Source organism: Camelus ferus, chromosome 18 (assembly GCF_009834535.1).
Source record: "Camelus ferus isolate YT-003-E chromosome 18, BCGSAC_Cfer_1.0, whole genome shotgun sequence".
Classification (NCBI taxonomy): Eukaryota; Metazoa; Chordata; class Mammalia; order Artiodactyla; family Camelidae; genus Camelus; species Camelus ferus.
In genome coordinates, this window is record NC_045713.1 from 3728929 (window position 1) to 3850824 (window position 121896).

General features: G+C 49.0%; 2 protein-coding genes, 2 long non-coding RNA genes and 1 other non-coding gene across 9 annotated transcripts; 2 read left to right on the plus strand and 3 right to left on the minus strand.

The window, feature by feature from the left end:
- Window positions 1-7414: 7414 nt before the first annotated feature.
- Window positions 7415-19036, minus strand: LOC106729138. The gene is made up of 4 exons (XR_004312513.1): window positions 18779-19036; window positions 17888-17962; window positions 17225-17314; window positions 7415-8593 (listed from the first exon to the last, which is right to left on the minus strand). It is a non-coding gene; the product is annotated as an uncharacterized LOC106729138 (long non-coding RNA).
- A 218-nt stretch (window positions 19037-19254) lies between these two features.
- On the plus strand, window positions 19255-70538 carry CASTOR2 (cytosolic arginine sensor for mTORC1 subunit 2). The gene is made up of 9 exons (XM_032459501.1): window positions 19255-19508; window positions 50195-50265; window positions 58346-58539; window positions 59209-59341; window positions 59853-59976; window positions 60729-60839; window positions 61254-61336; window positions 64820-64914; window positions 64996-70538. Exons 1-9 carry the CDS (start codon window positions 19396-19398, stop codon window positions 65059-65061), a joined length of 990 nt encoding a protein of 329 aa, XP_032315392.1. The 5' UTR covers window positions 19255-19395; the 3' UTR covers window positions 65062-70538.
- Window positions 63124-112295, minus strand: RCC1L (RCC1 like). 5 transcript variants are annotated; one of them, XR_004312515.1, is made up of 12 exons: window positions 110185-110569; window positions 102458-102587; window positions 99666-99794; window positions 98764-98830; window positions 98139-98190; window positions 96288-96372; window positions 93390-93571; window positions 90406-90493; window positions 89377-89550; window positions 86843-86928; window positions 75224-75365; window positions 74362-74709 (listed from the first exon to the last, which is right to left on the minus strand). XR_004312515.1 is itself a non-coding variant. In XM_032459498.1 (11 exons), the coding sequence occupies exons 1-11, from the start codon at window positions 110509-110511 to the stop codon at window positions 63383-63385; spliced, it is 1350 nt and encodes a 449-aa protein (XP_032315389.1). In that variant the 5' UTR covers window positions 110512-110570; the 3' UTR covers window positions 63124-63382. The 5 variants fall into 5 exon arrangements, 4 of the variants coding, with proteins under 4 accessions (XP_032315389.1, XP_032315390.1, XP_032315391.1 ...); XM_032459498.1 differs by lacking the exons at window positions 74362-74709; window positions 75224-75365 and adding an exon at window positions 63124-63412 and having other exon boundaries at window positions 110185-110570; XM_032459499.1 differs by lacking the exon at window positions 110185-110569 and adding an exon at window positions 112234-112295 and having other exon boundaries at window positions 74362-75365.
- A 3437-nt stretch (window positions 112296-115732) lies between these two features.
- LOC116657684 lies at window positions 115733-115835 on the plus strand. Its single transcript, XR_004312880.1, has one exon. It is a non-coding gene; the product is annotated as a U6 spliceosomal RNA (small nuclear RNA).
- A 1191-nt stretch (window positions 115836-117026) lies between these two features.
- LOC106729136 lies at window positions 117027-121618 on the minus strand. Its single transcript, XR_004312516.1, has 4 exons — window positions 121399-121618; window positions 121001-121182; window positions 119800-119874; window positions 117027-117285 (listed from the first exon to the last, which is right to left on the minus strand). It is a non-coding gene; the product is annotated as an uncharacterized LOC106729136 (long non-coding RNA).
- Window positions 121619-121896: the final 278 nt, after the last annotated feature.

Here is a 121896-nt window from a genome sequence, read left to right on the forward strand (position 1 = left end):
ACAAAACAATATAACAAAATCTGCCTAATGATAGAATGGAATTTCTCTACGTGGATCAGGAATTTTTGAAATAGTGGAAATTTTTTAAAATAAAGAAAAGGGAATCATTTCATCCAATAAAGGAAATAAAGATTAAAAACAAAAAAAAAAAGACAGCAAGTGTCCTCTTGCTTTAGCACTTGAGGGTGCTCTGGGGTTTTCTACATCCCCTGTCACTGAATTGCCTTGGTTATTTATTTAACTTTTTCTGTCACCATGACAGCCAGGACCTTGCCTGTCTTGTCCACTGTTGAAATCCCAGCACCTAAATGAGCAACGAGTTGGCTCTCAATAAATATTTGTTCCATGAATGAACCAGGCCAGTTTTCCTCTCTAAGACTGTGCCATCCCATTCAGTAGCCCCCTAGTCACATGCAGCTATTCACATTTAAATTCATTTAAATTAAGTTAAAAAAAATTTTAACTGGCCTCAATTCAAGTGCTCAAGAGGGCCTGGCCACATGCATTCAAGTAGCCAGCATATTGGGCAGCTCAGACATGGAACATTTCCACGACTGTAGAAAGTTCTGCTGGGCACCACTACTCTCAGGGGCCCAAATGTGGAATTCATGGTAGCAGCAACTCTCAGAGTCCAGGGGAGGCACAGAGATGCAGGAGGTTGTTATCAACAACCAGGAATGATCCCGGCCTCCTTCTGTGGAGTGCTTGCTCTAGGCTGGGGACAGGGTTAAAGGCATTAGAAGCATTGTCACTGTCCTTTCCGACAACTCTTCAGAGCAGGTGATATCACCCTTGTTAATGATAAGGAAACTGAGTCCCCCAGTAAGTGATCAAGGGAAAAGGACAGTCCCGGGTTCAGGGGCTGGCAGGAGTTGGAGAGGGGCATCAGGCGCCCAGCCAAGGCGGCCAGACCTCAGGGAGGAGACAGCTCCAGTGGGGCTCTAGGGCATGAGATGGGAAAGCAGGAGCTGCACCTGTCACTGGGGATACTTGACAAGGGAAGAGGGCTTCACGTCATGGATCCACAGGTGCCCAGGGCTCGCCCACCCACTGGGTGCTAGGCTTGAGGCTATGAAACCAATGCCAGCCCCAGCTGCTGGATGAGCTGTGGCTGTTGACCCAGGCTCTGCTCTGGCCAGGTCTCTGCCCAGCGCCCCCAATCCCAGTGGGGAAGCCTCAGTGACCCTGGATAAAGATAACGGAACAGCCAGAGTGACAGGGCACCCTTGAGACCCCAGGAGAGCAATGCCTGGGCCCTTCTTGGCCTGCTGCCATGCTTCATGGTTGATTTGTAAAGTGCCTGGGACAGGCAGCCTCCTGGAAGTGGAACAGGGCACGTGCCTGTATCTCATGGGCCTCAGCGTCTCTGCAGCGGGGGCCCCCAACTGATGGTGGAGCCACCCTGCTCTGGACAGGAAGCCCCAGCCTCAAGGGTATATTCTGGATTGTCACTGAAAGCAGCCACAGGGCTGGAGAGAAAAAGAATGAAACAGTCAGCCAAGGGCGCATCGTCAGTCTTCCGCAGCATCAGCAATCCAGTGCAGGAGCTCCCAGACAGACGGAGCTCCGACTCCTGGCACCTCCCCCGTCCAGAAGGGTGGGTGGTGGGGTCGGGTGCCACGCTGCTCTCAGAGCAGCCCCCTCAGACTGGTCCTCACCTCTTCTCCCAGGCTCTGGGAAGCCAGGCAGAAAGGCAGAGGCCCTTTATGTGCCAGACAAGACCGCTGTCAAGGGACTGCAAATCTGCTTGAGGTGTTACATGTCTGTTTTTAGAACAAGAATGTCACATCAGCAGGAACCAGTGGCCAGAGATGGGGGGGGGGACAAAGCAAAAGAGATTAGCTTCTGTCTCAGAGTTTTGGGTCTGCTGCCCACATATCTAGGGCACATTTGTACAGCACAGAGAGCTATTCACCCTCCTGGGCTTTATCAGGCTGCTTTATGCCCAGTAAGGCCAGGCCCTTGACATGTCTTAAGTCACAGTGTGCTCACAGCAAGGCAACAGTCAAGTAGCAATGCCTCTGCTTTGCAGATGGTGGAACAGGAACTCCAGCTTCTGCATTTGGCTAGGCGGGTTCCCTAGGCTCTCCAAGCCAGGGCCCAGGGGCAGCATCTGCAGCTCTTTGCTAAGGCTTTCTTGAGCCCCTGAGTCTGTGCTGCCTAAGTGGGGCAGGGGCAAGCAACAGGGAATGGAATGCCCCAGGGGCTGCCCTTCACCAAGGACGGACGGGACTCGGTGCATACACACCTGGGCAACCTCACCCCGCAGGTGGAACAGCTCGAGTCACCAGTGCAGCTCAGCTGCCTCTGTGGCAACTGGCTTGTTAGAGTCCCCGCATTGGCTGCCTTCTCTCCCTGTCTCGCATCTCCACACCCCTGCCTGGGTTTCTAGGATGACTTGTGCTTGTATCCCTGTCTCAGGGCCAGCTTCGGAGGGAACTCAAACTAAGCAGATGAGGAGGAGAAAGCTGAGAACCAGTAGGGCCCCTTGCGGCCACCTCATTGTATAGCCTGGACAGAGGTGGTCCGGGGTGGGGGAGCCAGGCTGGAGGTGATGTCCAGGCTGGCTGTTAGGATGTGTGGCCCAGCAGCAGATCTCCAGGGAGAGAAGCTGCTCGAAATGGCGCTGGAGAAGGATTCTATTTTGAGTAGCCTGCCCAGATTAGAGCAGGACCTGATGACATGGAATTAGGATCTGGCCCTGGGAAAGGGGTCTGGCCAGGCCCGGGTAGCTGGACCAGGGCTCAGGATCAAGGTATAACCACAGGGTTCATCTCAGCTGAGGCAGCAGCCCAGAAGGATCATTCAACACACCCAGTGGGTCAGAGGAGAGGAGAGTGCTAGGTGGGGACAGGATTCTTGGGACCCACAGGACATCTGACCCACTCAAGACCCCAATTTCCAACCCTCTCTTGCTCTTAGTGACATGGGCCCTCTCATCTTGGGACCTTTATAAATCCTGCTCCCTCTGCCTGGAAGAGTCTTCCTTACCTCACTTTTCTCTGTTCCTAAATGACATTCTTCCACCCTCAGATCTCAACACAAACACCACTTGCTGAGTGCAGCCTTCCATGTACTCCCAATCAGATGACCATTCTGTTACCAGAAGTGTCCTCACCACCACCATGAGAGCACAGAGAGCCAACGGGATAAAATATACCAAGGAGCAGTTAAGAGAACCAGAGGAGAGATGGAGGGATCTCAACATATGACTGATGGAAGTTCCAGAAAAAGTGAGAGGAGGAAATGATGGAGAAGCAATATGTAATGGGGCAATCAATGATTATTTTCAAGTGCTAAAGAGCACCATGAACCCTCAAATCAAAAATATACCCCAAGAATAGACAGCATAAATTAAGTCTATATATGGCTCTATTATAATTAAACTACACAAAATCAAGGATAAAGAGGAAATCTTTTAAATTATTGAAAATTAAACATCACCACCAAAAAAAAACCAGAAAGAAATATAATCTCAATCTTCCAAACCAGCAACATTTAATACTTCAACATATGCGTGTATATGCATGCGTATATACACATATATAACCCACAGAAGACAAAAAGGAAAAGAAAGATAAAATAAGTAAAACACATGCAATGAGGTGGTATAAGTCCAAATACATTATTAATCATAATACATGTCATTTGGATAACACAAATAAGAAATGTAATCATATATATGAGATGGATAGGTAGATAAATATTGTACCATCCAAAAAATTGAGGACCTAATAAATTGAGAATACTCATAATTTTCACACACATTAAAATTTGTAAAAACTAATCATTTATTAAGTCATAGAGCACTTTGACAAATTTTTTTAAAAAGATGTTTATCATCCAGAACATGCACTCTGACCACAATTTAATTTAAATGTTTTGTTTTGGAAATTTGGAAATACCGCCTGGGTAAAAGAGGAAAATGCACTCAAAACTACAAATGTCTTATCACTAAGTGACAATTAGAGTAGCACTTGTATAATGGAACTAGAATCATTTTTAGAGGCAAACGCGTAGTCTTATATTCATGAATTTAAAAATCAAGAAAGAGTAAAACATATGAGTCAAACGTGATAAAATAAAAGAGCTAGAAAAGGGGTACCAGAGCAAATGTAAAGAAAGTACAAAGAGGGAAATAACAAAAAATAGGTCAGAAATAATGAGCTGGAAAACAAAGAAGAAACAGAAAGGAATTTTAAAAAACGTATAGCAGAGACTGCCCTTGTTCCCCACTTTCCATTCTCACGTTGCTGCAACGCGATAGAATCTCTAGGAGGTGCATGGCCACCCAGTCACCTCTCCAGCCAGATGTAAAACATGGAAGTAGGCACAAGTACTGGGTCATATCTCTAAAACACAGTGTTCTGGCCCTTCCCCTTTCTCTTCCCAGCTGCTTGGGATGCAGACGTGATGGCAGGTCATGCTGAGGATGGTGGAGCAACAAGAGAGAAAGAGCCTGGGCCCCCAGTGACCTCCATAAAAGTTGTGACTTTATGTGAGACAGTGTGTTAGTCTGCTCAGGCAGCCATCCTAAAATACCACAGACTGGCTTGAACAACAGAACTTTGTTTTCTCAGAGTTCTGGAGGCCAGAAGTCCGAGATCAAGGTGTCAGCAGGGTTGCTTTGTTCTGAGGCCTCCCTCCTTGGCTTGTAGATGGCCTCCACTTCTTGCTATGTCTTCACATGGTCTTTTCTCTGGGAGCGCACACATCTGGTGTTCCCCTATGTGTCCAAATTTCCTCTTCTTATAAGGACACCAGTCAGATTGGATTAGGACCCGCCCATCAAAATGGTTCCTCACTTTAGCTTAATTACCTCTTTAAAAGCGCTACCTCCGAATACAATCACATTTGAAGAGCTTCAGTGTGTGAATTGGGTTGGGGGTGGGGGGGACACAATTCAGCCCACAATAGGTAATAAAAAGTGCATGACTTGTTTAAGTCATTAATAATTTTAGGTTTCTGTTGTAGCAGTCAAATTTACATCCTATCCAAATACAGAACCAAAAGCTGGGTCTTTGGAGGAAAACAATGATACAATAAAGATACCAGTTAGCCTATGCAAAGAAAAAGGAGGAGGAGGAGAAAAACGGCACAAATAAGAAAAGTAAGGAATGAAAAGGAAGATAGTCATTCAAACAGTAACCACACTAGTAAATACATTTAATCAATTCTGAATTGACCTCCTCCACCCCAAGCCCAAGTAAGTTTAGAGGCAAATTTTCTGAAAATTCTGAGGACCAGAAAATACATACTCTTTACAGAAACATTTCAGAGGACCAAAAAAAAAAAAAAAAAAAAAGAATAAAAGCTACCTATTTTATTTTATGAAGCCAGTATAACCTTGATGGCAAAACCAGAAAAGGATAATTTTTTAACAGGAAATACAGATCCATTATACACTTATGAACATGTTTTAAAATCTTAAATAAAATATCAGCAAATTTAATTTAGCAGCAAATTTGATCTACCATAATTTCAGTGAAAAAAATATATATATATAAAATAATAATTGCTGGCCAGGTGGGGTTGATACGAATTCATGTTCATCAGCTAAGCAGAAGTCAAAGTCTTATAATACAATTGTTGATGGAAATGTAGAGGAACGAAATTCTCATATAATGTTGGTAGAGTCAGTTGGTATAAGCCCTTGGACAGCAAAGTGTAGATGCTCATAGTCTTTGCCCCACCTGCTCAATTTACTATTCTCAGTAAATAGCCAAGAGAGAAATCTCAGCACCTGTGCTCCAGAATACATTTACAGGAATGTCTACTGCACCGCTGCTTAAAATAGAAGGGGGAAAAAAAAAAAAAACAGACACAAAGAAATGTCCACCAGAAGGAAAATGGGTAAGCAAATTAAAGTATTCTATGTATGCTAGAATATGATGTAGCAGTAAAAATGAATGAACAAGAGCTACATGTAGCATTATTCCACAAATAGTGTCAACTTGTATAAATCATTAATGGTGAGCAAAAAAAAAAAAAAAAAGCAAGCTGCAGAAGGATACATGCAGTATAACACATAAAATGCTTTTTGGTTCAATACTTTCAGTCTAGTTTATTGAGATACAATTTGCATACAGTAAACTTTACTCTCCTTAGTGTACAGTTCTGTGAGTTATGGTAAATGCATACAGTTGCATGGTCACCATCACAATCATGATATAGAACAGTTCTATCACCTCCCCAAATTCCTTAGTGCCCCTTTGTAAGCACTAAATCCCTCCACCACCCCACTCCCAACCCTTGTAATCATATAGTATGTAGCCTTCTAAATCTGGTTTCATCCACTTAGCATAAGGTGTGTGAGGTTCGTCCATGTTACTAAGTGTATCAACAGTTTTTTATTGCTGAATAGTATTCCATTGTATGGGTGTACCCATTTATTCATTCATTCCCCAGTTACAGTGCACTTGGGTTGTTTCCAGTAAGAGCAATTATGAATAAACCTGCTGTAAACATTTGTGGGCTGGTTTTTGTGGGAACATAAGTTTTTCATTTCTCATGGGTAAACACGTAGGAGTAGGATTGCTGGTAAATGCATGTTTACTTTTATAAGAAACTGCCAAACTATTTTCTAAATTTTCTACACAATTCTGTATGAATGGTAGTTCTGCATCTTCACCAGAGCTTGATAGTGTCAAGCTTGTTTTTTACATCATGGTAATAGGTATCTCATTTTGGTTTTAATTTGCACTTCTCTAATAGCTAATGATGCTGAACATCATTTTATGTGCTTATTTGCCATCCATATATCTTCTTACCTGCAGGGTTTGTTCAAATTTTTTGACTGTTTTTAATTGGGTTATTTGTTTTCTTATTATTGAGTTTTCAGGATTCTTTGTAGTCAGGATTCAAGTTCTTTATCACATGTGTTTGGTAAATATTTTCTCCCAGTCTGTAGCTTGTCTTTCCGTTTTCATAAGGATGTCTTTTGAAAATCAGATGTTTTTAATTTTGATGCAACCTAACTTAGCTTATTTTTCTTTTACAGCTCATGGATATAGAAGCTACAACTAAGAAAATTTTGCCTAACCTGAACTCACAAAGATTTTCTCCTATGTTTCCTTCTGGCAGTATTTTAATTTTAGGCTTTGCTTTTAGGTCTGTGATCCATTTTGAGTTAATTTTTGTATAAGTTGTGAGGTATAAGTAATCAAGTTTTTTTTTTAATGGATGTTCAGTTGTTCCAGCACCATTTGTTAAAATGATTATCCTTTCTCCATTGAATTGCCTTTGCACCTTTTTCAAAAATCAACTGGTGTATCTGTGTGTAGGTCTGTTTCCAGTTTATAATGTTGTGAAGTGTGAAATACAGGATAAATTTTTTTCAAAATATTTCAGCCATTCTAGTGGATGTGTGGTTGCTACCAGTGAGGTTCCCCAGGAAACAGACTCAGAGATGGAGTTTAGCAAACAGGATGTTTATTAAGAAGTGTTCTTGAGATTAACACCTGTGGTCAGGAAGGAAACAGGTGCGAGCAGAGGGAGAAGGTGAGCCTCCCCTGACCCCAGAGGGAGCAGTAAAGCTGGAATGGCCCAAGTTGGCCAAAACGGCTGGTGGGGCCACAGATCCATGGAAGGGGATCTGAGCAATGCACCTTTGCATTCAATCACAGTAGGGGTATACTTGGGGTTTTAACTTGCACGTCCCTGCTACTAATGAGGTTGCATGCCTTTTCATATGCTTATTAGCCATTTGACCGTATATCTTTTTTGGAGGGGAGTCTGTGAGAGGATGATGAAGTAGCTTAGGGCCTTAGTAAGAAATAAGGCGCCCCTCTGGAGCCTCAGGCTCTGCACAGAGCACAAGGAAGCAGCCCCCAGGGTAGTGGAAAGCCAGACAGACATGGGTCCAAATCGGTCTTCCACTCCCTAGCCATATTCCCTGGGAGAGCAATTCAACCTCTCGGAGCCTCAGTTCATCCTCATAAAATAACTGAGATTGTGACTAGGGGTAGAAGAAGGAAAGGAAGGTGCTGTCCTGGCTAAACTCTGGTCCTCCAGGATGTCCAGTCAATTCCAGAGGACCAGGGAAGTTGCCCCCATGGGTCAGTTGGCAAAAGGGACCCAAGAGCTTCCCAGGAAGAGACTCAACCTGAGGGAAGAAAAATGTAATTTCCAAGTGGATGGAGCCAGATCAGTCCTTTAGGTTGACCCTGGGTTCAGCCCTATGGCGCCAGGTCTGAGTCCCAGGGGACGACAATACAAGAGAAAACTGGAGGAATCCGTTGTCTATTGCAGTGAAACAAACCATGCCGAACTTGGTGGCTTCAAACAACAAACATTTATTCTGTTCAGGAATCCACAGCGTGGGCAAGGCTCAGAGGGGACAGCTAATCTCCGCTCTAGGCGGCACCAGCTAGGGTGGCTGACTGAGGCTGGAACATCCACTTTTCAAGATGGTGCACTCACATGGCTGGAGGGTGGGTGCAAGCTGCAGGCAGAGACCCTCAGCTCCTTTCCAAGTGGGCCTCTCCATGTGCTGTTTGTGCTTCCTCCTAGAATGATGGCCAGGTCCCCAGGGCAACCATCCCAAGCAAACCGGTGGAAGCCACATCACTCTTTATGACCCACTGTATTACTTCTGCCATAGTCACAAATCCATCCAGATTCCAGGAGAAGGAGTCAGAGTCACATTGTATGAAGACCATGTGGGATGGGAGACACTGTTGTTACCATTTTTTTTGAAAATACAATGTGTGGCAAGCCCTGTCCCTAAGACATCTACACAATACTGAGAGCTGACACGGCACATTTCAGAGCTGTGTGACCACAGATAGCAAACCTAGAGGGACAAATGGGGAGAGGAAACTCCCTTTTAGGGTGATGGGGGTGGCTCAGAGGCCTGGGCTGTGGCCAAGCCAGCCTTCAACCTGGAGAGGTCCTAGGCCTTCTGAAGAGTAGAGGCCACAGCAAAAAGCTTGAGAGCAGCCATCCCAGCCTGAAAGCCAATCACAGGAGGAGGAAAATGGCGATACAATGTGACAGACGAATGTTCCTGAGCACTAGTGAGATACCTGCTAGGGCTCCTGGAAATAAACAGCAGCAACTTTGAAAGGTGAAGAGGTCCCATGAGAGCAAGAAGGAAAGAACACTGGTCCAGTTTTCTGTGGCTGCTGTAACAAATGACCACAATTTGGCAGCTGAAAACAACAAAGATTTATTCTCTCACAGGTCTGGAAGGCAGAAATCCAAAATCTGTATTACTGGGTAGAAATCAAGGTGCCATCAAGGCTGTGCTCCCTTTAGAAGCTCTAGGGGAGAATCCCGGTGGCTGGAATCTGATGGTGGCCAGCATTCCTTGGCTTGTGGCCACATGACTCTGATCTCCGCCTCTGCAGTCACGCCACATTTTCCTCTTCTTTGTGTGTCAACTATCCCTCTGCCTCTCTCTTGTAAAGATATTGTGATAACATTGGACCTACCTGGATAATCCAGGCTACTCTATCTCAAGAGCCTTAATTTAATCACATCTGCAGAGACCCCTTTTCCACATAAGGTAATATGTGCAGGTTCCAAGGACTAGCACTAGGATATCTTTAAGGGCCATTACCAGCCACCACAAGTACAGACACCGGGGTAAGTCTGGATGATCAGGAAGGAGGCTAAGGTCAGAGCAGGAGGGGCAGGGCAGAGAGCTATGTGTACAGAGTGAAGGGAGGAGGGGATGTCAACAGGAACCAACTTGGGGTCAGGAACCAAGGAGACAAGAGTAAGTCAGGAAGCCAGCCTGAGATGAAGCCAACAGTACAAGTCCTGACTGGTCCCCCCAGGCCAGAGCAGGAAACAGAGGACAAATGCCAGAATCCTACCATAAGGAGAGTGTGGGGTTGCACTGGAGAAGGCCACTGGGGCAGTGGGGGAAGGAAGGGTAAGCTACTCATCTGTCCTGACCTCTGGGCAAATTAGAAAACACATCCCTTTCTCAGGATGCTTCATTCTGTCCTCAGGAAATTATCATAATATACTGATTTTTTTGGTCTTTTTTCTTTCTTTCTTTCTTTCTTTTTTTTTTTTTTTTTGGTTGGAGGAAGGTAATTAGGTTTATTTATTTTAATTTTTTCTAATGGAGGTACTGGGGATTGAACCCAGGACCTTGTGCATGCTAAGAATACATTCTACCTCTGAGCTGTACCCTCCCCCTGCCCCCATAATATACTGATACTTTAAGAGCAAGCAATATCACTGCTTTGAGGAGAAAGTATTGTAATGAACACAAATCTAATGGGGCCCCTTAGAGGTACCCAAGCTCGCACCACTGTATGTGTTAGAATATGCATGTCCAGTAGAGGGTGAGAACCAGGGCGAGTGATGTCAAGGAGCTCCCAGGTTTGAATGCGAGGCTGGATGTCCCAGGGATGGGCTCTGATGCTGCCGATGTCTGGGTTTTTACAGCCATCTATCCATCATCCATTTGTCTATTTCAGTGATCTAGCTCCAGTGAAATGATCAGGATGGGGTGGGCAGATGAGCAGGGGTGAGGGTCTTGAAGGCTGTTTTATTTGGTGCTGATGGTGTGATTCCAGGGCAGAGTCATAAATGTGAACATCCCCCAGGACCGGTAGCAAGTACGATTTCCTCTGAGGTCTCAGAGCTCAACTTCACTGTCCAATGACACTGCCATTTATTGACCATCTACCCAGTGCCAGGCACTGCCCTCTTAGCCATATCATCCTTCATCCTTACCTCAACCCTGCTGTGACAGTGTTATCACCCAGCTCCATTCTACAGATAATGAAACTGAGGCTTCGAGAGAGTGATTTGCATGGGGATACACAGGAAGGAAGCTACAAGGTTGGGATTTACCCTGGGTTGCCTGGGACTCCACGCCACCCCCCACCAGGAGATGGGCAGTTCCAAGCTGAGAAGGCCATGGCAACAGGCCTGTGCACTCGGCCTCCTGCGCCTGGGTCCAGACTTCCATCTCCTCAGGCCTGAGGTGTGGACAATGCCTGACCCACTCACTCTGTTTGGGAGCCGAACAGTAAATTAAAGGGCTTCATTATCTCATTTGAGAGTGGAATAAAACACTTTGGAAAGGCTGGTGTGAATTAAGTGCAATCAAGTTCTGAAAGGTTCTCCGTTGCTGGAAGGAACGTCCTCTGATAAATTGCTCTTTTCACCGAGATGTGGCTAATATCTCATGAGCAACCCCAGCAGTGTCCACTGCAGATGTTTCTGCATCTTCACAGAGGATTTTAAAGAGACCAGATTCCTTCCCAAGGGAGCAAATCACCTTTGCAATATCCAAAAGGAGGTCCTGGGTCTAACTCCCTCTGCTATGACCTGCCAAGAAGGAACACTGGGGCTGCTTTGGCTCTACGGTCACCCAGGAACCCCAGGATATCCCCACTTGCCAGTCACCACACGTGCATCCTGAGTCACTCCACAAGACTTGAATGGACACCATCCCAGGGAAGGCCACACACCACCCAGCGCTGCCCTCCTTGAGCTTACAATCCAAATTAGGCTGTGTGTTAGTTCCACAGGACTCAGCTATGGTTGTCCTGTCCCAATGACTTAATGACCAACATCTCACCACCTTCCTGGGAAGCAGCCATCCAGACACTTGCATTTTAGTGATCATGAAACTGACGCATAATTTAACCCAAATCACACCTCCAGAGTCAGTTCCCAGAATATTAAAAAGCTGCAGAGGGGCCAGCCTTGGACACAGGTAAGAACAACAGCAACAATTCACACCCACTGGGCTCTTCCCCTTGGCCAGGCCTGGACTCAGCACCTACACACACCACCTTGAGTTCTTAAAACACCCCCAGTTTACAGATGAGGAAACTGAGGCACTGGGGTGTGATTAGCAGGGTGTGGAAGCCTCTCAGCCTCTATCATCCACCATGTCAACATGCAGTCCGGTCCTCAGTCACAGATAATGACAAAAAAGAAAAAAGAAAAAGAAAAAAAAATGCTGAAAGGGCACAGGTTGAGAAATATATAGGAAGGGGTGGGGGAGGCAGGAAAAAAGTATGGAAGGAAATGATCCAAAACAGAGAGAGAGAGAAGACAGAAAGACTCAGTGGCCTCCTGTCCTGCCCCAGCCCTGCCCAAGGATGGCACAAGAGAAAGAACGGAGCTCCTGCTGTCACCATGGTACCTAACAATCACTCACTGAGTCAACCAGTGTTCCTTAAGTAGCACCAAGTGCCCGGCCCTGCTGCAGGCCTTGGGAGACCCAAGAAAAGCTGTGCCCATAGGCTTCCCTCCTCCTGACCAGCTCCCAGCCTCAGTCTCCCCATCTATAAAATAGGCATATGAATCCCTGGCTCTCCAGAGAATCTGATGCAATGCACAGACAGCAAGGAGAAGCCCTAGACACACCCCCTTCTTTCCTTTCCTCCTTCACTGAGGGAGCCTCAAGTCAGGAAGAAGTAAAGTAGAAGCCACAGAGGGAGCCTGACCTTTGGGCCAGACTGCCAAAGAGCTGCCCATCTAAGCATTCACTCATTCACTCAACAAACATTTACTGAGCAGCTACTGAGCATCTACCGAGTGCCAGGAACAACACTGGATGCTCTCCCAAAGGCACTCTTTCATTTAATCCCCATGCACACATGCACACAAGCACATCCTATGAGAGAGGCACCATTATGCTCATTTTACAGATAAGGAAATCAAAGCAGAGAAAGATGAAACTTGCACAGCCCAGAAGGGGATAGAGGCCAAATTCAGACTAGGCCTGGTCCTCTAGGATGAAGTGTTGGTTGGTTGGTTGGTTGGTTTCCCATACCCCACACTCTCTACCTTGGTGAGGCCAAGTGATGCTTCGTGTCTCTGTCTAAGTGTGGATTTGCAGCAGAGAGGCTGGTACTTGGTGTCTGGGGCCCCTGGGAAGGCTGGGCAGGCCTGAGAGCACCAAGGAAGGAAGAGCCTGTGCCTGAGATCAGGATAATGACTGATGGGGATTAAGCTATGATAGTTTATGTTAATTCAGTCCAATGCACTTTGGGGACCATCTTTTCCTGTGTTGGGGTGTAGGCAAGCATGTGGGAGAAGCATGTCTAGAAGAGAATCAGAGAAATCTCTTCTTCCTGCAGTCCTGTGGAAAAGTGTAGGAAAGGGAGGTGGCTAAGGCCTGGGCTTCCTCAGAATAAGCCAACAAGGCATCCATTTCAACAGGCTCCTCCCCTGCTCAAGAATCTTCAATGACTCCCCATGGCCTTCAGTGTTTATCAAGCCCAGAGAAGGAAGTTCAAGGTCAGCTCATCTAGTGACTACGGAAGGATCCAGAAAGAACCTGAGCCCCAAATAAAGATGCCCCTTAGTTCTCCTGACCCTCCCCTCTCTCTCTTCTTTTTCCCACTCCTACCCCATCTGAGCAGCCCATGCTGGTAAAGCCCATGATAGGCCATAGCTGTGAAAGTGAAAAGTTCTGCCTGTCCTTGGGCATTGCTTTCTTGGGTCCAGAGACTCCAGACTTAAGAATAAGGGGCTTCTGGCATCTACATTCCCACATCCCACCCTGCCACAGCAGGGTGACTGAGGCCTGGAGAGCTGATAAAGAACAGAGGTCCAAGCTCCTCAAAGCAGAACAGGGCCAGGGCCTGGGCCTGGGTAGTATCTTTACCAAGTGCTCTGGTGATTCTGACACCAACCACAGTTTAAGAACCATTGCTCTAGGGCAATGCTGCCCAATAAAAATACAATGCAAGCCATACATGACGTTAAAGTTTAAAAAGTAAAAAAGAAATAGATGGACTTAATTTTAATAATATATTCTATTTAACCCATTATCGAAAATATTATTATTTCAACGTGTGATCAGTATAAGAAATTATTAATGAGATATTTTACATTTTTTTTCCATACCAAGTCATTGAAAGCCAGGGTGTACTTGACATTTATGGCTTATCTCCAGTCAGATGCATAATTCTCATCCACAAGACTCAATCCATCTATACTTGGATTTCATAGATTTCCATAACCAAATTGTTTCAAAGTACTGTCACCAACTCATCCTGGTTTACTTACACACTGGTTTTAAAACTCGAAGTCCCACATCCTGAAAAGCTCAGTCCCAGGAAAATCAGGACAGTTGGGCAGCCTCTTCCAAGCATATTTGAATGTTTTCCAGTGACTGAATCGAATATCAGTTTTTAATTTTAAATTAATTAAAATGAAGTACAATTAAAGCTTCAGTTTCTCGTGGCACTAGCTCCATTTCAAGTGGTCAACAATCATGTTTGGCCAATGGCTACCATATTGGAGAGGCTGGGTGTAGGAGCCAGGGGCCTCTTTCCCTTCACATAAGACCAACTATGGAGGATCCGGGTTTTCTTAAGAGGGATGTGGTTTGCTTGTGGCCCCTAAAGGAGTTATAGTGGGATAGGGACACAGCATAGAACAGCTACCCTGGCAACACAACGAGGAAGGAATGGACATTATGAGGCCACTGCAACCATCTAGGACAGGGAAGTTGTGTCCAGAGGTGGGAACATGGTGGTCAAGGTGGAGAGAGAGGACTGGGGTGTGCAGAATATAAAATCATTCAGACTTGGTGATTGATTAGATATTGGGAGGGGGTAGGGGCAGGAAGCAAGAGGTATCAATCAAGGATAATTCCCTGGTCAACTCCATCTGTCCCCACCCCCTCATCAACACCACCAACCAGGTTGATTCTAGGATGTTCCAGTAATCTATTGATGCTTAAATGTAGTGGCTTAGAACAACAATAACTTTTATTATTATCTCTCATGGATCTAGATGCTGACTGGGCTCAGCAGAGAGATTCTTGCTCAAGGTCTCGCGTGTGTTTGTGTCAAGAAGCTTTCTTACTATATCTGGTGGTGATACTATCAGCTGGAACTTCAGCTGGAGCTATTGGCTGTCATACTGCCATGGGCCAAATTGTGTCCCCTCCTCCAAAACTCATATTCAAATTGTGTCCTAACCCCTAGTACCTCAAAATACGACTGTATTTGGAGATAGAGTCTTTAAAGAGGTATTAAGTTAAAACAAGGTCATTAGGGTAGGTCCTAATCAATTTGACTGGTGTCCTTATAAGAAGAAGAGATTAGGACACAGATACATATACAGAGGAAGGACCATGTGAAGCCACAGGGAGAAGGCGGCCATCTACAAGCCAAGGAGAGAGGCTTCAGAAGAAACCAACCCTGCCAACACCTTGATCTTGAACTTCTAGCCCCTGGAATTGTGAGACAACAAATTTCTGTTGTTTAAGTGCCCCAGTCTGTGTTACTCTGTTACACAGCCCTACCAATACAAATGCTCACTTGTGATCTGTCCATGTGGTCCACACTTCCTCACAGAATGGCAGATGGGTTTAGAGAGTGAGCGTCCCAAGAGGACCAGGTGGAAACAGGATCACCAGGTATGACCTAGTTTCAGAAGTCACTGGTGTCATTTCCTCTGGAGTTGCAGGCCTACTCAGATTCAAGAGGAGAAAACACTGGCCCACCTCCTAATGAGACGGTGATCAATGTCGAGTTGCGAGAAGAGCATGCCGGATGGAAGATCTCGTTGTGGCCATCTTGGAAAATACAACACGCCCTAACAGGCTGGGAACTTTAGGGACTGGCGATGATGTCATTAGCCAAGATAGGGATTACAGGAGGAAGAGAAGGTCTGGGGTGGGTTAGAAAATGAGGTAAGGTTTGAACAGGTCAGTTTGGCCCAAGCCTGTGAACATTCAGGTAGAAGTAACCAATTGCTAGGAAATTAGATATGTGAATCTGGGCCCTGTGGACATGTTCTGAGTGGAAACTGTCAATTTGGGGGGCCATCAACATATTAGAAGCCAGAGACTGAGTCCACCCACAATGTGAGAGAAGATGACGGTTGAGGGAAAGCATTAGCCATCTATTTCTACATAATAAAACCATTCCAAATATTAGTGGCTAAAACAACTGCAGCTGAACCTTGAATAAGGCGGGGATTAGGAATTGTGGCCCTCTGTGCAGTTGAACATCTACTTATAATTTATAATTGGCCCTCTGTATACGTGGGTCCTCCATATCCACGGCTCTGCATCCACGGATTCAACCAACCATGGATCACATAGCACTGCATTATTCACTGTCAGAAAAAATCGGCATATAAGTGGACTCAGCAGTTTAAACCTGTTGTTCAAAGGTCAGCTGTATTTATTATTTTTCTGTAGGTTGGTTGGGTAGTCGTCCTGATTTCACCTGTCTTATTCATGTGGCCAGATTCATCCAGACAGTGAGCTAGAAGGTCCAATATCATGTCACTCACATGTCTGATTGATGCCAGCTGTTGACAAGAGGCTGGGCTCAGCTAGAACAGCTGGAACACTTGGGTCTCTCTTTCCATGTGGCCTTTCATTTGGGCTTCTTTATAGTGTGATGGCCTCAGGGCAGCATCCTAAGTGGGCAAGTCTCAATACAAAGGACTACAATAGCTAAGACATGGAAGCAACCTAAATGCCCATTGACAGATGAGTGGATAAAGAAGATGTGGTGTATATACACATTAGAAGCCAGAGACTGAGTCCACCCATAATGTGAAAAAAGGTGATGTATATATACAATGGAGTATTATTAAGCTATAAAAAAAAGAATGAAATAGTGCCATTTGCAGCAATATGGATGGATCTAGGGATTATCATATTAAGCGAAGTAAGTCAAAGAGAGAAATCAAATGTATGATATCACTTATATGTGGAATCTATGCACAGGACTTACCAAGCACATTTGCTACCAAGCTAAGACCTCACTGGGCAAAGAAAGTCACACAGACAAACCCAAAGTCAGTGTTGGATGCCTTACCACGAGGCATGATTCGCTGGCAGCTATTTCTGTAAAAATACACCTCTACTCATTTTAGGGTTGCGCAGAAAAGAAACCAAAGATAGAAAACCGGAAGAACCAGGAAAGGCCCAGAAGAACGCAATGCTAAGGAATCAAGAAATGAGTGAATTCCACAAGAACATGCCAAGCCAGGACTTGCGTGACCTTGGGAATGAATGTCTCACTCTAGCCCCAACCTGAAACTATCCTCTGGATTTGGCAACACAGAGGGCAATTTCTTCAACATCCCCACATTCACTTCAGGAGTCAATGTCACAAAAATCTTAAGCACCAAATACAGCTCAGTGAAAACAATTCTGTAAATCTAACAAACATGGTCTAAATTTGCAAACTTTACAACAGTCTGGCTTGATTAACGAGAAAGCCCTGTGTTTGCAAATGTTTTGACCAAGGCGCACAGAAAGAAATACCTTTGCATCGAGATCCAGTGCATGCATGCTCACAGATGCACACACATGCCTGCGTGCACACACGTACACAAGTGGCCAAAAAAAAGTTTCCTGAAACATAGAAAAGATAATAGTAACCTACTAGGTCCAAAGCTCTGTGTCCCTTTCTATTCAATTGTATTTATTTTTTAATGCTAGTCATGCCTTGCTAAATTGATTTCACCTCCCACCCACTCATGAGTCATGGCCTGCAGATTAAAAAATACTAACTTAGGCCATCCAGAGCAGAAGTCAGAAAACTGACCAAATCCTGCCTTTAGCTGTGTTTATTTGGTTTCACCTGTTGGTTGTTGTTGTGTTTTTTTTTTTTTTTTTTAATTTATTTAATGGAGGTAGGTACTGGGGATTGAACCCAGGACCTCGTGCATTAGCTAAGCATCTGCTCTACCATCACTGAGCCATACCCTCCCCCTGGTTGTTTTTGCAAAAAATGAATTTTATGCCTTCAGGCTGGCCTCCTTTCTCCTACATACTTCCAAATGTCTGATACCCAATGCTTCACACATCTTCACACTTGCCTGGCCCCTGGATGCATTTTTGTTTGGGCCTTATAGAGCTCTAGATGCTAAAGGAATAGATGTATGCATTTATGCATTCCATAAATATTGAATGCATGACTCTCACCTGCCAGCCACATTTCAGGCACTGGGAAGACAGCGGAGAGCAGACAAAAATCACTGCTTTCATGAAGCTGAGATTCTAGAAGAGGGAGACAGACAAGCAAATAAGAAATTATATTCTTTATTAGATGGTGATAAATTCTTTAGTGAAAGTAAAGTGAGAAGGGGCTCAGCACGCTTCAAGAGCTCCCAGAACTGCAGGATTCAGCTCCTTTGTGGAAACGAGGAAGCCTGTTCCTACCTAACAGAGGGCTGAGAGAGGAATGTGGGAGAGTATGGCCAGAATCTTCCTCAAAAAGAGAGTTCCCAGACGGCCCCAGCAGGTAAACCTGATCCATCACGTCCCCAAATTACTCTGCTAAAGAGCAAAGCACCAGTAACTTTAACCTAGAAAATTTCAAAACCTGTCAGCCATTAAGGGGAAATCATCGCAAGACACAGTCACGGGCACACTGCACTGGCCTAGGGTGGGAAGCCCTTCGGTGTATGTTAGACTTCTCACTAATTCGGTCTTCCCAGTCCCCATCACCCTCTCTCCCACATGATAAACGGCCACCTCATTAGCTCTGCACACATGACCCTCTCGACTGGACTCCTGGTGACTGCGCCTGCCTTATCTCTTGCCTCTCCTCCCTCACATTTTCCGCTCCAGCAAAGCCAAACACAGCCCCGTGCGGGCTTTCACGCTTCTGTGCCTTTGGACACGCTGTTCCTTCTGCCTGGAAGGCCACCCGCCTCCTTCCCCGCGCGCCCCCTCCCCCTCCTCTGCAAGCTCCCATTCATCCTTCAGAACCCAGCCTGGATGTCCCCTCCTCCAGGAAACCCTCTGAGATCCCCCGGCTCCATCTCTGTCCCCAGCACCTCTCTCTGTGTTGCTTCTCTGCACTGTAATTACCGGTCTCTCCAAATCTCCCCCTCCCAGACTGGGGCCTCCTCCGGCGCGGGAGTTGTTTGGGCCACTCGCTTTGCACCCAAAAGCGCCTAGTCCCGAGCTCTGAGTAACAGAGCTTGCACCCAGGTTCAGGCTGACTCGCAAGGCCCCCGTTTCTGTCCTCCGCCTCTCAGGTGGCCCAGGGTCGGGTGGAGGGGGGCGCGCTCGCGCACTTTCTCCTCACCCGGCCGGCCCCTGACATCAGCAGCCGGCTGCGCCTGGGCGGCGCGACTACAAGTCCCGGCACGCCCCGCGGCGGCCGCGCATGCCCAGCGGGCCGGCGTTTGAGTGGCAAGTTGTTTGTTACAGCGAACACCAGCTGCTCTCCGCGCCGGGCGCCGCGCGCCGCTGCTCCGCCAGCGCTGCCGCCCTCGCCCGCCGCCGCCCGCCCGCCCGCCACCCGCCGCCCGCGGCCCCTCGCGGCTTGGCGGGCCTCCTCTTTGTCCGCCCCGGCCTGCCCGGCTCCGAGGCCCCGGTCCCCGGGCCGGCTGCCCGCGGCGCTCGGTGCCGGCTGGGCTCGCAGGGGGCGGGGGCCGCGGCTCGCCCCCCGCGGATGAGCCGCCGTGGAGCGCGGGCGGACGATGGAACTCCACATCTTGGAGCACCGGCTGCAAGTTGCCAGCGTCGCCAAGGAGAGTATCCCGCTCTTCACCTACGGCCTGATCAAACTTGCCTTCCTGTCCTCCAAGACCAGGTGAGCGCGCGGGGACGCGGCGCCGGCCGGGGAGAGACAAAGAGGCGCACCCGGGCGGCTGTCCTCGCCGCCGCGGCTCGGAAAACAACTTCGAGCCCCGGGGAGCGCCCCCGCCCCACCGCTCGCCTTGTGTTTGACAAAGCCACCCAATCTGCCCTCCAACAGGGTCCTTTCACCCCGACCCCCCCACCAAGATGCACCCCTGCCGCTGTCTCCCCATCTCAGCCCCCTCCCATTCCCTCCCCGAGATCCAGAGGACCGGGGAGGCAGCTGTAATGAATCCGTGAATGAATGAATGAACGAACGAATGAATGAATGAAAAACAGGTGTGGGGACGCGGCAGTGTAAAAAACAAACTAACGCCCCCCATCCCCCAATCCCTCGGTTGGGCCGGCCCCCGTCGCCAGGGCGGGGGAAGGGATTCTGCTGAGCGCGGCTACCCAGAGCAGAAAATCATAAAATCATTAGTGGGTGTTTATCTGAAGGTGCCTGCGAGGATTGCAGACGGCGCGGGAGGCTGGGGGAGGGCAGAAGAGGGGGCTGCGGGTGAGGGTCGCTGTGGTTCTTTCTCTTCGGGGTCCGGGAAGGTGGAGGGGGGGGTGTTTTGCCGAACCGTGAAAGGGGGAGGAGCAGGCGTGTTTATGGCTCTGCCTTGAGGCTGGGCTTGGATGCTGCAGGGGGAAAAATAGTTGAAGGCCTTGGGAGGTTGGAGAAAAAAAAACCAAGTTGGATTTTTCCCAATGCCAGGTCAGGGTCTGATTTTGTTAGTCCCGAGTGGGTACTTGGATTAGGGTGTTTTATTTGTTTGTTTTTAAGGAGCGGGAGACCAGTGGAGTGTGAGTGTGAGCTAGCCGCTGTAACTTAAATTCCTTGTTTGTCCACCATTGTGACTGTTTAAAGGGATGAAGTTGTTGCTGGTTGGGTCTTCCGCGGGTTGAGGCAGAGGTGTTCCTCCTTTGCAAAATGAATGAATAAAGTACAGGTCAAGGTTAACGTTAAAATGATGGGCCCCTAGGGTGCCCCCTTGGGCGCTGAGCTCAGGGAGCTCCGGGGATGTGAGGAAATAATTCATTCAGAGCCTCTTATCTGCCTGTTAAAGTTCTTGCCTGGAAATCTCACTTTGATGTGTGTATCTGAGAGGGCAGCTCAGTCCCGCCATTGTTTGCGAGATATAGTGAGAGCTAGTGGCATCTTGTTTACTTTCTTCTCCGGCTGCTTGGTGGGGTATGGAGGGTTGAGATCCTCACCTTCTCAGGGCCAGGGCTCCTTTGATTGCAAAGGTAATTATTAAACAGGTTATTTGAAAACAAAAGCCAGCAGCTCAGATCCTGAACCTTCCCCTCCTCCTTGCCCCCCCCCAACCCCCTCTGGCTGCTGACACCCACCCATCCTGCATCTTCCTGCACTCTGCTCCCCACCCCCAAGCCTGTCTTGAGATTCCCAGGCTGGTGGTAAGAGAAAACGGCCTTGTTTTTCCAACCCTTGGCCGGCAGCCCCCGGCAGCCCCCTGGCTGGTTTCTCAGCTACCATTCAAACCGCCGACCAGGATGATGACTCAGGCTGTCGCTCTGCGGGGCCTGGGTGCTAGAAGGAGGGTGCACTTGGGGGCTTCTTAGAAAGGCAGCAAAGGGGCACTCCCTCTGCCCCTTTCTCTTTGTGAAGGGACTGGCCCTCTTTCAGCCCCCACCCCAGGGTCCAGTTTAGGGGACTCATAGGTAGGAATTTCTGGGGGGTCAGCCCCTGCTGACCGGTCTGACGATGGAAACCCCACTCCTCCGTGGGCCCCGCTTCTCCCTCTCCTGCAAGAGGCAGCTGGTCTGAGGCCCAGGTGACCGACCAGTCCAGTCTCAAGATGACTCAGAGGTCAAAGGTCACCTCTATGTCTCCAGGGTCTGGCTCTCAAAGGTGCTGAGCATATTTGTCAAATGGCCAAAGGCCTGCCTCCCCAGCACTTTGGGCCAGGACACTGACTTCGGTTGTGACCAACCCCTTCATTGCCTGTGTGACTGTGGCAAGATCCCTCTCCTCCTCTGGCTCTCACTTTGTCCATCTGTAATGGAGACAGCACCACTTGGCCCGCTCAGTTTCACAGGGCTGCTGTGTGTGTAGCAGGGAATGACTGTGGAAACTGGCTTTATTGGAAGTGGAACGGTGATGGGGTGTGGATATATTATTTAAGCGATTTTCAGTGATCGGTCATCCATGTAGAACTTTTGGTCCTTTTTGATTGTTCCATCAGTACGTGCCCCCAAGTGGTGGCCCATAACCCTGTCGTTTTGGTCACTGTGCTGCCTGTTTACAAGTTTCCGACCCCTCCCTGGAAGAGCCAATCCTTGCCATGGCATTTGAGACGTTTTGGGATCTGGGTCCAGAGTCCTCATCTTCAGTCACTCTGGCAAATACTCTGTGACCCACAATTTGCTTTCCTTTACACCTCCCTGCTTTAATACTTTCATCTCTTCCTGGAACCTCCTTCCCACCCACCCACCACCAGTAAATTCCTTTTCAACCCTCAAGATCTAGTGCTATCACCCAAAACTTTCCTGAACCTCCATTCCCTCCACCCCCAGCAGACTCAGTCACTTCCTCCCTCTTATGCCTACCTGGGTGGAGGCTTGGGGAAGGATGTGGCATTGGTAGATACCTACTCCGTATAGGGGTGCAGCTGGGTTCAAGGGATGCTGAGATACCCTACCTCTCCTTCTTCAAAGCCCAGAGCCTGATGGGAGAGAAGGATGAGGTGATCACAATACAGCAGGAAAGAGAATGTCTAAAGGGTAGAAAAAGGATCTGGGGGACTGCCTGGGGGAGCCTAGAAGGCTTCCTGCAGGAGGTGGCACTACATCTTCGGGCTTTAAAAAAATAGGAATTAGCTAGATCCTGGCCCGGGATCCTGTGCATGGTACAACCCTGTGAATTAGATTTTACACCTGCTTTGCAGTGAAGGAATCTGAGTCTCAAAGATTGAGTGACTCATTCAAGGTCACACTGTAAGTGGTAGAACTAGGATCTGAATCAGCATCTTTTTGGCTCAGACTCAGAGATTTGCTATTAGAGGTTCCAGAGACACCCATATTCAACAGTTATGTCCAGCCCTGTATTTGCAGCATACTGTTCTAAAGCTTCAGGGGCAAAGGATGGAACCTGTAGGCTTTCCACATCCCTTCCGCCCTGCCTCTGTGGGCCTTATCTTCTGCCAGGAATGCTTGTCCCTCATCACCTCCCATCTAGACTTTCTACTTCCTCCCCTTAACTTTCATCGCTTCTCAACTTTCATCCATAACAGTGTATCCTTTGCTTGTCTTATTCTCCTATCACCTCGATTATAACCCTTACTCTCAGGAAGCTTTTTGTGCGTCTTTTTATCCACTGCTTCCCCGCCGCCACCCCCCACCCCCCAAGTATCCGAGATAACAGAGCTGCCATTGATTTCACCATCTATTCCAAAGAGGTGAAGACACTGGATTTGGAAAAGTAAAGTGGCTTGCTCAAGGTCACACAGCTGGGAAAAAACAGAACTGGGATTTAAACCAGGTCCTTTCTCCACTGTGCTTAGCACACTGCTTTGTAGGCACTTAGTAACTGCCTATTTGATGGATGTCTGACTCGTGTAGAGTGACCCAGATTTCAGCCAGAGTCTCTTATGAGTGCCTTGGGGGCTGGAAGAGGCTTGGCAGGCAGAATCACACCTGGAGAAGCAAGGCCCAGTCCCCCTGCCCCAACTCTCAGGGCAGCATCTGGATATGACTGGAATAGGGCACAGAAGCCAGGCTGAGTACACTTATTCTAGGCACAACGCTGGAGTGCAAGACCTTGGGTGAGCAGAATCAAGGCTGTCATAGAGCTTCCCTTCAGCCCATGATAACCTGCAGTTCTGTACCTGACTGAGGGCGTGCTACAGCCCACTACACTGCTCCAGTCTCACAGGTTATTTCTTCCATGTATGCACACAGATACACACAGACACACACACATACGCCCTGTAGTGTCTCCAATCTCAGGCCTTTGTTCTGTCTGCCTGGAATGTCTCTCCTTGCTCTACCCACTTTGTCCACCTCATTCTTTTAGGTTCCATTTTAGCCTCACCTCCTCCAGGAAGTCTTCCCTGAGTGCACAGCTGAGCTCAGACCCTTTCTCTGTTATGATGGGCTTAATCTCAAGAAGATGTAACATGACCAGCCATGGAATATCAGCAAGATCCTTTGGGCTGCAAATAAGTTGGCCCAAACAGTAAGAAGTGTGAACTTTGCGAGATAAGAGATTATAAGTCAGGCTGCTCGAGGGTTGGTGATTTAAGGGCTTGATGATGTCATCAAGGACCCAGTCTTTCTCTTTGAGGCTGTAGAATGGCTGGGGTAGCTCCAGGCATTATGGGCAGTTGCAGGAAGGCATGGTGGAGGACCCAGAGGATGGAAAAGGCAGTTGCCTCCAGGGTGTCTCTGAGAAAGCCTTTCCAGGAATACACCCACACCTCATATGCAGACTTCCTCATCTCACTGGTCAGAACTGGGTCACATGAGCATGCCTCCACCAATCACTGACACAGGAAATGAGACCATCACGGACCAATCAGGATCCACCAATGCAGCTGAGGCCGGCTGCCTTGGGGCTCCTGTCCACTGGGAAGTGGGGCCCCCTGGGACTTTCCAATTTGCTTTCTGTGAAAGTGGGAATAATTAATACATGTATACATGTTTGAAAAAAAAAGAATGACAAGGATAATAGCTGACACTTATAAGGCATTTACTACATTCCAGGCACTATTCCAGGCACCATACATCTGTTCATTTAATCCTCACTACCACCCTCTAAAGTTGGAGCTAGATGGTGCCCCCATCTTGCCCCCATCTTACAGATGAGGACACCGAGGAACTTGAGCGCCTAAGGACACACAGAAGTGGCAGAGCTGGGATTTGAACCCGGGAAGTCTGGCATAGACCTGTCCACCTGGCCAGGTCTAAAATCATACTGGTTTGGACACCCCCTCCCAGGGGCCACTTAGCAGAGGTGTCTCTGAGAGGCCATAGCAATGAAACAGGGATGAGGGCAAGATCATTGTCCTTAAATGCAAGTTCAGATGGCAGGAAGCTGCAGCACCCTCTTTTTTTGCCCATGAAATGCTTGTATCTAGAAAGTCCATCTCATTTGATTGGCAAAAAGGAAAAAAAAAAAAAAGACACTTAAGTAATAGGCAGTAAGCACGTGCTCCCAGAAACCCACCCTGTCCACCTGGACTGGATTCACCATCTGCAAGTCTTGGGTATGGTTTGGCCTGCAATCGTTCATCCACGGTGCTGCCTCTGGGAAATCTTGCCAACATGCTATCATGAGCACTAGAGACTTGAGGCATTTACAGGAGAAAAGCTCAAAATTGCAAAAAGTCCTTCCAGAGTCCACTGTTTTCCTGAGTGCCAGAGGCCAGGCCACTGCTTGATCGCATTAGGGACAGGCAGGCTGGCAGGGGAGTTAGCGCCTGCAACTCTGGACTGGAGTGGAATCCCAGCACCCCTACGTCCTGGCGGCAGCATGTTAGACAAGGTGCTTGACCCCTCTGTGCGCTCAGTTTCTAAACAGTGATCGTGCCCACTGCCTAGGTTGTGTTGAGGACTTAGACAAACCATGACAGGCACTTTGAATGGAGCCTGGTCCACTGCAAACTCTAGTAACAGCTGAGAGAGAAAACGCCCTGTTGAAGCTGGCTGCTGAGTCTGTGGAGGCAGTTTGAAAAGCCTAGGGTGAGGAGACTTTTTAAGGCTCCTTGCACACGCACGATCATACTGATTCTAGGAAGTGGAGATTCTGTCACTGCCCTCCAGGAACCTAGCCAAGGAAACTAATCATTTAGGGCCTCCAAAAGGGGCTGTGAAATTGCCATAGCACCCCAGAGCTGTAAGCAAGTAAGGCTTCCTAGAGGAGGCGACAGTGTGAGCTGAGTCTGGGTGGAATGGGAAAACATCAGGAGGTGGAGGTGCTGGGGATAAAGGAAGACAGACCAGGCAGGGAGCAGGAGTGGGTGGGCACAGATGGATCAGAGGAGGGGTGCAGGTGGGGATATCAGAGTGGGCATTTCCCATGCCCTCCTAGGGCAGCCGTGGCCTGTTGCTGTCGCAGAGGAAGGTGCTTGCTCAGCCCCGGCTCCCAAGCACCAGGTATGGGAAGCACAGGATTGTCCCTGGCCTGTCCCATACCCAGCTGCTCAGTGTGGTCCACCCTCTTCACCTGGGCCCATGGCCTTTGCCATGGCCAGTCCTTCACATCTCTCCCCTGAATTATCCAAATAGCATCCCCACCAGTCCTGTCTGCCTCCAGGGCAGTGCAAATGGTTAGCGTGGCCAGAGCCCTCTGGACAGGAAGAACCGCAGGAGCAAAGGCCAACAGGCTGGAAAGAGACAGGTGTATGCAGAGCACATGCTGCAACTTGTGGCCAGTGTGACCACAGCTTGGGGTGCAAATTGGCATGTTTTATTCATGTAGAAACCCTGCAGCATGCCCTTGCTATGTGCAGGGGGAGACACAAAAGGAGCTTCTGTCTGGGGAGAAGAGGGTGTGTTCTCTGTGAAAGGTGAGAGGCCCGAAGGCCCAGGAGCAGGGAACAGCTGGTACTGCGAGGGCCAGGGGGAGGCCCTGTGGCCCCACCGGAGCTTGCTTCCCTCTGAACCCCTGACCGTGTCTCTGCCTTGCTCAAAAACCTTCTCAGACTGCCCCCTGGGCCTGGTTTACTCCCCTTACCTGGCATTATGAATATTCCTTAGTCTGACTTCTTCTGTCCTCTCTGGCATTGCCCCATCTCTATGCCACACATGCCCTATTTTTATAGTAAGCGTGATAGTTTTTAAATTTCCCAGATTCTTGGACATTCTTCCCTTCAAAAGCTAGAGCTCCTTTGCCTTTAAGTGTGGGGTCTGGATTAGTGCCTTTCTTCTAAGGACCGGAAGATGGCAGAAGGAATGCTGCGAGGCCTCTGAGGCTGGGGCATGAAAGGTTGGCTTCTGCCTGGCACTGCTTTGCTCCGTCTCTCTCTTGCTCTGTGGGAAGCCAGCTGCCATGTTGGAAGGACACTCAAGCACCCCTGCGGAGAGGCCCACAGTGGAGTGGGACTGAGGCCTCCCACCAGCAACCAGCTTATAAGTGAGTCACCTTGACAACAGGTCCTTCTGCCCCAGGCATGCCTTCCAGTGACCACAACCCCAGCCAGCATCTGAACTGCGACCTTATAAGAGACCCTCAGCCAGAAGTGCCCAGAGGAGACATGCCTAAATTCCCAGCCCATAGGAACTGTAAGAGAGATCAAAGTTGGCTGTTGTTTCAAGCAACTAAGTTTTTTAGGTAATTTGTTATGCAGCAGATAACTGATACAGTGACTATGTAATTTATCATCTGAGTGGGGACACTTCTGAGAATAACAGGGAGCACTAAAAATAATTACCCTGGACAGCAGGGCAAACCAGAACGTGTGATCGTCCAGCCAGACGGCCCTCACAAGTCCAGAGACCTAACACAGACTCTTCTTGGAGTCACCTCGAAGCCACCCTGGGGCTAGGTGAGTGCCTTTCTGGGATCACCTGTGCCTCAGGGTGTAGATTGGGAGGGCTGTTCCCCCTCTGTTCTCACCCCAGGTGCATGTCCAGGCCTCAGGACCAGTGTTCTTTTGCAGTGACCCATCTTCTGTTGCAAAGGACTGAGCCTGCACACACTGGCTAGTTTTTTCCTTCTAACTGACCTCTGGGCCTAGGATCTAGCCCTGAATAAACCAGCCTCATCTCGCCAGTGCTGGAGCAGTCAGCTATACCTGGGTACCAGTAGACAGATCCGCCGAGATCCACCCCCCCAGCTGCCAGTTCACCCAAACCTTTAGCCACTCAGTTTGTTGTGAGTGTGTTAAATTACAGCTTCTAAGGGAAAGCTCACCTCTGGGTGCCTTACCCTCTTCCTTGCCTCAAATATAATATATTGGACACACTTCAGCCTCTGAGATCTAAGCTTAAAAGCTTGGGGGGTCTTATCTGCCCACCAATATTCATAGCAGCAGCATTCACAGTAGCCAAAAGGTGGAAGCAACCCACGTGTCCTTTGACAGATGAACGGATAAGCAAAATGCAGTATATGCACACAATGGAATATCATTCAGCCTTAAAAAGGAAGGAAATTCTGACGACATGGATGAGCCTTGAGGACATTATGCCAAGTGAAATAAGCTAATCACAAAAAGACAAATACTGTGTGATTCCACTTACATGAGGCCCCTAGAGCAGTCAGATTCATAGAGACCGAGAGTCGAGCAGTGGGTGCCAGGAGCTGGTGGGGGCAGGGGTGGGTGTTGTTATTCAGTGGGTATAGGGTTTCAGTTGTGCAAGATGCAGGGTTCTTGAGATCAGTTACACAACGTGAATGTACTTACTACCGAACTGGACACTTTAAAATGATTAAGATGTTAAATTGGATCTGATGTTTTATGAAAATTTGGGGAGAGAGGAAAAAACGTGGGAGCCTGGCGAGTGCACGGAACCAAAGAGAAGCATGGCAAGTGGATGGCAGGGAGCCAGGGCAGCGTGGGTGGCAGAGTCAGACGGAGGGAAAAGCTAGCAGCCAGTGAGACCATTGCTCTGAACACGTCCTGTGATAACTCATTTCATCCTCAGTGACCCTTATCACGTAGGTACAATTACTGGCCCCATTTTATAGATGGGGAAACTGAGGCATGGATGGTTCAGGACCTTCTCCAAGATCACAAAACCAACAAGTGAAGAGTAGGTTGTTTTTTTTTTTTAATAATAGCTTTATTGAGATATAATGCACATACCATACAGTTTACCCTCTTCAGGTTTACCCTCAGTAGCTTCTTGTATGTACAGAGTTGTGCAACCATCACCACTGTCTAATTCCAAAACATATTCACCATCACCCCCGAAAGAAACCATACCCATGAAGCAGTCACTCCCGCAGCCCCTGGCAGCAATGGTCTACTTTCTGTCTCTAGGGATTTGCTTATTCTGGACATTTCATATACATAGGATCATACAATATATGGTTCTTTGTGACTGGCTTCTTTCTCTGAGCATCCTGTTTTCAGTGTTCATCTGTGTTGTAGCGTGTTTCAGTACGTCACTCCTTTTTCTGACAGAATAATATTCCTTTGTATGGATAGACCACATTTTGTTGACTCATCCATTGATGGGCATTTGGATTGTTTCCACATTTTAGCTGTTGTCAAGCTCACTGCTGTGAACATCTGTATACAAGTGTCATTTCCCTTGGGTGGATCCCTAGGAGTGAAAATGCTGGGTCATATGGTAACTCTGTGTTTAACACTTGGAGGAACTGCCAGGCTGTTTTCCACAGCGGCTGCACCGTTTACCGTACCTGAGGAGTAGGGATTTGAACCCAGGGCCTCTGGCTGCAGAGTCCGTGTTCTTAAACCATCACACTAGCTTAGTGTGGGTAGGAGCCTGGAGTCCCTTACCAGGTGGGTGGCCACAGCTGGGCTGCTGAATCTCTGGGAGATTCAGTTTTTTTGTGGGCAGACAGGATTATGGGGAAAGGCCAGCCCAGATAAAGCCCTTGGCCACAGGAGGTGTCATTTATAGTTGTCCTGGTACCGAGCTTGCTAGACTTTGGTGTCACCTAGCAGGTCTCTCTGTGAGTGGAGGCAAGGAAGTGTCACGTGTAGATTCTGGTGGTTCTTGGGGTTATCAGAGATGCTCCCAGGTACCTCCTGTTTCTCACCTGTCTGGAGTGGGTGGTTACTGGAGTGATGGGCCCCGAGAGGGTAAGGCGGCCCTGGGGAGGCCGCACCTGGAGGCCCTGAGGAGGTGTCAGGGGAGGGCGGGCTCCCTCGCTGACCCAGCCTGGGCTGTGGCCACTTGATCTGAGCTGAGGCAGCCAAGAGGTGAACAGCCCTGGCAGAGGGCGGGGGTCGGGGGTCAGGTCAGACCTCTCTCCTCCTGCATAGGCCCTGGACCCTGCACAGTAGCAAGGTGCTTACTTTCAGAGTAGGGTTGGCTTCCCCTCCAAGACTGGCCCTCCGTGGAGTCCAGGCTGGGCCTCCTGGACATTCACCTGGACTTTCCTCTCTACCCTCAGGGCCTCCACACCAGGCCTGCCTTTTTTTCGAGCCCCTCCCAGCCCCATAATTTAGTTCCTTTCTTGAGCAGGAAAGGCAGTGGGTAGAAATTTGTTCTGAAGAGTCCAATCTTTTTCCTTCAGGGCTCAAAAGTCACTGAGGCAGTGACTGATGTGATAGATTTAGAACAGACAAAACTCAGCCTCAGAGATCTTTCTTGAGAGCCTACTGCGTGCCAGGCTGCACGAGGGTTTTTCATCCTTTTGCCTCAGCAGGTCCCGTAGGGAGGAGGGCTCTCCCACCTCAGCCGGCAGCGGAGACAGCTGCTCATAACTCACCCCAAGTCACACAGCAGACCTACCTAGCAGGCTGGGGTTCAGGCCTGTGCTCAGGCCCACTTCTTAGGGGATGTACACACTTGTAAGGGTCGAGAAAATGTGTTTTTCATCCCACCAGTTTTGTAACCCTGGGCAAGTTTTTGAGCTCCTCAAAGGAGGCTCAATTTTTGCATCTTTAAAGTGGACACCATAATATCGAGCTCTTTGAGTTGTGCTGAGGATTAAATAGGAAATTTTACATCAGGGATTTAGGCATCCGACACACACTGAGCTGGTTATTCATATGAATTCAATGAATATTCATTGAGGACCAAAGTGCCCTGGGCTGGCCTGCGCGCCTTGGCCAGGGGCAGTGGTGGCCTTTGTCCCCATGGCGCTGACGGCTTGTTCTGCTTCAGAATCGTTGGATGGGCTGAGCTGATACAGGTTGGAATGACTAATTCTGATTTTTATTTGACAAGGGGTGGGGTTTCTTTTTGTTTTTTTGTTTTTCTGGACTGAGTAAGCTCTGGGGACTAGCTTGGACTGGCCCCAGGGCCCAGGGAGGCAGAGGCTAGCGGGAGAGGCTAGTGTCTGCAGGCACACGGACCAGAGAGCCTTTGGGGTAGGCAGGTGGCCCACTGTAGGAGCAGCTTGTCAGAACCAAGAACACTGGTGTCCTCTAGTCGGCCTTTTAAAGGTGTGAGCTTTCTGCTCCCAGCAAGGTCTTGGGAGTCATTCTCTGCACCCTGCGCCCGACAGCTCTGCCTGGCTGATGCTTAGACACCCCAGGCTTGGCGTGTCCCAGATGGTCCTCGTCATCTCCCGCCCAGACCTGCTCCCACCCTCCTCTGCATCCCCATCCATCTCTTCCCTCCCACCCAGCCCATCACCAGTTTCTTTCTCTGAGCCCCTACTCTGTACCCCCAACTGCCCTAGTCCCCTCCATTCAAGCCCCCTCACTTGACCCGGTGACCCTCGACCCCTCTAGGCCCTTTTTCTAGGCAGAAGGGCAGCTTTGATTTGCGCAGAAATCTAATCCCAACCTACACAGCGTGAACTACTCTGGGTTGGAGTCCAGGCCCTGAGCGGAGGCCCGAGGCCCCACCCTCCAGCCTCCCCTACCCCAGCTCCTCCCTGCCTTTTCTTTCCTGCTTTGTTCTTGCTACACCTCCCCTGTGACACTCCTTACCCTCTTCTCTGCCTGACAATCTCTGCTTGGCCCCGGATAGTCCCACCATCTGAGTTCGGGGCCCGGCTCCTCTGTGTTCAAGCTGTGCAGCCTCTGCCTATCGCTTCCCGTCTCTGAGCCCCGCGGCTCTGGTCTCTGAGATGCATCAGCAAAACAGGGCAAGGCAGTCGTGTTTTATGCAGCCTGGAAGGTTTGGCCCAAGTGAGACCAGGGGCTAAAGCCTGAGAGGAGCGGGGGGCTGTGTTTGCAGCCTCAGGTGGGCTTGAGAATGGCGGGGGCGGGGGGTCCCTTTCTAAGTCCATGCTCGTGCCTCCCTAGGAGTGCCTGCAGGGCATGGCCCTTCTCTGGCCATTCAGGGTACGGAGATGGTGTCCATACCATGCTTCTGTGGGAGAGTTTGAACGTGGCCTCAGAGGCCTTAGGACTGGGACAGAGGTGTCACCCAGCTGTGAATGTGATACATTCGAGAGGAAGCCCTAGCGGTAGGAAGAAACTCCCCCCACCCCATGCTTCGCGGAGGTTAGAACCTGGAGCCTGTGGTAGGATCTGGACCACTGGCATGGAGGGGTGGGTGGGGAGGCCTCAGAGGGGTCCTTGGACTCCACTCATCTTCACTGCCTTAGGGGTGAGACTGGAGTAGGGCTCAGGGACAGGCGCTAGGGCTCCTGTGGGATCCAGTTCCCTTCCCATGGCTTGGCCCCATACAGGTGCAGCTCTGGCATGGGGACCTCACTACTGGACAGAACTCATTTGTACCCACCCAGGCTGGAGCCCCCTAAGCTGAGTAGTCCTTCCTTTTGGGGTGAGTGGTCCACATTGTCTCCCAGAGCGAGATCTGAGGGCCCCAGCAGGTAGTCCAGGTGTACAGAGTACCACCCTTGAAGGCAGTGAAACTGCTTTTTTTTTTTTAATCTGCTATTTTCTAAATACTTCTCAGAGTAGTTCTATTCAGAGTGATTCCCCCCACCCTCCTCAGCTCCTCAGTCCAAATCGACCTGGTTTTAACTGCCTCAAGTTGTCAGTTTCCACTGAAAAAACGCAGAAGGCGATCACAGTGCAAGGGCTGCTCCAAGGATTAAATGAGATCCTATATACAGATCAAATGCTCAGGTCAGTGCCTGGTCCAGAGTCCAAGCGCAGGGAGAACTGTGGGGCTGGAGGCGGGGGCGAAGGGGAGACCCCTCGGTGCCCACCTGTACTGCCAGCCTCCCTGCACACCAGCCGTGCTGCTAAAATGTCCCGTGAAAAATCGAGCCATTGGAAGATTGCCCTGTGTTAATGCCCCGGGGAGCACTTGTTCTCCAAAGCCAGGACCTCTGAGTGCTCCCACAGAGTGTAGGTTCTTATATCACCCCCACCCAGCTGCACACACACACCTCTGTCCTGTGAGAGCAGGTAGGTATCCTTCTGCCAAGGACAGGGACAGACCAAGGAGGGGCCTCGAGGGAGCAGTGCAGGCCGGTGTGTAGTCCGGGAAGCCTGTGCCTCCAGCCTCCGGGGGCTTATCCGTCACCCCTGGGGGAATCCAGCCCATCGGACCGTGACTGGGGAAAGCAGAGCTGCACAGCGGAGGCGGCGTGTTCTTTCTGTCTGGGGTGTCCATACACCTGCCCTGGACTCTCCGGGACAGGGAGGTGCAGGGCTGGAGACTGGGGACAGAGGGATCCCTTCCAGCCCCTCATGCCTCAGCCTGAGGTCTGGCAGCGCCATTTGGGTGTAAGCACTGCCCTCCCTGGTGGAAAATGTTAGCACACTGAGTGCCTAGTTCTCCACTGCTCTGAGCTGGACCCAGCCTGACATCTTTAGTTCAGTTCTTTTAATTCATGGATTTGGAACCCAGTCTTTAAAGGAGAGGACTTGCCAACACACGTGGTGGTTACACTGATCCCCCGGGTGCAGACAGGTCCTGGGGAGCCAGGCTGCTGGTCAACGTGGAACCCCGAGCCCCCACCTCCCTGCTCCGTTAGCCTTTGACGTGACACTTCCTCTCCTTTCCTTCAGCTTGGAAACCGTTCTGTACTGTTTCTCACTAGCTTATGTTCATTTCAGCCCTTTTCCATCATTTCTGGTCATTTGTCCAGTTGCTGCATGGGTCTCTTCTCAGTAACCAGTAATGTCCTTAAGGGTGTTGTAGACTGAGTATTTGTTACCCCCCACCACCACACAAAACTTACATACTGAAGGCCTAACCCCCAGGGGGACTGTATTTGAAGATGGGTCTTTTGGAGGTGATTAGGTTAAATGAGGTCATAAGGGTGGGGCCCCAATCCAGTAGTAGCATTAGTGTCCTTATGAGAAGAGATACTTGCTTGCTTTCTCTCCACATGGGCACAGAATGAAGGCTGTTGTCAAGCCAAGAAGGAGCCCTCGCCGGAAACCCTGCCAGCACTTTGACCTACTTCCTGCCTCCAGAACGGAGGCAGTAAACTTCTGTTGTTTAAGGCCCCCAGTGTCTGGTCCTTTGTTCTGGCACCCGAGCCCTCTCGGGCCCCTGAGAGTGAGAGCCAGTGGCAGAAGCCCTGAGGAGACTGTCCCGAGCCTCTGTGCCCATCTTGCTAACGGCGGTGGTGGGGAGGGAGTGGCAAGTAGGTCTGGTACTCGTGGGCACAGTCACAGTTTTCCTGCCCTTTCTTTCCGGCCAGGGTTGAGCCCATTAAAAGAGCTAAGTGTCAAGGCTCAACATTTTCTCCACTGAGCTAAGTGACTGACGAAAGGGCCTTTCCTGGGGGAAAGTAGTGGTAAACTCAAGACCCCGCCTCGTGCCAGCAGCTAGTCCTTCTCTCTGAGGATCTCAGTGAGGTTCTGGACATCAAGGAGCTGGAGATGGAGTCAAGCCTGGAATGGTCCCAGTGCCTTGGGGATTAACTGCAGCCAAATGACCTGGAGCTGCAGGCCAAGGAGGGGCCATGGGCTTTTTTTCAGGTGGAAGCTGCTTGCATTTGAGTGAGTGATGGGTAGAAGAGTTCCAGAACTGTGCTGTTCAAATTGATAGCCTCTAGCCACATGTGGCTAAGTTCATTTTAATTAAAACCAAATAAGATTTTTTTAAAAAATTCAATTCTTCAGCTGTAGTAACCTCATTTCACAGGCTCAGTAGCCACACTTGGCTGGTGGCTACCCAGCTGGGCAACTCAGGTGTAGACCATTTCCATCATTTCAGGAAGCTCTTCTGGATAGCACTGTTCTAGAAGCCTGGTTTGGATTCCATAAGAGAGAATGCCAGATTGATTTTGGTAATGGTTGTCCTGACTTGGGGTTGGGCAGACTTGGGTCACACCTGCCTATATGTGACACCCTGTCAAGGCGGGTGCTGGGGGTGCAGTCTGTGGGCTTCTAGACAAAGCAGCCTGTGTGCTGTATGTAGTGTTATGTGGCTGGGCCTGGGCTGGCCAGGCTGGCGGGAATTGACTCCATCCTGGGATTTCAGGGCTCCATTCTGACATCCCAGCCACTCCCACACTTTACTCTATTTCAGCTTTCTGCTCTAGCGTCACCACCTCCAGGATGCCCTCCCTGAGCTTCAGACCCCCCCAGCACTCCCCCCACTTGCCCTTCTCTGCTTATTCCCTGCATCGCCCCCTTATGTAAACACTGCACTGTGTCTGCATCCCCAGCAAGCATAGCACTGGGCCCGTGGGACCACAGTGGACAGGGCAGCGTCTTGACAGAGCTGGAGCAATGATGAAGCAGGGCATGTGTTCTGACTCCAGGAGTGACAAGGCACCAACCCAAAGCACAGATAGGCACAGGGGCATGCCTAGGGTCATCCAGCTTGCTAGGAGCAGGAATCAAGGCTAAACAGCCAGGCCGGGCCTGAGGTGCTGCTACCCAGGCCCTGGGTTTGAGCCCCAGAGAATTCCAGGAGTCAGGACATAGCCCAGTTGCAGCAGTGAGCAACTGAGCCACGCAGGTCAGCGTCCAGATGGGCACAGGCCACTTCTGTTTGATCTGGTTTCTATTTTGCTTAACCTACTCTTGACCCCACCTCAGAGGCAGCCCAGGGAGCTCTGAGGAGTCCCAAGGGCCCTGAGCTCAGGGTCCCGCTCCGGCACTCCTGGCACTGATCCCACGAGTGGCATACACACAGACACCCGACACCCCTTCATCCAGGAAATCACCCCGAGAACCCAAGACATTTGAACACTTGAGGGGTCTGGGAGGGGAAAACGGGATATCTGTAGGCCAGGCATGTTTTCTTTGGCCCACCCAGTGTGTTTTTTTTTTAATTACACCGTAACATTTAAATATTGAGAGAGATTACAGAAATCTGGATTTCCAGCTTTTCTGGAAAAATTGGAAGATCTTGCAACCCAGGGCCCACGTGGAACAGTTTCTCAGAGCTGAGTGGCAGCTGCCCCTCTTCCTCCCCTCTTCCAAGCAGCCTTAATCCCTTCCCCCCACACCATGTCCCCCACCCCGACCCTCACTGAAACCAGGTACCAGGCCCGTTTGTCATCATGTTGTTACTGGCCTGAATAAGATGTCTCTACTATTATTTCCCAAAACTGCTAGGAAGAAAGGCTGAAAGGAACACCCCTTCTTGGTGCAAGTGAAGAATGTTCCTGGGTATTTAATATGCAAAACGTATCTGACTCCTGGTTCTCTTCACCCAAGTATCTTGCAGGCCTCTGAGCTGTAACCCCTGTTTGAGACATTTCCAAGCCCTTTGTTGATTGAGGTCCTCTTCCCATCCTCTCTCTCACCCCATTTGGTTTCTTGTCCCTGGGGCCCCTGTAGAAACACACACGTGTCTGTGTGTGACCCCCTATCTTGGGGGTGACTTGGCCAGATTGTGCTGACTTGGTAAAGACTGTAGCAGGTGAGCGTAACTCCTTTTGGGGCTCCCGACCATCCGTCCAGCTCTCCACCTGGCACAGAGGCTGGGGTCTGACCTGGCCAGACTCACAGGCTTCGGTTTCTGGGCCCTGCATCCCAGCATACCCTGGAAACCCGCCCACTGGTGGCCCATAGTGAATGAAGCATGAGCCCAGCTCTCCAACCTAAGAGAAGATGGGACTAAGCAGGTGGAGGGGCGGGGGGGTACAGAGAACAGCGAGATTGCCATGGAGGTACGGGAACAGCTCTCCTCCGTGCGGCCAAAGTCAGCTGCTTAAGACGTAGACCCTCAAACATTTCAAAGCCTTTTTTTTTAATGGACCTCAGGTGTACAGAATGCAATTACTCATCTTCCTTGGTCTGTGATGCACTTGTTGATCCTAGCTTTCACGTGACGTTTGTTGCTTGAATAACAGTACGCCCCACCGCGACCGTGACATTGATGGTAACGGCTGTCCACCCACGCTTGTCTTTCCCTTGACTTTGACAGTTTTGTCCTGGGTCTCCATCTGACAAGGGTATCTGGCTGTGTGCTCTCTTCTGGGGCTTGCTTTTTTCCACTCAGCGTTGTATCACGGGGTAGAAGATAGTCGATGTTTCGAATCGCTGGCGACAGTTTGACCACAGCGCTGTAGAGGATTTCTCTTCCTTGAGTTAGGGGTCTTTCCTTCCGGGGTCCCCTGCGTGTGCTGCCACCCCTTCCTGGATCTCTTACCCCCCGACCCCAAGCCCTTTCCGGGCACCCCATCCAAAGGAAACCCACACTGGTGCTACCTTTTAAACGCTTCCTTGTTTCACAGCCTTTCTGCAGTCACACTGTGATCATGGTTCACATGCTTGTTTTTCCCAGCCCCACACCAGCGGGGCGCCCTTCCAGTCTCGCTAGCACCTGAATGCCCTGCCCCAAGGCCCACCCCACAGAGAAGGCGGGGCCCAGGCGTGCTTGGGTGGGCTGAGGTGTGCAAAGGAGTTCTTTGGGGGCAAATTTGAGCTGCTTTTGTGGAATTATGGAAACTGGGGGCAGAGGAAGCCAGCCAGGAAATCTTTTTTTAATAAGGATGTTTGTAGCAGCTTTATTCATAATAGCCAAAAACAGGAAACCACCAAATGTCATCAACAAGAGAAAGGATAAATTAAAATATATTATAATACATTATAAGTATATATAAACATATATAGATATACATTCAGCAATAAAAGCAGCTACAAATGATATAAAATAAAACGGATGAATCTCACAAACAATACATTGAACAAAAGAAGCCAGACATAAAATAGTACCCACTGGATGATTTCATGGCTGTGAAGCACAGAAGCAAGCAAGCAGTCTAGGATGGTAGTATGCATTTGTTAAACCTTGTCTGACTGCATGCCTAAAATCTATACGCTTCATTACAGTAAATTATGCCACAGTTCAAAAAAAAATGTTTTGGGTGAAAAGAAACAAGTCATCAGTAAGAAATTATGATCTAAGCCCAGATTTGATCTCACTTTTAAAAGCATTTCTTGCCTAAAATGATGAGAGCTGTTCAGGAGCCCAGAGGCCCTGGCCCAAGAGAGGGATATCACCAAGGGGACGTTCTAGAATCCTTTATCCTCATCCATGTTTGGGTCACCTCCTCACTGCCGGTGCTCCCTCAGATCTTTGTTCTGAGTGTCCTTGAGGTCCACGCTGGTTTGTAAGCCATGTGGCCACCTCCAGGGAAACCACTCACCACCTCTGCTCGACTGTGACACAGGAAGACCCAAGGTAGACAAGAAGAACGGCAAGAACTTGACCCCCTTTGGCCTCCGCCCAGCCTGCCCCTGGGACTTTTTCTCCTCTAATGGAGGTTCTAGGGATTGAACCCAGGACCTTGTGCATGCTAAGCACGCACTCTGCCACTGAACTATACCTACCCCCCTAACCCGGGACTTTTCTTCTCTGGTAGTGAAGTAGCAGCCGCATTGGGGCATCCATGTGCAGCTCAGTGAATTCCCAAGGACTGACCACACCTGGGGAGCCAGCACCCAGGAAAAACCCACAGAGAACATTCCCAGGATCCCAGAGGTCCTCCATCACCCAGTTCTGCCTGCTGTCCTAAGCTCTGTCAACTCTGTATGATTCTGCCCGTTTTTGAAGCATTTTTGGTGCCCAAAGTGAGACAGTCACAGGAGAACCAAGAAGTTGTCCCATCATCATCGTCCTGCTGGTATTTCAGTGGACGGGCGTTGTTAGAAGCAGCTTAAACCCACAGGCCTGGGCGCTGACATCCTGGAGACAGTGGTGCCTCCAACTTAGGGAGCAGCTTGCTCCGCAGGGTCTAACAGGCATCCTCAGTTTTGTCTCAGAGGACCCATTAGTGCCAGCTGCCTGGAGCAGTGTGCAAACATAAAGACAGCAGAGCCGGGTGTGCGGCAGCCCCAGGAGCGGCACACCAGAGCTCCTTAAATGGACAGTGCCCTGCAGGTAGGCACTTGCCCGGGGTGGGTACCCAGAACGTGGTGACAGGTGTGCGTGCTCAAGCCCCCTGTTAGGCAGCTGGCTGGCAGCCTCTCCTGGCCAGGAAGGCCCAGGCGTCCAGTGAGGGAGGCTAGCCCCCTGCCTCTCTGGTTTTCCACCTTTGGCTGTACACCCTCAAAAGGCCCAGTGGGTACTTTTTAGAGCTCACCGGGTGAGTTCAATGTGTGGCCAAGGTAGAGGACCAGTGCTTTAAGCAAACAGCTGGGACTTACGCAATGTTTTTGCCTGTAAGCCCTGTTCCCACCGAGGGAAGAGGTGACTGTCCTGTCATTTTCCCAGCTGGAGTGAATATCTGTGGGTTCCTGAAGGGCAGAATTAAGACTCTCCGTGTGTTGGGTAAAAGGAAGCAGCATTGATAGAGCTTTCTAGAAATGAGCTAACCCAGGTTCAAATGAATTGCCTCCCAAAGGAGTGAGCTCCCCCTCCCTAGGGGTCTGCAAATAGAGTCTGGGTCCAGGGTTCCATTACCAAAGGAGGCAGCACACAGCGGCCATCCCAGCCTGATTCTGTGCCTCCCTGTGGTCCGCCTTCATCTCTGGGTGATTCCAGGAAGGCCGCCCCGCCTTACCTTGTTGTGAATTTAATGGGGAACCTGCGGTGAACGGTTCCACCAATTAAACTCACCGTTGCAAATCTCTTCCCTCTGCTAATTTATCTGGTTCATAAATCTGAAATCTCAGAGTGAGTCTGCTAGACGAGTTTACCTGAAAATGGCCCCCACCCCTCCCCCTTCCCCACCCTCCCCCTCCCCCTCCCGGTTTGAAGTCCACAGGGCTCTGACTAGCCAGCCGGGGCTCACTGCCTAGGATGCCCAGGAGAGGACCGTGTGAGGGCCTCGCTCTGCTGGGTTCGGAATCCAACAAGAGTAAACAGATCGCGTTTCCAGTGTCAGCCGGGTTGCCCATAACAGGCGGCCACAGCTATTGAAAATGAGAATGTTCTCTGAGATGACTCAGCCACTCAGCCCCAGGGTAGAGGCAGCCCCAAGCCTTGGCTCAGCCCCGGTGGCTGGCTGTCAGCCAGGCCCAAGGGGAATAGCAGTGGGTTTTTAGAGTCGGGCAACTGATGCAGAGTTCCATTTCGTCCCATGGGGATGAGGGCACACGCTGTGTTCTCGGTCGTTGGGCGGGTTGCTGTCCTCAGTTTGCTTGTCTGTGAAATGGGCATCAACACTTCCCTCTTAGAGGGTGGATGTGAGAAGTGAGTCTGAGACTGGTCCAGCCAGTGTAGGGTCTGAAGCTTGGGGAGAAAGCCTGGGCCACAGCCCTGGGACCCTGAGAGTGAGAGAATCAGGGGGAGGGTGTAAGGTGAGGAGCCAGCATTGGGGAGGCTTCAAAGAGAAGTCACTGCAGGAAACAAGAGGAGTGTCAGCATCAGAATTCAGAGGAGACCCTGGGCTGAGGCCTTGGCCAGCCACGTGGGGTCCAGCAAATAGGTCAAGGACAGGAGGGCAGCGGTCACTGGTGAGCTGAGCAGGACCCACTAGAGGGTGGAGGCTGGCCAGCGGCAGTGACTACAGAGTTGGCGGTGGTGGCCTGAGGTGGAGATGGACTTTTTTAGGATGGAGGAAACTTGAGCTTGCTTGTCACTAAGACGAAGTAGCCAAGGATGAGATTCCAGAGAGGAAGGCGCTTGTGGGATCAGGGACTTAAGAGAAAAAAAGGCTGCCTTGGTGGTACCATTTTTTCCAAGGCCAGAGAGAAGGGATGAGATGGATGGAAAGGCAGAGATGTTTTGAGAGGAGGCCCTCACTGGTCTGCCGAAATCTTAGGAATTCTGGGGTAGAGGTTGGGGTGTGGAGCGTGCACACACAGTGAGGTGGAGAGGGAGGGCTGAGCTGGTCCTGCAGGGAGACGACAGGCGAGAGCCAGGCCCTGGGGGATTTCTGGGCTGGAAATTGCTGCTGAGGAGGATGGTGCTGGACTGAGATCATCTAAGGATGGGGTTGGCCAAGGGGAGCACCCAGGATGCCCTGCCCCTGGAGCAAATGGTACAGAATTGGAGTAGCTGCTGATGAGAGAGATGCTGGAGTGGCCCAGGAGTGGGGGCATCGCAGCCTGTTGCCAGGCAACAGGATGGCAGCTCCATCCAGGCAGCACCTCAGCGTGGCTCCAAAGTCCTGTAATAGCAAACCCTTTAGGGAACACTGGTTCCCCATTAATAGCGTCAGTGACTTGGTAGGGCGGGACTCGGGGACGAAGACCACAGACTGCTTTAGGATCGAGCCTTTTGATTATTGTTTGCAGCCTGCTGACCAGAAGCTGTTTGCATCCTTGGAGGGTGTGTATCTGTGTGTGTCCTCAGCTGCAGTATGAGGAACAGGGGAGACTGAATAAGCTTCCAGTTATGTTCTGAGAAAACCAGGGGAACATCAGCACCATTATCCAAACTGCAAGGAAAGAAAGAAAGTAATGCTGTTTGAGCAACCACTGGTGCCTGGTGCTTTCATCTGTAAAGGGGATGCCGATCTCACACACTGGCCCCATGATCGGTGAGGTTATCCCCTCTTTATGAGAGGACGCAGACTCCAGGTCTGCGTAAGCATCTAAGGTCATGTACCTGGGACTCAGCATAGCTCGTTACCCACAGCGCCATCAGAGGGTCAGATAGAGGCTGGACTGTGGGGACCAAGTTGAGGAGCGAATGTAGATCTGTCACACCCAAGTGAGCCCCCAAATCACTGATCGGCCAACGCCAAGTTGAATGGCCCAGGTGGGGGTGAGTTGTAGCCCTGGGACCAGTCCTGCCCTTTCATCCTGGGACTCTTGCCTGGTTCTGGCACCTGAACCCTTCTCAGGCCTCCTCCTCTGGGTGGCTCATTTGCTGCGTTTCCGGCACCTTTTTGCAGCTTAGCCTGGCTCCTGTTCCGTCACTGGGTGCCTTCTGCCAGACCCCAGTCCCAGTTGCATACTGCTTAAACGCTCGCCTGATCCAGGTTCCCTGAAAGCAGCAGCTGCCTTCAGGACACACCTACAGCCCCTCATCCTTCTTCCTCAGCTCAGGTTCATCACCCTCACCCATCGTGTGTCCTCTCACAGCCCACCTTTATTCATTGAACTAACTAGTTAATAGTGTGATCAGCACGTGCAAAGCCAGAGCAAAAGTAGGATGGAGACAATACCCTTCAACTAACCAGAGGTCTCCTCTGCCCATCCTCTACCCCAGGTAACGTGTTCTTTCTTTCTATGTAGTTATATTGAAACTCTGTGTAGTCTTAAAGGTGTTGAGTTTTTTGTTTCATTGTAGCTGCTTTTAACTCTGGTAAAAGAGTACCATGTTGTACATAAGAGTTGGGGACCTTTTTCCCATCTACTATTACATTGCTGAAACTCATTTGTATTTTTGCAAGTCCTTGTAGTGTTCATTTTGACTGCTGGGTAATATTCTGTCCTCCTCCTCCTCCTCTCCCAGTGATGGGCATGTGGGTTACAGCCAGGTGTTTGTTACAGCCTGTTATCAATTCTCTCATCCGTGTCTCCGGTTACCCATGTTTAAGAGGGTGGATGGCTCCCGGGGAAGAGCTGAGTCATAGGGAATATTCTGTGGGCCACACCTGCCCCCGGGCTGCCCCCCACCTTAGAGACCACACATTACAGTGGCCCCAAGGCCATATCTGCCTTCACTGAACCGGGTGTCAGTTTTCCCGTCTACAAAATGGGAATCATTAATTACACTACGTATTCATTCCATTTCCACTGATGACACGTGGACCCCGTTTCATGTGCTGTACGAGGCGTAGGGGACCTGGATGAGATAGACTCGGCCTGTCTCCCTGGAACAGATACCTTGCCAGCAGAGACAGGCCAGGAAGTGAATCATCTCAGCACCGCAGTGGGTATTGTCATCGCTGGGGAGGTGATAGGCAGGTGGGGGTGAGAGTGCACTGGGACGGGGTCTTCAGCCTGCCTGGGGGATCTGGGCTGGGCTCATTGACTGCTGCGTGAGACTTGACTGTACAGCTGTTAAGGGTTGGGATGGAGGCCACAGGAATGGGGAGACGCAAAGTCAGGCAGAGATGGTTTAACACCAGAGAAGCCAAGAGTCCACTTCAGGGCCTGAGCACGGCCTGGACGGTAATGCCACCACGGACGTCCAGTCCCACCTCGGTCCCCAGGCCGGCTCACTGCGTCAAGCGACTGCACGTGCTCAGGCAGGGTCTTGAGCTCTTCCTTAAACCCTAAACTACCCTGCAGGAGAGGTATCTTCAAACTTCTTTCACAGTCTAAGGAACCTGGGGCGATTGGAGGACCAGTAAGTTGTTCCAGCCTCATCGTGGGTGGGTAGTAAAAGCCAAGATGCCCACTCGGGCTTTTTTCCATCTCAGTCCCTCCCAAAGAAGAAAGGGAACCACTAGCCAGTGCCTCGTAATGCGCCCTGCCCTTGGGTTCGTGTTCACAAACAAGAAACTGGCCATCCTCAGACGGGCAGACGGCATTCCTACCAGGACCCTTCCTACCTGCTCGGCTGCCCCAGGCCTCTGGCATGGCCAGAAGGAAGAGCCGTTCTCAAGCTCCCTGTGGTTTGTGCTTTGGCCCTCAGGGCAAGGGTAGGGAGCCCCACCTTCCTCACCAACCCAGGTCTCCATGGAGGAAAGGACCAGCGCAGTCAGTCGGGGGCAGATTCGGAGGTGAGTGAATTCTGCCAGTTCAGGGACCCACCTCTGCTTGCTGACCTCTCTCCTGGGGCCTCTGACCAGAATGCTGACCGTGGAAGACAGTGGTTCCCTGCCTTGGCCTCGTGTTTCTCACCAACCTCCTAGCACCAATTTGTTGATTACTTCCTGGCCACAAACAGACCCACACCCACCACCGCCGCCAGACTGGTCCAAGCCACTGTCAGCTCTCACCAGCCTCCTTGAAGTAGACGAATAGCTTCCTAACTGATCTCTTGGCCCCACCCTGTCCTTACAGTGGCCACAGGCATCATCCCTCCCCCATTACCTCAGATGTCACCACCTGTCATTCCCCCTCCCCCACCACAAGGCCACTCTGACCTGAAGGCTTTGGAACAGCAGCATACCCGCTCTTCCAGCTTCTACAGGTCTCGTGAAGACCTTCCCTGCTCAATTGTTTTTTTTTATTGTGGACAAAGGTACATAATAAATTTACAGAGTACAAAATATACCATTTTAACCATTTTCAGTGTATATCTCAGCGACATTAAGCACTTAAATTCGCATTGTTCTGTAACCATCACCACCATCCACCTCCAGAACTTTTCATCATCACAAACTGAAATTCTGCACCGATTGAACAATTGCTCCCCATTCCCCCTCCCCCACAGCCCCTAGCAACCACTCCTTGCTCTGTTTTAAATTGCAAATCCACTTATTTTATTGGCTCTGCAGCCCGCACCACTGTCTGACTCACTATTTTATTTATCCTGCCCCCATGTAAATTCTAATTGTCCAGCTATTCAAGGTGTGTCTCCAGCACCTGAAGCAGTGCCTTTAAACATTAAAGGCATTTAACAATTTGTTTGTTGAATGACTGAGTGATCTAGCCCACTGCATTAGGCTGTTGCCTCGGTCTTGGGAGCTTTATCCAGACCTTACCAGTTCCTTCTCCTCTACCCAGTCCTCCCTGTGTGTGTCACCCTAGAATTTTCTAACCCCATTACCTATGCTGTCTGATTCTCCTGGCCACCTGAGACATGAGCAGATTTTTTTTTCCCATCTTAATAGAAGACATTTTTTGGGATTGCCCTTCAAATCACAGAACTGACACAGGGCTTATTTCTAACTAAAACTTGAAACAGCAGCTTCTAGTTGTTAAAGACAGTAGAAGTGAAGTACAGGTAACACGAGGGACCTCCTGAAGACCCAGGAAAGTGGATGAAAATCTGCAGCTGGTTAAGAGAAAAAAGCCTGACACACACCCTCCTCCTGGTTGTCCTGTGGGAAGAAGAGCCCGGGAAGGCATGAGGCCAGTACCATGAGCGCCCCGAAGTGCATCTGTCACTCACTATATAGTGTGCAAGGCTCCTGTGCTCCACTGCAGAAAAGCATCAGTGGGGCTGACAGAGTCCGGGATGGGTGGTCCCCAAAAACGGGTCGGGCCCTGGCCCCTCCATCTCATCGCTGTGATATGCCATAGAGAAAGATGTGGCTAACCTCCCTCCTTCCAGAGTGGACAGGCTCCACTTGGCCAGAAACACTTGTGGCTCTCCAGGCTGGTGCTGAAATTCAGAATGGGCATTCAGAAGCCCTGCCTGAAGGAAGGGATGAGAGCAGCTTGTGGACAAGTACTCTGGAACGTGCTAGAAGGCCGTTCTCAGTCCTGTTTGCAGGTTCCGTCCAGTGTGCCTGAAGGCTCCTGCTCATTTCATAGCCCTGCTGACCAGGCTCTAAATGCAGAGGGCTGGACTTGTTCTGTGGGCAGCATCAGGTGACCTCAGCAGGGTCTGGCTGACACAGGGCATGTTATGTGGAAAAGAGGCCCAATCCCAGATGAGGTCTGGCCCACAAAGCTAGCTTCTCTCTCCCAGAGACCCAGGTCTTCTGCGTGAGACTCCACATAAAGGCAACTTCTGCTGCATCCTGACTCTGTAAGGGGGTCTTTGTGTGTGTGGGAAACAAGGGAGGGAGCGCAGAACAGCCTTGCAGGACCATCACTCAGCCAGCAGGAGAGTCACTCAGTGACTGGAGAAGGCGAGACGGATGCTGATCGGAGCTCCCACCCAACAGTGATGTGTTAGGCCATTTCCCTGGCTCCCCTAATCTGCATGGTCCCTGTGCTCAGACACGCCAGATATCTGTGATGATTCCTGAGGCCTCGGTGTGGCATGTCAGAGAGCCAGTTTGGCTCCAACAGACTCACTGGGAATTTCAGTCTAAGTCGATCTCTTCCATCATAAACCATCCTCCCTTCTCTGGCTGCTCTCTGGTGGGAGCTGGGTTACTGGGAAGATGAATGGAGACTTCCTAGCCAAAGCTTGTTGTGTAGGGTCAGTGTGCAAGAACCAGTGGTTTCAAAGAATCGGAGACTCGACGCTCCACAGAACCTTGGCGGGGGCTTGATCCATCCTCCTTATCGAGGCAGCAGCATCCTTGCAGCTCACCTGCCTGGGGCTCAGCCCCTTGGAGAAATGACATCTCACCACCTCCCAAACCAGCCCGTTGGTCTCTGTAGCCCATTTGACTTTAAAGCTTTTCTTACTAGGACCACAAGCCGGCCCCCTCACCGTGGCCCTCCCACACCCCTTTAGCTGCCTCTGCCCTCCAAGACGGAAAATTAGCCAACATATTTGAATGCTTACCATAGTCATAGTGGGTATTCATGCAGTCATTCATCAACAACAACCCTATGAAATAGAAACTATTATTATCTTCATTGTACACATGAGAAAACTGAGGCACAGAAAGGTTAAGTAACTTGCCTAAAGTCACAGTCATAAGCAGTAGCATTGTTTCCATCCTATGGTCCACAACAACCACAGAGATCTAAAGACGGCAGCCGGAATCTTCCTTGGGTTGAAGTGGGTACAGTTTAAAGTCCCCTCATTTCCTCTGGGCCTGTTCCGTGTGGGCCGTGAGGCTCCAAACAGACAGGGACTTCTTGATGTGGCCTCTAGTACTATCTGGCACCCATGCTCTGTTCACAGAGCCCAAGGATGCGTTGGCTCCCCTGGACAGGGGACTTGCATGATCCCTGGGGTTTATCCTGAACCACAGTAAACCAGGGCTCTCCCCAGAGCTGATGTTCCCCAGCTTCCCTCCTTCACTGCTCAAGACTCTAGAGGTTTGTATCCCATCTACCTGACTGCTCCCACAGGACCAGCCAAGTGATCATCACACACGGTTGCACAGGTTGTGCACCGCTCAATTCTAAGGGCACTCTTCACAAATAGACTGTGAGATGAATGAGCCCTCCCCCCGGAGTCCTAATATACCACCTACCCAGCTGCCTGGGCAGCAGATCTGTCTTGGGTTCTGATCGGAGCTGGTTGGGCGGTTTTGCCTGTCCTTGAAAAGCATTTTCTAGGCAGACTTGATGGTTCTGGGATCATCTCTCTATGCCTTGTTGCCACGCCCCTCGAGGTTCACCCTGCTGTGGAGCTGGCAGGGTTCCATGTAGCCTGTGCTCCGACCAAGCTGGAGCTGGACAAAAACTAGTCCACCTTTAACCTGCCCCTCACTATAGAGGGTATTGAAGCAGCCCAGGGCTCACCGCCCCCAGGTGCCAAGTTGGGACTGGAACCCAGGTCTTTTGGCTCCAGGACCCCAGTCTTCTTCCCTCTCTCCCAGGCTGCTCTCTCTTCCCCTGTTGTTTCATTCTGTTCCTAAGCACCATGAGGGCATCTAGAGGGCAAACACTTCTCCTCCTCCTCGGGTTTCCTACCAGCACTCCGCAGCAAGCTGAGTAATTGCTGGGTTTAGGTCCTCTCTCCAGCTACTTGTAGACAAAGTACAGAGAGGCCACAAATACCAGGGACCCAGCATCTGGGGTATGGATCTATTCATGACTCATTAGAGAGCGTGGGGTTGGGACAGGAGACTTGAGTGTCTCCCAGAGGAGGGTAAGTCAAGGCAGTGCCACACACAGGCAAGGAGGGTTTGTGCTGATCAGGGCTTCTCTGGCTTTGGGGGTAGAAATGTGGCCATAGTTCCCTCTTTTGCTCATCAGACAGCAAGTGTTGGTTCTTTGCTTAGCCACTGTCAGGTATAAGGTGTGTATAAAGAGAACCCATAGTTCTTGCCTGTGAGCATTACTTGTAATAGATTGTGGGAAGCACTCAGGACTGTCATGTGCAGTTGTATAGGTTGCGCACTGCCCAACTCAAAGGGCATACTTCACATACACTTGAGATGAACGAACTCTCCCCTAGAGTGTGATGCACCACCAACCCAGCTGCCTACAGTGGCCTTAATGACCTCTCATAGACCTACTTTCAAGGGAGGACCACCCCTATGGTGGGAAGTGAGAGACGGAAAGTAGCTGGTGCCAATCAGAAAAAGTTTCACCTCAAAGAAAAAGCTAAAACTGGGTCATAAAGGATGAGTAACTCATGTCCAGCTAAAGACGAGGAGGGAGGGTATGTCGGGCAGTGGAAAGAACGTTTGTCAGCCTTTGGAGGCATGAGACTGAGGAGGCAGGTCAAGAATGGGGGATCTAGATGAGGTAGGCAGGCAGCTAGTATGGTCTTCTAGCAAGCATTCACCTGGAGAGGAGTGGTGGAAAGGGGAAAACAGATCTCAGAGTGACTCGGGAGGGAAGATAGGGTGAGCTCAGAGACATGCAGGACTTGGGGGGTGACATTAGGAGAGCAGGAAGTCTGCTCCTGAGTTTAATGATCAGAGCAACAGCGGCAGGTCCCTCTGGCTGCCTCGCCCTCCTGGAGGCCTGCCCGTGCCAAAGTGCGCATTCCGAGATGGATGTCCAACAGCTGGCCCTCGGCCCCTGGAGACAGGCCACATCAACAACATATTTATTCCCCATTTATATAGAGGCTGATGTTGCCTTCTGCTGGTGTTTATGCCCTCCAGGGTCATTGACATGGTCTATTTCTGGAGTGTCCCTCACCGCCGAGAGGGCACGGGGAGCCAGTGCCACATCTGTTTGCCTTCACGGGGCTCTCTACCCAGGGAGTACCTGCTCGTGGCAATCTGGTGACTTTGGGGTGGGGGGTGCTTCCAAGGCTCTTTCTGAGCACACAGGGGTCCCCACCCCAAAAAGAAGCTGGGCCAGACCAGTGATTGCCACTCACTAAGGTGATAATTTGCCGTTGTCCCCCAGCAATTACAGATTTCATTTTTCTAGGCAATAGTTGCAAATTGGATATGGGACAGGCAGGGACAGAGATGTAATTTGAAAACCAAAGAGCTGGAGGGAAATTGAAGATTTGTGCTGCTGGTTGAGCAGAATGTCGGAGGCAGAGAACGGAGAATGCCACCTTGTCTACGACTCTGGCGCAAGCATTTTCCTTGAAGTTGGGTTCACTGAGGTATCATTTACATATACAGTAAGATTCACCCCTTTTAGGGTACAGTTCTTTTGAGTTTTGACACGTGTATGATCTTGTCATCACTACCACAATCCCAATACCAAACAGTCTGTCACCCCTAAAGGTCCCCAGTGGTCCTCACAAGTCAACCCCAACCCAAATCCGGGCAACCACAAATTTGTTCTCCATCTTTACCGTTTTGCCTCTTCCAGGAAGTCATATAAATGGAATCATATAACGTGTCACCTTTTAAGTCTGATTTTCACTTAGCAAAATGCAGCTGAGAGTCATCCATGTTATCGCACAGATCGGTAATTCACTCCTCGTTGCTGACCAGTGTTCCATGGTGTGGATATGCCACAGTTTATCCAGTTCTCCAGCTGAAGGGAGGGCATTTGGGTTGTTTCCAGTTTGGGGTGATTGCACATACAGGCTGTAAACCCTTGCATACAGGTCTTGTGTGGCCATGTGTTTTCATTTCTCTTGAGTAAATACCCAGGATTAGGGTTGCTTGTGGTCACGTACGTTTCACTCTTTAGGAAACTGGTGTTTTCTAAACAACTGTACCATTTGCATTCCTGCCAGTTCTGGTTGCTCTCCTTCCTTGTGAAAAATTTAAAGAATAAAGTGAAAAGGGTGCTTCAGGGGTTCTGCTGATAAGGCTTCAGCGTTGCCGGGCGGCTGCCGGGATCGGGGGACCAGGAGGAGAGAGATCCCTGAAGTTTGCCACCCCCATTCGCTGCGACACAGCTTCTACATCAAGATTGCTTTTCCATTTTAATCTTTGTAGAAGCGACGTTTGGGCCCTTGCCAGGGTTACTCGTTGGCCCTCTTTCTGTCATGACTTCCCGTGATGGATGGGTTTTACACATTGGGCATGGAGCCCGTGCTGGGCCTGACACTTGAGATCTGTGACCCCAGATGAATAAATGACCATGGGCCGTTTCCCGCACACTACTGCCTTCGCATGCCGTCTCTCCCTGGAGCTGCCTGCACAGTGGTCTGGGGGCTGTTCTAGCTGGACAGGGCGCGGGGAGACAAGCATGGAGGGGTGGTAACCCCCCTCACCTGGTGATGGAAAGCTTCGAAGCTCAGCCCAAGGGCTGTCTGGACCCAGAGCCCAGCATGTCTGCCAGTCACCAAGAGTGTGCTTCAGGGCTGAGACCAGCAGGGACGAGATACAGATGGAGTGATTGCCAGACCCCACCCTGGCCTTGGGAAATTGATGGTCTCATTTTGGGGGTGGAAATGAGCAACTTACACCCTAGGCTAAACAGTATTACCAAAGGCGACATGTGGCAGTTTGGAGATCCGTGCTCCAAGATGGCAGTCAGCCACACTCCTCTCTCTTGCAAGGAAGGAAAGTACTCTAAAGGCCGGGCTGTCAGTTAAGTGACAGTGGGAGCTCTCAGGTTGATGAGGAGAGGGGCCAGGACCGGGGGGGGGGGCAGCAGAGGGCGAGGGGAGCTGCAGGGACAGCAACAGTCCTAGTGGTCGGAATGGACAGCAATGGGAGTTGCTGTGGAAAAGATATTTCATCTGCATGATCCCTGCCAGAGCTGCCCTGGGGACAGTACAGGACCCTGGAGGCTGGCTGGCTCAGGGGCCCCCAAAGATTGGGAGTTGCAGAGGGAACAGTCAGCATCTCTAGGCCTCTCTGGGACCTCCTGAGTCAGAACTGGGGCACTGGAAGGAGAGACAAGCAGCCCCCCAGCAGCCTGGGGCAGCACTCTGGGTAAACTGAGTCATCTCCCGCGGGGTCACAGGTGGGTGGCTGCCAGCCACAGGGTCTGCCGGGACTTATGACAACCTGTGTCTGTCTGTCTGTCCACCCAGGTGCAAGTTCTTCAGTCTGACTGAGACGCCGGAGGATTACACCATCATCGTCGACGAGGAGGGCTTCCTGGGTGAGTGCTTCTGTCCTGGGGCCTGGGCTGGACGGGGGCCTGCGGTCAGTGCTAGCTGGCGCTGCCTTAGTTCCGCCCCCACCTGCTGGTGGGTTAGGAAGTCGGCAGAGCTTCCTTCTCTCCCTGTGTTCTGGCTGGTCCCCTCCCTTTCTACTCATGAAACTTTCCCTCAGGAAAGGCCTCAGAGCTAAAAGGGGGCAGGAGCTGAAGCAGCCAGAAATGCCAGGGGCATGCTCTCTGGGGCACTGACTGTGGGGGGGGGGGGTGTATTAAATCGTCCTTAGTCCTTGTTCTCACGGAAACAAGCCCCAGTCACCATCCTTTCATGATTTTCCTTTATCTTCCTTCCATTTTTAAAATTGAGATATAACTCACATACCACGAAATTCATCATTTTACAATGTGCAGAGGTTCAGCGGTCTTTGATATTCACAAGACGGTGCGGCCATCACCACTGTCCGATTCCGTAACATTTCCATCACACCAAAAAGAAACTCCATCCCGCCTCCCCCACACCCTTTTAGTTTTATTATTTAAGTTCATTATGTTTGTCCTGCTCTGAAGTGACGGCGAGCATCACTCGTGCTGAACGCTGAGTGATAGGCATTACTTGCAGAGGGGTCGTCACCTGCCCTGCGGTTATCAGTGAGGAGTTGGGAGCGGAGGCAGGAGTCGCATGTCCTGACCCACCAGCTGAGCTCCCCCCAGAGCTGAGTTACAGTCTTCCAAACACGCAGAGAATGCAACAAATCTAACATGTTTTAAAACCCTAGTCCCACCCCAAAGACAACTACTAGTCACTTTTTCTTGATTTTCATTCTAATTCTTTCTCAGGTGGTCTCCTTGAATTTATAGAAACGTTTTCACTTCACGTTACAACTTAAAAACTTCCTGAGACATCAGAGCCTTCCCGCAGCAGTCCTGCCTCCCCGCTCAGGCCCCTACGGTTGGCATTAAAGTTGTTTTAGCTGTTCTCCAGTGAGAAATTTAGGAACTTATCCTTAACGCAGGTTAATTCCCAAAACGGGGCCTGAGAAATGGCATTGTGGGGTCAGAAGTTGACTGTTTTGTGATTCTCGATTCGCGTTGCTGGAGTAATGGTATTGACCCTATTACTGGTGAGAGAGTGAAGCCCCGGGAAGCAACTTGCCCCACTACACTCTGTCATCCTCACGTGCGCTTGGTCTCGGGCACCAAACCAGTATGGGGGGCTGGGCCTGGCCCCCCACATCCCAAGAGGTACAGTGTCCCTCTCTGCCTCCTAGGGGGCAGCTGTGTGGCCAGAGCATGGATGGGGCAGACCCCATGGGAGGCCTTGCCCCACCATCAAAGTACCCGTTTAGTCACTCACTCAACTCACTCATTCATTCATCTAACATTTTCTGAGGACAGGCGCCTTAGATGGGAATTTTGCCTTAACCACAAAACACAGTCACATGAAGAGTGTCTGCCTGGGCAACCCAAACACATGTTTCTTTTCTCATGGGCACTCAGAACTGCTGGGAATTGGGGCACCTCGGATGTGGAAGGAACACCCCAGGGTATCTCTTCTCTGGGAAGAGAGATTCTGTGCAATCCGTCTTCCCAGATGGGAGCAGGCTCTATCTCTGACTCTCCCTCTGGAGGCAGCAAATGAGAAAATACCTTGAGCAGGGAGGGAGGGAGGGAGGCTGCAGGACCTGGTGAGCCGGTTCTGCAGGCCCTGGAAGGCTGTGTTTGCGGGAATTGTCAATAACCAGAGAGCTGGCTGTCCTTCAGCTGAGCTGAGTGGCTGGTTGTTCTGAGCCAGCGCCCAGGGGTGGCGGGAGGCAGTATTTACTGAGCACTGGCCATGTGCGGGCGTCTTGCTGGGCCCTGGAGATGCAGCCGGAATGAGAGGCACCACCTCCAACCCCCTGGGCCTCAGGGCCTGCCAGCTAATTACACCATTCATTGTCGAGCTGCCCTTGTGGCAGGTGCTGCACAAGGAGGGCATGGATGCTGGGAGGGCATATGAGAAAGGATGCCCGCCGTCCAGGAGACCCTACAGCAGAGGCCCTTGAAATAGGAGGCAAGACCAGAGGGTTGAGACTTGACCCCTGAGTCGACATAGGTGGACATTTCCCCAGCCCTGACGGTGCTTCTGTCCGCAGACACTGTGCGGAACGCTGGAAACGACTCTTCTTATCCTCGTTTTATAGATGAGGACATTGAAGCACAGACATGTGATGGAGCCACCCCAGGCCTCACTCCTGGCGCCCTTTATGGGTGTTTCCAGGGAGCAGGCCCTCAGCAGGGTAAAGCAGGGCAGACCAGGAGGTGCAGGTTCCCAGCTGGAGACGAAGAGGCCGTCGGCTTGCACTTCGGTCCTGGGAAGGTGGGGCATGGGGAGGCAAGTTTAAACTATCAGCCAAAGAGTGGCCCAGCCACTGGCTGTCCTGAACTCTGTGACTTCTGAGTGAGAGTCTCACTTCCTGGTCAGTACACCAGGCTGCTTGGATATCCATCTCTGCCCGAGAGGAAACTGTGTACCTCTGTTTTAAGTGGTAAGTATCTCTCTCACTCGTGCTGTGGAGCTGCGGGGGGAAGGTACGCAAAGTCAGACTCCCACTCAGCCTCACTGCTCTCACTGTAACTGGAGCTCAGCAGAGGCGCACCACCTCCTGGGATCATTCCAGTGGCCTGGAGGCTGAAGAGAGAAGACCCATTTTACAAGTGAGGAAACTGACATTTATGTGCCCGGACTCACTATGAGTGACGGGCTGATTTGAACTTGGAAATGCCTTCAGGGTGGTTTCGGCCAAAATGAGAAGAAAATACTGCTGAGAAGGGTGGTGGTTCCCAACAGACCAGGGTCAGGAGCAGTTGAGAAGTGGGGAAGTCTCTCAGAGGGCAGGATTTGGGGTGGAGCGGGGTGGGAGCCGCAGTGAGAGGCAGTGATGCTGAGTTCCACCCTCTCGCCTCAGCTCTGGAAGGGGTGTGTGCGGGTTTCTCAGGAGGCTCCTCTTCAGAAAGGGAGTCTCGTCTTGTGGCTGCCCCGGAGGGACCAGGGAGGGACGCTGGCTGCGCCCACCATGTGAAGGAAGGTGTCCTGTCTCCCAGCTCTGCAAATGTTGCTTCTCACTAAAGGGCCTCCCTTGGCCACTGTTAACATGAGCCAGGGTGCCTCGGTTATTGTTCGCTGGCAGTACTCCCGCGTGAAGTTTTACAGTTAGAAACCAGCAGCTGTCCACAGCTCACTTGTATGTAAGATACTGGACCTTTCCTGGGAGGGAGGGGTGATGGTCAGTGACATTAACCAGACAGCTCATTCACCGTGGGGTTTTAGAGGTTCTTGGCTCAAATGGATACTGTGTGTCTGGGTGGCAAACAGAAGCGATGTGCATGTGTGTGTTTTGAGCTTTTATGTATTTAATGAGCACTTACTATGTGCAGTGCTACATGTTATCAGGGACCCAGAATGAGAGGAGCAGCAGCCCCTGCCCTGACCGCTGGGGAGTGAGCAGAACCCCAGGTTTGCAGTTAGAGGAGCCCCGCCCATCACAGTCCCCTGTGTGTGTCGGTGTGATCCGTAGGCCTGACTGATCAAAAGACAGAGGGAGGGAAGTGTGAAGGAGTAGCTGCTGGCCTCCCCCAGGGCTAAGATGGGGAGGCCTGGATTCGGATCCAGGCTCTGCTACTTCCTGAGCAAGCTGCTCAGCAACTGGGGCCTCCGTGGCTTCATCCCTGAACAGGACCGCCTCCTTCCCCCTCATTTCCGTAAGGCATTCGCAGGGCCGTATGACTTGCACCAGGTAGTCGCCACATCCACCTTGCTTGTCCGCTGGGGCTAACAGTGCAGTGCCCATCAGCGCTCCTGGCATCGCCCTCCTGGCTCTAAGCTCATAACTGACCATTTCAGTAAGCCTTGGGGCAAAGTACTGCCCCCAGCAGGGGTCCCTCTACACAAGGTCCAGGTGAGAGAAGGAGCCTGGATCTCTGATCGAGCCGGTTCTTACTTCCCCTGAAGCTGGCCCTCCCCATAAACACTGATGGGGACGATGCCCACCTTCTTTATCTGGTCATCTGTCGATGGACATTTAGGCTGTTTCCATGTCTTGGCTATTGGAAATAGTGCTGCTGTGAACATTGGGGTGCATGGGTCTTTTCGAGTTAGAGTTTCCTCCAGATATATGCCCAGGAGTGGGATTGATGGATCATACAGCAACTCTATTTTCTAGCTTTTTAAGGAACCTCCATACTGTTGTCCATAGTGGCTGCATCAGTTTACATTCTCACCCACAGTGTAGGAGGGTTCCTTTTCCTCCACACCCTCTCCAGCATTTATAATTACTAGACTTTTTGACGATGGCCGTTCTGACTGGTGTGAAGTGATAACCTCATTGTAGTTTTGATTTGCATTTCTCTGAAAATTAGCGATGCTGAGTGTCTTGGAAAACATATGTTTTAAACAGATGCATAGTATTCTGTCATAGTTGAACTGTGGTTCGGCTACCGGCTCTGACATTGACTTTTATGTAGCTCCCAGGTCTTCATTTGAAATGCTTTTGGGTTGGACGCTTATACTCATGACTCTTTGTCCCTTGAGTAACTACTCCTTTACAGTGAAACTGCACATTTTAAAACTCTTAATACGTTCTCCCCAACTGCCATCCAGAAACCAGCAAAACTACCACCAGCAGAGTTGTAACAGAAAGGCTCAGGGTTTTGTCAACCTCGGACAGCAGAGGTGCTGGTCTTGCCCAGGGTCACACAGCAAGGTGAAACCCACCCACCTGACCCCAGGACTCTTGACCCTGCAGCAGGCAGGGTAGGAGAAGCCTGACAAACTGTGTGGAGGGCGTGAACACGTAGCACAGGGAACCACGCGTCCTGCAGCCGGAAATGGGGGACTCTTGGTGAGGGGGGGGGCAGCCAGAGACAGAGCTGCTGACTTTGTGTCTGGAAGGTGGCAGGCGTCCCCAGCGATCCACCAAGGAGCGTCCTCAGCTCTGAGAGGCTATTTTTAGGGTCTTGGACGATGGGCAGTGACAGAAATAATACTCCATTTCAGTCTTGGAATAGGTCCACTTCTCCTCTAGGGAAGGGCGAGCTTACTCCCTGTTGGCCAACCTCCCGGCGGCCCATCCCCACAGCCCCAGAGCAGCACCTTGGGCACCCAGAGGCTTGGCCCGGGTGAGGAGGGGGCCCAGGCAGGCCTCCCCTCTCCCCCAGAGTGCCAGGGCAGCATCTGGGGTTCCCAGGGCCAGAGGCAGCGAGCTCTGTGGCCTCCTGCTTTGCTGCTCTGACAGAGCTTGCCCTCTGGAAGCTTCAGAGAAGTGACCACTGACCCAGAGCTGACCGGCTTCTCCGTCCAGGCCTGCTGCCTGAAGCACCTCACTGGGTTCCATCCAGGGCTGAGAGCCGGGAGCAGCAGGCCCAGAGGCCGGGAGCTGGGTAGACAGACCCCTCCCCGCTCACTGGCCGCCCGGACCTTGGCCAGCATTTGGGTTGACCTGAAATCTCTGGGCAGTGGCAGCCTGTGGGCTGCTCGCCATCCCCTGCCCACCCACTTACGCCCCCATTTCCAGTCGGCCTCAAGCCTCAAGCCTGGGGCCTGTCCGAAACTGCCAAGAGACCCCTCGGAGCAGAGCCTTGGCGACTCCAGCACCCCCTGAAAATGCACTTACCCCAGTGCTTCATGGACTCAGAGGGAACAGCCTTCCCCACTGTATTGGCAGCAGCTTCCCGGCAGCCTCCACTGGAAAGGATGGAGCCAGGACTAGAGTTTGTCCCCGTCTGAGCCCAAAGCCTGGGTTCTGTGCTGCCACCCCCACGTGCTCACTGAGGACCCCACTGGATGATGGACAGGGGACAGAGGGCAGTCCTGAGGCTGAGGCAGCGGAGTGTCCACCTGCGGGTGGGACCATGGTGTCAGACTGGGGCATTGGAACCCCGGGTTCCCGGACACCCACACTTTACAGTTGTGAAGCTAAGCCCTACAAGAGGAGTTTGCTCAACACCCCACAGAGGGCCGGTGGCAAGGTGGGTCTGGAAGGTGTGCCACCCCCAGAATGAAACATCCCTACCCCTCACCCCCATCATGTACTGCAGCATGACCTTGGGCCAGTCAGCTTCCATCTCTGAGCCTCAGTTTCCTGTTCTATGAAATGGGGAAGCAGCTGGCTTCTCAGAGCCAGTGTACATATGTCTCTGAGCAAATGGACCGCATTCTGCTCAGTCCCCACTGGTGGACTGAGAAGTCAAAGAAGTTGGCAGTGTCTCGGGATGGCACTGGCTTTCCTGATCCTGGAAAGTCGGGTATAGGACTAGGGGATGATGTCAGAGGCCACCTCCTGCCCAGGGTCTGGCAGTGGGACCAAGCCGTGACCGCAGAGACTGAGCTGAGGGGCTGGGGGGAGCAGACAGGGTAGATGGGTGGGAACAGGGGCCTGGACAGAGTAGAGAGGCAGGGATAGCTGCCCGTGTTCCTCCTCATCCGTTTGTTTGCAGTCTCCGTGTGCCAGGCACTGAGAATAGCAGAAAACAATGCCAATCAGGACCGCCGCCCTGGGGGAGCTGACCTGCTAGTGGGGCCAGTCATAGACTTGAGGTAGCCACTCACCCAAGGTGGCTATGGGCATTTAAATGAACTAAGATAAATAAAACTTAAAGCTGTATTTCTTCTGTAGCACTAGCCACATTTCAAGTGCTCTGTAGTCGCATGGGGTGAGTGGCTACCGCTTTGGACAACGCCGGTGTAGACCGTCTCCCTCATCCCAGAAAGCCCTCTCGAACAGCGCTGGGTCCCAGCGTCACAGGGTCTTTGGCTTTTACTCCAGAGGACATGGGAAGCCACTGGGCAGTTCTGAATTGTGAAGAACTTGGACTAGGCAGGCAGAGGACAGGTTCACAAAAGCTGACATGGCCCTGTTGTGTTAGCATGTGGTGACATAAAGGACCCTCCCAGATTTTTCCCAAGAAGGCTTGAGGGGTTCTGCCCTAATGGAAAGGGGCATTTACATTTTTATCATTAAATATGTTTACTAATATTTTGTTTATTACTATATCAAAATGGTGTTTCAGATGATAGGACCATCGGGGCACCCAGCCCTCAGTGGCTCCTGGGGCTGTCTCTGCTTAAGACGGCAGGGTTGGGGGCTCACAAAGCTCCCCCCAGGAAGTCCCCTCCATGGCCAGGTCCAGGGCCCTTAGAATTTCAGGATTGAGCTGGGACCCCCAGTTCTGTGGAACGTGTTTCCTCTGGCAGTCCTGGGGCTGAGAAGTCTGTCTTTTGACACCCCAGATAACAGGTGGACAGACTGGGTGTGGAAGCCCGAGGTCAGGTCCTTTTAAAACTGTTCCTTCTGCTCCCCTCCCCAACTCCCTTCCCTTCCCTGGCAAACCTTCTGCCCCTCCAGCCAGCCTGGCAGAGGACTAGCCCTTCCCAGCCAGCAGGCCCAGCGGGCTCCCTGGGCTGCACTCGCCATGGTGACCGGAGCTGGGCGGGTAGGGGCCCTCTTGCCTGAGGCCAGCCCAGCTTCCCTTGGGCATCATCATGTCATCACAGCCCCCTTAACTCACCAGTGTCGGGGTCGCTCAGCCTCCGCCCTTGTTGGGGACCTTGCCCTTCTTCCCAGGTGGTGCCCAGCATGGAGCATGAGGGTCTGTTTATAAGTCAGACCTGGGTTTGAATCCTGGCTCTGTTATTCTCTAAGTGATCTTGGGTAAGTCACCAGCCCCTCAGAGTTCTGGTTTGTCACATGGACCGTGGGAATAGCAGCCCTGGTGTGGGGTGGGTTTGGGCAGGCGACTGTGATGTGTGAAAAGTCCGGAAATAACACAGTCATTACTGCCAAGTGCTCACCGTTTTACAGCTGGGGAGACTGAGGCCCAACACAGACAAACTACTCGTCCCTGGGGTTCCCGCCCTGCTGAGCTGCCTGGCACATCCAGAGGCCTCTGAGGGCCTTCCCTGCTCTGTCCTCCCAGGATGGGACATTTGAGGCCGATCCCATCCTCCTTTGATGGATGGGGGCACTGAGTTTCCGAGGGTGTGCTGGCCGAGGTCACACAACTGGGGCTTATCAGTCACAGGCCTGCCTGCCTTGTCCCCGTCCAGAGCTGCCCTCCTCAGAGCACTTGAGTGTGGCTGATGCCACCTGGCTGGCCCTCAACGTGGTGTCAGGCGGCGGCAGCTTCTCCAGCTCCCAGCCCATCGGCGTGACCAAGATCGCCAAGTCAGTCATCGCCCCGCTGGCTGACCAGAACATCTCCGTGTTCATGCTCTCCACCTACCAGACGGACTTCATTCTGGTAAGCCGCGGCCCGTGCTGAGGGCCTTGGGCACTGTGGGCACTCCACAGACGCGGTCTGCAGAGTCTGTCACCCACCTCGGGTCACAGGCAGAGAGAGGTCAAGGGTACCTCGGGTCGTTAGTCCTCTGTCAGCATGGCCTAGGCCCAGCCTCACCGTCTGCCTTTTGTGTGGACCAAGCTTAGTTTGAGCTGGAGGCCAGGCAGTGAGGGCTGGGGACATGTGGGTGGGGCCCCCTCCCAGCTGGACATCTGGCTCACCAATCCCATACCCCTCCTGGGGTGTCTGGTCACGGAGCCAGCAGCAACTCCTGGCCACCGTGTCATTCTTGCTTGTCTCCTGTGGGGCCTGGCCACCCTCCAGAGCATGGGCCTGGGAGGGCTGGAGACAGATCTGGGCACCACACTCAAGAGTATAGAGTGGGACGTGGACCTGTACCTCCTAGCCCTCGGCACAGTCTCCTCCCCTCTGTGTCCTCCCTGCTGCTCCTGGGAAAGCACATGCCCTGGTCCTGGGCTCCTGTCCCCCACCAGGACAGTGAGAGACAAGAATGAAGGAAGCTGGTTCTGGGTACAGAATCTCAAATCTCAGAGTGAAGGGGCCAGTGCCTCCAGGCCCACTCCATCCAGGGACCATGGGACACTTACATCCTTGACTCCCCATCCCCAGGTGCGAGAGCGGGACCTGCCCTTCGTCACCCACACCTTGTCATCAGAGTTCACCATCCTGCGGGTTGTCAATGGCGAGACGGTGGCAGCTGAGAATCTTGGCATCACCAATGGCTTTGTGAAGCCCAAGATGGGTGAGTTGAGGGAGGAGGGATCTGTGCAGAGAGACATCAAGAAGTTATCAGGTCCTGTGCCAGGGCAGCCCCGTTCTTAGAGCATCAGTTGAGGGCCAGGCATAACACAGTACAACAGTCCTGGTCAGACCTTATGCCCAAAGTCTAGCGAGGGTGCAGCCAGCGATGGCCAGAGGCCACCCCTAACCTGACCTGGGGTATCAGGGCAGGCCTCTAAAGCCAGTGACTCTCAAGCTGAAGCTTGGAGCACAAATAGGAGCTAACCCAAGTGGTGAAGGTTGGAAAGGGCGTTCTAGGCAGCTGGCATGGCATGTGCAAAGGTCCTGGGCCCTAGAGGTAAGCCTGGAGAATCAGGAGAGCTTTAGGTGGTGATGGGGGCCAGATTTCACAGGGCCTGCAGCCTGTCCTCCCCAGAGCAGCTGCTGCTGCCCCCACCTCTGTTCCTGGGCCCTCCCACTGCCCCGCTGCTCCTCCCGTCCCCGCTCAGCGCCTGATGTCTGTGCCCTCGCAGTCCAGAGGCCCGTCATCCACCCCCTGTCCAGCCCAAGCAACAGGTTCTGCGTCACCAGCCTGGACCCCGACACACTGCCTGCTGTTGCCACCCTCCTCATGGACGTCATGTTCTACTCCAACGGGTAGGAGTGAGGGGCTGCAGGCTGGGCTGAGGGGCGACGTGGGTCTGCTTAGAACTCGCGTCTGAGAGGGGAGGCACAAATCTGCTCTGGGAGCCAGTCTCGGGGGTGAGGCACAGACCAGCCCTGGAAACTAGTCTAAGAGGGGAAGTCATGGCTCTACCCCAAAGCCCCATTCTAAGAGGGGAGCCATTCTTCCCTGGGAGCCCCAAAGCTTGGTGAAGCCCCCAGCCCACATGTAGATGTGACAAACACCCCCTGTCCCCTGAGCTCCAAGGGCGAGCCTAGTCACTTGAAGAGCCAGGAACTCAAGTTTTTTCATTTGGTGGATGCCAGGTTTTGCAATTTTCCATAAAGCAGATTTTAAGTTTAAGCCAACACCAGGTGGGGTGGGGCCGGGGTCCAGCAAGCTGACAGTGACCACAGGCTGTGTGTGCCCTGAGATGTGGGCCAACACAGGGACAGAGACACCGGGCAAGTGTCACCTGCGCCGAGGGCCAGCTGGGTCCCAGCACTGTGAAGTGCGGTGCTCACCTCCATGAATGCCGTGGAATCATTCACATTTCACAGAGAAGGAGACCGATGGGGGGCATTGGCTCAGGGTCCCCCAGTGAGGCAGGATCAGAGCCAGGACTTGGCCAGGCTGGTGCTCTCCCCAGCACCCTGAGGCTGATGGGCAGAGCAGGCGGGCTGGGCAGGGGTCACGGTGTAGCAGGGGCCCCACGCCACCCCTCACCAGCTCTCTCGGCCCCCAGGGTGAAGGACCCCATGGCAGCCGGTGACGACTGCGGCCACATCCGCTTCTTCTCCTTCTCCCTCATCGAGGGCTACATCTCCCTGGTGATGGACGTGCAGACCCAGCAGAGGTGAGCTGGCCAGGGTGGAGGGGGCTTGTGATGGGCATGTCACCCACCCTGCCCTAAAAGACCATGGGTCACCCAGTGTCATCCATCACTGTTTGTCCCTCAGCCCCCCGTCTAGAGCTGGGGAGAGGTAACCTGACCAGTCCGAGCAAAGAGGGCAGTTGTTCCAAAATCCGGCCCCTGCCTTGCATTCCTGTCCCCATCCTGCCCGCCCCCAGATGAGGGAGCTACACAACGAGTGCGTCGAGGGCTCGGGAGGCCCCTTGGGACCCCTGAGCTCAGGCCAGCCACCCCCTCGCTCTGGCCCTGCACTGAGTGCCCCAGGGGCAGGGGACGGTGCAGGAAGGGCTGGCGGAGGGAGCATGGTTAACATCTGGGGATGAACATCCATCCCAACATTGCTCACTCCCGTTTAAGGTTTCCTAGTAACCTGTTGTTCACGAGCGCATCCGGAGAGCTCTGGAAGATGGTGCGGATTGGAGGACAGCCCCTGGGATTCGGTGAGCCCCACGGACTTCAGCACTGGGACGGGGGTTGGGGGGTGGGGGTGGGCCAGCACTGCTGATGCACCTGTACCCCTGGTATAGATGGGGAGACTGAGGTCCCCACTGCCCACGGTCCCTTAACCTTTGAACGACAGGAAGCACTGGCCTCCAGAGGATGGGAGGAGCGGCTTCAACCACAGCACTCATTTCCCCCAACTCGAAAATTAAAACCTGCTTGTAATTAGAACACTGGGGACATGGTAAAAATTGAAGAGGAAAAAAAAAAATCACTCCTCAGTCCCACTGTTGACAGCTAATGACTGCTGTCATTTTTAATGAGTTTCTTTCACATAATTACTGTCCATCTCTCAGTAAAACTCAGACGTCCCAGCCCCTCACCCACTAAATACCTCACCTTTTCTGTCCCAGGGAAGAAGCACTTCTCCCTGTGTACCCATAGTGACCTGATCCCGTCGGAGAAAATTCACACGAATTCCCTAAGACTCAGTCTAGCCTCAATGTCCACAATTGTCCAAACTGTCTTTGGGAGATAGTTTGTCCCATGAGCATTTTCCAAGGAGCCATGGTCTCAGACCCCTCAGTTAGAAGGGCCATGCGGTACTGATTCTCCCAGAATCGGGTGTAGGCTGCTGGCCCTGTTGTGGTGACTGCAGCGAGCTTTTTCTTGGTAATAGAAATGATTTCTTTGGGCTAGACTTGGCAGACCAAAAAGCTTGTGCCCAGAAGAGGGTCTTGGTAAATCACAGGATGGTTGTTTCCAGGGAGCACCCCTCAGCCAGCCCTGGTGGGGTCGGTAAACCCTGACTTCCCATAGACAGAGCATAGAGTGTTTCAGTTAAGGACAGACTGCTCCAGGGCCATCAGGTCAGCCCTGGGGGCTCTGCTCCTGGGACAGGACACAGAGGTAGCAGGGCATTTTGACCCTGGGGGCAACGGGTCCATGAGGGAGCCAGGTTCTGCCGCCTGCCTGTGCCTTTCTGTCAGCAAGGTCACAGAGGAACAGTAACTCCACGACTGGACAGCACCCCCTAACTGCTCACATCAAGGCCAAAGCCAGAGCATCCTGGGGGCAGGGTAGTGGGCTGCTCTCTGGAGTGCTAGGACACGTATACTGAGGGCTCCTGGTCCGACCCGGGGCTTCAGCCTGTCTCTCAGGCTGCCTTCTCCAAGACCCCAGCATTTCTCCTACCTACATTCTCCACAGACCCCAGCATTTCTCCTACCCATGTTCGCTGCCCAGTTCAGGGCCATGGGGATGTGGAGACTGAGTCACCCAGAGGAAAGGTCGCCAGTGAAGAAGGCTGAAGGAAACCAGGGTGACCTCGGGGGTGCCGTTAACCTGGGAGCCTCTGTTTCCTGACCTGTAAAATAAGGATGACAGTGGATGCTGCTTCAGGGTGGTTCTGAACGCTCCGCAACGTGTCAGTTACACCAACTGGTTGCAAGCAGCAGTTGCTGTCACTGTCATGTGTAAGGCTTGGAGAATGTCAAGGAAAGGAAGGCTTCCCGGAGGAGGTGGCTCCAGAGCTGACCAGCAGATATTTACCCCACTGATGGGGAGGAGAGGGCAGTGCCAACAGAGGGAGGTGTGACACAGAGGCACCTCTCCACAGTAGAAACAGTGGGAGAGGAGCCTCATTGGGTCATCACAGGCAGAGGGGCAGGGTCCTGATGCCAGACCAATGGGTCTGTCACCATTTCTTCCTGAAGGTAGAGGGACCAGCAGAGCAGGAGGGTCAGCCAGGCATCACTGGGGAGGAGACTCAGGCAAGAAGCAGGAATACGTGCACATCGGCTTGTCTTTTTATTTCCAGCTTTGGTTCGGAGTTTACCAGAATACACTCAGTATAATAATATTACAGAAAAAAGAAAGTCAGGATGAAGGGAGAATCAAGGTGGAGAGAGCAGATGAAACTCAGCTGTCTTACCCTCTGCGTGTTGCTGTGGGCTGTTCTGGGCGGCCCTAGGGAAGACTGCAAGGAACAGCACCGTGAACCTGGCGGGCAGCAGCTGCATCTGCCTTCCAGGATGTGGAGGGGTTTAGCACCAGGCTAATAGCTGTAAATAGCCCTGCAAGAAAAATAACTTATTGCGAATCTGAAAGATTCTAGCTTGGTGGATTCCATATGTTTTTGACCACAGTTTGGGATAAATATGTTTTCCATCACAGCCCAGGATGCACATACACAGACAACTCTACAGTTTCACAAAACTCAGCTCACTCCAATACTATCCTTTTCTATTGTCATTTTGTAAAATGCTGGTCACCAGTCTTCTAAATTGATATCCCACATGGGTCACCGTGACCACGCACGGTTGGAAAGGCACCATTCTAGACCCTAATCTCCTACCCACCCCCCTTTTGTAGGAATAAAAATGAATGTGTCTGTAGCTAAAGGATCTTAGGATACAACCGGTCTCCACTAAATAGCACCCCAGGCAGTCACAAGGCCTGAACAGCCACCGAAGGGGCCTCCATCCAGGAGCCCCGGGAGACCGAGCAGAAAGCGGAAACTTGAGAGACCTGTGAAGTCACCTCCTGGGTCCCAGGACGGGCTGACGAGCAGGACCAGGACCAGGGAGTGAAGGGGTGCAGAGGATGCTTTAGGCGCTGATGGCAGTGGAGGAAGGCTGGACCTCAGGTTGATGCCCAGGCTCAGGCCTCAGAATCCCATGGGGAGCTGGTGGCCAGATTGGACTCTCCCACTCAGTGGGGACAGTGTTGGGGAAATGCATCATTGCCAGACGCATTTGAGGTATTGTGTTGATGGAGAACAGTGGTCCTCAGATCCTGGAGGTCTTCCTGTAGGAGGAAGCTTTGCATGGTGCCTTCAAATCAGGGAGAAAGGTGGAGGTTGGTGGAGGACCATCGCCAGGCAACCCCAAGGCCACCTTATTGGCTGAGGTTTGGGGGAGACCAGAAAGCGCCACTGCTTTGAAGATTTAGAAGGAGAAATCACATTCCTTGTGATCAGCTGCCTGACTGCCTTTAGGACAGGCAGGGACCTTTACCCAGGAGGGACTCAGATGAGGAAACTGAGGCTCAGATGGCTTGATTTGGCCACATCATCTGGCTAGAAAAGAGTCAGAGCAACAGAAAAGGGGGCCTGGACCCATGTCCCCTTTTTACGCACACTGCCTCCTGCTCTGTCTTAGAGAACTCGCAAGGTGGCAGGGAAGGTGAATCCCATGTGCAACGCACGGAAACAGGCAGATGATCCCAGTTAGAGCTGGGTTCTGTGGCGCCCTGAGGATAGAGAGCTCTTCACTGGCCAAGGAGGTCAGAGAAGGCTGCTGGATGGAGGGGCCTGTGCACTAAGCCTTCAGGGCGTGGGGTGGGGAGTCTCTGGGAAGACTGGGTGCAGGGCAGGCACTGCCAGCAGAAGGATGGAGAAGCTGGAGAGCAAGGAGGGCCAAGGATGTGCTGGGTGACGGGGTAGGGAGGAGGCTGAGCGAGGTCCCCACCTCTGTCCCCAGATGAGTGCGGCATTGTGGCCCAGATCTCCGAGCCCCTGGCTGCTGCAGACATCCCCGCCTACTACATCAGTACTTTCAAGTTTGACCACGCACTGGTGAGTATCTAGCACCCGCCCTGGCGCAGGAGAAGCTGGTTCCAGGGGCTCACAGGTGTTCACTCCCTCCCGCCCCTGCAGGTACCAGAAGAGAACATCAACGGTGTCATCAGCGCCCTGAAAGTCAGCCAAGCAGAGAAGCATTAGGAGGGCCTGCTCCGCTCCCCTCCGGCCGCCCCCCAGGCCTGGGCCCGGCCCCACCCCGAAGACTCTTCATGCAGTATTTCTCAACAGACTGGAAAATCAGCCCCGGGGACCCCAAAGCAGGGGCCTCTGGGAGACACCTCCAACGGCTGACCCTTCCCTTAGGCCTGAGGCCCATGCCAAGGTCTCCCCTTGCCCTCCTGCCTTCCTGGAGCCCCCAGACCCTCCAGAGAACACTGCACCTTCTCCTCCCACCCCTGCCCCAGAAAATGATGTCTGAGGCCCAGGGAGCTTGTGAGCTGACCCACCTCCCCATCCAACCTTGCCCACAGCTTGGGGCAGACGCCGAAGGAAGCTGGCGCCTTCTACAAGACACTAGGGTACCGATTCTTGTGTCATCCTGGGGGGCTGGCTGAGCGGGGCTGAGTTCACGGAGCCCGGTAGGCCCTCGTGAGACCACGCTGTGGTCGCTGGTCTCTGGTTCCCTTGTTCCTGCAGAGTGGAGGCCAGTGGGCGGCCCTCTGGTCCTGTGCTGGCGAGGCTCCGAGGGAGCTCGGGTGGGGACTTGAGTTGAGGGAGGGAACGCCAGCCACCTTGCCTGCCAACCGCAGGGCCTGTGCCCTGACTCCCAGCAAGACTGCCAAGGGGGCCCTGTCCAGACCCCATCACAAGCACTCAGGCCTGGGGGAGGGGGTTCCCGGGAGACACCCCCCCAGCCTGGGGCACAAGCTCCTACCCCCTCTGCCTTTCCTTCTTGGGCAGGCAGAGCCTCGGTTCCCCCAAGTGGGGACATCCCCAGCATTCGGGGCCTGGGGTTTCTTAGGTCACCCCCACCTCCCCAGCAGCTGACTAGACCAGCACAGGGCTCCCCCATCATCCTGCCCACTCCCCCCGCTCCCACCCCACTTTTGGGGGAAACACAGAAGGCCTCTGCCCCCAACTCACCTGCCCACCTGTCTCTCAGTCCAGGGACCGTGGCGTTCATGAGTACACGACCTAGGAGGCAGCTTATCTGAGCCTTAATAGCGAAAGCCGTACCTTATTTTAGTTTCTTATTTAATGTGTTTGCACCCAGGCTGCGGGCGGCAGCAGCCTCAGGGGACAGGGCCCTCTGAGGCCGCTGGGGGCCCAGAGCTTGACATTGCTTGGCTGGCACCCTGTGGGGCCGGGCTCGGGCACAGGGAGCTGGAGCTGCCTCGGGGGCCTCTGCGGCAGGGAGCTGGGAGCAGAGGTCTGCTATGAGACAGGTCCCCAGGGCCCCCTACACAGGGCTGCCCAGCCAGTCCCACGGACAGGTGCCCAGGCAGAGTCGTTCTGAGCATCTGAGGGGCCCTGAGGGCCACAAGGAGGTGGAAAGCCAGGTGGCAGGCCAGCCCCCATGGACAATGGGGTGACTCCCGTGCCTCCTCCCCAGCTGGAAGGGCTTTCCAAGCGAGCAGGACCTGAGGGGCCCTCCTCGGCGCTCGGGCAGCAGCTGACGTGTGTGCTCGGAGAAGGGACCTTCTCTTGGCCTGGTGACATGCGAGCCGCGTGGGACCCTCTGAGCCCTGCAAGCCCACCAGGTGGGGGAGCTGTGCATCTAGGTCCTTGCAGGCATTCAGGGCTCCAGCACTGATTCGGAACCCACTTTTCTTTTTTTTAAGTTGACTCATTTTGCACAAAACTCCAAAACAACCAAAACGTGTCAATACTTTGCTGGTTCCAAAATGGGGGTGGCCCTTCAGGCCCCGAGTCCCCTTTGTGTCCTTGGAAGGCCTTGATTTTTCCGTGGCGCGTCTCTCCAGACCCCCTCCCGTCGGCTCCCCTCACCGTGTCCCCTCCCCGCCTCTCCTCCCGCCGAGCCAGTGTCGGCCCCGTGCCCCCCAGAAACGTGTGCCCCAGACCCCCTAGGACGTATATTGTACACACATATAAATACCTGTGTTTTATGTTGATATAGATATATACTGTAAATAGCATATATACTTGAGCAATATATGTTAATATATAGCGTGAGAGCGCGTGCACGGGTGTGTGCGCAGTACGTGGACACAGACTCCACTGTGTGTCCGTGCGCGTGTGTGTGGGCGTGCCCCGCTGTGTCTGCCATGCACACAGGCACATTTTGAGCCACCATATATTTTTAATTCAAGTATACAGGCAATACGATTATTAGAGAAGCCGACTGGCGGCCTCGGCCCTGACTTGAGAAAAACTAAACCAGCAGCCCAGGAACTGAGCCCCGGGGTGCGTGTTGAGGGTCCCTACCCTCTCCTCCCCGAGTCTCCCTTGAAAGTAGGATTTGGCTCCTTCCCACCCCACCCCCCCATTTCTACCACCAAGGCCCCCAGACACCCTTGTTTTATTGGGGGACAGCAGCACGGAGGGAGGAGCAGTTGGAATTTCTTGCTTTGGAACAGAACGGCCCCCTTGCCAGTCCTCTCGACCTGAAGACCTGGGTCAGCTGGACGGTCACCCTCTGGGTTTCCGTCCAGGTCTGCTCCCCGCACCCTTGATCACTGATGGCTCACCTGGTTTCTTTCACCTGCAAGGTAGAAAGCTCAGGTTCGTTTCCCAGGTGTCATCCTGGGGACAGGCCCTGCCTCTCTGAGAAGTGGGTGGATGCCCTTGACGTTTCCAGGAGGGGCTGGTGCAAGGACTCGGCTCTCCCCGCTGCACAGGTGTGTATCCAGCCAACGGGGCAGGAGCCGACATCCGGGAAACCCACTCCCTCTCTTCCCCATCCTCTGCCCCCCAGCCGTGTGCGGAGGCCAGCACGTCCTTGGGGTCAGCGTGGTCAGGGGTTTGATCTCCAGCCATCTGGGGAAAGTGAACGGTTTTCCCGGTGGCTGACTGCCCCCAGCCATTTCCAGCGGTTGCCGGGTCTCCAGACCCACAGAGGCAGTCTGAGGAGCACACCCTGCTGGGCTGGGCACTCTTGGCTGTGTTTGGGGGGTGAGCAGGCAGCCCTGGAGCTGCCACCTGGGTTCCAGGTGTGTCTTTTGCTTCTGTGCTATTCCCTAGTAAGAAAGCTCAAACCATCTGAACGCTGCCCTTGCCCCTCGATCGCCCCATCACTACACACTACAGAGTGGGGAGAGGGAGGAAGGCGGGGAGCCGTGGACACCCTCTTCGCCCCCGCCCCCAGTTACAGAAATCTGCCCCTTTGGTTCGACCCTCACTGCGGGCTCCCCTGGTTCCTAAGAAACCCCCTTTCTCCTTCAGCCCCAGGCCTGAGCCAGCACAGAGTAGGGCGGTGCCCACACCACTGCCCTCAGCCCAGGGCACACATCTGAGCACGAGAGGTGCGCAGACCTCCCAGGATTCAGGGTCCAGAACCCCCCAGGCACCAGCATTCTCCCCTCCCACCAGCTCAAGGCCACAGGCCCCCGGTGGGAAAGGAGGGAGTGGGGGTGGCCCAGAGCTGGCTGATGGGGCCTCCCATTAAGGCAACATTTCCTTGGTGACCAATGTGGTATCTAGAGGATGCCTGGTCATTTGGGGCTTGTCCCCTCTGAGGTGACAGAGGATGCCATGGAGGTCAGGAGAGGAGGCTTTGGGAAGGTGGGAAAGGTCAGGCCACTACCCCAAGCCAAGGGTACCATTTGCCTGATAATCACAAATGAACCTGCCCACCCACTAGCCCCTCTGGCCACAGTTCCCATCCACCCTGGGCCACCATTCTGAGCCTCTGGGTCTGGGCTCTTCCCAGACCCAGCTAAGAGAGGGGACCTTGGGAACCTCCCAGGTGATGGCACAGCAGCCCTGTGGCTGAGGGATTTTTTGATGCCACTTCCTGAGTGAAAACGGTGAGGGGTAGGTAGGAAGCACCCCCAATGTATCTGTGCCCACATAAGCCAGGGCTGGGGAGCAGCCCAGGCACCAATGTCACGACCGCCGAGAAGTGGCGGTGGTGGTTGGCTTGGTGAGTGGAGCTTGGTGGAGGATGATGGGGTCTCCTAGCGGAAAGCCAGGGGCTTTGGCTTTTCGGGTTTCCTGTATTGTGCCAAGGAGGTGCTAGGTCTGGAGTGGGGAGTAGCCCTCTATTTAAAGACCCACGTAGGACGGGAACGACCACAATGGCTGACGGTGGTCAGCCGGGCAGAGGGCGGAGAGCGGGCTTGGGAAGAGTGGCTGGGACTTGCCCTGAGGGGAGCTGAGCCCTGGTATAGCTAGATACCTTTTCCTCCATCTCAGAGCCCATCCCAGCTCTTTTCTTTGTTTCATTTTCAAATTAGAGGGAGCAAAAGGACAAGCTTAACTCTCTCCCTAAACCCGGGGAGAAAGCCACGGGGTGGGCTGCGAGCTTCAGCTTTGAAACCCATGCCCTCCTAGGAAGTCTGTTTTCTCGGGCGGAGCAGGACAGGAGTTCTTGACTGAGGCAGCCTGCTGTCCTTGGGGCTGAAGGCGCCATCTGTGACCTGGACTGGAGGTAGAAGGCTCAGCCTGGCCCGTGGCTTCCGTGGGCAGCCTGGTGGGGAGGAGGATTGTGGCTCTCGGTTCAAGGTGGAGGATGCTGTGACAGTGGGCAGTGCTGGGAGTCAGGACAGTGTTCTGTTTATACACACACACATGTGTGGGCGTGTGCTGTAACACCCACTAATATGTATGTGAGCAGCAGAGCCCAGATCAGAGTTAAGGGACTGGCTCACTGAGTATTTTGAGACCTTGGTACATTCTTACCCGTGGGCCACATGTACAGTTGAAAGGGTAGGGGTGGCAGACCTCTATCACGGGACCGCCCATCCCCTTGACTTTGTTAAAACTGCTCTGGGGAGGGGGCAGAGGTGCCCCTGCAAGGTCTAGACCTGCCGGGCCAACTCCAGGAAGAGCCAATCCTGAAGACAGTATTTATAGGGAGAGATTCTGGGGATCAGTGCCCCCTCGCCTACTGGGGTTTGTCCACGAAGAGCGTCCAACAAAGTTGGGAGACTACAGGTGGGACACGGCAGGGGAGTGAAAAACAGGCCAAATTCAGGTCCCAAGACAGAGGCCATGCGCAGTGCATTTTCCTGTCCACTGCTTCAGTTTACCTGTTCAGTTAATGGTCCAGGAAGATCTGGGCAAAGTTGGTTCTGAAACGGGGTGGGGTGGAGGGTTGGCTAACAGCAAACAAAACCCCAGGCCCTCCTCTTGCTCTTTGCCAGAATCATTTCCGTTATTCTGAGATGGGGTTGAGTGGATGCTGGATACACAGTGGGGCTGAGAGGGGTCTCTGCCCTGCCCAGGGTCTCGTCTTGGGTCTCGCCCTCACCCGGCATGCCCTGGGTCACCAGCAGTAGAAGTGACACCTTACACCTGTCCCAAGGTCTGGGTGAGGGGAGAACTGGGCAGCCCTGCACCCTGGGGTCCTCATGCTTTCTTTCTTTCTTGAAGAAATACAAAACCCTCGAGATTCATGTACTGTATGACAGAGAGAAAAAAGTACCTAATGTTCCCCCCCAAAAAACAGTATATTTTGTACTTTGTAAAGTGTTCATTAAAATGGAGGAAAAAAACGATGTTGGCTGACGTCTGCCTGATTCTGTGTTGACCCGGGCTGCATCTCATCTCTCTCCATCCTCCGTACTGAGGCTGGGGGAACACGGGCCAGGAGCTGGGAAGGCCGAGCAAGAATCTGAGAAAGGAAATAGCTCTAATACAGCCCCTCTCGTTCTAAGTTACTCGATGCTGTGTAACAAGTTGCCTCAAAACTTAAGGCTTAAAATAATTATGTGTCCTGCTTTCTGTGGGTGTGGAAACTTTTGAAAGACCCAGCAATCCCACTCTGATGTACTGACCCAAGAAAACTGAAAACACGTCCAGCCAAATACTTGTGTGGGGATGGTCAAAACAAATAAAACGCTGGGCCAATGTCAGACTTGTACATGGATGTTTTGGCGTTATTCACAATAGTCAAAAAGTGGAACTAACCCAAATGTCCATCAACTGATGAATAAGCAAAATGTATGTCAAAAACAGAACTGTCCCCAGATGATTCTGTTCCACAGCCAAGGTTGAGAAGGCCAGGGTTAAGGCGTCGAGTCTGCCCAAAGGAATCCCAAAGCCCCCATGGAGGACACTGCCTCTTCTGGCTGCACCGTGGGGCAGCTGCCTCATCCTGCATTCATCTGGGGCAGGCAGCCCCCAGATGCACCTGCTGGGGTGGATGCATCCTTCTCACCATGCATCCCCGGCCCCAGCAGGTCCTGGCACACAGCAGGCGCTCAGGACTGTGTACCCACTCAGACCCCCGCTTCTCCCCCCGGGATAAGGGTCAACTGCAGCCATGGAACAGCTTACAGCCAGTTTTCATCTCCAAGGTGGGCTCAAGTGGGGCATTTATTTTTTATTATTATTATTCTTATTATTATTATTATTGTCGATTTACAACACTGTGTTAGTTTCAGGTATACAGCAAAGTGATTCAGGTTTTCTTCCATTGTAAGATATCAAATACAGTCTTCTGTGCTATACCATAAAGCTTTATCTATTTTATATATAGTAGTGTGTATCTGTTAACCCCACAGTCCTAATTTATCCCTCCCTCCTCCCTTTCCCCTTTGGTGACCGTGAGTTTGTTTTCTATGTTGGTGAGTCTATTTTACATATAGATTCATTTGCATTATTTTTAGGTTCTACATATAAGTAATATACAATATTTGTCTTTCTCTGCCCTACTTTACTTAGTATGATGATCTCTAGGTCCTCCGTGTTGCTACAAATGGGAGTATTTCACTCTTTTTTATGGCTAATATGTCATTGTATATATATATACACGTGGAGCACGTATACCACATCTTCTTAAACCAGTTGTCGGTTGATGAGCCCTTGGGCTGTTTCCTTGGCTATTGTAAATAATGCTGCTATGGACACTGAGGTGCAGGTATCTTTTCAAATTATTGTCTTTGGTTTTTCTGGATACCCAGGAGAGGGACTGATGGATCATATGGTAAGTCTATTTTAAGTTTTTTAACGAACCACCATACTGTTCTCCATAGTGGCTACAACAATTTACATTCCCACCAATAGAGCAGGAGGGTTCCCTCTTCTCCACACCCTCCCCAGTATTTATTATTCATAGACTTTTTGATGATGGCCATTCTGACCAGTGTGAGGTGACACTTCTTTGTGGTTTTGATTTGCATTTCTCTGATGATTAGCGATATTGAGCATCATTTCATGTGTTTGTTGGCCATCTGTATGTCTTTATTGGAGAAATGTCTGTTTAGTTCTTCTGCCCATTTTTTGACTGGGTTGCTTGGTGGGTTTTTTGTTGTTGTTGTTGTTATTGAGTTGTATGAGCTGTTGGTATATTTTGGAAATTAAGCCTTTGTCAGTCACGTCATTTGCCAATATTTTCTCCCATTCTGTAGGCTGTCTTTTCATTTTGTTGCCGGTCTCCTTTGCTGTGCAAAAGGTTTTAAGTTTGATTAGGTCCAGTTTGTCAAAAGGGCCATTTTCTGATGGTCATGGCTTCATGTGCTCTACTCTCTGGTCTCTTGGCACCTCCGCTGCTACCAGGCTACCAGAGCAATAGGAAGACCAAGATTCTCTGCTCCTCCATGGGCTGTCCCCACCCCCACCCGCTACATCCCACCTGTTGGCCTCCTTGGCAAGACAGTGGACTCCTGGTTTGAGAAGGTGACCACAGTATCTGGATTTATCCTTCTAAATGTGACTGCTGAGCACACATCTCAGTGTAGCCCCAGATGTGAGAAAAGTACAGCTTAGGACTCCAAACATTGCCTCCAGCTCAACCCTTATCTGGGCTGCTGATGCTCCAGGCTGAGTTCCAAAGGATGTATGAAAGAAAGGCTGGGATTTCTTAATCAGTGCAGCATGGGTTCCTGGGAGAGAAAGGCAGGTGTGGGGTTCCTGGGGGTGGGGATAAGCTCCTGGGGGACAGTTCCGGAGCCGGGCAGGCCCTGGGGCTCTGTCTCACAGAGCCGGGCCAGTGCTGGGTGCGGCCCCCAAGGCTGCCTGAAGGTGTCTGTACGTCACACCACACAGGCCAAGGCACCTGGTCAGCTCTGATCCAGCGACTACAGGAAGAAGGGCCCTCAGGACGGTCTGAGTCACTCCCGTGGCTGGTGGGGAGGCGCTGGGACCAGGTGCAACGCAGGAGAACAGCACAGATCTTCACAGACGCAGCCCGAGTTTTCACCCAATGCCAGGTTAGTGCTGGGCACTCAGCCAGACCCTCACCTGCGTGGTTCTCAGCATGGGGCTGGGGTTGAGGGGACAAAAGCTGTGAAGGGACATGAGCGCAGAGGACCTGGCAGATGCGCTCCGACCAGGAACCCGTCACCCACAAAGGGCGCAGCTGCGCCACCTGGCCGGGCAGACCAGGCCCTGCTGGGAGATGCTGAATTTTAAGAGCAATCTGAGGACATCCCTTAGTGTACCCTGGCTGCCATGTCTGAGGTGCAGGCAGTTGCTGGATCTGTCTTGGCTGCCACTTGAGGGGGAGGCTAAACACCATTCCCACCTTCAACAGAGACCCTCCATCACCACCATCCCCTGCTATCTCTGAGCATCACGGGGGGACCCCGACCAGCCCTTCAGGGCATTGCCCTCTGCAAATCAGCACGTGCTATACGGTGTGTGCCTGAGGACAGATTACTGCTCTCCGCTGGGGTGACTCGGTACCCCGCCCAACTAGGAGCTGCAGGAAGGTAAATGACAGGTAGTTGTCAATTTCTACTTCAAGTTTATGGAAAACCTGTTACAATAAACAGAAGAATCCCAACCCCCTGACAAGTGGAGGTGGCAGGAGCCCAGGTGAGGGGTGCCAGGGCCACTCACCCCGACACCGCCTGGCTGGTCCCCGCTGCCTCAGGTCACAGCAAGGACGTGTGCTCAGCGTCCACTCCACTTCAAGCTCCCCCCAGCATCGCCCGTCCCCTCTCCCACTTACTTCCCCCCACTGCCCACACAGCCATCGCACGTGCGTGGCATTTTGCTTGTTTATTGTTTTGCCTCCTCGAATGTAAGCGTCATGAGACCTGTTTACAGGGATTCTTCTGTCAGCATGTGACCCAGCGTGATCAACAGTACCTGGCACGTAAGCACAATGAGTGTTTGTTGAGTGAATGAATAAAAGGCCGAGGATGTAGGCAGACTGAGTGAGGTCCTAGTTTGTGACATGATTACCAGTTACTTTTGTACTTCATCATTTTCTCCCAAATGAACTGTGGGAGTTGACTCTTCAGAAAACAGTTTCAGACAGGACTGTCTTCTAAAGTATTTTTCACTGGCTTCTAGTTGCTTCTTTACTAAAAGCCTTATTTTTGAAAGCTAACCTCTAAATGATCAGGTAAAATAAAAATACCTTGTCAGTTCTTAAAAGTAAAAAGGCAAAAAATAGACTTTATTCCAAAAGAGACTTTTAAAAGATGTTTTTAAAGAAAGAGACAAGTTACATGAATGTTTTCCACCATTTCTGAATCTTTCTTCTCCGAGGCTGGCACTCCAGCCAAGCTTTCGCAGGTGTGTTTGAAGTCCGTGACCCACAAGAATTCAGCATTTCTTCCCGAGGGGGCCCCTCAAGTCTTCTAAGCCAGGCAGTAAGAATGGTCACGAGGCCGGTGACAGCCGTGGGCCCACAGGGTACCAGGCTGGCGCCCACTGGCACTTCCAGAGAGAACCTGGGTCCAGGGGATTCTGGCTGGTGTCCGGGCAGCAAGCGGGCTGGGGGCGCCGACCAGAAACGGCTGAGGGGCAGGGGCCTGAAGGAACCCTGGCAGTTGCCAGCCGGCTCCCTCAGTCAGGCAGGGCCCACCCAATGCCCAGCACAGCTGCCCAGACACCAGCCGGGAGCGCTGCTGTGCCCAAGGGCTGCAGGAGCTCTCCTGAGCCCTCAACACTGCCAGGCCACCTTTTAAGACACAACGAAATGGCCTCTGTCAGAGCTAAGCTTTCCTAAGACCAGATGGGACACCAGAAGCAGCCCTGTGTTCCCAGACAGGACACCAGAAGCAGCCCTGTGTTCCCAGAGACAGCCGAGGTGAACGAATCACCCCCGCCCTGCCAGGGCCACGCAGCCCCGGGCCTCGGCCCAGTGCGGGCAGCATGACTCGCCCTCCAGGGGAGAGGGGACCACATCCCAGGACTGCCGTTCCTGCCACTCCAGGCTGCAGGAGAGCGTCCCACCGCACGCAGGGCCCTGACCCTCTCGGCCACCATCCAGAGCCCTGGCAACTACCTCTGCTAAGCAGTCCAAGTGGTCCTGAGGCCGGAGCTGGGCTCAAGCGGGTCAGGGAGGAGGTTCAGGTGAATGACCTGGCCAGAGTCACCATGTGATCCACACCACACGCCACGTCCACAGGCTCCCCCGGCATCGTCACCTGAGAAAAGAGACCCGGCGCACCATAAGAGAAGACGGCCTGGCAGGGGCCCAGCAAGGGCCTGAGCCTGGCTCTGCCTCTAGGGAGGTGACCTCACTCATCGCGCGGCCTCGGCTCCCTTGCCTGAAGTGGGTGCTCATACCTACCTGGCAGAATCAGCTGGGAAGGGTCAATCACCATGGGAAGGGCCACCCTGAGTCCCCAGCATCAACGGCAGATACCCCAAGAGCCCACACTGGGCCCGAGCAGGGATCCTACGTGCACCGTCCGGGGACATGCACGTCCCGCAGAGGCTGCTCCTCTGAGTAACTCCCCAGAGGGCAACATTCGCGTTCAAGCCAGGGGTTCAGTGACCTTTCCTCAGGGTCACCACCACAGCTCAAGAAACCCTCCTGCCTTGTCTTGCCTCCAGGCCCCACTTTGGGAATGAGGCGGCCCCGGCCCAGCATCTTCACTCACTTTACCATCAGCTCCAGCCCCAGACTCAGGCAGGCTGCTCCCCAGTCCTGGGCACCCTCGAGGGGTGTTTGCTAAAGAAGGTGCCAGAGGCCTGGATGGTCGTCCTGCAGACACAGCCCACCCAGGCTGATGACATCATCACAGAAGGCCCAACCCTCCAGGTCACGTGCAGACAGCCTCGTGCAGCTGTGGAGGCTCCAGTCAGCTGGCCTTTAAGGTGACCCTCGCTGTCCCACAGCTGGGCCTTGGAGACAAACCCCACCCCTGCAGCTCCTCCTCAGTACCCACGGCACGGTTGGGATCGCCAGGTCCACAGAGTCACCGGGTTCTCCAGGAGAGGAGCACTTTGCTTTCTCCTGTTGTTGTATTACTATCGTTATTATAAATATTATTACTTTAAATAGGTGGTAGTCATGTGGCTACAATTTAAAGTGACATTTAGAGAAAAAAACAAAAGGCATTAAATACATCTGGACACCACTGCTGTCATCACCTGCCCGGCTCCCCACCTTCCCTCTGAACTGGAAACTACTTTTAACTTCACTCTTCTCTTTCCAGAGATTCTGGACGCAAGAAGCAGCAGTACAAATGTAGTGTCTTCTCAGAGGGCAATTTCTAAGACAGAGCCCCCACACCACCTCCTGCCAGGACGCTGATGCTGCTCTTCTGACCGGATCGGAACTCGCCATGCCTCCCCGGGGACAGCTGGAAAGGGATCTGTAACAGCCTGCAGAGTTTACCGAGCTTAAGAGGGGAAAAGGCCTCATCCAGATGGCCTGGCCTAAAAGCCCAGAGCAGCAGCGCTGACCGCTGGGAGACAAGTCCATTAAGGGCTCTTGGCCACAAGGCAAACGGATGCTACCCACTCCTCCCTCCCTAAACAAACGCCTTTAGCAAAACCTGTTACAGAAATCACTGAATAAACACACAGCGGTGCCCCCAGCTCATCGCAAAGGCCCGGAGCTGCAGACAGCGTTCCAGGCTGCCCAGGGTGACCAGTCCAGGTGAGCTCCCAGCAACCTCCCCAGACCACCAGAGCGCTTTATTGACCTTTCCCGGGAAAGCACCACTCTCCCGCTGACCTGCAGCCAGGCTGCTGCACTTAAGCACCTCTGTTCTTGTTCCCCAAGTGCCATGGCCATTAGAGCCCAGAGCAGAGGGAACCACGTGGCCTTGGGGACACATGGGATGACAGCTGTGGCTGCAGCTGGCCCCGGGAGCCTCTCTAGGGAGCAGCAGGCGGCCCCAGGGGCTCCAGCGCCCCCTGGCGAGACAGCTCTCTCAGTCTCAGTCCCTGAAGTGAGTCCAAGAGGCTGCCCTCAGCCACGTTTTATTTTTGTCCTTGTCAAGGTTAAAAGGAGTTTCTATTCTAAACCAGTTTACACTCACATTGCAAAGGCAAACAGATCCAGAAATAGAACCATATTTGGCCGGTTTCAGTGACTCTGAAAACTGTGAGCAGAATCAGTGTAGGAACATCTCTCAGCACAAGGACAGGTTCCTAAGACACACGCCCACCAGGTGAAAGACAGTAAGGCTGAGGAAGAGCACTGGACTGGGAGTGAACAGGCAGCCAGGCTCGCCGCCTCCCCACTCGGCTGCATCCCAGATGCCCTGCTTGGCACCCAGAGGCCGAGCCACAGTGGGGAGATGGCTCAGCCCGCGAGGAGGCCCAGCGGCTCCTGAGGCTGCCACATAATAGAGGCCCAGCAGCCAGAGGGTCCCCAGCTCATGCCCCGAACCCCAGCCGGGCCCGAGCAGCAGGGCATGGGGAAGCACAGGTTCACGTCGCAGCCGGCCCACTGAGCAGCTGAGACTCCTGAAGTCAGTGTGCGCAGGTGCAGGCCGCGTCCAACAGCCCAGCCTTCACAGGGTGTTCTGGGGACGAGAGACGGTACAAAGCACCAGCACACTGGACAGCTGGGCTGTCACATTCTTCCCTGGAAAGTGAGCACACGTCCTGGGCAGGGGGTGAGGGTGGGGGTGAAGGTGAGCTCCCCCTAGTGGTCCATTCCCAGGCCCGCAGGGCAGTCGCTGGGCAGAGGGGACCCACCTCACCCTCTTCTTCACCACTGGGGACTCCAGCTCAAGCCCACCCAGAAGAGGGGACTGTGGTGACAAGACCATCATCTCAAAGTCAGACATTTCTGCATCTGAATCTTGGCTCTGCTTCTTGCTAGGCATGACCTTGAAGAAATCACTGAACCCCTCTGGGCTCCGAGCATCAATGAGGAGCAGGAAAACATCTTGGAAAGCTTCTGGAAGGAGAGGTTCGAATCAGGTTGCTCAGAGGTCACTTCAGGGACCTACGAACCATCAGAAAAGCCCAGGCTCCGTGAGTCTAAGAGTAACTAGTCAGTACCAATGTAGGAGCTACAAATAAGGCTTTACTTTTTTTTTCTTCTTTCTTGGAATACTTTTTTTTTCTTTAATTATAGTTGGTTTACAATGTTGTGTCCATTTCCGGTGTACACTTTTTTTAAATTGCAGTTGATTTACAATGTTGTGTTAGTTTCTGGTGTACAGCAAAGTGATTAGGTTATATATGTATTTTTCCAGATTCTTTTCCATTATAGGTTATTATAAGGTATTAAATATAGTTCCCTGTGCTGTACAGTAGGACCTTGTTGCTGCTTATCTATTTCACATATAGTAGTTTGTATCCATAAATCCCAACTACTTTAGCCCTCCTCTCAACTTCCCCCCGGTAACCATAAGTTTGTTTTCTGTGTCTGAGTCTATTTAGTAAATAAGTTCATCTGTGTCATTTTTTTTAGATTCCACATATAAGTGATATATATTTGTTTTCCTCTGACTTACTTCATTTAGTATGATAATCTCTAGGTCCATCCATGTTGCTGCAAGTGGCATTATTTCATTCTATGATAATAGTATTCGTGTGTGTGTGTGTGTGTGTGTACACCAATCTTCTTTATGCAGTCATCTATCAATGGACATTTAGGTTGCTTCCATGTCTTGGCTATTGTAAATAGTGCTGCTCTGACCATTGGGGTGCATGTTATCTTTTTGAGTTAGATTTTTCTCTGGATATATGCCCACAAGTGGGATTGTTGGATCATATAGTTAACTCTATTTTTAGTTTTTTAAGGAATCTCCGTACTGTTTTCCATAGTGGCTGCACCAAAGTACATTCCCACCAACAGTGTAGGAAGGTTCTCTTTTCTCCACTCCCTCTCCAGCATTTATCATTTGTGGACTTTTTAATGATGGCCATTCTGACTGGTGAGAGCTGATACCTCATTGTAGTTTTGATCTGCATCTCTCTGATAATTAGTGATACTGAGCATCTTTTCATGTGCCTATTGGCCACCTGCATGTCTTTATTGGAGAAGTGTCTGTTTAGGTCTTCTGCCCATGTTCTGGTACGTTGTTTTTTTGTTTGTTTGTTTTTTGGGGGGTTTTTTGTTATTGAGTTGTATGAGTTGTCTGTATATTTTGGAAATAAAGCCCTTGTCAGTCATGTCATTTGCAAATATTTCCTCCCATTCCGTAGGTTGTCTTTGGGGTTTGTTTATGCTTTTCTTTGCTGCACAAAAGCTTGTAAGTTTAATTAGGTCCCACTTGTTTACTTTTACTTTTATTTTTATTGCCTAGGCAGACTGCCCTAGAAAAACATTGCTACGATTTATGTTAGAGACTGTTTTGCCTATATTCTCTTCTAGGAGATCTATGGGGTCCTGTCCTATGTTTAATTCTTTAAGCCATTTTGGTTTTATTTTTGCCTATGGTGTGAGGGAGTGTTCTAATTTCATTGATTTACATGTGGCAGTCCAGCTTTCCCAACATCACTTGCCAAAGAGACTGTTTTTTCTGCACTATATATTCTTGCCTCCTTTGTCAGAGATCAATTGACCGTAGGTGTGTGGGTTTATCTCTAGGCTCTCTATTCTGTTCCATTGAGCCGTGTCTGTTTTTGTGCCAGTACCATGCTGTTTTGATTACTGTAGCTCTGTAGAATTGCCTGAAGCCTCCAGCTTCACTCCTTTTTCTTCAGTATTGCTTTGACAATTCTAGATCTTTTGTGAGTCCGTAACAATTTAAGGATTGTCTGTCCTAGTTCTGTGGAAAATGTCCTGGGTAATTTGATAGGGGTTGCATTAAACTGTAGATTGCTTTGGGTATTATGGCCATTTTAACAATATTAATTCTTCCAGTCCAAGAGCATGGGGTATCTTTCGATTTCTTTAAATCATCTTTAATTTCCTTTATTAGTGTTTTATAGTTCTCAGAATATGTCTTTCACCTCCTTGGTCAGGTTTAGTCCCAATTTTTTTTTTACTTTCCTTTTCTGATATTTCATTGCTAGTGTAAAGAAATGCAAGAGATTTCTATACGTTAATCCTGTGTCCTGCTAATCCTGTGTCGTTTGCCAGCTCTAGTAGTTTCTGTGTGGAGTCTTTAGGGTTTCCTATAGATAGTGTCGTGTCATCTGCATATAGTAGCAGTTTTACTTCTTCCCTTCCAATGTGGGTCCCTTTATGTCATTTTCTCGTCTAACTGCTATGACTAGGACTTGTAATACCATGCTGAACAGCAGTCGTGAGAGGGGCAGCCTCTCTAAGTCCAGATTTCAGCAGGAAGGCTTTCGGCTTTTCACTGTTGAGTATCATGTTGGCTGTGGGTCTGTCGTAAACAGCTTTTATTATGTTGAGGTATGTTCCCTCTATACCCATTATGGCAAGGGTTTTTATCATGAATGGATGTTGAATTTTATGAAATGCTTTTTCTGCATCTATTGAGACGATTATGTGGTTCTTGTCCTTTTCTTTTGTTCATGTGGTGTATCACATTGACTGATCTGTGTGAACTATCCTTGTGACCCTGGCATAAATCCAACTTGATCATAGTATATGATCCTTTTTCTGTGTTGCTGGATTCGGTTTGCTAATATTTTGATGAGAATTTCTGCATCTATATTCTTCAAAGATACTGGCCTGTAATTTTCTTTTCTGGTAATGTCTTTGTCTGGTTTTGGTATCAGGGTGATGGTGGCTTCACAGAAGACTTTGGGAGTGTCCTCTTCTCTTCAGTCTTTGGAAGAGTTTGAGAAGGATTGTTAAGAGCTCTTCTTTATATGTTTGAAAGAATTCCCCAGTGAAGCCATCTGGTCCTGGACTTTTGTTTGCAGGGAGTTTTTTTTTAATTATAGAGTCTATTTCATTTCTGGTGATTAGTCTGTTCAAATTATGTTTCTTCTTGATTCAGTTTTGGTAGACTTTGTTTCTAGAAACCTGTCCACTTCTTCTAGGTTGTCCAATTTGTTGGCATATAATTGTTCATACTATTCTCTCTTTTTTATTTCTTATTTCTGTGGTATTGTCTGTAATTTCTCCTCTTTCTTATTTTAGTTATTTGGATTCTCTCATTTCTTCTTGGTGAGCCTGGCCAGAGGTTTGTAGATTCCGTTTACTCTTTCAAAAAACCAGCTCTTGGCTTTATTGATTTGTTTTCTGTTTTTTTTTTTTTAATCTCTCTTTTATTTTCTCTCTGTCCTTATTTATTATTTCTGTCCTTCTGCTGACTTAAGGTTTTGTTTGTTCTTTTTCTAATTCTTAGGTTAGTTTGTTTGAGATTTTTCTTGTTTTTTGAGGAAGGCCTGTGTCACTATGAACTTCCCTCATAGGATTGCTTTTGCTGCATCCCACAGATCGTGTGGTTGTGTTTTCATTGTCATTTGTCTCAAGGTATTCTTTCATTTCCTCTTTGGTTTCATCATTGGCCCATTGGTTTTTTAGTAGCATGTTATATAGTCTCCACGCAATCATTTTTCTCTTGTTTATCTTTCTATGGTTGATTTCTAGTTTCACGCCATTATGGTCAGAAAAGATGCTTGAAATAATTTCAGTCCTCTTGACTTTGTTGAGGCTTGTTTTGTGTCCCAGTACGCGGTCTACCACAGAGAATGTTCCATGTGCAATTGAAAAGAATGTATATTCTGAGTTTTTTTGGATGTGATTTTCTGCAAATATTAAGTCTAACTGTACTACTGCATCATTTAGTGTCTCTGTTGCCTTACTGACTTTGTCTGGAAGATCTGTCCATTGATGTTAGTGGGGTGTTAGTCTCCTACTATTATTGTATTCCCAACAATTTCTCCCTTTATGTCTGTTAGTATTTGTTTTATGTATTTAGGTGCTCCTATATTGGGTGCATATATGTTAAAGGGTATAATATCCTCTTATATTGATCCTTTTATCATTATATAGTGTCCTTCTTTATTTTACTTTATGGACTTCGTTTTAAAGTCTACTTTTGTCTGATATGAATATTGCTACCCTGGCTTTCTTGTCATTTCCATTTGCATCAAATATCTTTTTCCATCCCCTCACTTTCAATCCGTTTGTGCCTTTACCCTAAAGTGGGTCTCTTGTAGGCAGCATACTGTAGGATTGTTTTATTATCCAATCTGCCACTGTGTCTTTTGATTGTAGCATTTAGTCCACTGACATTTAAGGTAATTACTGGTATGTATTCACTGCCATTATAAACCTTGTTTTCCAGTTGACTGTATTTCTTCTCTGTTCCTTTGTTTTTTCTTTTCCTTTGTGGTTTGATTATTTTCTTTTGTATCATTCTTGAGTTCTCTCTTTTGGTTTTTGTGACTCTACTGTATGTTTTTGATTTGTGGTTACCCTGTTTTTCAAGTATATTAACACATGACTGTATCTACATGCTTTAGACTGGTAGTCATAAAGACTCAAACACATTCTTAAAAAAAAAAATCTACATTTTCTTACTCCCCTCCTCCATATCTTATGATTTTGATGTCCTCTTTTATATCTTCATGTTTATCCTTTTGCTTGTTCATTGTAGTTATCATATTTCCAATTGTGATTTTTCTGTTTTCTATAGATTCTTGCTTCTTTTCTATTTGGAGAAGACCCTTAAATGTTTCTTTGAGGCTAGGTTTAGTATTGCTGTATTCTTTCAGTTTTTGCTTGTCTGAGAAATTATTCATCTCTCCTTTTATTCTGAATGATAATCTTGCTGGGTAGAGTATCCTAGTTGCAGGTTTTTCTCTCTCAGGACTTTGAATATATCTTGCCACTCCCTTCCAGCCTGCAACATTTCCATAGAGAAGTCAGCTGATAGCCTTATGGGGGTTTCCTTGTAGCTAACTCTTTGTTTTTTCTCTTGCTGCCTTTAGATCTTCTCTTTAACTTTTGCCATTTTAATTATAATACTTCTGTTCAGATTCATCTTGTTTGGGACCCTCTGTGCTCCCTGTACCTGGAGATCTGTTTCCTTCTTTAGGTTTGGGGAGTTTTCAGCCGTAATTTCTTCAAATGTTTTCAATTCTTTTCTCTTTCTTCTCCTTCTAGAACCCCTATTATGTGTAGATCGGCACGCTTTATATTATCCCATAGATCTCATATTGCTTTCATTTTCTTCATCTGTTTTTCTGTCTGCTGTTCTGATTGGCTAATTTCCATTATCCTATCTTCCAGATCACTCATTCATTCTTCTGCATTATTTAGTTTGCTATTTATTGCCTTTAACTTGGCTTTCATCTTAAAGAGTTTTCTGATATAAATTGGCTCCTCTTTATAGTTTCTAGTTCCTTTTTACAGTAACCTGCATTTCTATCAATAGCCTTTCTTTCAGTATTCTTATTATCTCCTATGAATTTAGGAGTAATCATTATCTACTCTGGTCTTGAAGGGCTGTTCTTCTGTATATAGTGTGCGTGCATCTACTGTTTTTGTTGCCAGGTCCCTTTTTAGTATAGATACCTGCCACATCTTTCCTGTGTGTGAGCTGGCTGTTATCCCCTTGACAGGCGGTGTGTGACTGGTGTTGTGGTGACCAGAGCCTGCACTGGATGTTGGGAGAGGCCTCCTCTTTGCCTGTGGTTGTCACAGTCCTGTCAGGGGCTGAGTCTGCTCCCCAGTTGTTGGTGTAATAACCCCTAGATCCATTTCTGGGCTGCTGTGTGAGGCAAGTAGGACTGGAGCACTTCAGCTGGGAAGCCACTGAGTATTCCTCCACTGGAGCTGTCCACTGGAACTGTGCAGGCCTACGAAGTACACTGTTGTTGACACTGCCCCCGGCCCCACCTTAGCCATGGGAATACAGGCAGCCTGCCCTGGTGTCCCTCAAGTCCTGTGCTCACAAAGCCACCAGGGGAGATCTGCTGAAGTCAAGCACCAGCACCCACTGGGCTATAGGGTCAGCCCAGACCCCAGACCTACCTCTGAGTGCCCGCTGTTAACACTGGACCTGCCCCAGCCGCACGCCAGTATTCTGCTCAGATGTCCAACAGGCAGTGAGCTTACAAAGGCATTTGGCATAAATTCACAAAAGCTGCCTGGGCCACTGCTCAGCTTTTAGCCCCTCCCTTCACACATTAAAAATGTTTTTATGGTAGGGCCACACCCTGTGAACACACCAAGAAGGAGGCTGCTATGGCAAGGTCTTGCCCCTCCCTTTCCACCCCTTTGTGCAAGCTAACAATGGAGCTTTTTATGGTGGACTCCGGCTCCACTGCACACACTTCCAGTTTCAGCCCATTCTACATTCCAGCACCCCCAGGATGTCTCCACGCAGCCAACCCCAGTCTTCTCCCTGGGTTTGTCCCCTGAAGCCCAAGTTGCAGCACCCAGCCCCAGCACGCACCAGCAGGCTCATGTCTCGGGCTGGGGACCGCAGCGAGGTAGCAGGGATCCTCTGCCCCAGTCTCTCTCTGTTCTGCCTGCTGGAAAGCAGTTGCTACACTCTCCTCTGAGCCTCGGAAGCTCCCTTTCTGCCCTGCTGATCTCCCCACTGAAGGGGCTCCCCAGGTTGAAGGAACCCTTCCTCTCCCACCATTCTCTCCCAGGGGTGCAGGTCCAATCCCAATTTTTTTTTCCTTCCTACCTGGTTACATGGAGATTTTTCTTGTAGCTTTGCTTGTGTAAGATCTTCTGCCAGAGTTCAGTAGGTATTCTGTGAGAATTGTTCCATACGTAGATGTATTTTTTGATGTATTTGTGGGAGGAGGTGAGCTCTGCATCTTTCTATTCCACCGTCTTGAATCCCCGCCCCTCTTGGAATACTTTTTAAAGGATGTAACATATCCCCTACTGAAGATTAATAAGAAAGTATAGTTTTTTAAGGAATCCAACCTAGTTGATCAAAAACCTGGTGCCTGCCACCTCCACTCTGGGAGAGTCCCAGACTCGCATCCTCAAGCTTGCATGGAAAGGGCCCAGCCCTGGACCTCAGCGCCATCCTTCCAAGCCCTCTCCTTCACCCAGTTCTCTCAACCCTGACCAAAAGGTGACAAGGGGCGAAGGAGCCCCACAGACACTGAGGGCTCCACAAATGCACCAGGGGAGACAACAGTGTGGCAAGAAAGCAGCCGTCACAGGAACAGAGCGGAGTGGCCTCTCCCTAATGGCATGGAGCCCGGGAATGACATTCCAGAGGGACACTTGACAAGGAGGAGTCAGCGCAGGGGAGTCTGGCCTGAACAGTGAGGGCGCCGGCCTCCAGAGCCTACCGCTCCCCACTCTACCACAGAGACCAGGCTTGGCTCGGCCATTTCAACAGAGAAAATGCTCTCTGATTTCAAACCTTATTTGATGGCTTATCTTTGTTTTGATTTGGAGGAAATGAAGGCAGGTGGGGAGCCCCTAGTCACAATGGTCAGTTATCCAAAACCCAGTTGCTTGACTGCTTCCCAAGCTTCCCCTCCGAAAGAAGTCCTTCTGGGGGGTTAGAGAGGGCAGGGACGAACTCCCAAAAGAACAAGTGGGATGTTTACTCCACGTGCACGTTCCTTGAGCTGCCGTCCACCGGCCGATGCGCCATTGCTCACACACGCTGGCATTTCCAGGCTCATGCATTTCCTGGCATTACAAGCGGGTCAGCACCAAGCAGCCTGGGAACAGCTCTGGGGCACAGTCGAGTTTAAAGTCTCCCTTTTGGCCTGTTCTGACCTGTTCTCTTAGAGACAGCGCCCACAGCTTTTATAAGGGAGTCAGGGTGTGCCGAGATCACAAGGAGCCAGGAGAGCCGGCAGCCAAGGGAGGGGCCGAGGGAAACAGCCCCTAAAATACTAAAGTGCCTCAGAATATTTTGCTGTGGCTTTTTGACTGACAAACCCTTATTTTTAATTATACATTTCTTCTGCATTTTTACATGTGTTTTTTTAAAAAATGCTTTAAACAATTTCAAAACACAATAAAACGTAAGCTACAAAGAAGACCCTTAGGCAGGCGCGCGCACAGGCGTGCACACGCACACACGCTTCTCTACACAGAGCCCGTCCCTGGAAGGGAACAGAGGGAACCAGAACTGGTGGCTGCCTCTGGGACCAGAGGTGGGAGACTTATTTTTCATACTACATTTTGTATCATGTCCAAATGGTCTGTATTCAGAAAAATAGCTTCTTTTTAGATCTTGAAGAACTGGCTTAGTAAACAACACTAAGATAAACTACAATTCTCCTTCCCCTTTAATTTTGAAATGAGCCTTTTTGTATAATTGCATCCTCCCCCTAAGAAGAGCCTTTGTTTTTACTTTGGTGGCTGTGGTAAGGCACTCTTAGATATTAAACATCCTGTTTTCTTTTATATTCTCTGTAAAACATTCCTGTCCATGAGCCCCTGTAAACAGCTCCTGGCACATCAACTCCATCTCAATTCCCCTCTTTCGGGAGCCCCGCGGCCCTGGGCCTGCGGCCTGCTCTGCCCTGAGGCACCCGTGTGCCCACAGACCGCCTCCAGCAAGGCCTCTCACAGGCACCTTACGACTGGAGCCCAGGTCAGGCTGATGCCCCCTTGGGCGGGCCACTCACCCCCTAGGGCCCGGAAGGAGCTGAGGTCAATGAGCTCTGCGGCCTGAGAGGCTGGTGCCAGGCATGCGCTTGGGCAGCTCACCAGCACGTAGCCTCAGCTGACACCATGGCGCAAAGGGCGGGCAGGCAGTCCCTGAGGACCTGGTGGAGGCCCGGCCGCCACGTCAGGTGAATCTGCTCTGGGGTCATGCCCATAACCCGCCCAGTCCAGACCTACCCTCCACGGGAAGTACTGGTCCTCCAGGCGACCGATTCCCAGGCACCCCCGGATGTTCTTGCCCCACACAAACAGCTCTCCTCTGTCTGCAAAGAAAGGAAAACCATGGCTTCATTAGGGCTTAGGCCAAGAGCAAGTCTCCAAGAAGGGGAAGGATCATGAGAACAGGCTTTTTAGAACCAGGTAAAAACAAATCCGTGTTAAACGTCAATTTCTCCCAGGCATTAATGCTTTCTTTTGAAGGGACAGTTACACAGTCCCATCCTCATGCCAAAAACATGTCCGAGCCCAGATCTACACTATGTCCATCTCATGGGAGATGAGGGTGTGCGTGGAGCTGCGGCCTGGGCTCCTGCACACAGCGCACTCTGCTCGGCCATAATGCACACCCCTCATGGCCCAGTTACATCTGACCAAACCCTGCCCTCCACAAGTCCTGAAATCTCAGCATCCTCAAATTCTGGTCATGCCCTGCTAGAGTGAGATTTGTCATTCCTTGTCTAGGTCCCCACATATCAGGAGCATTTGGTCAAGTGACACACGGGGACCGGGTCCCTCTGTGGGCAGGTCTATGTCTGTGTGCTAGAAGCCTGGACAGGATGGTGACTGAACACACCTGTTCCTGTCCTCATGGGGCTGGAGCTGGTCAAAGAGCGAAAAATAAACAAATGATTAAACCAACAAATGCATGTTTTAAAACTGTAAGACGTGCCATGAAAGAAAAGGACAGGCTACAGAGAACACTCAGGAGACAATCCAGACTGGGCTCTGGGAAGGCCAGTCTCCAGGATGGACCCCAGCCCTGGAAGGGCAGCTTCCCACAACCCAGCCTTCAGTCCAGACTTCCATCCACACCGGCTGCGGGCACCCCTGGCACAGAGGCCCCACTGGCCACTGCCCATCTAGCAGAAGGCTTTGGTCATGGGAAACAGAAGACCTGGAAAGCCAGGACCGAAAACAATCCAAGCTGATTAAATTCGGAATCCTTTTGTGATGAGCTGTCAGAGCCCTCTGGTCTGATCACCATCCTTGGTCTTCCACCTCAGATTTTATGTGGGTAACAGAACAGTTCCATCTGGCCCCCAAAACGTGAGCAGACCTCAGGGTAAACCAACCAACTCCACTTCCCAGCCGGCCGCAGGCAAACGCTCCCACAGACAGGGGAGAAACCTGTGCTCTGAGGCTCCCTCTACTGAGGGGTAGTAACTTGGAGGGTGGCTACTGGTCTAGGTAGGATTTCATTTCATTGTGACCCAAAATGGACACATGGCATGACAGCAAACAAAGTAATCTATCATAGTCGAAGATTTCATATGGATTTCCAAGTATGTGACTTTGCACATAGTTTAAGCCTTAAAACATTCTGGAAATAGACAATAGTTACCTCCAGAATTCGTCCTTACTGCCTCTTCTATGCAACATCAAGATAGCTTGAAAACGCTCATGTGACCCAGACTCGTTTGCAAATGGAAGCGGCTGACTGCGTGAGGGGCGATGAGGGTTCTTCGCCCCAGGGGTCACCGCTAGCACTCGGTGCCTCAGTGCACACAGTCGGACACACTCCACCCACCACCTCAGCGGCCCACGCCGCAGCTGCTGTTTCAAGCCCCGGAAATCTGAACTGCAGACGGTGACTGAACGTGGCAAGGACCCGGGTACAGAGGGTGGTCATCTGGAGCGGTCCTCACATCAGTATGAGGCCAGAGAACACAAACGAGGATGGCCCAAACGGACTGTCTCAACCCAGATGTTTAAAAAGAAAGCAATTACTTGCCGTGAGATGAAAGGATTTTTAAATTGCAAGGAAACAGTGAATCTACTTAAGAATCACAAAGTGAAATTAATTTAGCTCAGTCTTACTATTCAACTCAACCAAAGAGGAGCAAATTGAACAGCCACTGTGCTGGGATAAAAGATGTAATCAAGAAAAGCAGGCACGCTGGAGGTCTGCAGAGGAACTGGGTATTTTGTGGCTTTGTAATTTGGCAAACCTTGGAGAAAACCTCCACTTCAGAAGCCTCCCCTTTGATCACTCTCTCCCCCAGCACTTTGGAGAAATCGGGCAGATTTACCTCCACAAAACCACAGGGCGGGCTTACAGACCTGCCTCTTGCCGCCCCGCATTCCCGGCTGGATGAGGGGCTAGGCTTGGCCGAGGCCCGGGATTAAGCCCCACACGTTCATTTCCTACTTACCCACCATGGACGTGCCAAACCTCTGCTGGTTTCCCCCAGTGCCCTGGCCTACTTGAGGGTCCCCTCTCCTACCAGCGACTGGTGTCCTCTTGAGAAAATTCACTGTAACATTAGCCTAACCACAAACCAAATGAATCAAAAACAAATCTCCAGGATGATAAAAAGACACATATTATACAACCTCAAGCCAAACTTCTGGATTAGCTGCTCTCTTTAATTATCCACACCAGGGCGCCACTCCACTGGATGGATGGAAACAGAGCGGCCCATAGTTTGGGGCTGGGCCTGAGAGGGGGAGGCTCCGTCAGTCTTTGGGGCCCACCCGGCTTGGTCACTTACTGGTCAAGGCAGCAAAGTGGCTGAGTCCACAGCGAATGCGGGAAACCCGGACTTCTGGGTTGAACTCCGTCAAGCCAAAGAGAGTGGGTGGAATCATTTCTGGAAGAGCCGTTTCCACTAGGTTTGGTCCTTTCCCAAGAATTCCATAGCCCCAGACGAAAACATGTCCTTCTCCTGCATTACAGTAAAAGCAACAGTCAGGAAGTCAAACCAAGTGCAGCCCGCCCTCGCTAGAAATTCAAACCACACCACCAAGATACATTATATCCACATGGATTTTTTTTTTTTCCTCTCCTTGCTTGGCAAGAACATGCTGATAGGTATTTAAAATCATGTTTCTTTTCTCCTCTTTCAGATTCTTGCTTGTGGAACATGTCTAGACAGCTAACCAATCTCAGGAGACAAATGAGCCCACGTCTTGAGGGCACCCTGGACAGAACTAGTCTGTAAATCACCCACCGCTCCATGTGCACATAGGAGAGCCTTAGAAGGGCAGTTTTTTCTAACAGCTCTAAGTTTCACACAGATCAGAAGACCAAGCCAAGTACAAGCACAACTTCTGGCCAGATTCTAAAACTCATACAAATGATTTTCAGGTTATAAAGTTTAACACTCATCAGTGGTGCCAGATGTTGAATCCCAAGGGCCTGGATCTCAGTATCTTGAGCCCTAAGGCTCTCCTCCCGTGTGCCTGTGGTTTCTCGGCCCAGCCTCTCCAGAGAAGGCAGGGCTGGAGTCTTTGGCCAAGGCTCAGGGAGGGGGAGAAAGTAGTCATTCTCTGCTCCGGAGGTTTGCGATAGAGTGACGCAGCTCTGTGCTGGCCATCTATGTATAAATCATGGCTGTTATCTTTCTGTGAAGAATGTCACCCTCATCCTCTATTAACTGAACCCAAACTAACGAGATCTTCCCACAACCACGTCCCTTCCTCACGCTGAGGACTGCAGCCTGTGAATCCCATGGACACCAACCCTCCTTCATCCCACCCACTGCCAGCTTCCCAGTGAGCTGTCTGCAAGAGGGTCTCACCATTTAAGACAGCACAGCCTGTACCCCCACACGCAGCTTGCTTCACCTGCCCCACTCCTGAGAAGGGCAAGCACCGGGGGACGTTCACCTGAATCAAAAGAACAATCCATACTGTGAGGATGACAAACCAGCAAGAACTTGGAGATCTTCTGTTTTATGTACAGAGTAGGTTAAGTCCCAGTTCATTCACTCACTCCACAAATACTTCCTGAACGTCATCCATATGCTAAACATCTAACGGGTGTTGGGAATGAGACGGGGAGAGAGACCCAGTCCCACGCTCAGAGTTTAGTCTAGTGGAGGAGGCAGATGTCAGCCAAGACCAACAAAAGATGAATCTGAGCTGAGTGTGATGAGGAAAAGTGCAGGGGTCTCTGGGTGTGAGACAGGGAACCTGATCTCATCTGTGGGGAGGAGCAGTCAGGAGGAAGCAGGCCAGGGGAGGAGAGAAGAAATCCCAAGTTGGGGAGATGGCACGTGCAAAGGGAGTGGGGCGAGCATGGCACATTCAGGAGTTTAAACAAGGGCAGGGTGGCTGAAGCTGGGGGACGAGGGGGAGTATCTGCAGGATGCTGCTGGGGAGAAGGGAAACCAGATCACACAGGATGCTATAGACCATTGTAAAGATCTGGTCTCTATCCTAAGCACAGTGGGAGCCAGTAAGGGTTTTACGCAGGAGAGGAACATGATTTCTAGAGGGGAATGTGAGTGGACGTGGGTAATAAGGGAGAAAGACTGGGGCATCAGGGATGAGCATGAAGTCACTCTGGGACGTGTTGAACTCTCAGTGCCTAGACACAGCCAAGTGGCACTTCTGCTCAGTGAGATGGGAGGGTCAGGGGTTTGCAGAATGTAGCGTAGCCAACTTAGCTTTCCAGCAGGATTTGATCTTGGCGCCTCTACTGAGGAATACCTTTGGAAAGATAGGTTTTAAGTGCTTCCGTGATAGCCATGAATTTTTACAGAGTTACGTGCTAATGGAGACAGCTGGAGGATAACAAGCCCTAAGTTGACTCCAAAGGGGCTTCCTGATCCAGAGGATGTATGCCCAGCCGACACCAGGCTGTCGGTGCTGGCCTGGCCTCCGCTGTCTGGCTCTCAGGGCTTCTCTGCCTAACTGTGCTCTGGCACAAGGCCTTCAGCAAAGGCTGAGAGATGCTCCAGCAAAGAGCCATTGGCAACGCACGACTGTTGTCACCAACAGGATGAGGCTCGGGCCAAGTAAAGAATTTCGGGTGTGGTGGGCTGCTTCCAAGACAAATGACCCGTCTCCTGCTAATCACACCCGTGTGGAATCTGCGCCCTTGTGTGGGGGGCTGGACCCAGTGACTTACTTCTAAAGACCAGAATTCCAGCAAAAGTTGGGGGAAGTCACTGCCAGGATTAAATTATAAAACACTGGCTTCCATCTCACTGACACTCTCTTCCCTCTCATTTGCTCGCTCTGCTGAAGGCAGCTGCCATGTTGTGAGCTGTCACATGGAGCAGCCTCCACGGCAAGGAACCAAGGAGGCTTGGCCAACCACCACTAGGAGCCGGCCAAGCGCCAGGGAGGAACTGGGGCCCCAGCCCAACAGTCCACAAAGACCTGCATCCTGCTGCTAACCACCAGAGTGGGCCTGGAGGTAGAGCCTCCCACCCAGCTTTGAGAGATTCAGAGCCAGAAGACCCAGCTAAGCCACCTCTAGATTCCTGACTGACAGAAACTGTGAGATAATAAACGTGTGTTAAGCCACTAACTTTTGGGGTCATTTGTTACGCAGCATAGATAACATGACATGACCCTGGATCTGTCCCCCACAGGAAGGCCGTGGGAGACACTGGTCTCAGGCCTCGCTATCAGGAAGAGCAGCACTGCTTCTGGACACTTTATTTGCTGTTTATCTTATAGAAACAATGAATCACTTAAATGACCACGTTTCTGTCTTTGTTTTGGCTACAAGAGAGCTCAGAGCCTAATCTGCAACCACTTCTAGCCACTGCGTTTGACCATAGAGAATGAATGTTTTCATCCTCTTAGCTGAACTTTATCCCTTTGTGCATATTTCTTTATCCAGTAATATATATTTAAGACCCTTCTGTATGTTGTCAGAAGTTGGATGATACTAAGTCCTTATCAGAAAATATATACTGAAACTTTTATGGATATGCTATCCAGGATTTGCTTCAAAATAACCTAGGACAGAAAAGTATATGGAATTACAGATGCAACAAAATTGGCCATTACATGTGTGGGGTTTTTTTGTTTTGTTTTGATATTTTGGTGGGGAGAGATAATAGAAATGTTCCAGAATTAGACAGTACCTTGTGAATATTCTAAAAACCACTAAATCATACAATTTAAAATGGTGAATTATATCTGTTTTTCTGAATGGGCTGTTAGTTGGTCATTGCTGAACATGGGTGATGGATACAGAGATTAAGTATGCAGTGAGCTCAACTTTTTGTTTATATTTGGAATTTTCCTTAATAAAATGTTCAGAATCCTACTGTATTGTATTGATGTTGGCTCCCTTTGGTGAGAAGGAGGGGTGTGATGGGGAGAGGCCACAGGCAGGGCTGCTGGTGCACTACTGCTTGATCTGGGCGTCACACAGGTGTCTTCATCGAGGTGCACACCTCAGATCGTGTGCTTTAGGGGCACATAATGCTAGACCACAACAAAATGCACATGACATCACAGGAACTTGTGTAAACAGCCTCACATCCCTTTCAGAACAAAACAGGGTACACGGACACATCTGAAGTACTGCTCTAAACCAGGACTGTCTCATCCAAGTACTGATAATGATGGTTTTCAGCCTATGTTTTCTTTCCAGGCTCCAATGAGATCACCAAGAATTCAGTCCCTTGACGAGGCATCTTACAGCAGGTGAGGCCTACACAGCACTCTATACATCATACCTCAGTGAAAAACCTCTTGTAAATGTCCTTAATGCTCTATTTCCAAACCTCCCAGCACCAGGCTATAGGTGACCTCATACCTGTGTGGAGTCAGTGACAGAAGCCAGCTGCAGGTACTCAGAGTTTCCCCAACCGAAGAGGCCGCCATCAGCCGACACAGCCAGGCAGCAGTCGCCGTAGGTGGCCACCTGGACAACGTTCACACCAGCAAGGTCTCCACCCAGCTTGATGGGTGTGCTGGTGATACTGTAGTGACCTAGACCTGCCACCACGGAAAACTGCGTTACTTACTTTGAACTGTTTATTCTTTTAACCAACACTTGCATTGACTGACTTATTTTTTTTTTATTTTGTTTTGGGGGGAGGTAATTAGGTGTTTATTTATTTATTTATTTTAATGGAGGTACTGTGGAATGAACCCAGGACCTTATGCATGCTAGGCACACACTCTACCCCTGAGCTATACATTCCCCCTTTAAATTTATTTATTTATTTATTTTTAAATTTTGTTTGGGGGGGTAATTAGGTTTTTATTTATTTACTTACGCATTGACTTACTATGTGCCGAACTGTTTTAAGCACTTTACAAACGTCAACTCAGAAATGCTCATCTGTTCCTCTGTGTGCTATCTAACTTCCTTCTCCAGGTTCTCTCAGAAAAGGAAAAAACATCAGAGTAACTGTTTACTTTTAAAACCCTTGATACTTTCTAAGTCTGATTCAAGTCAGAAACCCTTTCAAGATGAAACACCACCACACAATGAACCCATCAGACCTTGTCTACATAGGCAGGCCTCGTTTTATTGTGCTTCACAGATATTGGGGTTTTTGTTTTTGTTTTGATCGAAGGTTTATGGCAACCCTATATTGTCAGAGATAGCATTTTTTGGCAATAAGATATTTTTCAATTAAGGTATGTACTTTTTTTTTTTTTAGGCATAATGCTATCGCACACTTAACAGACTATAGGGTAGTGCAAACATAACTTTTACATGCACTGGGAAACCAAAGTTACAACCAGCAAATCCTAATGCACTGTGGGGCTTGCTAGAAAATAAACTCTCTAAGAGCCCATTCCACCTCAGTCCCCCATACTCTCCCCCAAAAACAACAAATCGAAACTGGCAAACTGGACTGGTAAACAGCAAGCAGAGGAAAAGAAAGGGCTTGCCAGAGGACTCATGTTACGGTCAGCACTGCCGTGGAGGTAATGCCTGGGCAGCAGACTGAGGCAGGAAACAGAACCTGCTTAAACCAGGCTTCCAAAAGGAACCCAGAGCCATGTCAGAATGGCAGCACACCTTGGCAACAGGCAAAAGCAAAGCCTACATGTCATCTTTTGGGTATAGACAGAATAAAAATTACAAATATAATACATATATAATAAAAACAATTTTAAAAAAGTAATTCAAAATGCTGAGTGATGAAAGTAAGGACTAGGATGCCAAGACAGAAACTGCCAGGAAGAATGAGCAATTTAAACAGGATGGTCAGGGAGCCTTCACTGAAGAGGCAACACCCAACTGAGGCCTACAGGATGAAAAGGAGAGCAAAAAAGAGCATTCCAGGCTAAGGGAATGGCATGTGCAAAGGCCCTATGGCAGCAAAGAGGTGGGTAGGCTCCAGAACAGCCTGTAGGGGCCCACAGGGCTGGACTCAGCCTGGTGAGCAAGGGCAGTGAGGCCGTAGGAGGCATAGCATGTGACGGAGACCTTCTGGAATGGCACCAGGCAACTGTCAACCATGGTTATCTCCAGCGAGTGAGACTTTCACCTTTCACCTTATTCCTTGGTCTATGCTGTCAAAATGTATCAACAATTTACATTCTTCTTATAAAAAGCTGAATTTTAAGAGCTACCCACACCAAAATTTAAAAAAAGAAGAAGCTTCACCTTTCTAGTCACTAAAGAAATTTAAAAGCTGGCATAGTAATTAAATCAGCACACTTAATTTGACAATACTTGTTGCTAGAGACGTTATGGTTAAGTTGGTTCTTCCATACATTGCTAATGGCAATATAAACTAGTAAAACTTGGAAAGCAACTAAACAACACATTCTGAAAACAATAAAAACATTCTAATCCTTTGACCCACTCTTGGGAATTTATCCTAAGGCAATAATCCAAATGAAAGAAAAAGCTAGATACATATACATGACAAATGCCATAATATTTTGAATGGCCACTGCACCTCCACCCCGAAAAAAGTATGATTAAACAACTATTTGATAAAATGATAAACTGAATAATTTACTTTATGGTATATTAGTCTGATGCTAAATCATACAAATATTAAAAACGTAACTGAAAAGTATACCAACATGGAAAAATGGTTCATGTAAACTTAACAATAAAACAAGCATATAAAAATCACAGCTCTGCCATGATTACCATAATTACCATATAAAAGACATACACATATGAACAAGGACTGAAAGAAAACAGTCAAGGAACAAAGATGATCTGATGTGGCGGCAGGATTAGAGAGGATTTATGCAGGATATAAATCTTAAGTTTAAGGTCCTCCCTTCAGACAAATACCAAAAACAAAAAGATAAAACACACGAGGTTGATAAAGCTTATCCCTTATTCCTCTCTCCCTGAATCACATCCTTCTCAAATCAGTTGAAATCGAGCTCCATTTAGGTAGCATTTGTCTCTTAAAGACTCAAAATTGAGGGGAGGGTATAGCTCAGAGGTAGAGCGCATGCTTAGCAAGCAAGGGGTCCTCAGTTCAATCCCCAGTACCTCCATTAAAAAAACAAAAATAAAAAGCCTCAGAATTCGTCTTGGGCGGCTCCAATCCTCTATCTGATCCTGTTTATCAGCTCGTTTCTATGGGAGCCGGGGATGAGGGGAATGGACAGGACACAACAGAATAGCACTCCCCAGGAAGAGACAGGAGAGGTAGGAGTCCAATGCGGCAGGCGGGTTCCAGCCAGCTGCACCATCCCCAGCAAGCGGTGGAAGGGACAGTACCTGTTTGCCCATCGGCGCCCCATCCACAAGAATACACTTCTCCTTTATCCGTCAGGAACAGACTATGGTCCTGACCACAGGCGACCTATCAGACAAAGAGGAGTGAGGTTGGTGAGAAGGAATCCTTAGAAGCCCAGTGTCCCAGTCAAAGAGCCCAGAGTTCTGCACCACTCCCCCTGCTCCTGAGCCCCAAGCAGGCCACGGCCGGGGCTGGCAGGCTGCCCCCTCTGCCTCCACATCTTACTCGTTCTCAATCCAGCGCAGCCCAGCTTGTGTCTCCCACTCCCGAGACTGCCCTTGCTGAAGAACAGCGCCAGATGTCCTGGGAGCAAACCTGCAAGCTTTTCCACCCCACTGCATTGCTGGGGAACCACTCCCTCCTCTGTAAGCCTTCCTCTTCCCTCCCCGCTCTGCCTCTCTAGCTCAGTCTCCACTCAGACCCTTCAGTGCTGGAATCCTTCTCCCAAGTCTGTCCTCTGTCCTCTTCCCTCCTCACTCTACATGCTTCCTGGGAGACTGCGTCTGTCCCCAAGGCTTTCACCGTCACCTCCATATTGTCACCTCCAGTCTCAACAACTCTACTGAGTTCCAGACCTAACATGCTAACTGCCTAACGAAAAGCACCATTTAGTGAACATTCCTTCTGCCAGGCACTGTGCTGTCAGTGACCACAGCCACTCAGTAAGAAACAGAATTTCAGAGGAGTTTGGTAACTTGCCCAAAGTCACCCAGGTAATATGTGGAGAAGCAGGGACTTGAACTCACATACCTGTGTCTGTGAAGCCTGTGCAATAAGCACTCCACTCCACTGCCACCTTAAAAGCAAATTCCCTCTGCACCTCCTCCTCGCTTCCCCTCCCACCCGACCCAAGCCTGCTCTTCTCCATAACTCCGCCTGCCACCAGGTCAAGAACATCAGCAGCCACTCATTAGCCTGTGGAATCACACACTTAGCTCCTTCCAGCTGCCTACCTGCCCATCTAATCACACCTCACATCCAGTCAGTTCTCCTTACCTGTCTCCCCACCTGTCCCTTCTCCCCACAGCTTCCCAAATGGCCTTCATCACCTCCTCCCCCAATGCTCCTTTATTCCATGGCCAAAGTTATCTTTCTAAACAGACCATGACTTGGCTGTTACTCGCCCTACTGAGAAACTTTGACAGCCTCCAACCATCAAGAGGACAAAGTCTAAGCAGGGCATATAAGACCCTGCATCATTCACTCTCAGCCCATCTTTCAGCCAGTTCCATGCCACTGCCCCACAGGCACACCAAACTCCAGCCACGCTGCATGCTCTCAGCACGATAAAGCCTTCCGGCTCCTCCTTCTGCCATAAAACCTTTCCTCCCACCCATCCCTGGCCCATCTGGTAAGTTCCTCTGCCACCTCCTCCATGATGCCATCTCTCCTTCCTGTCCACCCCAGGTACATGTAACAATTCTCCTTCTGGTACTCTTGTAAGCACTTTATGTATACATTCCTTTACATATTTAAGTATTGAAGTATCTACCACGTGCCAGGCACTGCACCGAGGATGGGAATAAAACAGTGAGCAAGAGAAAGCAGCCTGGAGCACACACAGCACTGATACTCTGATACAGTTAGTGTTTATAACCTGCTTCTCCCACTACAGTGTTACCCGCCCCCCCAACCCCAATTTTTATTAAATTTCACATCCCCACAGGCTAGTGTAAACCCTGGCCTATAGTAGACAGGCAATAATATTTACTACAATAATTTATTAATTCAGAAAATGCCCCTAACAATTTGCCATCGCCCCACTCAACTTTCACCCTTTCAGAAAGTGCCCCAGGAGGCAGGACAACTGGTTCTCAGGCCACGTCTCTCACCTGGACCACCCGTCCATCGAAGTCCTGCATCCTATGGACTTTGTGACTCTCGCTACAGCCAGGAGCAATTTGGGGAGAAGCAAGAAACATGGTCATGGTAAGCACTGTGATTTTGGCCCCTCCCCTATCACCCCCACTGGCAGCCCCCACATGCACATGGTAACGTTAGGGAAACCCTTAAGGTCAAATTTTAAGGAAGAGGTAGGTCTGGACACGATTGAAAAACAAAATCCTCTGGTGATTTTAATATGCTGCAGAGTTGTGACTGGTGTTTAGACCCAGCAGCATAATGTGAGAACTAGAGGGAATTTTTTTTTAAAGACTAAAATGAGTAGGACTGAAATAGAGAGAAATTTTTACATTGGTCAATTTGGGGAAAATAACAGATTGAGTCACTCATCACAGTCAATGCTCACATGCCCTCCCTCCCACTAAGCTAATGTTTGGACCTCCTCCTGCAACGTAACGATACTCTCCACAGCCTCCCAGTGAGTCCTCCCTGCTCCCCTCAGGCACGAGGAACCCGGCTTTTTACTGCTCTGTGGGTCTATCACACAGTAGTCACTCAAGAGGGGTTTAATGCCTAACACGATTTGGCGAAGGGGCAGTCCCTTTGGGAACTCACCCGTAAATCTCATTTTCGACCACCTTTCGTCCACACTGCCCGTAAGAATTGTTTCCCATGCTGAAGACTAAAGAATAACACCACCAATTAAATCAGTTCTGCAGGTCCATGGAACCCTCAAATGTCAGGACCGGAAGAGAGTCTCAAGCGTGGTCCTAGCCCAACCACTCACCCTGGCTGCCACTTGACTCCCTTCAACATTCGCAGCCTTTGCAAGCACGCCTACAGGCTTGCTGGGGTCTAGCCTGCCGCAGCCTCCGGGGCCACTGTCACCGCCTCCCACCCGGGCCCTAGTTCTGCCTTTCGGGAACTGCACGTTACGAGGTGAGCACCTCCTGTGAGAAGCCTTGGCACCCCCATTCCCTGTTACCTGTGACTAGGCTGCCCTCAGTGCCGAGTCCCCTCTGCAGAGTTCCTAACACCACCTTCACCTTTTCCTGCAGAGCACACTTAGCCAGAAAAATGAAATTTGACAACTTTAGTCAAGCTGACCCCCTCTCTTCTGGAGAGGGCCGGGGTGACCCAGGAGCCTGGACCGTGAAAGCCCCCTACCACCTGGAGTAAGTGTTAGCAAATAGGCTGCCTGCAGCACAACAGGAAAAACCATCTGCACACACAGCCAGGCTCGGCGACTTCACAGCAAAGGGAGCGGGAGGCTTGATACGGCTGCCTGGTATGTGCACTGTCACATTTATAAACACCTGAGATTTGCCAAGGACCATACAGAGCATTAAAGAGTGAGCAAGCCCTGGCCAGTACAGCTCTCTGCGGCCACCCTGCTGATTTGCTCAGGAAAATGCCAACAGCTTCGTTAATTAGATGTGGCGCAAACAAGCCACTTCGGGCCCAAAGGCAAGAAAGCGGACCCCCGCTCTCCCATCACCCTTGAGCAGGTCCCTCACCTCCTTCGCTGTCTGTCAGGACGAGAGAGTGGGCTCTTCCGCAGGAGACCTGCAGCACCCGTGTCTCCTGAGGTCTGTCCAGCGGCAGTGGGACGGGTGAGGGCTCCAAAACATACTCATAGCCCCTTGCTGAAACAACAACAGCCAGGTTCACAGCACATTACACGGCCCGAGTCAGAGCATTTCTAACATGAGAAATCATACTGTCCATCCCCCATACGGAGATCGGAATGACTTACTTGAGACACGTTTTAAGCTAGTGGCAGAGCAAAGACTAGAACTCCGGTCCCCAACTCCCAACCCGGGTCATTTAACACCTTTTAGATTTTTAAGGAAAGGAAAAGCATTTTCTTCCCGCAATACTCTCTAAAATTTCTCAGTAAACCGAAGAACAGTGTATATTGTATGATACCACTTGGATTAAAAGGAAGTGAAAAGAACACACAGATGCACGTGCTTGCACATACGTCAGATCTCTCTAGAAGGACAGACTGGAAACTGTTAACATAGGTTGTCTTCACAGGGAGAAAAGCTGTGGCTGGGAGGACAGATGTGAAAGCAGACTTTTCACCATATTTCAATCCTTTAGGATTCTGAATGATGCAAATGTTATCCATTCAAAAAAGAATTTTTTAATATTTAAATAAGCAAGAAAGGGGGAAAGTGTTTTAGAAGACACCTAAGGAAGAACCTTATTGTTCTTTGCAATCCTACTGGAGGAGCCAGATTGGTGTATGCAGGGAGTCCCTCTTGTAAGCCTTAAACAACGACCTTCTAAATATTTGTAACGGAGTTAAGAAGACGACAAGCAAAGGCACTGGTTCTCAACCTGCTCGCTACGAGTGACCCCTCTCTTCTTTCCTATGCTTAAAAAGATTCTGTCTACCAAATACATGGAATTATAACTGTTATAATAAAACATTTGCCAATTTGTATTATCAGTGACTGACAACTTTCAGACGGTGTTTTTTTTTTGGAGGTCAAAACTCTTTTTAAATTGAAGTATAGTTGACTTACAATATTGTGTTAGTTTCTGGTGTACAGCACAGTGGTTCAATTATATACATTCTTTTTCACTATAGGTTATTACAAGCTATTGAATATAGTTCCCTGCGCTACAAGGTAGGAACTTGTCAGACAGAACTTTCGATTTAGCATGGAATAACTGATTTACCACAATAAGAAAATGCAATTCTAGGTAAAATCAAAGAAATTGAACAATGCTGTCAGCTTGTACAGCCTTATTAGCTGAAAATATACAGTACTTTAAAATACTGAAAACTTACACCTCCCATTACTATCTTCACCGACCCGTAAGGGCCTGGGAAGCAGTCAATATACAACATTTACAGGGACTCTGGCTCTAGATCCAACTACCAACTGACAGGAAACAGAGGACAGGGGATCATGTTAAATGGCACCACGGGGATGCATTCAGCAAACTCCAGACGGGAAATTTCTATAGGATAAACAACACGATTTCTTCCATAAATAAATTTCAAGGAGAAAAAGATTAAAACAAACTCAAAAGACTTAAAATGACTAAACAACCAACTGGAATGTCTGGACCTTATCTGGATCTCGATACAAATAATTTTTTAAAAATAAAATAAAAACCTAACGACACTCATGAGACAACTGGCAATTTAAACAATGGATATTTGACAATACTAAGGGATTACACTGTTAATTACTTTTACATGTGATAATGAATTTATGTTCATGTTTCTTTAAAAGTGCTTATTTTTCTAGATATATACTGAAATATTTATGAAGAAATACATGATGTTAGTGAGAGGAAAGGCAGGGGAAATGAATAAATCAAGACTGGCATGAGTTGATTGCTGGAGCTGGTAACGGAGCACAAGGTGTGCTATACTATTCTGTCGCTTTCTGTATATGTCTAAAATTGTTCCTGGTAAAAGGTATAAAAAAATGTAATGTGGCATCTTACAGCTAATAAAGACTTCAAAACTAACTTATAAAAGAATACTGACAGAAAGTTAAGTGGAAAAAAGGCACAAACACAAACGTAAGGTGTAATCAAAATTATATTAAAAATACATTTGCAATAAACAAGTTCATCCTGTATAGCACAGAGAACTAAATTCAGTATCTTGTAGTAACTTACAGTAAAAAAGAATATGAAAACAAATACATGTATATTCACATATGACTGAAGCACTACGCTGTACACCAGAAACTAACACAACATTGTAAACTGACTATACTTCAATAAATATGTATATATATACAGAAAAAATTTGCATGTGAACGGGGGAACAGGAAAAATGGGGGGGGGGTATCCAGTATGTATTTCTGAGTATTTATTTTAAAATATGTTTCTTATTGTACTTATAATCTGATGGGCTAATGTCTACTTTTTAAAATGTCATTATAAATCATTTCTAACATTTTTAAAAATTCAAGTTTCAAATATCTGCAATCAAGCCATCATCTTAAAGATTTCATTGAATTTTTTCCCCCAGACCATATTCTAGGCACTGTAGAATATTTCAGGCTATCTCAAAGGTAGGGAAACAAAGGTCATCTCTTGGGCCAAAAAAGAACACCTTTACTTATCAGCAAGTGCCCCTTTGCCTTCAGGTTCAAAGTCATTACCAAACAGGCTAAAAGATAAATCTTGTCTAGATGGTTTCAAACAACATCCCTTTAAAGTCTCCATCGGTTTTGTTGTTAACGGTTTGGTTTATGTAATCGTACTTTTGAAAATCAAAGGGGGCTTTCTCAGACCATTCCCAGCAGAGAGAAACCAAGGTGAGAATACTCACTTTTATCTTTCCGGCTCCTGTGAAATCCAAGCTGAGAATCTTTGTTGAGACCCATTCCCCAAACTTTCGTAACATCCTTGGTTTTAGAGGACAGCAATGTGAATCCATAGCCACAGGCTGCAGATGAAATCTGAAGAAAAAAAAAAAAAAAAAACCAGAAAACATTGACTGATTTGTGGTATCAAGTTTTCCCAGCAATAAATGACAGGTTGTCTATCCATTCCAAGAACACATACTATTACCACAGAACTACCATTTACTGGGGTGTTTACTATGTGTTAAGTGCCTGATATGTACTAGCTCATTTAATCTTCACAATCACCCAATGGTCTAGGTATCAAATCATCCCCATTCACCAAGACACAGTCCCACATAGTAGTTAGGTTGAAGACTCCCTTAGTGTGAATCTCGGCAAGACCACAGGGTTTACAGCTGGTAGACCCTTACCAGCTATGTGCCCTGAGATAGATTGCTTAACTTCTCTGTGTTTCCCTCTATGCAAAATGGAAATAATAGTGCTTCTCTTATTGGATGGTTGTGAGGACTAAACGAGTTAATATAGTTAAAGCCCTTAGAGTAAACAGTACCTGACTTAATCTAAGCGCTATGTAATGTACTTGTCATTGGCGGCAGTAGTAGTGTTTGGTAGATGAGAACATCAAGGCTCCTAGAGATTAAGTAACTTGCTTAATACAGTCACACAGCCAGTAAGTGGAAGCTGCCTGACCGCAGAGTGCATGCTCTTAACCCCGATGCTACACCATTACGTTCTCAAACTACCATCACCATGAAGAAGAATTAGTCTTACAGCTATGGTGAATAGAACATGAACATAACATGTTAACAGGGCCAGCGTCCCTGCTGGGTGTTTTACCCACATTGTTATCAATCCCAACCCTCACTGACTCGATGAAGAAACTGAGGCTGCACTGGGGCCGGAAGCAAACCAAAGGCAGCCTGGCTTTAGGGTCAACCCCCTTTCCATGATGCCCAGAGTGGCCACATTCCCAGCTGGTCTGAGATCGTCCTGGTTTACACCTGATGTCACAAAGTTCACTCTCAAGCAAATGATGACAAATTACACAGTCACCCTAATGATCCCCTGCTATCTCCTGGCCGCTTAGTCTACCAAAGGCCTATGTAGTCAATCTCAGAGACTACATGGAAACCTAACCTAACCCTGATGAAAGGGCCAACTTACCACTGATAACAAATGTGAGGATTTTTTTTAATTCCAGCATTTCTTGAAGAAAGCTAAGTACTTCTTTTACATTTGGTGACTTGTTTAATCAAGTCATCCGAAAGTTATATATCCCCCCTTTGCCTTGTGACATTTTCTCTCGTAACAGTCATATGGAACCTATACACATGCATCCTTGTATGAGTCAAAAAACCTCAGTTCTCTGGCCTTCTGGGATGGTTCCAGCTTCACAGAAATGACCCACTGGGCAGGCAGGAGCCAGCCCCTGACCATAAAGCAGGAAACATAGAAAAGAAGTCAGTTCAAAGCTGATGCCCAGCACATTATGGTTATTCTCATTGCTTGTGGTGTCTGTTTACTCAACATGCAACAAATATTTGGTAAGCACCTACTATATCATTAAATCTGCTAATACATGAAAAGGCTTTGAATCCCTGACAGAATCAGCATTAAGTAATATTAAAATAATGTGGCAGGAGGAGACTTTCCAACTATGGTGGTAGGAAAGGCTAGCAAACCTCTTCCTTAAAAAACAAGTATAAAACTGGACAAAACTGCAAAAGAAAAAAACACAACCATTTCAGGGCTCAAGAAATCAAAGGCAAATAAATTGAGAAATTACTCATAAAAGACTGCTAGGACTACAGGTGAGAAACCAGGGGTTCTGGACTACTCCATCTACCCCAGCTCAGCCAGCACAGAAGTTTCAAAAGGGCAGGGCTGGCCGTGAAAACCGTCAGCTTCGTTGCCACAAAGGACTGACTGAATTTGGAGTAGAGGGTGAAAACTCATGCCCTACAGCAAACTCAGTAGGAAACAAACAAGGAAGATCCACAACTCACTCCTGATGTGGGGGCAGGGGGAGGCAGGCCAATCAGAAATTTAATGAGAAGGTTCTAGAAATTAGAGACCCAGAGAAGGCTCTCCACACATGCGTGGCTGGCTGGGAAACTACACAATGGAAGAGAGGAGCCCTGAGCTCCCAGGGGAAGGAAAGCTGAGGCAGACTTGAGATCAGGCTGAACTTTGCTTGTGGTCCCCAATCCACACACAGAATCAAAGGTGGAGGGTAGAAACCTTTTATGCTCAAGGTGTTTGACCACAGCTTCTGCCCAAATCACTGTCTGACCACAAAGGTATGCAGGTAAGGGGCAACCCTCAAGGAGCCTGGCTTAAAAAAAAAAAAAAAGAAAGAAAAAAAGAGGCAGCAGGTTGGGGTGGGGGGGAGATGGAGGGATACAAAACAAAAACACAAGCAGACAATAGTGGCCACACACAGTGGGGGAGACTGACTCCACAGATTATGTCCATAAAAGTTACCCAGAAAGGTGGAGGTGAGGGACATCAGAATCCAAAGTTGCTATACCATCAAAAAGTCCAGCTTTCAATAAACAAATACAAGACATGCAATGAAGTATGACCTACACGGAGGAGGGGAAAGCAACAGAAACTAAGTGGACCTACATGTTGGATTTATCAAAAACTTCAGTGAACTACTGCTCAAAGAATATTTTTAAACCATGTTTAAAAAGCTAAAGGAAAATATGATGACAATGACCCAATAAATATGGAATCTGAATACAGAAATAAAAGCATTAAAAGCCCAAATGGAAATTCTAGGGTTGTAAGGTATAATAACCAAATTTTAAAATTCACTATATAGACTCAATAGCAGATTTGAGATGGCAGAAAGAATCAGTTATGTTGAAGAAATATCAATAGAAAGTGTTCATTCTGAAAAATAGGGGGGAAAAGTCAACAGTGCCTCAAAAACTTGCAACACAACATCCAGTGTATCAACATCTATGTGATGGGAGTCTTGAAAAAGAGAGAGGAAGAGGCAGAAAAATATACTTACAGAAATAATAACAGAAAACTTACCCAATTTTAGGGAAAAAACATAAATCTACAGATTAAAGTTGCTCAACAAATCACAGTTAAATTGTTGAAAGAAAAAGAAAATTTTGAAAGCATCAAAAGAAAAGGGACTCATCAAGTACAAGGGAACAACAATAAGATTAACAGTTGACTTCCCATTAGAAACAATGGAGAACAGAAACCAGTAGAATGATATATTCACAGTGCTGGAAGACAAAAACCATCAACCAAGAATTAATTCTATATCCAGCAAAACTATTGTTTAAAAAAAAAAAGGAGATGAAATAAAGACATTCCCAAACAAAGACTGAGAAGCCACTGTTAGCAGACCTGATTCAACAAGTAGTAAAAGAAAGCCTTCAGACTCAAAGAAAATGACAGCAGATGGTAACTAAAAGTCACAAGAATGAAGAACACCAGTGAAGGTAATTGTAAAGATAATTATAAAACACTACATAAGTTTTTTTCTCTTTTCACCTCTTACATGATTTAAAAGACAACTCCATAAAGTAATAATTATAAAATTGTACTGTTAGGACTCAAAATGTATAAAGATGTAATATACATCACAATAACCACACAAAGGAGAGAAGAGGAAATGCAGCTATGTTGGAACAAAGCTGCTATATAGTCTTTTCAGAATTAGTTCCCTATTAACCTAAAATAGATTGTTATAAATTAAGATATTACATACTATAATCCCAAGAGTAATCACTAAAAAAACAAACAACTCCAAAAATATAGTAAAAGGATCCACTAGAAAAATACCTATTTAACACAAAATAAGGCAGCAAAGGAAGAATAGAGAAACAAAAAAAGACATAAAAACAAATAACGAACTGGCAGATGTAATCCAACCATATTAGTAATTACATTAAAAGGACATGGATTGAAAGAAAATGGTGAAACAACAAGTACATTGGCAAACATTGGCGGAATCAACTCTTCAACTCTGGAAATTAGCCAAAGACCTAAAGCAATCTGCGGAATGTTTACTCAAGAAAAGCAGCTGAATCTTAGTAAGGCCAACAACCTTTATAGCATTTTAACTTGACCTATTCCCATCCACCTCTCTTCAGCTACTGAAAACGAAGAGCTCACAGATACAGTGAAAACCAGCAGTCTGGAAGCCATAAGAGGAGGAAAAACAGGACTAGAGCAACTTCAAAGTCCGATTCCCAGAGAATTCTCATTTGATCTGCCTAGTGGTTCCCTGGAAGACCCCAACCACAAGGCTCTATTTATGTGACCTGACCCAGGTATCATCTAGTACAAACAGCCTTTTCCCCAAGGATGTTTGCTTATGATAGTCAGAGGCTAATGATAACACTGCAGCTGCCTGAGGTGGTGGATTAACAGTTGGGGCAAATAGCTTAATCAAGAAGCTATCAACTAACTTGACCTGACAGCTATAGTACACTCCATCCAAACAACAGCAGAATACAGTTACTTTTCAAACACACGTGGAACATTCTTCAGGATAGATCATATGCTAGGCTATAAAACAAAGTCCCAATATGTTTTAAAGGACTGAAATTAAGCAAAGTATGTTTTGTAGCCACAAAAGAATTAACCTGGAAACCAACAAATAAAGAAATTAGGAAAAAACATAAATATCTGGAAATTATACACTTCTAAGTAACTCAGGGGTCAAAGAAATCAACAAAGAAATTTAAAAATACTTCAAGGTGAATGAAGATCAAAATACAACATATCAGAACGTATGAGCTGCAGCTAAATAGTGCTTAAAGAGGAAATTTTAGCTATAAACACCTACATTAGAAAAGAAGAAAGATCTCACCAGTAGCCTAACCTTCACCCTCAAATTAGAAAAGAAGAGCAAACTAAACCTAAAGCAGAGAAAGAAAATAATAAAATTTCAACTGGAAATCAATGAAACAGAAAAACCAATAGAGAAAATGGATTAAATCAAATGTTGTTTCTTTCAAAAGACTAACAAAGTTGACAAATCTTTAGCTTGACTGACCAAGGTAAAAAGAGAGAAAATAAAAATGAACAAAATCAGAAATGAAAGAGTAGACATCACTAACCCACCAACCCTACAGAAATTTAGATTATAAGCAAATACTGAAAACTTTATGCCAACAAATTAGATAACTGGCATAAAATGGAAAAATTCCCAGAAAGACACAAAGTACCAAAGCTGACTCACAAAAAAACAGAAAAATTTAATATACCTATAACAAGTTTTTAAAAGTTGAATTAGTAATTTAAAAAGTCCTTCCTACAAAGAAAAGCCCAGCCAGGTCCAAATGACTTACTTCACTGGTGAACTCTACCAAACATTAAAATAAGAAATAATACCAATTCTTTACAAGCCTTCCCAGAAATCCATTTTATGAGGCCAGTAATACCCTGATATCAAAACCAGAGAAGGGTATCACAAGAAAAAAAAAAAAAAAACCCTCAAAAAATATTAGCAAACCAAATCAAGTAATCTACAAGGGATTATTCACCATGACCAAGTAGAATTTATCCCAGGAATTCAGTTGGCTTAGTAGCCAAAGAGCAATTAATGTAATATATTCTATTAATAGAATAAAGGATAAAACACATTATCACCTAAATAGACATTTAAAAAGCAGCTGACAAAATCTAACCCCTATACATAATTTAAAAAAAAGAAAAGAAACTCTCAACAAAGCAGGACAAGGGAACTTCCTCAACTTGACAAAAGGCATCTATGGAAAACTTACAGTTAATGTCATAATGAATGGTCAAAGACTGAATACTGTCTCCCTAACAACAGGAACAAGGGAAGGATGCCACTTCAATGCTGTACTGAAGGTTCTATCCAGTGCGATCAGGCAAGAAAAAGAAAGAAAAGGTTTCCAAATTGGAAATGAAGATGTAAAACTGTCTTTATTCACAGACAACCAGACAATGGGATCCTGTCTGTAGAAAATCCTAAGGAATACACAAAAAGTTATATAACTAACAAGTTTGGTAAAGTCACAAAATATGAGGTCAAAATATAAAAACCAATTGTATTTCTATGTAAAAATAGTGAACACTCCAAAAATGAAATTAAGAATACAATTCTCTTCAAAAGAGCATCAAAAAGGAAAAACACATAGGAATAAATTTAACAAAAGAAGTGTAAGACTTGTAAACTGAAAACTACAAAAACATAGTTGGGAGAAATTAAAGACCTAATTAAAGGGGGAGACATTCCATGATCACAGATTGGAAGACTCAAAACTGCTTAGAGAGCATTTGTGCCCAAATCGATCTACAGATTCAATGTAATCACTATCAAAATCCCAGCAGGTATTTTTGCAGAAATTGACAAGCTAATTCTAAAATTTGTATGGAAAAGTAAAAGACCCAGAAAAGCCACAAGTTAACACTTCCCAATTTCAAAACCAATTACAAAGCCACAATAATCAAGAGAGTGTAGTTTTAGCATAAGGGTAAACAGTATAGATCAATGGACCAGAGCTAAGAATTCAGAAATAAACCCTTACATTTACAATCACCTGGTTTTCAAGGAAGTGCCAAGACAATTCAATTAAGAAAAGGACAGTGTTGTCAACTAATGATGATAGGACAAATGGATAGCCACATGCAAAAACGATACACATCACCATACCTTACCCAGCACCGCAACACAAAAATCAGCTCAAATGGCTGGCTCACAGACCTAAATCGAAGAAACAGTACTATGAAGTTGCTGGAGAAAACACAGGAAAATTATTTTTCTGATCTTGGGTTAGGCAAAGATTTCTTAGATACACAAAAAATACCATACACAGCAGAAAAACTGGCCAACTGAATCTCATAAACATGTAAAACTTTTGCTCCTAAAAGGACACTATTAAGAAAATAAAATCCAAGGACTGGCAGAAAATACTTGCACATATTACAGATGCGATAAAAAGTACCTATATTCAGAATACATAAGTAACTCTTAGAACTCTAATAAGTTAAAAAACCCAATTCTTCATTCATCTGGAGCTTAAATTCCGTTCTTCTCTATCTTCCCTTTTCGGGCAAAAGATCATTTGATATCCTTGATATCCATTCATTTTTGCTCTTTGTTGTGTTGGCTGCGGAGATAAGCCGCCCTCCGGTAGCTGTTCTTTGCTACGATCTTTTAAAATCTGAGCCGACTCACGGGCCTCCTGTTCAACCATTCCAGCGTAGTTAGACCTTTCATCCTTCCTCTCACTCCTGTTAACCTTCCTTTCAGAATTGTTCACCAACTCCAGGCAGCTCACGTTTTCTCTGACCTTTTGAAGTCGGCTTTCCTAACATCAGAACTTCTGGAGTCAGAGTGGTGCGACCGCGAATCCCACCCCTACCAGTTGTAGGGCCGCCTCTTAACCTCTCTGAGCCTCCCTTTTCTCCCCTGTAACTGTGGTGCCAACTCCGACTCCCGAGGAGACGTGCAAACGACGAGAGCCGGGCACACCTGGCACGTTTTGGCCACTGGACAAAGGCTGGCAGCGCCCTAACGCTTTCCCCGCGCCAGGCTGCAGCCCGCTCGAGAGTGTTCCTCCCCGAAGTTTGTGCACCCAGAGTCGCCAACTTCTCCAGGAGGGCCGAGTGCCTCGGGAGGAGCGGCGGAGGCCGGACGGCGGATCGGAGGCAGGGAGAAAGGGAGAGTGGGAGCCGCGGCCCGCACCTTTTGGTCCAGTTCCAGGCGGTAGGGCACAGGCTGGATCCTGCGGCGCGGCCGCGAGCCGGGGCGGGACTGGGGCCTGGAGCTGGGCAGCACGAAGGTGGGCACGCCCAGCGCCCCCGAGAAGCTAAAGCCCCACACGAAGATGCGGTCTGCGCGGGCCGCGCGCTCGCCCACGTACTGGAACACGGGCGCGTCAGCCTCGGCCTCCGCCGCCTCGCGCCGGCTCCGGGAGCGCCCGGCCGCCGTCCAGTGCCCTCGTCCCGGCCCGCTCAGCCGGCGCCCGAGTCGCGCCCTCACCGCCAGCGCAGCCAGCGTAGCCAGCGCCATCCTCCGCTTCACGCCTCAGCCGCTCCTGGGCGCCGCCATATTGGTAACCCTTGACCCCAGGCCCGGCGGAAGAACCGGCGGCCACGCTTACTACTGGCTGAAGAAAAAGGCGCTGAAGGCAGCCAATGGCTCAGGGAGGTAGGAGGGCTGGCTGGGCGGAGCCGGGTACTCGGACCTTAAGTGACCCAACCTGGGGGCAGGGCCTGTCCCTGTCCACCTAGTGCACGACCTGTCTCTTAGCTAAGGGCAGCTGGCCTAACTCACTCCCCTCCCCGCGCCACGCACCTTTGCTGAGCACCTTCCCCGACTTGGGCGGGTGCTTTCATTTTGCAAGGCCCTCTGCTTCTTCGCAATCAGAAGAGGTAAAACTTAAGAGGTTGCCTACTCTGTGCAACTCCTTTATAGTGCTCTTTTGTATCTTTATTCCCTTTGCCACTGTCCCTCGTCATTTTTTACTTGGCCTCGTTGCCACTGTTCCCGCTCCCAGGCCATCCAGCCCCTGCTCCAGCCACAGAGAGCTCCCTGCTATATTCGACAGTGCATCCTGCGCCCAGCGTGACCTCGCCCCACCACCCCTCACTCCACTTGAGTCAGGTGACTCTACTTGTAATTTCTGAACCCCAGAGATGTTCCAGGCCTCCCTACTTTGCACATAGTGCCTCGAATGCCCTTCCCACTCCCCTCCTTTCCCTGCAGATGCCTGGCAAACTCCTGCTCATCGCCTAAGATTCATGATTGATTTGGGAGTCTAGGGACCTGGACTCCTGTCCTGGATCTCTAGTGACTTGCAATGTTGTGTTGGTGTTACTGACCCAGGCCCTTGGACTCTCAATAGAAACTGATAAGAGGTCAGACAAGACATGCAGGCAAGGCTTTATGGGGACTCAGCAGGAAGGAGTAAAAACAAGTAACAGGTGCCCTTGCTCACTCGCTGAGTCTGGGCGAGCTAGTCCCTTAAGTGGGGTAACAACAGGGGCGGATCCCTGGGCTGAGCAGGAGGCATAGCTTAGTTGGCCTGCCCACCTCCTTGGTGGTGCTGTGTGCAGGGATCATGCGCAGTACCCTGCTTTTCCTCCTGGCGCCTCAAGGAGTGTCAGTTGATTTGTGGCCTTTTTGTATCTTATTGTTCATAGTTTCCCCAACTGGACATGCGTGCAGTTACTTCTAGTCCTTTGTAGTTTCCTTTTATGCTGTTGCTGGGGGAGTCATTTGCCCAGGTGCAAGCACTCCGGTAAGTGGTTCCAGGTCCCATCCTATCTCATTGGGAAATTGTCTCTTATCTGGATCTCACCTCTAAAATGAGGGCATTAAAAAAAATCAATACATAAAATACAAAATGTTTTAAATAAAGAGGATGTTTGGACTTCATAGGCCTGTAGGAGCTCTTGCAGTCCATTGTGATCCACGACAGTCGTTCCTGAACATTAGTCCCAAACGTCGAGGGCAAACTTTCTTTTTTTCCCTCCTCTTAATTCCTTTTCTCTCCTTGTCTTTATATGCTTGATAACTGTGCCAACTTTAATAATGTAACAGCCAGTTATTTTGCCAGCAAAAGTGAGCTTATTTAAGAAGAGCGAGGAACTGCAATTTGGGATGTGAGAACTATGCCATAGACAAACCCAGAGGACAGGAAAGAACTTGCTTTTACTGGGAAAAGGGCATAATTGGGAGGGGCTGTGATAACCAAAGAGTCCACTGGAGGAAGCTGGGAGTCCCACTTACCGAGGCTTCTTGCCTGTTGGTTAGGCTGCCGGTCTCTGGCTGGGCCATCAGTGGGTGGAGAGTTTTCTTCCTGCTGGATAGTAAAGTAGAGGAACCTTCCTGTGGGAAATGTAGGCAAGGTCTCTTCCTGTTTGGAGTAATTGATGATGCATGTTGGGGTAAGAGAGCGCCCCCTACAGACCTGTCCCAACTCCAATTTTAGCTGTTTCATTAATTCCACACCTGGAACTAATCTAGTTCTAATCTACTCCCAAAACTAGTTCAAATTACTTTCTTGTCCTGGAACATGTCCTTGTATTCAGTCTGTGAAACATAGTTTACTGTTCTGTGGTGAAATATGGTCAATGTTTTACATTCTGTGGGGCTATTTTAAACAGGGTGATGGGGAACACTGACCAATGAGATGCGGTAGCCATGAGACTGCTCCTCCAACTACAGAGAATGTAATTAGCCAAAGCTATGAACTCTATCCCGTTTGCACTGAGGTCATGCTTCCCTTGGACTGCTCCCAGTGACTGAAGGAGGCAGGGACAGACACTCAGGCCAACCTGATCCTGGGAGGCATGGATTCCTCTGATGGGCACCTTAGGCTCAAGGCCTCCCCAGTGACCTTACCTTACCTTTCCTTAGAGTAAACCGCAGTGTAGGACACTTTTACCCAGCCTTCCCTCTTTCTCGCTCTCATTTAGAGTCACACTTGCATCGTGGCCTGATGGCTCTCCCAGCTTTCCCAGCAACCCCCCTCACCCCACCCCGAGACCCAGCCATTTTCTCTTACAGAGGCACTTCCCTTAGCAAAAGCCTTGCCCATCTAATTCCATCTAAACGTTGTTAAAGAAACTTCAGCTGAAACTGGAGTCGGTACAGGTCTGTAGCGGAGCTCTCACACCGCACCAGACATCATCAATTACTCCAAACAAGAACAGACATACTACACCTCCCACAGGGAGGTGCCTCTACCCTCCGGCTGAATAAGAAAACGACTCTCCATCCCCTGACAGCCCAGACCATCAGAGACTGTGGCAGCCCAACCAATGAGAAGCCTCCATACACGGGATTCCCAGCTTCCTCCAATGGACTCTTCAGTTATCACAGCCCCTCCCAATTATCCCCTTTTCCCTATTAAAACAAGTTCCCCCTTCTTGTTATTCTGAGGGATGAGATGGAAGGGCAGACAGCTAAGGTGCTTTCCTGACTTGTGTAACAAGGAAAAGCAATCTGGTGAGCAAAAGGCTGACGTTAGTTAGTACAATGGAAAATCAATCTCTCACCCAGTTTTAGGATCTGACCCAGTTCTCAGGCCAGAGTCTAGAAACCATAGGGATGGCTGGGTCTCATTGAAGAAGGACCCTGCAGAGCTGCTCCAAGTGGAGTCAATGAATATTCTTATCATTTCCCAAAGGAACCTCTGGTTATCTGCCAGAGTTACTACACACTGGAGAAGTGAGAATCAGATCTCCCAAGAGTGGACACAAGGTCTGAGCTGACACTGACATCATAGGACCTGAAACACCACCAAGGCCCCCAGTCAGAGTGAGGGCATATAGAGCCAGGCACTAGTCTGTCCCACCCTCCCTGTGGAAATTTACCTGGTTCCCAGGTACACAGTTGGGACAGACATTCTCATCAGCTCACACTGGTCCCCTCACCCTGTCTTGACCCAGGCGGTATTAACTGAGAAGACACACTGCATCCCAGGTGGAATCGCAGACCTGGGCACCATCTTCTAAGATGTAAAGGACTCAGAAGTGGTGGTTCCCATCACACTCAGTTCACCTGTCTGGCTCCTGCAAAAACCAGATGGATTGCGGCAGATGACTGTAAACTACTACAAAATTAGCCAAGCGCACAGCCCAAGCATAGCTGCTGTGTCAGGGGTAGTATTTTACTGGAGCAGATAAACACAGTTTCTGGAACTTCCCACGGGGTCCTGATCTGGCGAACGGGTTCTTTTCAATCCCCATGGCAAAGAGGGTCAAAAGTAGTTGGCCTCCATATGGAAAGGACAATACTGCTCATTAACTCTCCCTGCTCTCGCTCCTGATGCCTCCAAAATGAAGTTTCTGTGCACAAGACTTACTCCAGCTCTGCTTTTACTGATAAAGCTGAGACATACATTGATAAACGAGAATTATGTGAGTATTACTGTATGAGAGTTCTCCAGAGAAACAGAACCAACAGGAGAAATAGGAATCCCACAATTGGCCATCTGTAAGCAGGAGATGCAGGAAAGGCCCTGGTATAGTTCCAGTCTGAGCCTGAGAACCAGAGCAACAACGGTGTAAAGTCCCAGTTCAAGGTCAGAGGAAGACCGGTGTCCCGGGTCAAGCAGGCAGAGAGAAAGAGAGAGAGAAAATTCAATCTTCTTGCCTTTTGGTTCTGTTGGGGCCATCTTCTGTACTCAGTCCACCGACACAAACGCTTAATCTCTTTCAGAAGCATCTTCACAGACACACTCAGAAATGGCGTTTAACCACCTCTGGGCATCCTGTGGCCCAGCTGAGTTGACACATAAATTCAACCATCACAATTATTAATATAATTATGAGATATTTATATATGAAATGCATATATAATTTTCAACTGTTCTTTCATAAGCAGCACTGTCCTTTAATGTCCTTTTATCTAATAAAATCTCTGATTTTTTAAATATATGTTCTTTTACAAACTGGCAATGCTGGTAGCTAGTAGGCTGTTTTTTAAAAATCTGTACTTTCTAGAATTAAAATATTGATAACCCTATGTGGGTCTCTTGAATTTCAAGAACATCTTTCTTTTAGGGGATATCCAAAAGAACCAGTCATTGCTTTGAGATTTAAGGGACAAAAGGATGTGGAGACAAATTCTGCAATGTGACTCATAGCCACTGGGTGGCAATGCTTGCCCATCGATTTTGTGGCTCCTGTTAATGGAGAAATGGGTTAAAACAGCCTAAAAGCCGGTTTCTGCCAAAGGAGAGCTGGATTTATAGTCACCACTGGGCTTTTGTATTTTACTAGCAAAGCCTGGTTGATATTACATACTGCCTGTATGCTGGCAAACATTTGCATTTTTATCCAAATTGCTGCTTGGAAAAGATGGTCCTACAGCAAAGTATCAGCTACCCCAAAGTATTAAAATGTCTGCTAATGTTAGCCAAGCTAAATCTCCCCCCACTTATAATGACATTTTCCTGTAGACGTTCTAATTTCTCTGTTACTTGGGGTAGTGGAAATTCTCTAGTTCTGGAAAAAGTGAACTTAATTAGTCTTATGTATTTTAATTTTAATTTTTAATGTTTAATTATACAATTAATCTATGATTTTTACCTTTGTAAAAAAAATGTAATAAAACATTATATATGGCTGAGGCTAAAGGCTCCTTTAACCACAGCGCCATATATATCTGGTACCATAGAAAAATACTGTTTTATTTTTGTTACGAGTGTGTGTGTTCTAAAAATTGGGATAATATGTATCCCATTCTACAACTTCATCTTTTCACTCAAAACTATACTGGAGTGCTGGCTTCAGCAGCACATATACTAAAATTAGAACAATACAAGGTTAGCGTGGCCCCTGTGCAAGGATGACACACAAATGCATGATGTGTTCCACATTTTTTGTACACCAGAAATTGACACATTGTAAACTGACTACACTTTAATTTTTAAAAATGTAAAAAAAAAAAAAAACTATATTGGAGATACTTTTATTATAATTTGTTTGGACCTACCCCATTCTTTTTCACTCTTAGATGCTAGTATAAATAAACTACATCTTATTTAATCATTCATCTTTTGGTGGGCATTTGGGTGGTTTCTATTTTTTTCTATTACACTGAATAATCCTGTACGTGTTCCTTTTGCACTTGTGTGCAGGTATCTCCTGGGTAGACACTGATAGACAGAACTGCTGGGTCATGTAAAATGCTTCTCTAAAAAATTTAGCAGATATTTTCAATTTATTCCCCAAAAGTTGTGCTTCAATAATATATGGGTGGATTCATTTTTCTATTACCCGATACCACCTTTGAAAATGTTTGTCAATCTGATACCTAAAGCCTGTCTCATTATTGATTTACTGTGTATTTCTGCAACCTCTAGGAAAGTTGAACATCTGTGGTTTCTAGCATTTCATGTTTCCTTTACTGAGAATTTCTTGTCTATTCATATCCTTGGCCACAGTTCTATTGGGTTGTTTGTCTCATTAATTTATAAAATAATTGATATATTCTGCATAGAAACTCTCATGTGTTGAAATATTTTATCCTGTCTTTTTTCTTAATTTATGGTGTCTCTTTTCCTACAAAATTTTATTTTGATGTAGTCAGTTTTATTAACTTTATCATTTAGAGTTTTGTTTTCCGTGTCTTGTTTAGGAAAACTTACCCAAGATAACAAGGATATTCTATAATATTTGTAAAACACTTAATCTAATACTTTTATTTTTTCTATGTAGATTTGGAGTTGATTTTTATGAGCAGCATGAGGCCAGACTGTATATTTCTCAATATTTTTTCAAACAGATATCTTATTGTCCCAAAATTACTGGGCATTAACATTCTCTATCTGAAGATTTGAAATGCCATTTATAACATATGATAAATTTGCAAATACATTGGTCAATTTTCTGAAAGCTGTTATTTCTACTGATTTATTCTTGAACTAACAGGACAAGGTTTCACCTGCTACAACTTTATAATATGCTCTGATTTTTACTCAATCAAATCTACTCTTCTTTGTTCTTTTACAAAATTGCCTTTGCTATTCATAACATTTACTTTTAAATAAATTTTAAAATCATCTTGCCAAGTTGCATTAAAAAAATCCCACTGGGATATTTTATTGGAATTGCATTAAATTCATGAGCTGAGAGAAATTAACTAGGAGAAATGACATTTTACAACCCTGAGTCACACACACGTGGCGTACTCTAACATTACCACTGGTTTCAGTCATCTGCTTGATGAATTCAGCTCTCTGCTTGTGGATAAATTCCTTTCAGCTTTCTGAGAAAAGGATCTTCCAACTTTTTAGGGCAGTAGTCTCCAAATTATTTTGATTATGTATTCCTATGGGTAAAATTTGTGAGCATGAAAAAATACAAATTATTTATACATATTATCATACTAATATGTACTTTATGAAATTTTACAAAGAAATTATTTAAATAATGAGATAAATATTAAATAAAGAATAATTTTTAAACAAATGTCTTACTTTGTTTTCTAAACCCTGCTCTCATTAAAATAGTAGTTGCAAAATAAATAAATAAATAAATAAAAATAGTAGTTGCTAGTAAAAACAGCAGTTAGTTAAGATAATTTTAGCAAAAATAATGTGACTATATATGCATAAAATAATTTTAAATTATTTTTCACAACTGAAATGTGAAGGGCTGGCTTTTTTATCAATATGGGTATATAATTTATGTACAATAAACCACATTCGTTTAAACTATATAGTTTGATGAATTCTGAAAAATGTATTCACTTGTGTGAGCACCACTACAACTGAGATACAGCATAATTCCTTCCCCACAAAAGCATCCTCATGTCCTTTTAGTCAATCCCTTTCTCCAACCTGGTGCTAGGAAATTGATGTGTTTTCTGCCATTATGAAATGGTTTGCACTTTCTAGAATTATATATATATTAACAATCATAAAATATGGGCTTTTATGTATGGCTTCACTGACTAAGTATGATGATCTTTGGAGATTCCAGGCACCCGTAATTCATTCTTTTTTTTTACGGCTGGGTACTATTCCATTATATGTATGTACAATTTGTTTATTGATTCACCTGTTGATTGACATTTGGCTTTTTTCCTGCATTCAAATATTACAAATAAAGCTGTTAAGGGTAATTGTATTCACATATATTCCTTTTATCTTGAAAAAACAGTTGACTAAGAATGTTTACATCTAACTTCATGAGTATATTGGCCTGTGCCCTTCTTTTCTTGTAATGTCTTTGTCTGGTTTTGGTATCATGGCAATGCTGTCCTCATAGAATGAGTTAGAATGTATTTCCTTCTCTTCAATTTTTGGGAAGAGTTTGAGTAGATTTATTTTTACCTTAAATGTTTGGTAGAAATTACCAGTGAAGCCATCTGGGCCTGGAATCTTTATGGGAAGACTTTTAACTAAATTTCAATTTCGTTAATATTTTATTTATTTATGTATTCATTCATTCTTTTTTTGGTGGGGGGAGGTAATTAGGTTTCCTTATTTATTTATTATTAGAGGAGATATTGGGGATTGAACCCAGGACCTCATGCATGCTAAGCATGTGCTCTACCACTCACATGTTCTGCCCTTTCCCTATCCATTTCTCTTAAATTGACAAATTTAGTGCCAAAAACTTCCTCAAACTTTTCCTCATTATCATGTATCTTGTTTGTTTTCTTTGTTTATTTTTTTAGTCATTTTAGGCAAGAGGATAAATTCAATCTTTGTTACTTCATCTTGGCTAGAAGCGTAAGTCAGGACATTTACACTTACTCTAAGATGGAGAGTTACTGGACAGTTTTGAGCAGAGGAGTGAAATGAGTTACAAATTACAGAATTCTTCTGGTTGCGGTGATAAGAATAGTCTTAAGCGGGTTAAGGGCAGAATCAGGGAGACAAATTAGGAGTCTACTGCAAGAGAGGATGTTGGCCAGGACTAGTGTGGTGGTAGTGGTGGTCAGAAAGTGGCTGACTGGGTTGTCAGAAGGACTCTTGTCGGGTATGGAAGAAGGTTTGGGGCCTGAGTAACTGGAAGAATGGAGTATCACTGAGAAGCAGAAGACTGTAGGAGGAACTGGGAAGAGGGTGGGACAGGTTCTGCTTGAGATGCCTACTCATCCCCCAGGAGATTTCAAAGATTTCAAAGCAGGCAGCTGGTTATACAGGTTGGGACTGAGGGGAATCATATGGGCTGGAGACATTAGAGACATAACCATGTCAATAGTATTTAAGGCCCTGACACTAGATGAGGTTTCTAAAGAATGAGAGTAGAAAGGAAAGAGATCCAAGACCAAACCCTAAGTTACCACATTATGTAAAAGTTGGGGTGGGGGGGTGGGGGGGAGAAGGACCTGCAAAGATTAAGAGAAGTAGTCAGAAATGTAGGCACAATGGAAGCCCAGTGTGGTCTTAGAAGCCCAGAGGTGTTTCAAAGAGGATGTAGTGATTGGTTTTCAAATGCTGGCAGATCAAGTGGTTCACCAACTAGAAAACGACTCTAGCAATGTGGTGGCCATTTGTGACCTTGGAAAATAGTTTTAGTGGAGTTATGGGGTTAACTGGAATGGGTTCAAGAAAGAGAGAAATCAGAGATAGTACATACACACAAATCTTATTAATCAGAAGAGGCGTATTTTGACATTTTGAACAAACAGTTCAAAACACTGAAATTCCATATAGAAGATTTTAAAGCAGATTAGAAAATTGTTTCCAGATTAGGTTTTCAAGTATGAAAGTCTTACACTCCTATTCTTTTAGGCAACAAAATAGAGTCTATCCTTGTTATTCACTGATTTCATATTTGTGACTTCATCTACTCATTAAAATGTATAGGCAAATTTAAAAGCAACACTCACCCTGCTTTCCCCGCTCATTTGCAGACACAGCAGTGCCCAGAAACAGTTGTTTCGCCTGGTGCTGGGTGCGCGTTCCTGGTTGAGGTAGATAGAACAAAGTGATACTCTTGTTTCAGCTCTCACTCTGTAAACACGTGTCCTTTTCCTGGTCTATTCAATGCTACACTTTTTTTCACATTATGTGCTTTTTGCTAGTGCTTTTGCTATTTAAAATGGTCCTCAAAGGTACTGCTGAAATGCTGCCTAGTGTTTCTAAGTGCAAAAAGGCTGTGACGTGCCTTACGTGCAAAATAATTGTGTTAACTAAGCTTCCTTCAGACATGAGTTACAACACTGTTGGCCATGAGTTCAACTAATAACTCGAAAATACACATTAAATACAGTGTCTTTGACACACCCAAAAGACAAGGATATGCATTGACAGGGTCACAAAAATGTCGCCACCAGAGGCTGGCAGAAACCTAACCTTGTATTTCCCCTAGAGCAGAGCTCTGGTTTGCTTATTCAGTGTTTGCTAAGACTTTATGGAACATAACTCTTTTGAAGAAGAATCAACGGTAACATATTTTCAAACATCTCTTCTAAAAATGGTATCAAAAAAGCAGGCACCATCTCAACTGACTGCTGTTACCTTTACCTTGAAAGGAGGCTTTTTTTAAACAGCATTTGTTAGGAAGCATATCTTTGTTAGCCACTTACAGAAAAAAAAGTGTCAGCAAATTTGGGGACACTTGTCTTTTTCCAAAAGAAAATGTAGAACCTATTAGCTTTAGAACAATAAAAAGGAAGGAATGAGAAAGGTGGCTTCAAAAAAGAGTGCCTTCAATTGTAATATTTCTCTAAAATAACAAATTAGGCACACTATATTCAATCTGAGCAATGGGTAAATATGTTATCCTAGACTCCTTTTGGCATGTTTAAAATAAACATGTAACTTAACTTGGATTAAACAGCGCTATGGTAATATCTGACTATTTGCTAAAGAGCCACCATTATCTGATGGACAGCTCGTGACCGGTTGGTGATGTCACCGACCCCAATCAAAAGGTCAGGACACGCTATTACATAACTCGACGGCTTTAAGGCAGATTCACTGGCCACTGGAATTGGGAACTTACTGCTTTAAAGCTACAAATTGCAATCATGCGAAAGCATCATATTAAAAACAGGAAGAAAGTTCATCCACTTTTGGGGGCGGTACCGAAGGGGTGAGACCAGACACATGCAGCCACTCATCAAAGGCTGGAGATGGACGAGCAGGTCTGGCCAAGAGCAGAACGGGACTGAGGGCCTTCCAACAAACTCAGTGTGCAGCTGAACTGGATTCCACAGCACCGGAAACGGCAACTCCCACTTGGGGCGCTGCGGACACACGAGTCGAGGCTGCCTTCCAGGAAGCCAAAAAAAAAAAAGAAAAAGGAAAAGAAAGAAAGAGAAAAAGGAGATAGTGGAGAGCAGGGCTTCGGCCGCAGCCCACACGCCGCGCCCTCGCCTCTTCGCGGTCGCCGCCCTCTGCCCCCGGCCACTCCCGAGTGGCCCAGCCCTCCGACCCCGCGGCTGGCCGGGCGCTGCCCGCCGGCGGGGACCTCAGGTGCGTACCCCGCCCCCACCGCAGCCGCCATTAAGAACGGGTGCTTTGCTTGGAACTTTCTCGTCCCGCGGGCCTGGCGGAGGGGAGGCCTGGGGAGGCCACCGGCCTCGGCGCGCAGCAGCAGGCGCCCCCTTCCCCGCCGGCCCGGCGGGTCCCCGAACCGGTTCCGCGCGGGCGGGGCCCGCGGAGTGGGGGTGGGGCGGGGAAGCCCTCGCGCGGGGGCAACGGCCTCACCACGGAACGCGCACCCCTCTCCCTTCCGATTGGCTGAGCGAGGCAGTGGGGGCGGGTGTTGTCGGCCCTAGGCTCTCTAGGGCCCGGTGTGCGTGAGGTCACGCTCCGGCTGGCGTACGTGTGGCTAGCGCGCTGCGTGCGGACGTGCCTGATTGGTGAGGTGGGGGGCGGTAGCCGCTGTTGCCTGGTAACTGCCCCGGGCTCCTCGGCGGAGTCGTCCTGACATCGCCCCTCATGTCGCGCGGCGAGGGTTTTGTTGTGGGTGTGGTCAG

Excerpts from the sequence above, each read along its gene's own strand:
- CASTOR2 (XM_032459501.1), top strand. The coding sequence starts at position 19,396 with ATGGAACTCCACATCTTGGAGCACCGGCTGCAAGTTGCCAGCGTCGCC. Across the intron at positions 19,509-50,194 it reads TTCCTGTCCTCCAAGACCAG|GTGCAAGTTCTTCAGTCTGA; the intron begins GTGAGCGCGCGG and ends CTGTCCACCCAG. Across the intron at positions 60,840-61,253 it reads GACGTGCAGACCCAGCAGAG|GTTTCCTAGTAACCTGTTGT; the intron begins GTGAGCTGGCCA and ends CTCCCGTTTAAG.
- RCC1L (XM_032459497.1), bottom strand. The coding sequence starts at position 110,511 with ATGGCGCTGGCTACGCTGGCTGCGCTGGCGGTGAGGGCGCGACTCGGG. Across the intron at positions 90,494-93,389 it reads CTGTCACTGACTCCACACAG|GTGAACGTCCCCCGGTGCTT; the intron begins GTATGAGGTCAC and ends CTTTTGATTCAG. Across the intron at positions 75,366-86,842 it reads ACCAGTACTTCCCGTGGAGG|GTGACGATGCCGGGGGAGCC; the intron begins GTAGGTCTGGAC and ends CTCTTTTCTCAG.